Source organism: Hetaerina americana, unplaced genomic scaffold (assembly GCF_022747635.1).
Source record: "Hetaerina americana unplaced genomic scaffold, ioHetAmer1.1.p SCAF_193, whole genome shotgun sequence".
NCBI classification, from domain to species: domain Eukaryota; kingdom Metazoa; phylum Arthropoda; class Insecta; order Odonata; family Calopterygidae; genus Hetaerina; species Hetaerina americana.
In genome coordinates this window covers 562-144,740 of record NW_027286756.1, presented here as the reverse complement: position 1 = coordinate 144,740, position 144,179 = coordinate 562, and positions in this window count along the sequence as shown.

The window sequence follows — 144,179 nt, the reverse complement described above, 5'->3', positions numbered from 1 at the left end:
AACGAGCAAATGCAGACGGCCATCACAATAGTAAAAGCCGTGCTGGACAACAACCAGTGATTGGTTTTAATATTTCAGTGTCAATTTTATTATATTTCATTGAATGCGCTGATTTATATGTATTTAATAAAATTAACTGCAATTTTTAATAATAAGTTATATTTAATTCGACTCTATCCAAAGCCTTGTGGTAGAGGTCAACACATCCACAGTTACGAGGTCTCGTGAATGTTCGATTTGTAAAAATATATTAACTTTTTTGGATATACATCAACGTTCGTGGTGACTTTCAAGATCCACGTGTGATATTGACATTGGTCCCGATTTGGTTATACTACGTAATATGTGTATTGTTTTCCGTGGTTGTGAGAGTGTTCTTATTGGTTGAAGTACCACAGTTTCCAATCTTGTGTTGAAATAATTCTTATTATGTTGTTAGATTTGTATGAGCGTCCTCACGATTGAAAAGATTCGATGTTATTTCACAATGCAAGTATCGAAATCGTCCGGTCATTCTTCTTGTTACCTCCATGAGTGCATGTATTAAACACCTCCAAACACCGAGAATCATCGGGAAAAATCTATATATCTCATAAAAGAAAACTCCACGGCAACCTTGGAAAGAAGTTTAACCTTGTTTTGCTGTTTTCGGTAGCTGTACAAGGAAGTACGTATGTTTAAAACGAACGTCACTGGAGCTAAAATTACCTTCGTTTATGCATCGATATAGCTTGAACTTCTTTCGATCCATCGGTGTAAGAAATAAATTGGAATATTTTTAAATTTTTAAAAGTTTTGCATGTTCTCTTAGGGAGTGTGATATAACTCCCATACTAGTTTCTATTAACCCCTTCACGATTTTTCCGGCGGATGATTTTTCAACAATTTTTTCAAATCAAGCTGATCTTTTCTTAAAATAATCTTGCTTCTTGATTAGATTTTCCCCGATCGGTCCAAAATTCTGGTTGTCTATTCTAAGTGTGGTCAAATTAACGGAAATAATTCTTCGTTGCTTTTTCATTACATTTAAAAAGACGGGCTTAAGTAAGGGGCAAAAGGTCAGCACACCTAAATTTTTGCCCACAGGCACGGCGGATTTATACAATGCAAACGCCATCATCCCCTTACTACGTGCTAGGCTTCGTAAACCGTTACCTTATGTAATCGGAAATATCAACTTTCAAAGCATAAACTTTCCGGGACTTTGATCCTAGTATAACAGCGTTATCCAATGTCAGAAGCGAAGAGCCCCAGAAGCCATTGCGGTTTCCAGTAAATGCAACTGGCCAAATAATAACTTCATTGATCTCTCATGAATATGTAATTACTACGTTCATGTATTCGGTTGGTACAAAACATAGATGATTTGTCAGTTTTACCCAAAATAGGTCTAATGTGAGTGAATAAGTTGTGGTAAGAATATTTTTAATGCGTCAAACAAACCGACTCAGACTTCATTGCCGTGGAAACTGAGCATTATGATTCAAGTAGTATATTAATCACTCATTTCAGGTAAACAGCGGATTCGTGTAACATAATAACATGTAAGTATTACCACGGCGGCCTGCCGCGATATTACGAAGACTTGAATCTTGAAATTTTTTCCTCTTAACGCGGTCTGCCTCAGGAGGTCATAGTAAGTGAAGAAAAATCAGTCGCCATGTTAAATGAACAACGAAAAACCCGACTAGGTATCCCCAGGTCCTCTTCAGCGGAAACCTTAGACCAAATGGTCGAGAGAGAAATAGAGACAAGTTGTGGGGATGAGGGGGAGGGTTTAGTTGGAGATATTAGGTTTGGTCTTGGGGATAGGAGGGTGGGAAGGGATAGGAAATTAGCCGCACACGTCTCATTTAACTGCTCCCTCGCCTGCCATCTTATTGCCCTGCCATACCAATTCCTACCCATCCGTCTCTCTCCCCCTCTCCTCCTCCTCCCCCTCTTTCTCTCTCTCTCATATAGATAAATATATATAGTATCGTTCACCATACACTCCCCACTCTATCGAAGTCTCCCTCACGTCTTCCCTTTCCATCATCAACCCCAGCCTCCCCTACATCCCCCTTCTTCCTTCATCCACCCACCCTCCCCCATTCCCTTCGCAGGTCGGTTGTGATTGCGGTGCAATCAATCTCTGACATTGCCTCTTTGTCTCCACATCTTTGATGCTTGGCTTAATCCCTTTCCTCCCCTTCTTGGTCCTCTCCCCCTCACTCCTACTCGCTACTCGCACCCAGCCCACACACCCTCTCGCCCCCCCCCACCCACTCTTCCTCGTCATTCCTACCCTTTCCCCCTCTCCGCCCCACAACACTCCTGCAACCTCCCCGGCCTACTCTCTTCCCTCCCAGCCAGTTTCTTCTCCCTCCCATTCCCCTATTTCCTGTTCTACCAAGCCCGTTTAGCTGGAGGGATCATATATATTACTAAGCGCGTAGGTCAAACGAATTTCGTGGGGAGCAGGGCCATCTTGCAAAAGAGGTCAGGGGTTTGGGCGCCACTGTTGCATGAGGTGCCTCTCGGAACCCCGCCCCAAACACTCGCTTTCACTCGACCGTCGAACTCCCTCCCTCCCTCTCTCTCTCTCTCTCTTTGTCCAACTGCTCTTCCTTACACAACTCAACTCCAATAAATGTTTTCTGGGCGGGGGTATGTGCCGGTTTTATCCTCCGTAGCACGGTATTTTCTTCCCGAAAGAAGGGGATAAAATTCTGTGTTAACCATGGTGACTTCGTTTCGGGAGAAGTAATGATAGCAAACGGTCTCATTTGATGCCGGTGCAAATATGTACAACTATATTCCTATTTTATTGTTTACGGCATAAATTATGAATTAGTTGTTTGCTCTTAGGCGCCACCCCTGCAGATAAATTTCGGAGGGAAGAATTTTGTTGGTTATCCATGAAATAATTACCCAAAGGTTCCGGGAAAGTGATCATTAAGGAAATTGATTAAATTGTTCGTTCGCCGTAATGAATAAATATGAGCTTCTGATTATTTATTATGATTTACAAATTTGTATTCTAATATCACGAGGTCCTACCGACAAATAGTGATGGAACCACTGACGCCAAAAAATGCGATGAATTTATAAATGAAGGATTGCCTACTTTTAAAGTCTGCTCATGATGTTTTTGTGCGTAATCCCTCACTTAAAAATATTAATATCTCCATGCAGAAGGGTAACAATTTAAAAAATACTTTATCATGTGTACTATTAAAAATTCTTTCGAATATGTGGTCTTTCTATATAGTTTACTGCGAACACTGCTTTCCACATTCGATTTTCTTTTGGAAACTTACATTTCAATAGTTTATGGTAAGAATAACGTTATTTTCCTTTTTAAACGAAACTTCTTTAAAGAGGACAACGTATTCAAAGAAACCAGGGTGTTTGTTTCAACTTTCGTTCAATCAAATCCTCATCAACACATGCAATTTCCTATAATTTGAAAATAACTAAACGGCAACTTTGATTTGGCTCTATATCCCTATCTCATGATTATCATTCATGCGCTATGAATGTCCATGCATGACTTTAGCATATAAAGGGGTTTATCCTTTTACCACCTCAAAGCATAATCGCGACATGAACTTAAAAAAACACAAAAAATCTTTCTCTGTTCATTCAGCCTTACTGAATCTGAATTGGATTACGTGAACCCTTTTCCTATTGCGATGACTCAATGACCTAAGAAATGGCTACTAAAAATTCTCTCTGAGTTTATGCAATGAGGAACTATGGGGGGGGGGGGTTAAATCTTAATTTAATTTTAATTCATATTTTTGGAATGAGCGTGACGCTAAATAACTTGAGGGTTGGTTTATAATCCCGAATGATCGTACAAAATAATGGGTGCAGATATATGATGAATCCGGTGTGAATCATCCGCGTCCCGAGGGGATCTTCATCTCCCAAAGGGACGATTGCACTGCCTACAATAAACGCGTTTTTTGAAATGTTCACCCTCGGGCAGTCGAACTACGAGGGGAAGTTCAGCTTCACATCTCTGTTTACCCAAGGGGTCTACGCTATTCAGTAAATAATGTTTATTATGAGGATTGAACAATAAAAGTTCTCCCGGGTAGTGATTGACTACATACTGCTTATAAAAAATGTAGTATAACTCTATCTTCTTGCTTGTGTTCTCTGTATGTAGATCCGTTTTCCAGCGGCTAGGTCTCATTGGAAAAAATCTCCCACAGAACCACTAAAGAAAGTCTTAAATGACTTAATGGATAAAAAAACAAAGAAGAGTCGAATCTATTAAATAGTATAGATGATAAAAATATGTAAGTGAGAATATTGGAAAATATAAATTAAAAAGTGAATATTTTGACGCGTTTTAAAATTCGACCCGGGTAATCTGGCAAATAGACAGCTTATTTAGTTGAAAAAAATCTTGCATCTAACCTGCGCAGTCATGTCTCATGACGTGCGTAACGACATTATCTATTCCGAATATGTTTAAATTTACTATGAATTAGCCTGTGTAATAACTTTTGTTAAAGGAGTTATGCTTGTCAAAGGATCTATGCTAGGTTACTACTATTATTCTAAAGACTAAAAAGGAATTTAGGTAGTCCCAAATTCAACCATGAAGAACATATAGTGCTACCATTGGAATATTTACTAGAAGTACCCATGATGTAATTTAATGTTTTCCTCCACCCGAACCCGGAAAATGAGAGATGTTCACACAATTAATACATTTCACATTTCCTTGAATCGTCTCAATTCCGCAAGTTAAATGTACCGAAGAGCTTTCATTGAACTGATTAATTCGTGATCTCCCACTTGAGGACATCTGGCAAGAAAATTTCAACCAATGACATAGCTGAGACGAAACAAAATTTTATAATGACTATATTTTTTTTATATTTTATTAATTAAATACATAAAAGAGATAACTGTTGCTGATTGCCTGGTATTATAGTCGATTCAGGGTGGTCCAGAATGATCGCTAAAAAACTAAACATGGAACAAAATACGGAAATATTATGTCGAAATGGAAGAAGGCGACTAAAATCCATACTAATAATCTGATTGTGTTAAATTGTGAGATGCATATGAATATTAAAGTATATTCTGTTCCAAAATTAGCTGACACACAGGCTATTTGGAAAAATGGCTACGTATGAATCATGATCTTCGTCGGCACACTTCCCGTAATAGAGTTTATTTAGGAAAGCATCCCTATTAAATGCGAAGGCCTTCTTGTACTTTATTACCCAAAATCAGACCCGGCAGTCTTCAGTTTGCTATCGCTTGGATTTACCTGCCATTCAATAATCTATATCCGTAATTGTCTGGATCCTTTCCTACCATACAATATTCAGTGGCATACTACTTTAATAACACCGAAAAAACTCTTTTTATTGGCGAATACGATATGAATGAATATTATATCATTTCACTTCATAATATATGACAAGAAATGACAGATTAAGACGGCTGGCCGGATAGAATCGGGGTTATTCATAGCTGAGAAATATACTCAGGCCTCAATTGTATAACAATAAATATCAAAAGTGATGTGTTCTCCGGAGCGGTCAACTACTGCTGATACATGGTAATCACCATAAATTTTGGCAGTCTTGCTCCGCTTTCGATCAAGTTTCAATACGAACATACGAGTCTTTTGGAGCGTATTGAGAAGTTACAATCTACGATTAAGATACAGAATGGTGATTCATGATACATAATGACGCATCATGACGTCCATTTCGAACGCGAGGATCGAAACTTTCAAGGACTACGGGCGATTATTTCATTCGGATTTGCCTGCCTTTGGCGATGCAAAAGCCCTTCGATGGTTTAGCGAGTAATTCTTCGACTAAAATTGTGTTTGAGACATGTAAGGAACCAATATGGGTGATGCCGTGCTAGATACAAGATTTGGGGATATTTGTGCTCGAATGGCCTTCCCATTCAATGTACGAGTAAATGAGAAAGTTAAGCTAATCATGCGAAATGGTATGTGAAGCTTCATCGGCATACCTTATACCATACCACAAAATGCAAGAATGATAAAACCGCAAAATGTCGCTGATATCGAGCTGACAGCCTCTGTGCTCACACCAAATTTCTCTCGGCCTTTTTTACGCTATGCTCGTTTGAAATACAAACTTAAGAACGCTCAACCCAACAAAGAGTCACAAACCACCCTAAGGTCGGTGTTTCAAGCCCTGCCACCGCTACGGTGTTTTATCAACTATCGTGGTTCGGCCCCTAAGAGCAAACCAAACCAGGAGTCATTTATTTATTGGAATATCAAGAGGAGACGGATTATCAGAAATATTCTGAGATTAAAAATATTTTATTTTTGACCATTTTTATGATAGTTTTATACGATTGCTGTAATATTCCTTCGTGATAATGAAGACCGATAAGTGTAGCGATTTGGTAATTAAAAAATAAAATTATCATGAAAAATGAACTGATATCCCTGTTATAAAGAGAAAGAATTGCCAAGACTTTTAATGGGATATTCAGAATGTTGTCGCCTTACTAACAGTTGACAAGAGTTAGATATGCAAATATTAGGCTGCGTGACGCATACAATTTGCAGAATTCCCAATCATTTTACAAAATCAGAGGTTTCCGTAAAAAATATTTGTAATTTCTAAGTTCCGTTAAGGGGTATTCCCCTTTCGCCCATCCACCTGGTCACAGTCCGATGTACGATTAGGTACTTATTGCTATTAAATGCCAAAGTGTGATTGGTAAGGCAGTGGGAACTATTCTTCTTTACACTTGTTTCTCTCTTGGAACCCCAATCGACGATAAATATATCTATCTTCAGTTTGACTTTGAAAGGGGGGATGTCCACTGCGGTTTTAAGGGATGTTTCGAGAATCCTGTTGTAATTCACTTGCGATATGACTCGAGTGTGAGGCTTGAGATGACTTCCATCCTTATGCAGCCCCATCAGGCGGTGCGGAACGCTCCCCTTTCCGCCACATCTCTCCTACTCGTTTTGGGGGGAAACAGAGGCGCTCGCACAGTAATCGCATTCGCATGAATCGCACGTGTTCATTTGAATGTGGGAGGGGGAGGAAGGCGGGGTGAAGAAATCCACGGCCCCCGTGCTCCAGAATTCCGCCCGGCCGCAGCCGCCCTCCCTCCCGCCCGCGCGCACGTGGAATGAAGACATAAATCATGGCTTCACTTGCACTCGGTTCCCCCCGCCCCTTTGCCCTCGCGGTAATCGTCCCCTCGACCTTCTCCTCCCCCTGGGAGAGATCGCAGTCCCCTCACCCGCCGGGGAGAATCCACGAAAGGGTACGGATGCTAAGCCTGGGATGAGGATTAAACTGCAACAACGCCCCCGCGCGCCAAAAGGGAACGAACGCTTCGTTCGCACTCACAACGCGCGACCCCTTCCCCCCCCCCCCCCCCCCCCCGTCTACGGCCTCACCACATCCCTTCCCCACCTATTCTCTATTGCCAACCACCCACGGGACAATCTCCTCCTCCCCACCCCCTTCAAAGTCCCTCCCATCCCATTCCCCTCTCCCGATATCTACTACTCCTTATTTGGGGTTGCCCCCCTCCCACTGCAGCATCACCCTGGTCGACTCGGAGCAACAGAAACCCCCAGCGTTCCCCTCAGTTCCTTCCACTCATCGGTACCCCAGACGGAACGCCGCCCTACCCCCTCTTTCCGTCCCCGCATCCGCAAACGCTCCCTCCGCGCCCCCTTCCTCTCTTCCCCCGCATCTTTTGCCCTCTTGCTCCCCCTTGTCAACTCGCCATATAACCGAACCCCTTCCCGCTCCTTCCCCACTCCCTCCGAAGCACCCCTACGGTCCCCCACCCTCGCAGCCGTGCCCTCACCTACTTTCCCCTCCACCCCCCATCGTGCCTCCCCCAATTCCTCCGCCTCCTCCGAATGCCGCCCTTTGCCCCCTTCCATCTTTTTTTTCGGGGAGACTTTTATTCTTCTTACACGCATCCACTTGTTTCCTGATGAAAAAATCCGTTGCGCCCCCCCCTCCCTTGCCCCCGGAGTTTCGTTCATGTTCACCTCGCCCACCCTGTCGTCTTGTCGGGGACAGCTCCCGGCTTTGTTGAAATGTTGTGTCGTCATTAGGCTGACCAGGGATTTTCTTCGATCGTGATGTAGTATTTTCTTTAAAATAATCATGTCGCCATCATTAAGCATCATCTCTTTCTGGGACCTCTTGTCTAAAAATAACAATGGACAAGCTACGATCGCAATTTGACAAAGTCAACGACATGACAAAGATGTCATGTCGTTGACTTTTGCCAATCTGTTTTCCAACGCTTTGGAAGCTTTCGATCCCGCATCGATGAAAGCGAAATTATAGTCTCTCATCGAAGGTGGTTGGATGTCAATGCCGAACATTGTTTAATATGAATGGCCCAATTGTATGACCCAATCACAGAAAATAAATCACCATCGGGTCGATTTAATTTTGGGAACCTAAGAAAACATTCAACGGCTCAGGTAGAACCATATTTTATGGAAAACATGCTAAAAACGGCACCATTTATCTTAGGACGCCCTCCACTGTCAAATATTTGGATTTACTAAAACTCGCATCTTTTTCTGGAAGGAACAAGTTTAGCGATATTAAACTTAACTGTTTAAATAAAATCCCAGCAGCTCCTTTTAATTTATTCTTGCGGTTTTTGGTTAGTATGCTGGAATTAATAAGTAATTCATAGCCCTTCAACTATTGTACACAGAATGTAAACTCTATTGTCTCCCCATTATAGTATATCACTTTGGCCAGCCACCAATAAGGAAAATTTTGGCGGTAGACAGAGAAAGGGAACACAACGCATTGATTTTGTTGGTTCCAGCTCCAAGGACGCTATTGCAATTCACCCGGCAGAGTAAATTATTCCAATGGAGCGGTTGGAAACACTAATGGAATATTTGCCTTTGGCCACTACTATATTACCTTAGTTTATTTAGTTATTTATCCATAATTATCTCTTGGCAACAGCATATGACGGATTTTACGACGAGCGGCGAAATCATTAAAACGACGGAGACCACGCCCATGCCGTAAGCGGAAGTCGAACCCTCGACCAGGGCGAGAGGTATACTCACACACACATTCCGTCCAACAACGAAGACCTTTAAAACCGTCTGCCATTAGCAGTGGAGGGGCGGTCGTGGAAACAGTGGGAATAAATACGATAAATTATAGGTAATAAGCTCTTTGGGAGTGAGGAGAAGAGAGAGATTCAAACGTGAGCTCGGCGTCTCAATGAAATTCGCGCCCCAGGCTTCCTCCGCCGCTCCTTGTCCTTGCAGACGTGGGGTGGCCGCCTACTCCCTCCACTTCTCTCCTCCTCCTTCCAACACCCTAACCCTTTATTCGCCCTTCACGCCGCCTCCAACCTCATCTCATAACCAACCTCATCTCTCCATAAACTCAACGGCGTATTATATGTATTCATGTCTTCCCATCGCGAAGCGGCCTTGTCTCCGCTTCCCACGGCTCTCCACTTTTTCCTTCGGCTTTCCATCCTCACGTTCCCTCATCAGCATACGCGATGCCCTCGCAATCAGATCCCGATGTGTTTGAAAGAGGCGATGAAAATAACATGGGTGGAGAGGGATCTCGTGAAAGCTCCCGTGCTTTCGGCGAGATTGGATAAACAAAAGTGAATCACGAAAAGATGGAGCTTGTAATCCGAACCCACTTCTGATTGGCTTCAGCGGCGGCTGCAGCTTCCGGTTCGATGCTTTGAAGGATGCGAATGAATGGATTCGCGTGTGGTTGAAGACGCCACGCTCATACGTTATTTGATGTAGTAATGTGTCGTCAAAAAAATTGGCTTAGAATACATTGTTGGAACTAAAAAAGGGTTATACTTTAAATGCAGTTTCCCATTTAGGTTGCGATTGGTTGCACACGAGAATGGTTTAACACTGAAATTATTGCATTGTCAAAAGCGTTTGGGATATAAGTAGCAAGTTAATTTTAATTTATATACCATTCTCCTAACCAGCTGTTTAAATTATTCCAGCATTTATTTCTGCTCATTTGATGTATTGTTAAAATGTCAATGCCTTCTGCTGTGTTATACAATGTTAGCCCAAATTTTCAATGAAGTGGCCGGCTTCATAGAAATGACGAAGTAGTAGATCCATCCATCATATCTGTAATTCGTGTTATGAGCCGTCGGTTCATGCTCACATCCGTCTACAATCTGAAGGTTTCCCATGAGAAAATTTTCTCGGGATTCCCTTGAGAACATTTTCGAAATAATATAAATTCCCATTTAAGTGGGTTCCTCAAGAATTTAAGGAGAAAAAAACAGATTAAAAATTTTACAGAGATAGATGAGCCTTTCATTAACATCTGGAAGAGTGAGTGTATCAATGAGAAGTTCTGACGACGAAGTATTTAAGAAGGTCCGGCCGTTCGGATACGATAAAGAAACCATCCACTCAAGGTGATTGAGGTAAAATTCATGTCCATCTTTCCTTCATTCATCATGTTGTCGTAGATAAAACACGTCTTCTGAAGCAGTTACTATTTCGATAAGCTATTTATTTTATACCATATCAAAAATAATTAACGCTTGGTGTCCTGTTCCTCCAGATACAGATCCCTTACACATACAGTTTTCGTGGTAGCCGAAGGAGTTACTGCTGAGATGTTGGGACCACGTTCAAAGGTAATATTGTCGTTTTAACTTGGTCTTACACTCTATACGCGTATTTGACGTGTACTGCGTCATATTCACGCGATGTGACGTGATGCTGGAATGGAAAGAGTTGATTGTAGGGAAATTTCCTAAATAAAAACAGTCGACTCGAACCAAAAGAATCTTGCACACCCACTATTGACCGATTCTGAAAAATAAAATTGAACTCAAATACAATGAACAAATTTGAAAACTTGTATTCATTCCATCTAATAACTATAATAAGAATAACTTCTAATTTATCCAAATAATTCGATTTCCAAGTCAATTTTTGACCACTTAATGGTGTGAATGTGAACACGTATTAATAATGTCTCTTTTACTCAGCATTTCGGATGGAGCAATAGTTCCTTCTAAATATTTTTGAATCCGTAACTACAGAAACTGTAGAAGGGGAAGGAATTGTTTGTCTAATTTCTGTAACTGTTTTAAACAGTTAATATATCGGAGGAAATTTTAAGATACAGAGGTAGGCACAATCTCTTGTGCTCAATATAAGGTGCCAAGTTGCGAGGTTCATTTTGTGAACCCCGTTCGACTGAAGGTGTTACTTTGTATATACTTTTTAATATTCTCCCACCAGTGCCCGAACATGGATCGGAGCACGGGAAAACGCTACGTGAGATCTCTTCCACTATAATTGGGAAATATTAGATCAATCAACATTACAAGCAGGTAATTTCTGCTGGTTTCTATTTCATGATGTAGAAACTTAATGCCTTTTCCATGTAGCTTACGAAATGTCTTTTTTGGTATCAAACGAATTTTTTACATATTTGTACATATTTTACATATTCACATTTACAATATTTTGTTCATATTTTACAACTTTTGAAACTTATTCAAACCTCATCCCTAAGTAATTCAAAGCTTTAGTTAGTTAGTAATACGATGAAAATATTACATTTAGTTATTGAGACCTTGATATTTGACTTGATCTATATTTGAAATATTTTACAATTTAAACTGTGAATATGTTCAGTTTAAATTTCTATAGAAATGAAAAAAACATCATTATTAAATGTATCTTTGTTAAGTGTTATTTATCTAGTCAAAAATAATTGCTTTAGCAAATAAAACAGTTTCTGGCGTCACTTGGTGGAAATTCTTTATATTGAACTTAAAATTAAACCACTTGGCTTTTCCACATAAAAAACATTTATATACGACCTAGGTTTCGTTATGGTATAACATCATCAGGTCCCTGATGATGTTATACCATAACGAAACCTAGGTAGTAAATAAAAGTTGTTTATGCGGAAAGGCAAAGTGGTTTAATTTTAAGTTCAATCGCATTAGTGATCATGTGTATCAATATGGTTATCCCGCGTTTTAGGCCAGAAGGAAGGACTATTGAGTGGTGGTCCCGCGTTCAAGTGCGAATAGCGCCCCTGGATCCCCCCCTCCCCCAGTTACTTATGTGCCTGGGATATCGTGGGAGGGCATTGGGAAATTCAGCGAATTCTACCTAGCATTTGTGAATTTCACATTACCGCCGGGCCTATACCCTCACCTATCAAAGCAAACTTTCGATCTAATTCATCTAAATTGCTTCTAGGCAAAAGTGGGAAGAAACACAAGGCGAATTGCAGTCGTAATCGCAAAAAAAGTCTCTTCTTAAAATCAATAGCAGAAACATGCGTGAAATAGTTATATATATATATATATATATATATATATATATATATATATATATATATATATATATCACAGGAGGTAACGCCTTTTTAAATAGTGCATATCGTCATAAATGCTTGTTAATTGTTCGCCTCGTTTCAAGTCTCGCATTTCTATTCTTCTGGAAGCATCCTCATGTCAAAAGCCAAGAGGTTAAGGTGGTGGTATATCTGCCCAACTATATAGTCGGGGGTTCGTTATCCCAGTATGCACCATCCAACCGAACAACCCTGAGGAGTGAGGAAAGGTGACCCTGAGGAGTGAGGAAAGTCAATCCAACTCCTCTCCCATCCCTCCCTCCCCCGCACCTTCCCCCGCCTCCTACCCTTCGGCTCCTTTTGCTATCCACCCCTACCCGTCATTCCCCCTCCCCCGATTCCTTCTCCTCGCACTACCGCAAGTGCTTCTCCCACCCCACCTTCAACGCCACCCCCTTCCCTTAAAGTAACCTCCCCTCGGTCCAATCCGTTCCATCGCCAAAGGGAAGTTTTTCCCGGCCGAGGATGGTATGTGTGTATGCGCGCGTGTGTGTGTGTGCGTGTGTGTATGCGAGTGTGCGTGTGCCCTTGCGAGAGCAAACGGAGCGAATTTCGAGCCCGCCCACCACCGCCGACTCCCACTCCACCCTCTCTCGTCTCTTTTCTCTCCTCTCCCCTGCTCACTCTCCCACTTTCCTCCTCTCCCCCCTTCCCCCTGTTCCCCCTATACCCCTGAAACCCCGCCCACCCACCCGCCCTCCTCAGTCCACCCCCGGCCGGGACAAAACGCTGTGTGCGCCGAGCGAGAAACAATTGGGCGATCGTTCCTGCACGTCCCAAGCCTCCACGGTCGCTCACGCCGCGCGTGAAGCGTTTTCGGGACCGGTAGTTACGGATCTCGGCGGTCCTCCACGCCCCCCACCCCCATCCCCCACGCGCGGTGGCGTTCCTCAATTATTATTGTGTGCGTCGGCCTTTATTCCGGGGTGCGGGAGGGGGACGACTCCCCCGGGGGAGGAAGTGACACGGATGCTCCTGGAACATCCCACGCACGTTATGTTATTACGGCCGAGTTCGACAGACGTTGGAGTCCCTCCGCCGCCCTTAAGCACCTGCGTCATTCCATTCGTACTACCGGCTGGCGGTAGTACTCTGAAATGGGGATGCACCCTACTCCGTTTCCATTGTGTCCGTCTGTGAGGGGAACATCCTCCCAAGTAGAGTTAGATGGAACGGGAGTAATTCCGACTACTAACCAATAGTATCTAGCAGAATTGTTTATGATTCAATTGGCAGGATGAACGTTTAACTATTGCTATGGATCCTTCCATTGAATTTTATTTTAGTTCTTATATGCATAATTGAGGAAGTGGAAGGATCAATGGAGTTTCTTTCCTTTTAATAAACTAAGAATATTATTTGAAGCGCGGTATTCAAGTATCTGAGATTTGCGTATTTTGCCCTGGCCAACGTATTCATTGTCAAGTAAAGCGAATTTCTTGGATGCTACAGATGGGTATCCGTGAATAACTCAATTGTTCATGGCTCGTCAGTAATCTGTTAATCACTGCTTGTTTATTAGTGAAATAATGTAACAATTAATTTTATGGCCATTTTATTAAAATTATGAAAATTATTTTTACACTACGATAGGAGTTGATGTATTTGCGGGACCAAAGAATTATTTCATGAAGCCAACGGCTTTTTATCTGTCATTATTACATGGTTATTGCATTCCTTGTGTGCATAATATTAGGAATTCCATTGATAGTTGAATGTTCGCCAAACCACTTTTGACAAATTTTAGTCTATATTAAAAGAGCAAGTTACTTAATTCTTAAGGACGGTCAGAGCTGAAATAGATTCTGAAATATGAAAGATATAATCATAACGATCCCTATTCTTTCAAAGAATCTTTGTCTATTTCCCTAGTTCTTATGATTCAACTGCCATCTCTTTTATTGTGCCTTTTTTTCCTCCCTTCTAATACTTTACTGATAGGATACTGATACGGATAGGTTACTGATAGGATAATAGGTTACTGATGTCGAGGCTTCGAGCGCTCATTGATTGTGGCAATATCAAAAATTCAGATTCGATGGAAAAAGCCGGTTGAAGCTTTGTTTCACGTTTTTTGAAACTTCGCCACATTAAATCTCAGTTATATCTTCCTGACAAATGGTTATCATCGGGTCTGTTGTTCCGAATTCCAGTGGTCCGGAATCATTTGAGAACGGGTTTCCCGTGAAAGACACCGATCGCGACTCTTTTGAGGCCGCATTCGAGTTTTACTGTGGTCATTCGAATTAATTAAGGCACAGAGGGGTTTTTTTAAACTGCCATTCTCAAACATTTTCTCTTTTTCTTGACGCCACGGAGGTATTTAAGTGTGTCTGATCCTTTTCCGAATAAGAAACGATAAAAATGGTTAAAGCCTGCTCGGTCGGCCGACAGTAGGTGGGATTTCACCTTCGATGTTTCCCGAATGAAATATAAAAAAAGAAATACGCATAGCCATAAAACAGTCCAGACCTTAGTAATGTCGTCATTACTTTTCGAATCTGTCGGATAGGAACCCTCACCGTGTTAATGGGACACACTCCACCCTTTTCGAGAGATCTCCATTTATACGTAAACATAGATATATTTTTTTCCGAGGGCTGAAGCTCCTCCAAAGGTCCTTAGGTATGGCAGCGCATCCAAAAAGTAGTACAAAAAAGAACTCGGCGCCCCCTTCCTTTCTACCCAACCCTTCCTCAATCCTACCCGAGCCATCCCCTCAGGTTCACCCTTATTTTCTTTCTAACCCAGCCTCTTGTACCCATTCACTTCTTTGTATATATACTCCGGTCGCGTTATACACCCCATCCTCTTTTTCGACTCAAATAATTATTTTTTTCCCCGAAAAAATCATCCCTCGATACCCTCGTGCCCCTCCACACTCTGCCTTTCAGTCAGCCATCTTCTTCCCCTCCTCCCTTAACGGTCGGTCCCCCCTATCCCCTCCCCATCCGTGAAACCCTCCTCTTCCCTCCCCACTCCACCGTAGTCATCCCCACTCATCCTCTTCCCTCATCCCCTTTACTACCGCTTCCAAACCATCCCCCCACACCCCTCTCGAAAACCTCCTCCCCCCACCTCCGATATCCATTCCGAACCACTGCACCCACGAGGATATCGGGGGCGGGAAGGGAGGGTGAGGGATATGGAGAGAGAGAGAGAGTAGGAGTTGATGGGGCGAGTGAGAGGGCGAGACGTTTGGGACGGTGCTGGGGGGCCCCCGGGGGCAGTAAGCCAATCATCCACCCCCCCGTTCCCATCCTTCCACCTCCACCCCTCTTACGACGCCGCCGCCCCCATGGAGAGATAGAGAGAGAATCCCCGAAGCCTCGAAGCGGTGCGAAGTTTCCATGGCACGCCCCTGTCGCCCCCTTCCCTCCCCCCCGTTACTCAGTCCTTCCGCATCCCAAGCTCAACTTGGACTCTCTCGCTCTGGGAAAAAGTGATGCGGAGAACCGCTCCGAAAAATCGTAGGAAATGGTCTGTCGAGGGTGGAGGAGCATGGAGGAGGAGGATTGAGTCGAAGATTTATTGGGTGCATTTAGCAAGGTAGCACCATAATGTTCCGACTCTCTCAATCTCGCAAGTCGTAAAAAATTATTTATATATATACGTATACACGCACACACAAACACCCTGGCAGCTCCCTACATGTGAGTTTATACGTGGAACCATGTATCCTAAATAGTTTGAATTTTCAACGAGGTTTCGAAGGATGCCGTGTTAACTGGATGGAGGAGACCTTTTCTGAGTTAGCTGGTTGAAAAATTGTTGGGAAGAGTGTAAAGGATGCTGTTGACAGTGTAATTAGGGGAGGAAAAAAAAGAAGGGCGCTCGAGGACTGGATGTTAGGCTAGACGAGTGAGGGCACGTCTTAATGGAGGCGACGCTCGTTCTTACGTAACTTACGTTGGGGTCATTGCTTCGGGCATGGGCAAAGTAATGGTCACTCTTTTCGTTTTCCGAACTCAGCTTGAGGATCATATTACAAACACTGAAGACGTACGTCTAATGTATAAATTATCGAGGAGGTTCACGGTATTCGTTGATCAATATTGAGTTAAAATTTACATTATAAGCTCCGAATATTATGAACTGCGTTAATTTTTGGAAGCTGGTGAAGCATTAGTTTTAACGAGTGTAAAACCACAAAGAGGCTCGGTTATTTGAAGAGAGGAACAACCGTAGATTACGAAAACCATCTAATAGATGAAAAATAGACAACGAATATTCAAGGTCCAACTTATGAACTCGTGGCAGAATACAAGAAATGGATGCTTACCCAAGCTCTTTAATAACAGGAACCTTTCCAGTCTAGGTTAGGTCTAGTTAGGTCTAGTCTAGGTCTAGTTAGGTCTACATTCGTCAGCTTCTTCTTCGGTTAATTTGTTGATTCAAAAAAGTAGACTCAACATTATTTTTCTAGTAGGAAGAGTGAATACAAGAGACTAACTGAATAGTGTATTGGCATAAGTAGCATTTATCAAGAAACTTGTGAGATAGGCTAAATAACCGGTTAGTTTTTTCACCCATCAAAATTTGTTGAGAGGACAAGGAAATGCGTCAGTGAAGGTAAACTTTTATCGTGCGTATTTATTGTATCCCTCAGGTTTTAAACGAGCCCTGCGGGTCTATTACGCAACTTTTTACGACCAGAGTTACCGAGTTAATTGAAGTTAATTTTCACAAAATCTTATCCCCTTTTTATCAAGAGACTATATTGAGCGGAAGACGACTTCAGTGAAAGTTCTTTCACCGTAAATATATATATATATATATATATATATATATATATATATATACACACACACACACACACGATCTCGTATATATAATTAAAATAAATAATACCGGACCTTTCCTCCGATAACTATTCTTTCGGCATTTTTTCGATACAAATGTGTTTTTTTTAATTTAACGAATAAGCAAAAAAGCTACTTTTGATGATTTAATTTTGTGCCCATGATTTCGGCACATCAGACTCTTTTACGTGATGTAGAAATACTATGCCGTTACGCTAAATATAGTTAGGTCTTCAACGATACTTCTCATTTGTAATGGTTATGCCCTTTTAAATTATTTTCACCTCAGCTACGTTGCATATATTTTTTTTGCTGCTTTTCAATGTCGTATAATACCATATATAATAACAATCTCCGTGTTTTCTCCAATTGGAAAATTATATGTAAGTTTACGCTTGCTATAGGTCATTTACATAGACTCCTATTTCCAGTCGTTTGCTATAGGCTCACTAATGTGTTCTGTTAACAGGAATACCACTACCCAAATTATATATTTAACGCGAAAATATTGTCGTTTTACTAACATGAAAATGTAATTGCAAAAAAACGCAATTAACTCAACAAAGAAAGATTAATTTAAAAAGTCTACATAGAAATTTATGACTAAACTTTTTAAAACAAATCACCTCTGGCGATAATTAAATAAACTATGAACATATATGGATTCCACAAATGACATCCACTCAAATCACTGGAAGGGGATATGTAGGTGAATGTTAACATTCGACAGAAACTAATACGCATATTATGCTGGAAGCAATGATTCCCCTGTCCCCATAGTGAGCATGACAAATACCTCCCACCCTACTTTACTCCGATGGATTCCCTATCTTAACGCTCACTCCCCCTAGTGTAACCCCAGACTCCATCTTTCCCCTCTGCCTCCCACCCTCTGACCAAACTCGATCGCGAGAGCTCTCTAAGATTGGATATTGTCTTTTGGTTATTTCACTCCCATAATAGTTTTTTTGAGCGAGAGATATTATGAAATAAAGTGAGCATCTGTTTTGACGTCCTCCCGAAGCGGAAAGGGAAGAAGAGCCCCCTTTTAACTTAGCCAATCTTTACGCACACACGCATATTCACCCACCCCGATCTTCTCCTTCACCCCAATTCCCCGGAGTCATCCGCCTCTCCTCCAGTCGAAGGGTGAGCACAAACCGCTCTGAACGCGCGGAGATTTCTCTCGCACTCGCCCCCTTATTTTTCCATCAAAGCCTCCTAAGTCCCACGCCCCACCCCTCCCGCCACACTCCACCCGCCCCGCTTCCTGGATTCTTCTTGATTCTCTCCGGGATTTTGGTCTACTCACACCCACCCTGCTGTCTCATCCCCTCTCTCTGTCAAAGCTGTCCCTGTGTCCCGTATTCGATCTTCCCTTTCCCCACTCGCTCTCTTTTCTCTCACACATATATGTATATGAAAAGGGGAAGTTAGATAACTCTTCAGGAAAAAAATTTTGTTAATGTTTCAAAATCCAAACACGACGAGAATTTTAAATTGCCAAATAAGTGGACACCTGGCAAGTTGACATAAGTATGCGTCCATGAATACACACCAGAAGCCTACAGTTTTCATGTTTGGCATCGGTTTTTATTTCTTTTTATTTTTTAGTTAAAATTTCAGATTTCGCGAAAGTAAAAACAACTACTCTTTCAATACTCATATTAAGAAAAGTAAGTAATGTATACAACATAAAAACAAAATCATAAGTCTTCCTAACCTTCGAAACCTTTTTGCAGTGCGAATAATCCTATTCGATTGAGATCTTCAATATGCGGAATGAATTGTTTATTTCCCTCACGCTCTTCCCTCAAATTGGTACGCAATACCTCCCTCATACGCCCTGTCTCATTGATGGTCGCATGAATCCGCGAGATGGATTTTTTTTCGGCAGGGCAGGTTCCAGTTCAAACCTCGGCCGACAAGCTGTGGAGGAGTTTTTTTTTCAAACAGTCGGCTTCATCCTTGTGTAATACATTGGAAAGGAAACAAAGGAATTTGGGAATCTAATTGACTTACTAACGAACTTACCAAATGGGGCAATCTTCTAAATAAATATTGAGTTGTGCTTGAAAATCCTTCTCGGAAAATTTTTCAGAGAATATATTTTACCTATTGATTTCACCTTTTCGTAAACTTCCTTTTATTTTAAATTTTTGTTGAATACAACTTATTACAACATTTCATTCTGAGAAAGGAAGCTTTCGGCCAGGATTCTCTGGGGCTACGTACATTTGTTCATACTCTACGCAATTATTTGTAGTCATAAAATGTGAATTATTGTCGATATAAATCTAATTAGAATTCATAATATATATGACAAAGATTGCGTGGTGTATGGAGAGATTTTGACCACTGTGAATGCGATTATTTCTTCTACATACCAAAGAAGACGAAAATCTCAATTAAAACCAAAGTACTTTCAAATGAAGCTGCTTTGGTCAATTAAAACAACATTAGTAAAAATTCTGAAGAAAGAATGATATTTTCACTTAAATAGTCTCACATATATTCGTGAAAAAACAAAATTATTTATGATCTTGAAGGAAAATAATTGTCATTATTATTTTCGCTTTGTATTTGCGTTATTTTTCACAAATGTTACTTGCTAAAAACGTTTAGAAAATGCGTAGCCATTCTTCTCGGGGTAAAATTGACGCGTTACCATAGATGTACATCATAATCATAAATATTAATATAAAATTAATTAATATAATATTAATATAATATTAATATAATATCAATATCAGATTGAATGTATTAGCTCCATGGATGCTAAAAAAAGTAAGAGAGTAATTAGAATCACAGAACAAGAATGTATGGAGGGCCACTGCAACCCCATCTGACGACCATGCCTTTACCGATATCTCTAATTTAAAAACTCCTAAGGATCAGGTATCACTTATAGATAAACAGTAATATCTTCGAAGAGCCAAAACATTGGCTTGATTCGACTTACCGTGATCCGCAATCTGACGCGGTCTCCCACAGCAAGATATCGAACACTCTGAATTAAGGTCCACTTTCCAATTGATTGTCACTCGCATGCACGCCTATCACTCAGATTGAAATGGTATTTTGTCAATTAACAGTAAATTAAGCGTGCACCACTATACTAATATGCAGCTGATCAACACACTTATTTGGGTTCTTTTGAGGGTGAACACAATTCTTCAGAATAAGCCTACAGTTAGATCGCACCAGGGAAGGAACAAGAACGGTTGAAATGAGAATCAACACGGGGAAACGACCGAAACTACGATTGCTTCGTAAGGTTAGAGTTAACTGAATGAAGACCGACTGCTTTCGCCTTCGACGCAGCGCGAAGGGGGCTGGGGGGGGGGGGGGAGAGACAATATCTACGAGTAATGCTGTCCGATTGCTCCGCGAAAAGCTTACGAGCGAACTTGCGTTTTGAAGATAAATTAGTGGGCAGGGGAAGTAAACCAGTATTTATGGCAACCTTTTGATCTACATTCCCGCCATGAAGGTCATATCTTGATTATTAAAAAAGTGTTTGATGCTTTTGTAATATTCGTGCGTTGGATTAATTGTTCGACCGCTCTGGATAGAGGTGTTGCAAGTCAAAGTTCTTCATTACAATATAATGCTACAATTCATAACTTCAAAACTTCTTGGTGAGGCAAATCGATCAGACTTTTAAAAGTTGAGCCTGTTGATGAAGCGAATTAGATGTATTATAATGAGTTGTATAAATTACTTATAAATATCCATTTGAACAGTTTCTATTAAATTTAATTGGTGTAATCAGCATTTTTTATTTACTCTAGAAGAATTTCCCGTTAATTGATGGCTTGCGTGTGTGAGAACTCTATTTGAGTAATTACTCATTAAAATCTATGTCGTGAGATTATTTTCTGCACAAGAATAAAAAATCGGTAAAACCAAAGTTATGATAATTCATAGTGTAGGAAAGTCGGCTTGGCATTAGACATAAATAAACAAATATGTTTAAGTTTTATTTAAAAATTTGGTTTCTCTCTTTCACAAGGGTAGTTTCATATGGGTTTAACGTAGATTTATTTTATTGTCGTATATTTTTTACGATGTCAATGGAAATTTTTGATTCTTTTGTCTCATTTGTTCAACCGCCTATTTAAATTAATCCATCCAATAGAGCATCATGCATTAATACAGTAAACTTTGTCTATTTGCTGACGATAAAGTGATGTATAGGGAAATAAATACCAAGTCATGAAGATAGAATATCATTAGTTAACGACCTAAATGCAATCTAAAAGTGATGCGAGACCGTGGGAGCTAGAATTAAATTTGAATAAATATGTTTCGATTAATTTTTGGAGGAGTATTTCAACCGAAAACACACTATACAAGGATCCGACATAACACGCGTAGAACTGGTAAAATACTTGGATGTAAAAATAACTACAGGTGTGTCCTCAGGAAAACACATTTGTGAAATTTGTGAAATAGCAAATAAAAAGTTAGGATGGAAGCCACTGCTTGACCGTAGGCTTCAATTCAAGTTACTTTACTCAGTAAATTTGAGGCAGGCTACTTACCTGACGATATTAAAGACATTATTACAGACCCCGATATACTATGATAGATCAGATCACCAACTTAAAATCAGAAAAAAAGCTGAACCGATGGATTTAAAATGTTGTTTTTCCTCCTAACATTTGAGGTCAAAAGACATCACAGCAATCGCGTAGGAGATAATTATAATTGGTAGTGCATATATTTTTTCGATTCCCTACATGTTATTTTTTGTAGTTAATAGACCCATGTTATTAACAGTTCCATAGCACGATTTAAATATATATTTTTACGTATCCCGTTATTGAATATTGTTGCATGCGATTCTTTTCTTTCGTATGATTAACATTTTTCGAGTGGATGATCAAACTAATATTTGTGTGAAGGTAACATGATCGGGATTGTGCATGCATGGCTGCTGACCTAACACCCCCCGCCACACACCCTTGCGGGGTTTTGTGTAGATTTAAATGAAGGCCAAAAGGGTTTCGCGTGTGAAATGAAGCAATTCGATTCGAAGCAATTTCGTAAAAGGTGTGGCATATATGTCGTCGACCAGCCGTACGATTGATTTGTTGGGTCTCAAACCCGGCTACTTAAACACTTAACGCTGTTTTGCAGTGGAAAATTTCACTGAGTCGTATCGGAATCGTTTTTGACCGTTTCGATTGGTTGGTGTCGTCGATTTACTTTCGAGGCCCTTCGAGGTGAGCCGGGCGGTGAGCGAAGGCAGTTTTGACTACCAATATCTCCCTCAACTCCGAGCCCGCAGGGGTGAGTGGCCCGGTAAACTCAAGACGACGACGTGAAACACACTCACACACACACACTTCCCCCGCTGCTAGCCTCCACTGGTGGCAGGGGAGTGAGTGATAAGGCACAGGGCAGGTCGGTTATCTCTTGTCGTGCTACGTCGACACGACGGGGCGAGCGAAAAGGGCGTTCGATTTGAGTGCACGTGTAAACACAGAGAGAGAGAGAGAGCGACGACGACGACGCCACTCGAGGAGAGCTGACTGACACATTTGGGCCGTCATTTGTTAAACCCCCTCCAAGGTGATATAGGGTTCGATGCAGTCGTTGAACCCAGCCCCTTGGCGCCCGCAGGATGCAGCGAATCTCGGAATCTAAGGAGTATTGGGGGAGCGAGCGCCGGGTATTTGAGACACTTTCCTTAGGAGAAGGTGAGCACGTGCTTCTCAGAAGGAGGCTTCGGCATCTTCCACCAGTCTGAAAGATTATTCTGTTTATTTTTAATGATTCCAATGGGATTCTGGTAGCTTAGGGGGTAGAATTTCCAACTACTGACCGTAGTTTACTGGTTTTTTAAATCTGGCTGATGCCATTTGACGTTCCCAGGTCAACGCAGATTATTTTTTGGGCTCCATAACTCTCCGGGAAACTCACGTGTGGCTAGAGTGGAGAAAAATGCTCTTATTCTCCATAGAATTTTATTACATATTTCATGGTTTAATGGATTATGCCCTGACCTACCAAGTCAATATTTGGTTACATAATGTGGTGGTTGTGGTCTTCAAAGACGGCATTGTAATCATTCACGGAAAAAAGAGAAAACCCCCAGGTAGCTCGTAGAAAAGATGCCCGTAAACGGTGAATGCGTGAAATTTGTACCATGAATGAGCATGATGTTGAAACAATAGTTTCGAAGCCTAACTCAGTGAAAAGTCTCAGATTTTACAGGCATAGCAATAGACTTCCACTTTAAAATACTCTTAATCTCTTCTAGCTAGCCCTTTATAGAGAACTTTCTCGTACCTATTCTCAGATAAATCACCGAACTTTATCGTATAATTTTTATCAGCCACCGGTTGTGGTTTCAACGCTCATTCCTTATTGTCACGTCGTTGCGCGGTGCGATGGGGTCATTGCCATGAGAAAAGTAATTTTGCAGTTTTCTCTGCATTGAGGATAAAATTAGAAATTCATTATAGCCTTTATTTTTAAATCATGACTCATTGCCCCCTAATGCCTAGGCGCGAACATTTTATGATCTAAATCTTGAATATGAGGATTCGGGAATTGAAACGTTTAGTATAAATTGCAACTTTAACAATGGAATTCAATTTTCGGGAAAGTTAAGAAGTAAAAATTTTCTCAACCATGAAGTTTAAAGATAGATTCTAACTGCATTGGAAGTTTCTAAAATATTTAATTTATTTTATATGACTTAGAAGTTTAACAGTTTACATGCAATTTGATGCCCATTTAGGATGAGTAGACTTTTCTTGTATACTTGATAAAACGAACTGACTCACTTTAACCATTAATAATCCAAAAATGTATAAAAAAGACTTAAATAAGTGTACCCACCTTCGGTAAATGGATATTACCCTAATTTTTATTTTTGTAATACGTTATTTCTAAAATCCATGAGTAAAAGCTCTATTGAGCATCAATTTCTCGCCAACGATGGTGGTCTAAATCATTTTTGTTAAGATTTGTCCAAATTAGGCTTATAATTACAGATAAAACCGGAGAGAACTCGAATAATTTCTCTGTTTTTACTACTCGCGATTAACCACTAATAATTTTTCAGATGAACTAACTGTATTCTCTTCATGAATCCATAAGGAGGCGTGTTCTAGCAAATGCGATCCAAGCTAATCCCAAAAATGCTTTAGCAACTTTGTTGCAATTTAATCTGGGTATAATTTTAATACTATGTGACTAGACCAACTAGAAATCCAACCGATTACATTTAGATCAAATATATTTTGTGCGTGTGTCATATTATAATTTTACAATTCATAGCGCAAAGCACATTTGCCAAAATGAATGCTCCTCTGGAACATTGTGAAGCCTTTGCACCCTTCGTGCAAATGATATATGACCAGAACAACAGTCGACTGGTAAAGCAAGTAACAAAAATAACAATGAAAAATAATCTTGACTTCGCACTATTGTTACAAATAGTGATATATCGCGTCGCTGGCCTCACGAGTAGAGGTCCCCGACAAGGTCTAATATACGTTCGAAATATATATATGTATATCCAGTGGTTCGTCGCGGGAGAAAAGAATTATTTTTGCGACGTCAACTGCTTCAGTTTAGCCACCCATTATTGCACATGACATTAATACCCTTTTGCTTTTGTGACCCATAATATGACTATGTTCACCCAATTATTATCCGTAATCTGACCGTCCACCGCGGGCTCGAAATCTCCACACCAATCGCAACCTCATTACGTCGTGATGGACCGTGAAACCGTGGACAGGAGTGAAGGGGATGGGGTTTCGGAGTTAAAGCAGGGGAGAAATAGATAAACGGTCGTATAAAGTAAACGCTGTCATTTAGTTTATGAACCTCATTAACCGTGTCCTCGCCACTGGGGCAGTTTTACAACTCAATTTCACAAAAACACCGCCGGGACCACGTGGGTGGGGGGGGGGGGTTTCGGGAAACTCCGTGACGTGATGTTAATAGATGATGGTGTAAGTGGCACGGTTGCCCGCGACGTGGGGCTGCTGTTGTGGAGAGGGAGAAGAAGGAGGTGGAAAAATGAGGAGGGGGAGGGAAGGTGGTACGAGAGGGAGGTAGGAATGGGAAGAGGGAGGAGGAGGAAGTGAAGAGGTAAAGGAGATGGGGCGGGAGGAGGACGACAGGAAGTCAATATAACAACACACACACACACAAAACTCCCTCTTATTTAGTGCAAGAGGAGCATCGAAGCAAAATGGAAGAGTGGGGACGAGAGAGGTGGGGGGAGGGGAACGTGAAAGGGGTGCGGCTGAGGGATGGGAGAGGAGCGGAGGGCGCTGGCGGAGATTCGGGATGGGGGAGCGAACTAGTGGGAGAGAGAGGTAGGGCGGGAGGGGAAAGGGGGTGGGGAGAGGAGGAATAGCGTATCGTAGTTATTGGCTGCCCGTCATCGTTCCTAAATGTAATCAGGGGGCGATATTGGAGATCGTGTGGGGGAGGGGCGAGGTTGGGAAATGGGTGGGTGGGAGGAGTTGGCGGGGGACAGGGGACTGCGGGATGGATGCGGGGAGGGAGGAAAGGTAGAGAATCATGGGAAGTGGAAGGGGTGGAAGGGAGAGTGGGAGGAGGTGGGGAGGGGTGTTGGGATGGGTCTAGGGCTCGGGAGGAAGGAAGGAAGGGGAGGAGGCGGAGAAGTAAATGGGGAGACGGACCAAAAGGAGAATATATGAAGACAAAAGGATACGACGATCACGAGTAAGGTAGCGGGGAAAGAAATTCATATGCTTGAGATAAAACGAAAATCACAAATCTGGAGTGGCATTTTCCACAAATATTAAAAGAATTAAGTGGAAATCGGATAACTTCCGGTGACAGTATTGAAAGAATTAGATTATGGTAAAAATTAAGCCAGGAGCAGGTGATTTTGTGGAAAAATTGTTTTTTGGAGAAACCTCAGTTTTTCTCCTTCTTCTTCTTCTTATTTATTTAAATGGTTTATTGATCGATAATACTTTTAAATCACGAGCTGCATCTTTTTCAACCCCTGACCAAGTATCCCAGCCTGTCACTTTCAGAAAATTGTGAAGTAGATTTTGTAAGAGGCAGTGCAAAAAGTTACAAGAGTCGCATTTTTTTTATCTGGAACAGCTCCATTGTCATTTTACCTAAAGTTGTAGGAAACTCGCAGAAATGTGCCTAGTTCCTCGTAAAAGGCATCAGATTTTCACCCATTACTGTAATCAACAGTTTGTAATCTATCTTTTGATGGCATTATGGAGTGTTATTGTACGAGTCTTATTGCATGACCTGTAAAAATGGAATGTTAAAAGTTTTCCTTGACATGTTCAAGAGCACAGCGTTTAGGTAACTCAAAAATGATATTGTAAACTATATCGTTTTTGCATCAATACGTTCCTCAGTGTTGGTTCCGATGAACCAAACCTTTATTCTTATTATTAATTAATTATGAATTTATAAGTTCACTCCTGCACATTCGGCAAGTCTGAGTCACGAATTAGTGGGAAACTCTCAACTTGAAGAGTGATAACTACGCTCAAGTTCACAAAAATATGAATACGTGATCAGGGATAAACCAATATTCAAGTATTACTAATTTAATAATAAAAATATGTACGTGTATTCAATTAAGAAGGCGAATGTACAAATTCCTGTTTTCGTACAAACATATTGCTTCCCCTGTTCGTGGGGATTATAAATGTGTCAGTTTTTGGAACATGTGTGGGTTTCTCCACTGAAGTATGTGTGAAAATTAGTCATTCATGTAATATTGAGTAGGACTGAAATCTCCTGCATCATCGTTTGGTTTAGCCCTCGTGCTATGGCAGTGATGGAAAGAATAAAATATCCCGAAATAATATTACGTTATCAGTTTATCTCTCAAGATTAACAATTATGACTTTCAAATCATATTTGTAGCAAGAAATAACACAGAACCGATCTCCCTTACCCTCATACAAATCGTGTATTAATTGTTTATTTTAAATTGGAGTGCTTGAGAGTAAATATAATTATTCTTATGAATATTTACCAGATGATGTTTTCCAAAATATTTTACTTTCTCTCTCATTTTATTTTTTTTATTTCCAGGTAAGTGATGCTACTTCTCCAGAAAGAGTCTATTTGGACCTAAGTGGTGAGTTATCCTCTCACTCATTTTGAGTACATCCTGCCTATACCTGAAAATTGATGACCGATCGTAGAAGAAAAACAACCGAATTCGTGAGAATGGTTCACGTGCAAATCTTACATTTACTCGTAATATATCAAATCGGAATAAAACTTGGGAGGCCAACAACGTTAGTTTTCAAAGTTCTTGCATTCGATACAAAAGTCTCAATCAAGAATTTGTAGTTACACGTGAGGCGAGATCGTCTGTAATACTTCAGTATCATGGGATTGTGCTTTGAGTCAAATTAAAACTACTGCTGTAATTCAAAAATTCATTCATTACCGTCCTAGCAAGGAGAGAAAGACGACCGTTATTTCAATTTCAATATGTACTTATGTATGAAAAATTCTTCGATTTTGCCTAATGAAATTGAACTTACCCTCTCCAAAAATACTTAAATATTACAAATGTATTCTTTATTTATGATTATCGTACACAAAAATATCTGATATCTTAATATTTTATGATAGCAGCATAACTCCTGGAAAGAGAACAAAACAAGTGGATTCTGAGTGGATTTGGGCTCTGTAGACGAAATTTGACTCAGTACAAAAATAAATGCTTGTTCATCATACATGCTTCGCCATCATGGACCCAGCTTTCATTATTTGTAGTAGTTATTGATAAAATTTTAATTCTCTACTCTGCCAATATTTCGGGTAACACGATTTCGGAAACTGTATCTCAAATGCCTTCCCTTACTTATCCCGTGTAAACATATTTCCATTTAATACGCTGAACTATCGTTTTGCATATTTCATAAATTGACTCAACTGATCTGTCAAAGAATAACAATGTAAAACGAAGTTTCAATCTGCGCACGAGGTCGTTTAATGGACTCTGGATTCCTCACGGCTTGAATATTAATGAATTCGACGAGGAAAACTTGGCATTTAAAAATTTTAATCTATTTTTGGTAGAATGCAATAATTGACCTTTTCCCGGAAAATGTACCTATTCTTTCAAAATTATTTGAATAAAAATGAGTGATTTCCGCTCAGCAAATTTCATATTTTAAAACAAAAATAAATCAGGCAACTCATCGGTCATTGGTCAATAACAAAGGAAAATATTTAACTCTAGACCTATGTTAAAGTCCTCCCCTTGACTTTCTATTTGTGGTGTGACTGTGCACAAAATTTTCCGCGATATTTCTATTTCATTATTCATCATTGTGAATTGGTATTTTTAATTAATTTTGAAATACATCGGCAGTATTTTTTTTTATTATTTAGGCATTATAAATCGAGATTTATAATGAATACATCAATAGTAAGAGTAATAATGGAGTAATCATTGTGACAGAATTTTGGGACGAAAACACTAAAGAACTTCAAACCTGAAGTCATTGTCCCCTGCTAATGATGAAATATCTCTACACTGACTTGTGAAATTAATAGAAAAATACTCGGTCCATTCACAGACAGGGTTCTCAATATATTTTACGGAGTTAATCACAGTTGTGAGGGGATAAGGTATGACTTGTCTTTGGTCAAAACCTAGCAATCCAAATGCCAAGGGTGTGATTGCCCTTGATCACGCCGGTGGTCCTGCAAATCGTTTCGAATTACGATGTCAGTTTCAATCGAGGGAGGCGTCTATTGAATACGATGCAAAAATCGTATGGCAATGGACAAATTTCCAGAAAGCAATGGATCGTTTAGCCGGCGAGTCTCTTGCGATTGAAGAGCGTACAGCGGTAAAATGTTTTCGGCCGCGGGATCGTTCAACAAAGAGGCTCGGAAATATGGAGTGCACCTCGCATCTGGAGTGCGCCCCGAACAAAGATTGCGCTCCCATTCCTCCCCCGCTCATCCAACCCCCACTCCCTCCACACACACTCCCCTCCTCCGCAACGAGTGCTGTGAGCATCATCCCTCGGACCCACCCTCCCTTTCCCTCTGGCCCCTGTGGCGATATCGCTTCCGCCATCCACTCCTTGCTCAAGGGTTCTTCTCCTCTATAAGCTGCGCCAATATTGACTGCTGGCCATTCAATTCAACAGGGACGGTTGGGGACGGGTACAGGGGGTGGAAGGGGGGTGAGAGAGGGGAGAGGAGGGAGAATGGGGCGGTGGAAGAGGATCAAAGACGGGTAGAACATTGGGACGGGCCGCGATTTCAATCGTGACGGAAGTTTTCGTCTGTTGTCATCAAACGGACGGAGTCGAACGCATGTTCCCGCGGGGAAAGTGAACGCAAAAGAGAAGGAATGCCCTTTCCCATCTGATTCCGAAGTACCGCTGCAAGTCAATCAATGGACATAATCCGCACACGATAATATGTTTTTGAGATAAATACTCGTATGCTAAATCGATTTTGGTCATGAAACATGACGCTAGAGTGGTTAGATATTCTCTGATTAAGTGAAAGTCTATTTTTATTTCAATGAAAAAATTTCTGGAGTAATTCAAAACACAGGATCCTCTATCCTTGAAATTTAGAGCAGACACCTTTCGACAAGAGTCCTGTTTAAAACAACATGAACACCTTGGAAAGCTTCTCTTCATTGTTTTAATTTAATTAAGAGGAGTAAGTTTATACTAACAATCAACAATCATAACTGGGACAATATTATCTGCCCTTATTATTGTTTTTGGCGCATATAATGTTACGTTTAACTAGAAATGCTAGTGTTAAAAAATAGGAAAACCAAATTATAATCATTCGTATCAAAGCTACGCAGCACGAAATGAAGAAATATTACACATATATAATACAAGGTTCACAATAATAGTCGTGCATATTCTCTGAAAAAATAGATTTATTGATCGTACTTGTGCAAAATTCTTCAAAATACTCTCCCCCTGCATCAATATACTTTTGGAGACGTGTCTGCCACGCGCCTAAAAGGTGCCCTCAAACTCCTCGACGGGAATGTCTGTTTTCCACGGTCTCCCAATGCTTTTCTTTCAGCTCTCTTCAGTTGGGGAAACAAAAAAAGTCGCGCGGAAACAATTCGGGAATTAAAGGGGGCTGGGGGACCACCGGGGGCCTGGTGCTACAGGCCAGAAAGTTGGTAACGATGAAGGAAGTGTGGCTAGGGACACGTGGCATGTGGCAGGGTGCTCCATCGCGCCATGTTACAAATTCGAAAAACACATTTCTCGCGGAGGCACGTCTTTCCGCTCAGACTGCTCGGGGAAAATTGGCAACCAGCTGCTTTGGAGGGGCAGACCCCCCCATCACATTTCTCAACCGGCTTTACTGCGCTGCCACGGATAGTCGCATCACAATAAAATCATGCGTATTACTTTCATAATGAGACATGTATATGAGAGTGACACCCCGAAAAACGTTCAAGTGATTAAAGAAACAATAAAATTAACGAAGGAATCGCCGATTGATGATTTGACTTCAAAACAGCATTAATCGTTTCCCGAAACAGCATTTATTGTTTCCAGTTTTCGGTAGTGCACATAAATCTCAATTTAGGAAGTCTGAGAGTGATTTTAACCAATCATCATGATGACAAAATATTTTAAATTAATTCATGTGGAGAGTTTGGCAAACTAATTAATGTTGAAACGAAATATTTAGAAGGCATTGATGTGAGAATGTAATTACCATTGGAACAAAATTCAGACGGTGACGAAAAACAAGTGTAATAGCCTATGTTTTTCCAGTAAGCTGGAATAGAATAATATTTTTGACGAGGAAAATATTTTAAAAAGGTTTTTCAGAGGGGGCAGAATATCTAAGGTTTAAGGTGAAGCCGATGAACTGATTTCCTCTCAGGATCGATCTTAATAAAAGGCTAAATAACATCCACAATGCCTGTGAGAATTGTGCATTGTTTTAAATCACAAATTTGATCATGTGGCCTAAAGCAGAGCAGAGATTTTTTCGCTATTGCTCCAAAATTTGCAAAAGCTGTAGAACCGTGAATGAATTAAGCCCAGCAGAAGAGATTCACCTTATTCCTTCTTTCATCCCACCATTCGTTCACATTTTGAATATTATGTTAACTAATTACCATGAAACACTCACATTTTTTTGAAAACTCTTTCTAATTAGCTTAAGCCACTCAATTATTTAATTTTTCAGGCATTAGCGTCGTTACGTGTTCAATGGTTCCCTCTAAAGACCCATTATCCTCATATGAGTTAGTTAAGGGGCCAGCAATAAATGCAAATAAATTAATGGCAGATAAGCGCTACCTCGTCGCTTTGTGGAAGAGGCAAATCTGTCATTATTGCAATCTTTTATTGCTCTTTTCTTAACCTCGTATTCCATCTAGTACAAGTATCGACTATTTTTCCGATAATTGCTCAATGTGCTGTGTTCTCACAAAGTTTTGAAAATCCATTGCATGGTTGAAACTGATGTTAACAAACATATTAAAATACAGGGTCTGCACCTTGAGTTTATTATTATTTGTTTCCAACCTGTTGACCCTTAATGTTTCATCATCCTGTATGTAACGGCTGTAGTAAACGAATTGAATGTCTACGATGCATGTACTTCCTAAACTTTATATTTTATGAAGAGGTGTTCTTCGGGAAAATCATGATGCACTCGGTCCAAAATAATTCTTTTATTAACTTTTCAAATTATATTTGTAAATTGAACGAATTCCTGTTTCAAGGGAAAATAAAAATTTGGGGCATTTTCATAGTAATTGGTCTAAGGAGATGACTTGAAAAAATTAGACTAAATTACTATTATTTCTCTCGTTGTTATACATGCATTTATTTGCATTCTTCACTGGAATTCGCATGTTTATTTCCCACAACATATATGTAGACGTATTTAAATCATCGAGCTTCCCCACCCCCCTCCCCACTCTCCTGATACCCAATTTCAGCGATGTGATGACTATGAAATAGCATTTTTTTCTTGTATACACGTTGAAGCAGCACTAAGGGATGATTCTCAATCCGGTCTGAATTTGTTTGGCAACAGTTCCGAGGGAGCGCCAGACGAATGCAAGGGCAGAAGGCGCCGCCGTCAGAGCACAAGCAATGGGCAAGCCCCCCTGCATCGGGGTGCGATGGCAGGCCGTCGGAATGTGTTTGTTTTGGTGATGGGATCGGTAAGGAGGATCCTTAAAAGCTACACAGATGAAGCAATTTGAATATTAATTAATCGAAAGGAACAACTTAATCAGCGAAGACGCAAAACCGGTTCGAGAGTAAATTAATTTTACGGATTGCTGGATATGATGCCCCCAGCCTCTCTCTCTCTCACTCCCGGGCCGCCGTCGCCGCCGCGACCGTCGACTGTGCCCTCCCTATCCTCCCGGTGCCCCGCGTCACCCCGCCCCGCCGCACGCCCTCCCACACCTGACCCGCGCGCCCGTCTCACCCTCGCGCGCCCCATCCCGCTCGCCTATGCATATGCATTACGGAGGCCGTTATGCTGCGGAAAGGAAGATTTACCAACGGGCACGTTCATTAATTCAATTAAGCGCTTCAAACATCGACCATGAATAATTCATGGCTCGAAATGAAATGAGCCCCCAAGACTAATAAAATGCAAATGTTTTCCGGTAGTATCCTAGTGAACCAGATTTTCATTTTCACCCTTCATAATTTCCCCGCCGATGGCATGATTTTTTTCCCTCCAGCTCCTCTTTCTCTCTCTCCCTCTCTCCTGTACCCTCCATCTCTCTAACTACCCCCCCTCCACTCCCAATTCTCCTCTCACGTCGACCGAATCCGTCCCCAGGATCCAAAAGAATTCGGAGGGAGTGGTCCACGAATGCTTCGGAGGGTGTCCCACAGTCGGGAATGCCATTCGGTCCATTGGGCGAGCGCTCGGCTCATCAAACCGGGTGGACGAAAAAATCCTCGCGCCCCTCGATTTTTGGGGGTGAAGGGGGAGTTGGAATTATTCCGTCTTCGGGTTGCCTTTGTATTCGGGAATAGTCGTGCCCTCCAGCAGATCCTAACGTGATGCGTCGAAGGAATTTATAATTTTTTTCCCATCCGATGATGAAACGAGTAAATTGTCCTGATTGCTCCTTGCAATGAAAGGGATAACCCTCCACTTGCTTCGCTGAATTGTGTGAGAGAGAGAGGAGACGACACGACCCGCTTTTAAAGGTCAATATTCGGGCACCATTGCCGAGATATTTTTATGTCTGTCAGCATAAAAAAAATATCATATTTTGTACGTGAATAATGAATATATTTGTTTCTCATTTTCAAATGTATTATTTAAACATTTTGACATTTATGCAATGAATATATAATCAAAGTATTCAGTAGAAAGTCCTGCATACTCTTAGATTGAAATTTACAAATTTGTAATATTTTATTTCCTTGGGATTCTAATATCAGTTCATTAAGTAAATATTTCAGCGTATTATAAGGATCAAATATTAGCCTTCTCATAAATAAAATCTAAATATAAATATTAAGAAAACCTTATGAAGATAGGATAAAATACTATTGCTTCACGACTTTCCTGTAAATTTTGGGCCTACTCCTCTCTGCAATCTACGAGGGACAATAGTGCACTCAATGTACCTTGAACCTGTAGGGTCATCAAATAAAAATTTTGGCATGCATATTCTCTGAATTTGACGGTTGTAAATGCTGATGTGATATTGTATAAATAGTGTACGAAAACTTGACCAAAAATCATAGGCTTCTATTAGTATATGGACCACAACCCACACCATATATTGTAATATATGAGGTTATATATTAGTTGAAACATGTTGACTTGAGTTAGCATTGAAGCAAAAGAACAAATTAACAAGGCTGCATCAAAATATTCTTTACATTCAGCTACGTTTGTATTTTAAAGATTTCTATTTGTAATTCAAACATTTAAGAGATTTCATATTTCATAGATCTGAGAATTATAAGTTTTTTTATAGCTAAGCATATTCCTATCCATTTCCGTTATCTATCATGGTACACAAAACGATTGAATAAAACTATTAGTGGGATAATAATGAACTGAATTTTATGGAAAGCAAATGAAGCTTAAAAAAATTAGTATATCCGTTGCTCCCATTTTTATAAAAAATATAAAAAGCCCTCCTTAACATGAAAAATACTGTAAACATGCATTATATGCGGTGCATAAATATTGATATCATTAAAATTAATGTATGCTGCCGATCAAGCTTATAATAATCACCATTATTTTCAAGGTAACATAGATCTACATTGTTTACTTTTACAGTACAATTACATGGTAGAGGCAGAGAGGGGGATGACAGAGTGAGATTGAAGGAATAGAATTTGAAAGTTAGGAGGGGGGTTTCCTTTCTGCAGATTCGTGACTTAACTTTCGCTAATGGTAGAAGGAAAAATGGATAATAATAGAGAATTAAACGCAAGAATATGATCATTGAGCATTCTAATATTTTACCATTCAAAGTTCCCAAAATTTCAAAAATATCTAATATAGTGTGCGATTCAAGAAATTCTCTCGGGTTTCCCACCGGATCAGGTTGCAGTACAAAACTCCTGAACAATGTTTGTTAATTTTGAGAATAAGGAACGTTTCTGCAAAGATAATTGATTCGTTACATGCATTGAGTAGTTGAGCGTTTTCCGGAAAAAATTCCAAGTCTCTTATAGTTGTATTTTCTGTAAACTTTAAAATGAATTTTGATGGGCTTTTCAGTGTCTCAAATGTTTCTTTAATGACAATGAATAAACCACTACACTTAATCAAGGAAGAGCAATAACCAAGCAATTATTCTCTTTCTATGATCAGGAGACTTCTTATACCGGCAATTGCTCAATTCAGTCAGACGGTTGGTTGTGGTACTATGAGAGGTTTAACTTTAATTGAGAAAGAAGAGCGAGGAATGTATAAATAGGGATTATATTTAGATAATGACTAAACACGAAAATTTTCTTAGGCAAAAAATTTTATTATTGTGTTAGTTTCATATTACACATTGACGCCTATGGTTCTTCTGCAAATAAAATTGATAAATATCAATTACACGCGTATATATGTACACATACGTATATAGTACATATATACGTATGTGTGTATATATATATATATATATATATATATATATATATATATATATATATATATATATCTATACACACACACAAACAAACATAAATATACAGATTACAAAATTGACCATCATAGCTACGAAACGCTGTCTCGAAGACGATTCATTTTCACCCTTTGCTCAATCATCATTGAAAGTTAGAACCACCTTTCTCATACTCCTCTCTGTCTTCACAATTGCTTAATACGCAAATCCTAGGGTATTATGGTTACCAACGTACCTTAGGGGGAGGTCAGAGGGAAAATTACCATTGGTCCTTCCAATGAGATCACGTCAGAAAGGCAAATTTTTATTCCATTTAATTCCATTATGAGTCGGGGAGTTGAGATTTGTGTGACTGAAAATGTTGATTGAATGAATGCTCATTTTCCTCAAGCATTTGGCGTAGTCATTAACACTGAATTTTCTCTATTATTCTCGTAAAATGTAAGGGTTTTCTTAACGCCCTAAACCGCTCTATCTCTATTATTAGGTTCTGATTCTTCCTGGGTAATTAGGTATTCTTCCTTACATGTTTCCCTTTATAACTTAAAGCTAAGCTTATACAAACTTTTGTACTACGAGTAACTGAAAAACGGAGAATCAACTGGAAACGGTAACTTAATAGCGTCTTATACAACCATTACTTTTTTCTAATAAATATTCGTCCCCGCTTTTCGGTCTGCTTTCACTCGCCAAGGACGTCCTTCTAAAAATAATTCGGCGTAATCTGCATGTAAATAATAATTTGTGTCACGCCCCGAAAGTATTTCGGTGGAATTTCATATTACTTATTGTACAAAAAAGGCGAACCTTGCTCTCTGATGAAGATTCTACCCTGCATTCTTTCCTTCCTAGCCCCCGGTTCTCCCACCCTCCCCTCACTTCCCTCCTTCCCTCTGATCCCTTCCAAATAACGCCGCCCTCCCCCCACCCTCTCTTCCCCGTGGAAAATATTCACTCTCGTCGGCACCGTTTCCTGTGGGATAAATGTGGCGGGGGGTGGGATGGAGACGGGGCGACGGTTAAAAGGAACACGGGGAGGAGGGGGGGGGGAAATAAATAAATTCCCCGATCTCGGGTTCGAGGAGGGAAGCCGGTCAAGTCTTAATCAGAGTCCCCCGCCCCTACCTCCCCACCCCACTCCCACATCCCTCCCTCTCCCCGCCCCCTTCATTTACATGCGTTTACCTGTGCTCCGATGCACACACGTGTATGAGAGTTCCGTCCCCGCGGTGCGGATGTGTGTGTGCCCATGCGTGTGTGCGTGTGTGGGACCACGGGGCGCACCATAGCTCGCCCGGACGGCGCGGGACATGGTAGGGGGAGGGGTCGCCGCCGCGGGCGGGTTCTCTTGCGCCGGCGTTGCCGCCGCGGCCGTTCGCTTCATTAGTTCGGAACCGTCCCGGTGGGGATTCGAGCGGAGGATACGACGACATCTGGTGACAAATGAGATGAGTGATCATTTCCAATAGGTTACACCGTTTTGTATTCGGTAAATGTATTTTGAAATACTCCCCTGAATGGATAATTTTTACGGAGGAACTTCGGTTTTGTGTTTTCACACGCTGGCGACTACATGACTTGATAATTTTACCCGTTTGAATCGTAACATACGTAACGTAATACTTAAAAACTTTCTAATATCAATTACGGGTGTTTTAATTTACCTTCGATGGTAAGCCCACAGGCCACTAATAACTTCAACATTATTCCCCATTTGACCATAAAACTTATGTCCTATCAAGCCAACAGTTTCTCGAGACTTATTTTTCGCCAGCTATTAGAATAAATATGAGGACTTTGTAGGGACGTCACCAGTCCGACCAAAGACTGCGTCCTAGGTGCATTGCTTGCTCGAATTTCTAACATTCGGTTTTCAGTCGGGATTTAGTGTGATATTTATTTACAGTTGAAATGACTGGAACAGATATATTTTCAAACGGCACTTTTACTATGGAATGCCTCAAAACAGAGAGAATAGCTTTCTCACGTACCTATATCTTACACGGACTCTTATTATGCTTTTTGGATGTGACACATTTGATGGGTTGGAACATTGAATAGCAATTGAAAGCTCCGTGCATACAAGTGTGAATTTTGGTGCAATACCCAGAGGAGGTGACAGGCCCAATGCCACGGGAATCGGTGAGGATTAAAGAACGACAAAAAATCAAGATAACTTCAATGATTCGAACCATGAAACTTACTTTGATACGTCTCTCAGGAGACATTATGAGCATTGGAATGTGTGCAACTTACTTCTATAATTCTTCCTTATCCCAGCAGACTTAAAAGTCAAGAAAACCCTGTAATTTCTCGTTGCACTGGCTTTACAATAATATTTATTATAGCTAGGTACCATTGGATTTCCACTCAAATCTACATCTGCACTAGAACCGCAAGGAAGTTCCACATCTTACTGCTCTAATTCAATAATTTGTGGTTTAACTGGGCATAGTTAAGTTCAGGAACAAATAAATTATATTCAGGAATCATGCCCCACTCTTTTTAATAGCACTCGCATTTAATTAAATTTAGCAAGCAATCCTGTCTCGAACGATTTACACCCAAGAAATGGATTTCGTCCAAGCATCGTTGTGAAGCAATTAGTTTAGTAAAACAATTTTATTAAACTCGATTCAAATTAGAAGGCAAAATTAAATGGTCACAAAAAAGTTGTGATTTTTAATTTTGTAAACGACAGGAAATGAAATTTTATAGAAAGTAAATCAGTTCTATATTATTTTAATTAAGACTTACAGCTTCAATTATGGTACCTTTATGTCCGGAATACATTCCATCATTTTATTCGTGATTAAGCGCGAAGGGGTACGGAACGTCTTTCGCAGTCTCTACGTGCGACAGTTATACATACTCGTTGTTTTAAAGTTAAGTCCTAGATCAACCTTCTTAGATGAAGAGTTCTTCACTGCATGTTTTCCTAAAGTTATGAGAGTCATTACTTTGATTCACATCATATTTAACGAATCGGTGAATTTGGTTTAGCAACGCTATGAAATTGGCATGGATTTGCGAATAAATATCCCCATGATATTAAAAAAAGACGCCATGTATCCCCATTATCGTATTTTTGCAAGCGCTTTACACCACACATGATGTTTTTAACGATACTTGCAATGATTTTATCAACCTCGTGAATCACCGGAGGGCCAGTGATGGATAATTAAGCTAAGGCGTCCCCGGAAAGCCTTCCAGTGACTCCAAAACGCGTGCAAACTCCCCTCTTTGTTCTTTCGGAGAGCACTCGATGCTATCTAGAAACTGGGGAAAGGGAGAGAAGAGATGGAGTGAGAGGGTTGCAATCGCGATGGCGGCGTACGATTTACGCGTATCGCTGCGACTATAAAAATGCCACTGAATCAAGTGCTTTTAAAGTCTTAATTAATGCGCGTGGAGCAGGTGTAAAAACAATGGTCGGTCGGGAGGGCAAAAGGTTACGCGCGACAAGGTTCTAGGACCACCGAGAATGGCCTTCGCGGTCGCCGTGTGCTCCCTGCGCCTCGCCCCCACTCCTCTCCCCCATCCGCGTTGGGCGTGGGATCTCCGGCGAGCGCAGCACTGCCGTGTAGGGAATATGGAGAGGGCGGAGTCCAGAGGGTAGGAGGAGGGCGGTTTCCTCCTCTTGAATCATGTAAATGTTGCTCTCCCACCTACATGTCATACTTATCCATTCATAGCCCCATATAGGAATTTTTGTCATTCGCACATTATTCTCGCTACTCTCGGTCTGATGTCAGTCTTTCTGTACCCAAGCAACAAATACCCATGGACCAGAAGAGACGGGCAGACTGCAGAGTGGTGGTAATAGATCGGGAAAACTCGAAACAGGTGATAGTGAGTTACTCAAATTTCTCCAAAAGCACGGGGAAAACGATCTATGTTTTGGAAAAATTCGGGGAGTCGATATGAAATTGGGGAAGATATTTCCGGGAATCGAGCTATCTCGGTGATAACAACGTTCATCTTAGTGGTAAATTATTTTTCTTTGGCAATTACACGTGTAGGAACTTTCAAGACCGAAACTACACCTCGTCTGACTTCACGACGACAGTAGTTCGCGATGCGACGGGGGATGATGAAAAAAATACTCAATTGCATTCCAAATACTCTGGAAACAAACCGGGACGAAGTGAGCGACATGTCTGGAAAATCGAGGAAGAGTCGAGGAATGAGTAAGTAGAGTGGCTACTCAGACGAATGTGCGGGATGGACCAATTTTGTCGGGAAGTATGAAGTCTTTGTCCTACCATTAATTTATCCATCCGGAATTCTATTATTACTGTTTTACTTTAATCAGATTTTACTCTGTTGGCATCTGCATTTTGTGACATTATTTACGAGTAGAACAATATCATTGGTTATTCTAAATGAACGCCAAACATGAATTTTGAATTCTAATAGAGCGGCAGATGGACGTTAGAAATATTCTCGGTGAAACAGGTTTATTCCTGAAAATCTGCTGTTTTTCATTGAGCGGAAATATAGACATCGAAAACAAACCACTCATGGTGGGATGACTACAAGGCAGGTACGCCATCGGAGATACATCTCCAGCGTAGGAAAGCGAGGCGAGACGGTTCGTGTCTGGGCTCGGCGCGTTGACGCGGACGTTTCATCGTGGCGATACGATGAAATATACTCATGACGTAATAAACATCAGTCCTTCCCATTCAGTAAAAGAGTTAAGCACTTCAAAGTTTTCAGTAATGAACAGTATATCCCGGAACGAAACGACGGATTGAGTAACAGACATACATGGGGCCTCACGAAGGTACATATAGTCTTCCGACGCCTGTGGTCAAGGTTTATTCCTGGTCACGGTAGTATTGTCTAAAGAATTCCCATTTGAGCTCTCTCCTTCGAATGTTCCGAGTGAAGTAATATTTCATCGAGACTGTAGTTTTAAAGGGGGTGATTAAAAACCCATTTCATGTTTTCCTTAGAAGATACATATCTCAAAATCATTTGCTGTGCGAGATTCTATTGCCTCTTCTCCTCCTTTTTTGCAATAGGTTTCATTTCATCTGTCACTGTAAAAATTTTTTGTTCTTGAATTTCCCCAATCAACTACTAACATTGAGAGTGACGACGTAGTTGCAAAAATATTGAAGTTTGGTTCTAGGAATCAAAATATTAAATAAAATGGCAATTTAATATAAAATCACAAATTATTCCATCAGTATAACAGCTACCTTTATATGGTTTATCTATCCAAATATCTAGTATTATATAAATCCTTAATCGGAAACATTTCATATAATGTTCAACGTGTTGTTTTCAATGAAAATATGAATAAAAACGAAACATTCCGCCTATGCATGTTATGCGTGAATGTTTTTTGTACCTAATTCAATGAAATTCGGATTATCTTTTTTGTTTTTATCACACACGCGTCCACTTTAAATGCTCTGTGTGGGATTATTTCTCGTTCATTTAACAGCATCCAGCAAAATAATGAAGAGATAGGTTTTTCGCTACCGTTAATAAATCATTTTGATATGTTGGAAACATATTTTTTTCATGCGATGACTTCGCGAAAAAATTTCTCGCATTTCCATTCCTCACACTGGAGGAATATTCATTGGAAAGTGGAAAACTGACTAATCGTACCGCTCTCTCGTGTACGTAAAATAACCTCAACGTGGTGTTGGTATATTTGCAGTCTTTCCCAAAACCGTCTTCTAAAGTAAATTTTGGCTAGATATTCTAGCCCTTTAGAGTTCCTTAATTATTTTTTTAGAATGAAAGCAACATACTAATTTTCTCACCAAGTCACTCTCTCCATTTGGTTTCGAATATATTCTCGCTTAAAGGATGTTGAGAGATAGTGACAACGAGATAGTGATCAACCAATTCGTCAGTTGTCCAATCTTAATGATAAATATTTAAACTTGGATCCCATGCTCATCTCAAGCGAATAATGGACACATTGTCCCGAACAGAGTGTACTAAACATCAAATCTTTTTGATCCATCATTTCCCCAACGAGCAGCATACAGTTTCACAAGATCTTGCATGTCATCTTGATCTCCCCGAGGACCTCCCCGTCATCTGGGAAGCATCCACTTTGTCTCAAGTAAGACAAAGAAATATGACTGAATCGTCAACGATGCATATTCATGGACGTTTTGCAGATTAATTTCGACTCCGAGGTAAGTGCATCTGTGGCGTGCACTCTCATTGGGGACGGAACCGTCTTCTGACATTCGGGGGTCGCAATTTCATCGCCCGCCTTGGGTCTCCCACAGCGTCCAAAACCTACGACGGTGCGCCATATTGCGCGTCATTCGCGTAATTAGACGCTGGTGGGCAGTAGTAAGAAGAAGTCGGGGAGGGGAAAGAAATGAAACCCTCCGCCTACGAAAGGCGATCACAGCGTGTTCGCATATCCCCTCAAGTCGGAACGCATCTACTACGACGCTAGGAATTGTGGTAAACGTGGCGTGGTTTATGGTGAGGACACACTTCGGAGATTTTGTCCTTTCGATTAATGATATAGTGGCAGCGGAACATTGAACTTGGTTTAAGGATTCTATGTTAATCGAATGTTTAGTGCAAATCTCATCCCCGTTTTTGGTTGTTACATGAAAGACATGAAAAGTTAGACTCACTGTCCATTGGATGGGAGATGAAATTGTTGATCTCTCGATTTAACAGAATTCATGCTGGAATTCTTATTGACTACACTCGTACTCTCCAGTTCCAAAACTCCTCCTTATCCCTATTCCTATTGGCTTCGCCCTCAGTCAACTTACCTATGAAGCACTCTGTTTGGTTGTAGGATGACACTCCCACTAAGTCATGTTGTATAAATCAAATAGAAGACAATAAACGTATTTCGATTGTTCCCATTCCTCAGCTAAGTGAATAAACATTTATTCTATTGAATTCTTCATTTCTATTAGGACAGTATTAATTACATATAAAATGAGCAATTTATGTCTCAAAATATTTCTATATTAAAAGAAAACTTCATCGTGAAATGATGAGTTCATTCTAGTCGAAGAGATATTTCAGTTTTATTGCTCATGACCTTCGAAATTTAGCGAGAAACAGCTTGGTTTATAATGCTGAATGACAGGGTGTTCACGTAAAAATTCATATTCCATACCATTCGATCGTCTGTTTGTTTTTTCTCGCAAATAAAGGTAAAATTTAGTCTATTTGACCACAGTCAAATTTACAAACATTGCTGGAAACTACGTAGAAAAAGTTTTCCTATTACGACATATCATATCATTATTGGAGACAATATATCTGAGGAGAGATGAAGAATATAAAATTCAACGTTTTGCATATACTTGGCAGAACTCTTTGAAAAGTTAAGTAAATGATTATGGAATATTAATCTGTTTAGAAAATTGGTGAGGAAAATAATGCTCTCTTAATCTTAAAATCATCAAATTAGATAAGTTTATTTCAATGGATTGCCTAAAAATTTTTAATGGAGGAATATGCAATAAATAAACTACAACTATAGCAGATTAACAAAGACACCTTTATTTAATTATTTTTCATTTATTTTCACATACTTGATTAGCACTTCACAGGCATAACGTGAAAGGACTATTTACTTCGTAATTTTGTGTCGTGACGCCTCTGTTATAGGCGAGACTTCATATGACACGGTATGATAGATTTATATCCGTGGTGGCGAAATGGAAGAAATCGAATACGCAGTAAGCATCCGTTTGCTCCTTTCCTTAAAAGGGGTGAGCGTCTCAATGCCTGACTATAACTCGGAAATTAGTCCATGATTTGAAGAACAGAATAGTGTGGCATTATGTCTTTTTAAACTCCATTATGAATGGCAATAAAAATTAGTGAACCACTACATTCTGAAAGGAAATTAAATTTTTACTCTTAGGAGTACGTCTGTGACTATTTTGGAATAATTGTTCTCATTGGATTACTGGCAATGATTTATTAGCCTCAATGCAAACCTTAAAGAGTGCATTTACACGTCATCAAATTATTTTGTACTTGATAGACGGTTTCCATTCTGAAAAAAGCTTTTAATGTTCCCAATATATTTTCTGGATTCATTGTATGCTTCATAATTAGATTAGACCAATTTAAACCATTAATTGCCCAGCTATTTAATTGCACGAGAAGGACTTGGAGAGGCCAGCTCCGACTCCAAGGCTACTCGGGAGTTGTTTACTCTACTGAAGTTGTTTCTAAGGTGATGGGAATCAGGAACAGTTAATCAACGGAATTGATTATCCCAAAAGGAATTTGTCGGAGGGACATTTGATCCCTTGCATTATAATAAATGAGTCAAAGTTTATTCGTTATACATCATTTTCGAATAGGAACAATAGGCCTCCGACGTGGGAAAGAATCTGACGGGAATTAAAGGTCATTAGGAGAGGGAAGAAGCCAGGCAGACCGTGCCACTCTTATACTAAAACACTTAATTGAGGTGTTGAGAGAATTTTATTGATGCAATGTTTCCCCCTAGATTGTACGCTGAGAAATTCAAATTTGAAATTCAAACTTTGAAATGTGATCTCTTTAATAATCACTTTCCGAACGAGACGGGATTAATAATTTTTACACCCCACCGCACGCGGAAACTAAAATCTTCTCGCCTCCACCATTCACCTCTCGCCACGGAGAAGAGGGTCCCACCACCGGCGCTTCCCAGATTTTAATGAAAAATTTTCTTATCCCAAGACTCCTTCGGATCATCTCCTTCGTCCTCTTTGTCATACCCCGAAAACACACGCGCGCGCAAACAAACACCGGAGGAAATAAAGAAGACCTCTCTCTCTATCTCTCTCTGTCTCTCACTCCCAGCGTTGTCAACTGCAAGGGGAGGGAAGGCAAGGGTTCAGGGAAAGAGAAGGAAGACGACGGGGGAAGTGAGTGGTGGGTACGAGATTCGGAATGGGGTGAGGATCGCCCCTGGGTGGGGGCGTGCGGAAGGGAAGGCTGAGAGGCTCGCTGAGAGAGAGAGAGAAGGGGTGCTGGGAAAGAAGGAAAGCCCGGTAGAGGGGGACCTGAAGGAAGAGGAAACCAAAGCACAATTACTATTGGCCAAAGCTGTTCCACTCGGCACGGCACCGCAAACCTCCGGCCTCTCTCCGAACACGCTCGCATCCCCCGCCCCCTCACTCTCCCGAGGAAGAAGAGAACCCCTTCACAATCCCAGCAGCATTGCCACCCTAGCGGAAACGACGCGACGTAGGGTGAGGGTGAGGCGAAATAGGGTGGCGGGACGTAAGGGCGAGGGAGGACCATGGTATACGCACACACTTTTTTTCGGCGGGATCTGTTCCCGGGAGGGTGAGAGGGGCAGGAGGGGGAAGTGTGGGACGCGAAGGGGTGCGTCCTTAAGTTAAGAGAAGCGGCAAGGAAGTCAATTACGGGCGAACTTATTGGAAACTGCTCAAGGATAGGGTGGGAGGGACGCGGCGGAGGAGTAGTGATAGGAGGAGGCGGAATCATATGAAGAGGGAAGGATAGAGGAGGGTGGATGAGTGGGAAGAGCTCGTGGATTAAATGGATGAGGGTGATTGAAGGGATGAGTGTTTGAGGGCTAGACGGGTAAGAGAGACTGGCGTGGGCAGAGGAAGAGAAGGGCGGGGGGGGGGGGGGAGGAGAGAAAGAGAAAAAATGTGGAGGAGGCAGAAAATGGGAAGTGAGGTAGTGTGGGGGGGGGGGGCGGTGCAAAATGATGTTTAAAAAGGGAAATTAAAGCGTAAATAAGTCGGTTGGGGTGTGTGCTATAAAAGGTCGTCACTTCCTGCAATATACAAGCACATGCATGTGTTCGTTTTCACCTTCGGAGAGCATTTAAACGCACGTGGTCCCTTAATCTTGTTTTCACGGTAAAATATAATTACCTGCTTCAACTGGAAGTTACTAAGAAGGGCGTGGAGGGAATGCCACTTCCCGTCTGGAGGCTACCGGGTCTTCGGGTGATCCGAATGCGTTAGTCATCCTTGATCACGAGATCTGGACGCTTCAGCAAAGAAAAAAAACTAAAGTTCATCCTGAGGAGCAAGTCATCATAACATAAGCTGTTATCCGCAATGAGTGTTTATGCTTCGTAAGTACCTGAGAAATCAGCATTAATCGAAAGCATTGAATATTAATCCCGATGTATCCATAAGAAAACAGACCAGAGTCGTGAAAATTCTGTAATTATTTTTTGAAGCAGCATAATGATAAGCAATGTAATGCAGATTTGTTACCAGAAGATTATGTAAGAGTGGTACTACCGGGACTAGTAAGTATATTAATTTACAACTTACAGAAGCAAGCCTCTGCAAATGGAAATTTATTTAAATACTTTAAAATTCCGAGATTGGGACATCGTATCTATTAACGCATGAATATTTGGAAAATAAAACTTTGGCTAAGCGTTGCAAATTACATATATTCTATTCATTAAATAATAAATGTCTTCTTTGAAGTCAATACCTCTATGATAGTATATCGTATAAAATTACAATGTATGATACCTGCTCATAATAAAACCTAATGATTACGTTTTCCTTCAAAATCCGTGTCCTGGTTGAATATATTCTGTATGAAATAACCAATTATTTAGGTAGCATGTCTGTTTGTCAAACCATGTTGCCATTGAATAAATTATTAATTTAATTTATTAAATGAGAAATAAGTATAAGAAATGGAATATGGTATGGAATGGAGTATGGTTATCGATTACAAAATATCTGTTGGATTGAATGCGCAAAATATAAGGCATTCAATGAATATTTAAGAAATAATAGATCGACAAAAGAATGAGGAAAACATCTGAAATTTAACAACTACAACTGTAGACATAAAATGCAAATTCGAAATTTCGTTAAAAATTTAGCGTAAGAAAAACTGAGAGGAAGACAAATTTCTGTCTCCTGTTTATAAAGTTACAATATGGAAATTATGATGACAAAATAAAGAATTCGGGCTAAAAGAGTAGCAACTTCGTAAGTTCTCCGTAGATGAAAGTAACGTTGTAATTTGAAAAAAACAAAAATGCCTCTAAACGGTAGCTGATATACACGGCGCTCGTTAAGTATTCATCGCTCGTAAGTAGTTTTCCTCCTGGATAGTAATGGGATGTGCTCCTGCGCGAGTTCCCAGAAACAACTCAACCCCAAAATTTCCAACTATTTTTTTAAAAGGAGTGGAAATATGAAAATCATCCAGCTCCTCGACTTTCTCGGATCCCCTAAATAAACTTAGAATAACTTCACTCATTGTTGTCGCCTTTTCGGTTCGGTGCCGTAGATAAAAATCAAAACTCGAAAGAAATAAATGCACAAAACAACTGTCCAACGCTCTGGGTTCACAATGAAAGGCATTGATGAAAAATGACGATCTTTCCATCCGCTGAAATATGGTCTGTCACTTTCCTGTGGGTAATAAAATGAAACTTGTTCCTTTCGCCATTCTTCAGGGGAGACGGGAGATTTTTTGAAGTGTTGACGGATTGAAGGAGAATTTGTGTGAAAGGGGACGCGGTGCTGAGGAGAGGTGGGGGCGGGAAGGGTCCGAGTGGGCGAGAGGAGGGGGTAAGGGCGAGGGAAGAGCGAGGGGGGGTGTGGGAGAGGAAAGCAGCACGTATAAGAAAGCATTTTAATAAAATAAACTGATCGTCAGATGAAGAAATACGTATCTCTCTCCTCAGAACCCGGCTATGAACCCGTTATACCAATAGCGTGCAATACAGTATAAATACTTCCACGATCTGAGCATGTAAATTAATCATTGTATCGAAAAAGTATTAGATATCGCTACTAACAATTACTCGATGCACATGGGAGACTCTTAAACATTTATTCCCTTTTGAAATACCTATGTAAAGCATTTTTCGTCAAATTGGAAAAATGCTTATCTACCGTGTACCAGAATGGATTAAGTACGTGGCTCGAGAGAAAGCGTTTTCGAATGTAAACTGCTGCTGTTAAAATTCACTCTCTGGGTTATCATAGTATTTTAACGCGTTCCTAGTCTTCACGAAGGAGAGATAGATGCGAAGAGAGTCTGCTTGTAATGAAAGAGAACTAATTTAGTAAAATATCGCAATATTTTCATACACGCCAGCGTAGTCCATACAGTGCTGAGCAGAGTTATGAACATACAGATACAAAACCGAGTCAAACCTTATTTTAAAATAATAATTTTTGGCAGGTTAACTTCAGAGAGTTTGATTAAGAATCTGGAAATATCAAAAGATCCATACAAACTTGAGATGCTGTGATTGTTGTAAAAGACTAACAGATATCCCCTATTGTTGAATGATTTGAAAGAACAAGAGGCATGCCGATGTGTTGATGTGATTTCTCAATGGCACTTGCGTAGTATCGAAGTTCCATTGAGATCTGGATTTCGTGTATTTATCTCAAAAATACCTAGTTATACAGGTTTAGGGTAAAGAGCGATTTTTGCTCATGTCTTCCTGTAAAGAGTGATTTGTGTTCATGTTTTTTGCCAAGAGCAAACCAAGAAGACTACACACATACATGCATTAACACCGCAAGCATGCACTCACTCACGCAAGCATATAGAATTAACTGTAAATGCATTAAAAAAGAGTTCATTGATTTTTTTTAAACTATAACAATTTTCAAGGAAATTTTGAGGTACCGCTACCCTATCTTGCTCGAGGAAGATGGCGCTATGGTGGCAGGAGGGTCGCGGAGCGGAGAAGAAGGATCGTTTGCACTGTCTCTATGATACTGGCGCGCGCTACTCACCCCGTGGTCTCCCTCCCCCAGATCTCCACCGCTCACCGTGTCCATCTCCCCCCTGTTCACGCTACTCCCCCGACCGCCCTGTTCACCTCATCTTCCGTCTCTAGAATTTGTATGTTCACCCCTCTTGAATCAATCTGGAGGGAAAACTGGTTCCCAGAAAAGGCCCCTTAGGCAAGCGGGGCCGGGGAGAAGAGAGGGCACGGTTTGTAGGGGTTAAAGGAAGGCCACTGAGAACTTGTGGGGAGGGGGGAGGAAGAGAGGATGGGGCAGGGAAAGAGGAGGGGAAATAAGAGAGAATGAGATACTGGGAAAGGGAGGAAGGGAAAAGTGGATGGGAGGGGGATGGAAGAAAAACGATGGAGAGAGAGGGAGGGAGGTAGTGGAAGAAAAAGACCGGTGAAGGAGGAGGTGTGGGAAGGGAATGGAGGAAGGCAAAAAGTGAGGTAAGACCTACGGTGGGAGGCAGATCGAGGTTCGGGAGTATATTGTGGGCGAGGGAGAGAGAGGAGGTGGAGGATGGTGGGGAGGAAACGAGAGAAATGAAGAATGAGGCGAGAGGAGGAGTTTGGGGGAGGGGGGGCGAGAGGGGGAGGGAAACGGAGTTAGGAGGTGTCAGCGAGGCGGCGGAAGGGGGTTGTATATCGTCAATTTTTCAACACGGAAACTCAGTACAGTATGCGCCAGTGTTTCCGTGAGTGAAATGTAAAAATTGCGAACGCCCATGCACGCCTAAGATTTATAAATACCTTCGCGGTATATTTTTTACTCGATGACATCCCGGTAATTCTAGCCTCAAATCTTTCACATGTCCTTTCTGTCGCCAAGTGAAATATTTCGGACGCAGTGAGGGGAACTTACATTTATTCCACGTATTTTTGAGTTACGGTGAACAGTGTTTGTCGCCTTAATACTGAGCCCCATTCCTTTTGGGCAATTCTTAGGTAATAACGATTTCCTCTTTGTCATCGAGTTGATTTCAGAAGATCCTGCGGACCAATAAGCATTCATGTGAGCTCCTAGATGTGCCTACATGGGTCAAGGTGCTCATTTAATGTCCATCACTGAAGTAATCTTCATGAAATAACAAAAGTATGCGTTTTTTTTATCGTTGCAGTTGTCGGAATGAAGTAAATTTATACATTTGGAATTAATCGCATATTATTCTGTTAACTTTTGGATTAGAAGTATTGCTGACAGTAAATTCATCTCGAAGTTTAATATTCGGTTGTCTAAAACATAATAGTGTTTGCTGAATAATGTAATGACGAATACGAGGCATAATATTTCAGCTTTTTTAAATGAACATTTCCTTCATTGGGTTTTTGGAAAAATACATGTGTGACAAATAAATTGAAAAGTTGATTAGTAAAATGAGACATCATTTTGCCATTATTTTGGGAATCTACAATATGCAGGTCATTGCGTGTGCCGTAGAATGATATGTTGCCTAATACCCCAAGAAAGACTAAAAATCAGGACATAATATCGTAAATTATATGCAACACAAGGCGACAAAGAAGAGAGTGTGAATCAGATCGCTTGCATGTCTTCTAGGAGTAATATTTTACCCCCCATCATGGATTCCCGCACATATGCAGCGGCGTTCTTTATTAACCCACGACATCGAATGATAAGAGGAATAGGCGGAACCCTAAATTTATTCCACCATTCGGCAGGCCAACAATTCTGACAACTGTTTCCCCGCGTGCCCTGAGGTAGAGCTGTGGAGCGGGTTGCAATGTGGGTCATGTCGTCGCATATAACGGTCATATTTCACCACGGACTCCGTGCGCGGCGGGTGCGGATGCAAAAGACGGAGGGAGACAAGAGCTGGCTGGGGCGGTGGCTGGTGTGGGGGGGTCGTCGAAAGGGAAGGAAGGACGGAGTTCGGGGGGGGTGGGAATGGCGAAGGGGTGCCGCCGCGGGAGGGTGGGTGGCTCTGCCGGGGGAGGAGTACGTGGACGAGCGGGAGGGAGCGAAGGAAAATACGCAGACGGCAAAGCCCCGAAAACTCAAGACATAACTCCTCATTTGCGCTGCAGCGGAGTGGCGTGGGTTACGGCCGCAGTCGACCCCCCGCACCTCTCCCTCCTCCCACTCCTCCCACTTCCCCATCCCTTCCTGCACCCTTTAATAATGCCCGGATCTTTTACCGTCACCCTTTCCTGCGGCCCGCTTCATTCCACCTCTGTTATTTCTTCCACTCTTCTCTCCATCGCGTCCTCTTGCCTTTTTCAGCAATTCCCCCCTCCTCCCTCTGTCTTCCACCGTCCTCTTCTAACCACTCCCCTTCCCTCTCTCGGCAGAAATACTGCGCACTCTCCCTCCCCCTCACCCCTCGCCGCCCCATCGGCGAATCGTTTTTCTTTTTTATCCCTTCCTCTTCCACCATCCCCCTCTTTCATCCGCTTGCAATCCTATTTTTGTTCGCCTTCGATCTCTTCATTTTTAATCCTCCCAAAGGCTTGAAATGGTTACGAAGAGTTTTTCTTTCTTTATTTCTACTTGGGGGTGAGATGGCATGGCCCTGAGAGAGCGGAGGCGGAAGGAGAATAGGGGAGGGAGGGGGTTATTTTTTGGGGGATGAAAAGGGAGGATGGGTAGTGAGGCCGCAGTGGGGGGAGGAGGGGGTTGAGTGGAAGGGGAGGAGGTTTAGGAGGGAGTGTTTCAACGGGTGGCCGTGGGGGGTGGGCGGCGGTGCGGTCTTATCTGAAGGGAGTGACGAGGGAGGGATCTGGGCGGTTCTGGTCGTGGATCGGCGGGGTCGTTTTTGGGGGGAGGACGAGGGAATATCGGTGGGAGGCCACGCAGTCGGGGTTGGGAGGTTCCTTGAGAAAGGAATCATGGCGGGGTGTAAGTGGGTGGTTGAGTAGGGGGAGGGAGTGGGATTTTTGAAAGGAGCCGTCTGGGATCATGGCGACGTGGACCGGATCTTTTTCTCTTTCTCAGGGTGTGTTACCGCCACTCCTCCCCCTCATCCTCTTTCCTTAACCTCCCTCGACGCCTTTACCTCTCGCGTTCGCCCTTCCCACTCCCTTACCCGTCCTCCCCATTTCTCTTCTTCTTTCTCTCCGCCCCCAACCCCAGCTTCCCTTTAGAAACAGTGAGTGTTTATTGGTTAGAAATTGATAAAAATGTGGAAGGATAGGAAGCGCGTGTTAAATCCATCCTCATGAGTTACTGCCGATTCCCAGCAACTCCAATGTTCCCCATAACTAATTTCAATCCTTTTTTCTATCTCTGGGAAAATTAGTTCTCTTCGTTCCCTGGGTAACGAAAAATTGAGGAAGCTGATTGTAACTATTTATCTTGGTACTTTTACCTTATGGTAGATGTTTTATTTGCAGGGAAATTAAAAAACAGACATCTGCATGCTAAATTCCAAACAAACATTATGTATTATACGAGTATCGTATATCCCATCAATAATGCAAAATTTTGAAATTTTATCAATTTATAGCTAGATGCTGAACGGATTGTGAAATATAACGCTTTTTATCTCTTACAGTTCCCAAGCGGCCTACAAAAGGTCTCTTTTTACTCAATCCCAGCATATTATCTAGTGATCCTTTTTAACCTTACGTATGAGCCATTAAGTTAAACTTCCTTCCCTTGGTCACCTCTTCCGCATATAAGGAAATCCTGCTCTTATATAAGTTTATGTTGTTCTATTTTAAGGACATATTTTGAGCTTATTCTTAACTTGCGTGACTGGCTATTCCAAAGTAATTTCTTTTCCTTCGTTCAACAAAGTATCGAAAACCATCAATACTTCCACCCTCAATACATAAAGTGAAAAGACCAGAAAAGACCATGTCCGCATAAATTTTATGATGGAACGAAACTTTTTAACAAGCTTCCTTTGCATTATTTATGTTTTGATCTGACAAATGCTTGATGAATTTACAATCAATGCACTTGTAACTTGTTGTACAACTTAAGCTCGAAGTTCTGAACAATTTTAAATACCCAAAAGATGATGAATAACTACTAAGTTTCTACAAATTTAACAGCTCCATATCATGGAAATAAGCGAAAGGTGAGGAGGTTTCAAATTGAACGCAGGAATCACCACGATGACGTTAATCGATCGTGCAGAAAGATTTGAACGTAGTACAAGCAAAAAGAAGAAACATGGGTATTGGTTGTCGTTTATTCTCTACAAAGGTTGCTCAAAGAGAAACATTTTTACGACTTCTTCAAGCGGCCGATGTGCGGAATGCCGATTGAGGATTTCTTCAAAAGATACCGAAGGGAAGAGGCGAGATAACACAATAAAATCTTCAAGTACCTGGATCATTTGTATCGAGGGTCACTGAACATTACTGTCCTATTGGCCAAACTCTTATTCCGCATAGTTTCCGAGCGCAAGAAGGAGCGGCTCGAAAGATCGAAAACCACGGACTCCATCCTATCTCCCTCCCACTGCAAGTATCCGGAATGACGATTTATAAAGCTTCCTCGTTTCGAGTGATGTCAGCCACAAAAATTTTGCGTCTTTATGTGAACGCTCGTATATTTACTCAGCCGTAAAGTAATTCCGCCTTCCCGCGCAAACACAAAATTTGTCTTCGTTTTGTCCGTCAGCGCTCACATCGTCCCCGCCCTCTTCTCAAGACGGCACTCCCCCTTCAGACTCTCCATTGCAGTATCTATATTTGTGTTCATGTATTATTTTTTTTTACTTCTACCTTTCTCGTTACTTGCGTATGGCGACGGTAAGTTATGTTGAAAACCATTAACGCCTATTCGCACGTTGCTGATTATGCGTCCGCAACCCCATCTGGCAATACATCCATGTGCTAAACCCCGGTGTTACGTGAATATCAAGACCATGGTACACGCAATAGGAAATGCCATGTTTTTCACAAGACCACATTTAAATAGCACAGGTATAATAGGCTGTCCAGCAAAGATTTATTTATTTTTTATTCATTTAATTCGAGCTCCCTTATGATATTCATTTACTGCTCGTTTATCAAAGTCACAGGAGTTCACAGTCTCCCATAACTAAAGCTATATGCAGGTTATCGGTGTAACTTAAACATGGAGTGAATTTATACCGCGGGCAGAATTAACTGTGCGCAAGAGGAGCCACCCGACACTGCGGACACTACTATAGTTTGTGAGGTGTGTATCTTTTTCCTCTCCCTGTCCTTCAACCCTCCCCCACACGTACACTGGCCCAGGCCCTCCACTCCCCTTCTCATCCCCCGTCCTCTGTCTCTCCCGAGGGGTCCTCACGCCCTCACACTAGCGGCGGGGGCCAATTCACGCGCCCCCTCCCCCTTTCTGGGAAGAACACCCGAAGTGACGGCGTGGCGGCAGCGGTTTTGTATTCGCCGCCTAACGAGTCGGGGAGGCCGGGGAAGAGGGGGGGGGGGGTTTGAGGGACGGGGCTCGATGTGGCTTGGGGAAGGTGTGGAGGTTGGAAATCTGTGGGGGGGGGGGTGGTTTTAAGGATTATAAATGCTGCGAGTTCCGTGAATAAGTTTTGGACGTCCCTTGCGGGTATGAAAAGGGTCAGTGTGTTCAGAGTGCCGTCGTCCCGTAAAACTTTACACAAAACTTATAATTTAGGGGATAAATAGAATACTGTGTGGGGGAGTCGGATTTTGAAGGGAAGGATTGGGATAGGAGGAATCTCCACTTCGGGATGCGGAGGCGTCGCAGCGCAGTGGGGAATAGAAAGCGATAGATCAGCTGCTGTTGTTGGTGGGCGTTCCTCCTTGTCCTTCTATCGGTCATCGAAGTCCCCGGGCTAGTCTAGACAGTGTTTGCGATGTAGTTTTCTGGAAGGCTATGCTAGTTTTCTTTCAGGAAACCTACTTATTTGCGCCTTTCCAAGGCAATTTCTGGCATTTCACGCTCACGAATGGGGTTCAGACGAAAGCCTGCCCGCGGTGGGTTCCAGATGCTATGAACTAAGGCGTGACTCTGCACGAGGTGAAGAAGAATCGGCCGCTCGTGGCCCCGGCAGCGATTAGCGTAGGCCAGCGAAATGAGCGAATTATCCCCAGACATTCAAAGAACTACGCTAGCCCTGACTACCGAATAGAAGTAGGCAGAACGAGACTCGTTGGAAAATATTATCGAGACCCACCCGTCGTGTTTTTTAGAATTGTTTGTTTTTCTATCTCTTTATTTCGACGGTATATATGTGACAAGCGGAATTTCGATTCACAGATTAATGATGTAGGTTGGCAGGTATTCTCATTGTATGTACAGAAACTCGGCCCATACTTGCATGCAGTGAGATTGAATACCCTGGTGTCCCTAAGTTCAAATAAATTGGCAATTATTCACGAAAAGTAAAAACACGTGCGACCTGTTCAAAGATAACTTTGTAGAAGTAATATAAAATGAGGAGACGTGGGAGAAGTACTCCAATTTCGTATACTTCGCGACATTATACCTTTATAATTCAATGCCTTTTACGCCTTTTTACTGAACCAAAGTTCCCTGGCCTTCTTCATATGTTTTGTCTCAAGCAAATAATTATTATTATTATGTCGTAGAATCATAAGAAGAATCACAACACCCATCGTAGTGCTATAAAAACATTAAGATGATACGAAAAGTACCATTCATTCAGAGAAAATTAGAGAATTGGCAGTTGACACCATGACATCACTCTCTCGAAAGCCACACTTGTGGGCAGTTTTTCTCTGTCACCCAGCGACAGTTACCATTTGCATTGCTTAGTCATTCATGAACCGACTTAAATTTGGAGTCATTCAGTACGCTTAACATTACAAATTAGGAAGCCAATGAAATGTAGAAACTTAAAGTCAGTGATTTGAGAGATTTTTCAAAGGTCACTTTTTAGTCACGATATGGTTACATACGCCTTCATGGGGATATTTTTATTATTGTTTCTTAGTGTTCATATCACTTTCATACTCTCACATTCATGTATAAGAGTATAATTGTCACCTGTGTTCTTTAAATGTCACCCTTACGAATACTTTTGATCTTCATTTCTGCAATAACATTTGTTGGCCTTAGTCTTTAATGTGTGCACAGTTGTTCAAAAGGCAAGCCTTTTGTATCAATATACATTTGATACTTTTAGTAAAATACCATTGAAATATAATTTTTAACCGATTTAGTAATCAAGGCTCATTTTTTATTTCGTTTTCCTAGTGATCAGTTTGACTATAAACCCCAACCCCGATGGTTTTCAGTCAACCCCGCATAATGAGACCATGTTGTCAAGTGATGTCTTTTAAACGGATGGCTATGGTGCAACGGCCTGAAATAACGCAAAAATACATATGCGATAACATTTTTCTTAGGCATTGCCTTCCGCTTGGGTAATGATCTTGTACCTCTAACTCCATTTATAGCAGTGGTAATGGTCAAGCCATCTACATCAACAGCATCCGTGAAGGGAAAGTTCCGTGAATTGCGTGGAAGAATGTAGTTATTTTTTCATTGCAGCGCATTAACGAGTAAATCAAAATAAGTTTGTTTATGAATCGTTCCTCTTTCTGCTGTTGGTCAAGTTTAAAGCCGTCATAGTTCGGACGTGAGTCAGGGTCCAAATCCTAGAGACACTTTGGGCACCCCTAGTTTCACCCAAGCTGTGTGACTTTTGGAAAAAATATACGAAGTAGAAGGAGATGAAGTACCAACACCCCATACAATCCTAATTTGCGAATTTCACAAACCGTTGAGATTTTAGTGATGCAATCACTAATTTGGAGTATTATTTTATCCTGATTTTTTATTACACTAATTTTGGTTGTTACGTGACGTAGTATAAAATTCGAACAGCCTATTGGCATTCAAAAAAAAACCTTGCACATTAGCGTTACAAGGTTAAATAAATGAACTTCAAACGAAAAGTACTAAATGCGTGAAGTAAGATAAGAGTCCGAAAAAATTATTAAACCTCACTTTAGCGTCAGAGTAATCGTATGTTACCTAGGCTAGGAATATGTATTAGAAGTTGATCCAACTACATTAGAATCACCATTGTGAATGCATCGAGGAAACTTTTTACGTTAACGTGCACAAATAAGTGCTTTTGTCTTTGGCCTCATTTTGTGAACAAAAATATTAAAACAAATTCAATTCCACTTCAAGCCAATATGAACGCCCGATGTCACACAATCCATCTTTTACAACCTTCCATCACGTTGAAGCGGAACGTAGTGCGGGGATGAGATGTAAGTACAGATGAAAGAAAGGAAATGAGAGGCTTCGAGTAACATCAAGAGATCCCCAGGTTGGAACGGACAACCTCAATTCCCTCCATCGTCAGGTCACGCGGAAGATGCGAAGATTTTCATTTTCATCTTCGCGAGCGCGACGTGGGAGGCAACCGCGATTCCTGGGCATCAAGAGGTAGGGGATTGACCTGAAGGGAGAGAGAGGGGAGGGAAAGTACAGGACCTTCACGCGCCCCCTCGATAGCACCACTGTTCCGTAAGCCAACATTGACGCGGAGGAAACAAGGCGCGGTGGAGGGAACCAGCGAGCCTTGTTGCGAATGCCCACCACGGAAAGGGAGCGCGGCGCGGGAGATTTCAACGCGCGATGCGACCGACGAAGCACGGGATGGCGTCAAAAATGGCCTCGGCGTACATTCCCGCGCCGCTCTCCACGCCTCACCTCACAGGCGGCGTCGTTTGAAGGGACGGTGAGAAAAAGGGAGAGAAGGAAGTAGCGAAAGAAAGGGAAGAGGTCGCACCAAAGGCGTTGAGAGAGGTCCCGTGGGATGGGTATGAAGGTGAGAGGGTTTGGTCGCTTTGATGATGAGTAAGTATAAATCGCATGGGAAATATCCGCGTCGTGTTATTTTTCAGGTCATCTGCGGTACGGCGGCGGCGGAGCGCGGGTATTTTAGTCCGCGTGTGGTGGCGATGTTAAGAGGTGGCGAAGTGGAGAGAAGAAAGGGACGGGAAGATCCATTGTATGATGCTGCAAGACGAGGGACGAATTCATTGGTCGCGGTGGCGGGTGGAACTAAAGACAGCGCTCGGCTCGGCTTCGGCGCGGTCGAAGTGGGGAAAGCGCGGAATGAGGGAAGGTGTGGGTAAGGAGAAGGAGAGGGAAATGATCTGTAAATGGCGTGCGACGGGATAGAGGGAGAGATGGATGGATAGACTGGAAATGAAAGATGACAGTGAAGCGGATGAAGTAAAATATTCGCGAAGGAATGAAAAACATTGTCATGAAGAGAGAACCCAGAGATAACACCAGAGGAATTGTAATGATCTTGGAAGTGTTAGGAACTGCTTTCACTAGTACTAAGAGGGTGAAAAAAATATCGGCGTCGAAATAATTAGCAGATATATATTTTAGGAAGCATACTAAAACTTTTTCTACAAATCATTTCATGAGGCGAGAAAGTCTACTTTATCCAGTTTTATTGCAGACATCAATGACATTTTCGATGAGAACTAACATGAAATTAAAATAATTTTAATGTTTTTATAATTTTCAGAGGTCTTTTTCATGCAAAAATGTTACAAATGCCTATTATTATTTGCATATCAAAATTTTCCTGGAACTATTCAAAAGATAGAAGTGATTTCTTAACTCGTATCTAAATTAAATAAACAGTACAGTCCATTAAAATGTAATTATGAAGTACTTTATTACACTAGATTTTTTTTATTTATAACGTGATAAACTACAAAGTGACTCTTGAAAATATTAAAGGTATTAATTACGTTAATAACTTAATTATTAGGCACTTATATTCAATCTGTTCTTGCTACTGGTAGAGTTTTTTTAGCTTAATAAATTTTCATTAAATATATCAATCAAGACCAAAATTATTTTCAAAAAGTACTGCAGCCGTCAGCATTATGAGTTCGGGAATACTTTTAGTTAAATTTATTTATGGTATGTGTACTTATACAGTGAATTTTTTGCGTCTTTTTTTATTTAGTAGTAATTGTCCGGGTTAGTGTAGGTTTGTGATGGCCCTGGATCTGCACACTACTGTAGTCATAAGCTCTTACTTACATGGCACTAATTATCCTCAGTTCCCACCGTGAATATTTCAATAACTCATTCTTTAGCTCCTTATACATCCTACCTCCTTGAATTCCATCCAATATACATATTCTTTTCCTTCAATTACCTGACTTTCCGAGCATTATAACTTCTCTTATCGTCTTCAGCATCTCATTACCTCTCCGTATCTTCTGTATTCACTTGTCCTGCCTTCGAACAACTTTCTCTTTTCCCCTACCATGTCTAGAACTTTATCGATGATTTTCTTTTTCAATTTTATTTTTTCATTTTTATTCACGCCCGCATCTTAAAGATCTGCCATTATGCTTATCCTCTTGCCTCAACGTTCAAGTTTCCGAACCATATCAAACTACGCTCCACATTAAAGCATTTACAAGAATTCTCTTTGCATCTTTACTTTAGGTGCCTGATGTCAACTTCCTCCTCTTGCTTGAGAGGGCGCCTTTACCTAAGTCAGGTCAATAATTCAGATAAAATCGAGTAAACTTCCTTGCACGGAGTAATAATATTCATTGAGGGATATCATCAAAAAATAGTGTACCTACAATGGAGAGGATAGTGGAAACTTTTGATTTATAAGACATGAACCTCGTAGATGAAGGTATAAAATTAACAATAATGATATATAATTGACCTGGATGACCTCCATTGGAATTTTCAACGAGAATTTTTAACCGGAGGGTTGACCTTAGCCAATGACGAAACTGAATTCTCTTCCACACGACTGGCATTAAAAATACAACGGTTAATGATGCACGATGGCTGAAGCATAAGTCATTCACAGCAGCAGTGGATATATTTGGTGCATAGGAAGATGCGGTAGTTTATCGATTGGTGCACATTCAAAGAGCGTTGAATAGATTCTCCATCCCAACATGAATCGCGCGGGACCAGCTGGCACCAGATCGAGACGGAAATAAGAGAGATACGAATTTTGAGCGAGGCAGAAGTGAGCGAGGTTGGAGGCGCCTGGTATGAGACGAAGTGTCAAAGAGTGGCGCGGGGGCTGAGTCGGTTGGGAAGGAGGGGTTGCCGGGGAAAGAGACAACGGGAGAAGAGAGAGAGACGCGAGCTATCCCCTTGCGAGAAGAACAGAACGAGAGCGTGGAAGATGGAAGACTAGGAGGGTGCAAACGGGGGGAGTCAGGGGGAAGGTGAGGTGAAGTGAGTGGGTGAGAGGCGGGAAGGAAGGAGTCGACAACAAAAGGTGACTCGAAATGATCCATGAAATGGTGCGATGGGATGATGTGTGAAGGTATTACTCAAAAGGGACAGATGGGCGGGAGGCCGGAGGAGACGGAAGAGAAGGAGGCCGGACGTGTAGAGAGCTCTCAAAGGATGGTTTTGATGCCTTTCGACTGCCCCGAGACGGACAGGGGGTGGAGGAGGTGGGTCGAGATCGTAAAGGTGAAGCAAGATATGAGGCTGGGGTGCGGAAAATCCCTTCGGCTTTGCAATCTCCGAGAGCTGTGCGCCACCGTCCTCCCTCTCCGGTGAACATTTTTCTCGTGGCTGCAAAACTATTTCAAATGAACTGCTCGCGGCGGTCTCTACGCTGCAGTCAAAGCGATTTCAAGTCGACCAGAAAGTGTGCGCATTCATCATTGCGATACGAGTATCCCACGAACGTATTTTTGCTCTTAACAAATTTCTCTAAACTTGATTACAAAGAAAACCTAATGAGATATCCACGCTTTAAAAAGAGGTGACATTTTCTCTTAAAAATACATCAAGGTGCCCATATTTCAAGAGCGATTTAATATTCCCACCGTAGAATGTTAAATCTCTTGTTCCTGATTTATCTTCGGGATGGTGAGCTCTCCGGCTAACCCGAAGGCCTTGGAATGCATTCATCTCCATCATAGTAGTGTTCTGTCGCTGAATAAAAATTTTCATGATTTAGCAGAGTGATATAATCCCTATAGTTGGAACCTGTAAAGCTATTTTCCTTCTCCAATCACGAAATAATTTATGGTGAATTATTTCAAAAAAACAGATGCAAGAGTGAAATATAGTTTTCGAATTAAATAGACTAAACTTTCAGCTGAATGAGTGCGGTAACTTCATCCGCACTACCGTTTAGTACTAATCTAACGATGACGCAGAAAACAAACTAGCCAATATGCCATAACAAAAGAGTAGGTAAACTTAGTAGTTGATATCTTATTGTTGAGTAAGTGTTCTAGTTCGTTAGACGAAAACACAAAGCCGCATGTCCTAATTAATTTCATATTATGCCACAAAAAATATAATTTGAATTATTTGTTTATATGCTGACAAAATACACTGATTCAATTATGATTTCTTGGTCTCTTTCCGTATCAGAGAAATGTTTTACGACGGAAACAGTATACAGAGCACTGTTATCTAAAATACCTAATATGATCTCATTCTTGGCCAATTCAATTATTTCACAAAAGCTATTTTAAAGAAAATTGGCTCTCCAAGAATCAGCACAGTTGATTTTTAAGAGCATGGGAAATATTTAACCGTCATCAGTCATTCCGCGAATGTCTCAAGAGAAAAAAAATACAAATACTGAAACCCGTATATGCCAACATAATAAGAAAAAGTTCACGAGATGCCCCAAGCTACGAAATTTATACTTACTCTTTGTGAGACTCGATTTCAGCCGAAAAAAATCGAAAATTTAAAATAGGCAGCAAGTGAAAGCATCTCATATATCAAAAAGTACGTACATAATTAATTTTGAGCAATAAATCAGTTCTGCTCACTGGTTTTTCAAATCGAACCAACATATTTAACGTGTAAAATTACGGCAACAGTTGCCTCCCCGTGAAACGGAGATGTGTAAAACAGCTTCTAAAATGCCAGAGAACGTATGGGAAATATGATTATATTACGATGATGAATTATCTCAAAAGTTATTTTGATGGTTATGACGCAGGTAAAACAAAAATGATTCGGAAAGTTCGTTACCACGCCTGGACGTTACCGCATCTCGTGGTACCTTTCCCCTTCCCCCGTTTGTTTATTTCCCATCATCGTAATCTTAGAAGGCTGTCCGATCGAAGTAAATATAACATTTGTTCAAGAACTAATTAGTAATCAAGGTGACGAGGCGACCTCTCTCAGGCTTTCTGGCGCTGCATGGGGTCAGAGAAAGAAGCTTTACATGACTGACTCTCTCTCCTTAATGTCAAATTTTAATTCAGTTTCGCCTAGATGTGTAATTCATTTGCGTGAATTATTAGTACAAACTTATTCACTTTGATTAATATTGCAACTGAACCGTAAATTTAAATACAATCAACTGTGAATTGGCGCTACGCCTCGAGGATCAATATGCCTGTCCTTCGAAGTGTCAAACTAAACGGATATTTTTACATAAAGATTTTTCAGATGAAGTGAATTTTAATATCATTACTTAGTTTTTAACAAATAATGTCATTGAGATTGGATTTGTCACAAATGCGAAATAAATCTTGAAACCACATATGCAAGACGAAAAACCTAGGCGAAATAAATGGGTGCCATTATAAATCACAATTTAGGTGGATTCCAATAAAAAAATATTTGTTGTAAATTGGAGTAATCGTTTGAAAATAAAGGAATTTTTGTGCTCAGTACTTCTTTAAGTGATGCGGATAAATTGAAAGTAACCCTACAAATATCAAATTCCATATAAATTCCGAAAAGAAGACTTTCGTTGGTAGAGACTGATATGATGCATGGTGTTACAATATTAGAGTAAGGTGTTAAAGGAGTTAAAATTTGATCCCGAGTAGTTTAATCAACTGGGAATACAGGAAACCTCTCTGATTTTATTTAAAATGGAATCAATCTTTTATTCTTGAAAATTGAATAAAAACCATACCTTCCCGGTATCAAAATTGCACAGTTAATGTGTATGAAAAGCTAAGGGTTCCGAGGTGCCACGTCATCTTCAGGTTTACAAAACAAAAATGAATAAAAAACAAAGAAAGAAGAAAATACACCCGAGGACGAGGCTGAAAAAATTGTGTGATATAGTAAATATAGTCGTGCGGAATTCAATGCGAGCCGCCTTATTTCATTTTTTACGTTCAGTACGTCGAAAATTTCTTTTTTTTTAAGTTCCGCCACTTAGATTGATCCCGAGGGCGACGTCCTATGACAGATGCTCGGATCGTTGAGTTTGCCCCCGATGAGTTCTGTTTTAAGAGACCCTGGAGGAGATTTGAACGCGTTCTTTCCTTGTGAATACGCCCACAAAACAAAATATTCACCCCTTAAGGAAGCGCCGTCATCCCAGGAACTCGTAGCTTAAGGCCCCACTTCCATTCGTGGGTTGCGGATCGACGAGAAATCAGCACGGGAGATTGATTATGTACCTACCTATTGGTTAAAAAAAAAATTCGGACTAGTTCTGCCCGTGGCGAGCGCAAAACAAAGGGAAAATTTCAAATTTTTGCCACATTTCTCGGCTTGGTACGATTTTCCGAGAAGTAATCGTTGATGTAGCCCAAGAATCGCCTTAGTCTCCGGTCGGCCCTTCCCGCCTTCTAGCCCCCCCCCAGGGGTGACCGTCTCCTCCCACCCCCAATTCCCTTGTATCCAGCCTCCCGTGTTCAGAATCCGCTCAAAATCTCACACCTCTTCGACCGCAAATCATCAAAAGCATTTAACGCGCGTGCACACACACACAACCTTCGGACCCCATCACCCAACTCCCGGGCGTCCACTCCCCTCAACAACCACCTCCCTCCCCGCCCTCCCGCCAACTCATATTTTATTTACAACACCCCTGCAGCGCAACATTCTTGCCTAGTGTCTTGCCTCGACCCTCACCCATCCCACCTCCTTCCACCCCAACTACGCACACCCCCTCCCAAACTCCGGCCGCATCCACCACCCATCCACTTGTCTCTCCACCATCCCACCCTACCGAACCCTTTCAACCCCGTCGTTTCCTCCCGAGGGCGTGGGGCGTCCCACCGTACGCCCTCCTCCTCCGTCCCTGCCCCCCCACCCCATTGCTCAGTCTCGCCACACCCCTCTCCTCGTTTCCGTTCCCACCCCGCTCAGTTCCCTTTACCCCCCTTTCACCCCCTCCCTCCCCCTACAGCCTCCTCAAGTGTGTGATCTCACGAAGCCGGCCGCCGGGTAGCGAAGCAACATATCGCGTCTAAATAAATCATTTGAGAGGCTGTAAAATCCCTTTGTGCACCCCATTTTGCCGAATGACCGCCGTTAAGTCCTTCGTCATAAAAGCTTGTGTACATCTGTTAACATCTACTCGGTATAATTTTTAAACCGGGTCGCGTCATAGACGCTCTTGTCGCAGCGGTCTATGTATGGGATTAACACCCACACGATTATGAGACTAAACGCCCTATGCCTATAAATTATGGAGAGGAATTTCATCACCTGATCTTTTGAACAAGTTCCTTGCTGTCTGGTAGGCAACGCGACGTCATGACAACTGAGTTATTATGTTGCATAATCAATGGATATTTCTCGCTTAATTGAAGAACAAGTGTACCATACGCAACAGGTTTACTATCCTGCGACCTTTGTCATTTAAATGCTTGTACTTTTCGGTGCACCGTAATTAAATTATGGTATTTTTTCATGGTGGCACTCCTCGCTACATTTTATCCTGAAAACTTGGCACATCAATGGGATTTGTTGGACATGAATTTCAATGGAGCCCATATTATGTTCCATTAAGCATTTAAATTGAAAATTTGCCTAACTTTGAGCCATATCGTGACATACTAAAAATTTATGATTACTTTTCTATAAATTGAGTGCTTTCACCTCAAATATTATCGTTCACCAAATCCGTATAGTACTTCTTGTTATTTTTCTGTAACAATTGCTTTCAGTTCCTTTATTATTGGATTACACATGCATAAAACTATATCGATTAGCACAGTAAAAATTCTAGGTAAAATTTAATAATCACCGAATTTTAAAAAAATATTGAAAGCCTGAAATTTTGCATAATATAAGGTAGAATTAGGTGTCCTAAGTTATGCAGATAATGTAGTGGCAGAGAATGAGTATGTCTAAGATTTATGGATGCATAAAAAATTTCAGAATGATATTACGATCGAAAATGTGATACTCGTAAATTTCGTGTAATTAGGAAAACACATATTATATCAGCTCTTAAATAGAAAATCCCTTGTGAAACGGGTGGATGCAGATTGTGCGGTAGCTATCATATTGGGTTCCCCCTCAGAGAGTCAGGGTTCGAATTCTGCTGATCTCTTTCAGCGATATCCCGATTCCTATTTGAGGTACTTTGTGGAGAGCACTTTGAAGGAGTACGCCGTCCGTCGGATGGGGCGTAAAACGGCAGACCCCTTGGTGCTTTTTGATATCAGTAGACTAATGAGGGGCTTCTCTCCACCTTTCCTCCCTTCCCATTCATCCCTGATTGGCACAATTAGCTGTCGGTCGCCTCCCCTTATTCTACTATCACTACCTTGTTCATCGCTGCTACAAAACTAGAGTAAATAATAAAATATTAAAATTTAGGTTAAAACTAATAACTAGCAACGCAACGGACCCTTAAATGATGAAATAAATGAGCCAGTAATGAAAATAAAATTGAAAAGGATTGGGGGTTTATGTATGAGTTACTAGAGGAAAACACATACCCATGAACTGATCCAGGAATAAGAATTTACAAAGCAGCCTTTGGACCCATCGTGTCGTTCACCATGAAAACAAAAGCAACGACAAGCAAATTTAAAGAAAGAATGAAAACTGGAAAAATGATAATATAAAGAAAAATAGGAGATACGAGACGAGAAAAGATTGAAAAAAGAAATAGATTAATGCAAAATACAGCCCAGAACTACATGGTCGAGGAGAGGGAAATATGAGTGGAATGAAAAATTAGCAATAATGGAAGTGACACGAGGAGTATAGACAGTAAGTTATGAAAAACCTAGAGTGACGAAAAATATAACTCGACCGTGTTACATATGGTCAGATGATTTTATCGAATAAAGGGTAGCATCGAGAAGAAGAGACATAACTGCTTTTGAAATTTCACCCATGCAAAAGTTGCTAAATTTAAAAAATTTAGTTTACTTTCCGTTTGGAAAGCCGTTTTCGTGAGAACCCAATCACCCGGTAGCCAGCCAACCATGCCCTTGAACCTACATAATCGTCTCCCTCTCGCCATCTCACCCAACCGGCCCACGTTAGAAAGGACTGGATAGTTAACTTCCCACCCGACTAGCCTAGTAGGCTTGGAATTTTCCCTAAATAATCAGGTGCTTACTTATATAAATAACCTGAAAGTTTCTCAGGAATCAGGGAATCATCACGCAAAAGATATATAATGTTGTTAACGCTTGGGATTTGCTATGCTGTAGATCAATCCTCGCAGACATCTTAATATTATTCAACTTTGTCTCGGTCATAAAGGCTCTTTAACGTTTGTGATACCTAAGTCTACCCCTACCATAAGATACGACCTAAAGAAGAATGGCAGCACAATTGCTACTTTTTTATTCTATTAGGGCTAATACCTTTACGAGTTTTCACCATTAAGTGTCATTGCTACCAACTCTTTCATCCTGTGACGAAACATTTTTCCCACCTAAAGGTCACAAGGGTGACCACCCCAGAGAGCTAGCTGGAGGCCGCATCCATGGGAATTATATTGTCCACGTCGAGGATGAAGGCTGACCTGAGCTGCGGGCGTAGGCGGAGAGGTGAAGCGGGCCGCCGGGGAAGGAGGGGGATGGACGGATGGGTGGAGGAGAGGAGAGGAATGAGGAGAAGGACCCGGGATGGAGAATGGGAGAGGGGAGACTAGTCAGAGGGATAGAGGATGAGGTGGACATGAGGAAAGTTTTCATTCGCCAAAATGTCCTCCCGACAGCCATTATGCATCGCCCACACAAAAACGTTCGCGCGGATATCATTCTTCCTCTCTCATCCGTGTCCGAACGCATAATATATTTTTTTTCATCTCCCGAGGATGATGTTCCGGTGTAGTGCGTGGGGCCACCGTATAACTTTCTTCCCCGACGGCGGCTGCCATTGTGCCACTCAAAGCCCCCAAAACACTCTCTCGCGTTTTATTATTTTGGCCCATGTGCACGCTCCCCACCTTTTTGTGAGCAAAGGTGAGCGCGAAGGAAAAACGCTTCCCGTCTCATGCACTCCCTCCCCGAAGAGCACAAATGCTCGCCGAAAGTAACTGACCCCACGGAGTGAAATATTGTGTCCGCGCATGCGTGGATGCATTCATGTGTGTGAGTCTGTGTGAGCGTTGGAGGGTTGACGCAGTTGATGGGACCACAGGGGGTGAAATAGGGGGTGGGAAACGGGGTGGGAAACGGGGGGTGGGAAACAGGGGGTAGGAGAGAAGGGAGGGAGGAAGACAAATGAATAGGAGTTTAGGAATGCGGACAGGTGAACAAAGAGGTATAAATGTGAAACTAAAAGTGACAAATAAATTACTGAACTACGTATTTGGTTGGTGCGAAGGACGGCGTTTTTTTTATTTATGTTCCAAAACAACACCCAGTGAAAACCAATCACTTTCAACAAAAATGCTGCACTCACTCACCTGTCTCTTCCAGACTTATTTTAAGCAGTGAAGGAGTCACCAGCAATCTTGATGATGATGTAAGCATTGAAGTCTTTGTAGGTGTGCGACCGAATGCCTAAAACATTGCGCAATTATGTTTCACTTGAAACCTGTGACGACTTCAAAACATTTTAAGTAATCCATTGAAGAAAGAGCAAAGTTATAATAATAGAACTTAGTATTTTATCGCACTCATCTCACTCTTCAATGAAGGCCTCTACGTACAGAAAACGACGTACTTACATGTTTGTCTGGGGTTTCGGACCTTTGAACTCACACATGACTTACTCTCTTCTCACTGGTTGTCTCATTGTGTTGGGAGTAACGGGTAAAACCTACTCCCATGAAATAATTAGTAGTGAAATTATAATAATACATATTTTTATTGCAATTCTACTGGCTATGACTGACTCAGATGGTTCATCGGAATTTAACAAATTAAATTTCCCAGAGGTGTTCCACAAACTCACGCATAACGATCACAGAAACGTCAATCCATCAAAGTAAAGTGTTGCTTTCCCTTGCACTTCAGCGAATATGGAAATACTATTAATTCTTATTCTGACTCTCAATTGGTTAAGGTTAACATGCAACATTCATATGGTAGCTGTCCAGCAGTGGACCTTAGCTCTTACCATTGCAGGAGATTGAGCTATTAAAGAAGGGAAGCAAATGAATAATTGTTTGCCTTCAAATAGCATATTAGTTTAACAAGAGACCAAATGTGAAGTAGCTTACCTGGTAGAAGCAGAGACATTAAAAACGTGCAAGAATCATCTGTCTTAAATTACCCTAAAAGAACAGAGAATATTTTTTTTTCGTTAGTATACGAGATATGTGGCCTCCCAGCGAGTAGAACATATGGCCCATGACCGGAAAGTCTTGGATTCATACGCAGAGTAATTCCTATGAGCAACAACACTAAAAACCTAAGTGGTTCGAATTTATAAATGTACAAATAGTAAACGTTACAGTGATAGAGGGAAAAATTCTAGTCTCTCTGCCCTAAATATGTTTGATTCCTACACTGTAATGACGATAACTTACCTTACTAATCGAAACACACCTTTACGGTGATAACAATGGTTTTGGTGGTCGTACGTAGTGGATACATGGTCAGTTAAATCTATTCCCAGTATGATGGCCTGATATAAGGTTTAAAAACAAAATAAAGTACATAAAATATGATAAAATGAGGGCTTGGTTGAAAGAATCAGATTGTACCAATAAAAAATCATGACATCAAAAATTTAAAAAATGTCTTATTATTTCTGATAACATTCGATTTCCCGCGATAAATCTTTTCGAAAAGTTTGTCACATGGCACGTCGAATTGACGATGCAAGTGTTGAAGCGTAATTGAGAAGAAATAGGCAGAGAGCAAACAGTTGGAGAGTAAGTAACATTAGAGTGAAGCAAAAAGAAAGGCGCAGGTTGATAGTACGAAAACGTTTTCCTTTCAGAGAGGAGCATTCTAACCGAAATCATCAGGCATAGAAATGGCTATTAAACCGGTATAATGAGCAACTAAAAGGCAACGAAAGCATTATGAACTCAAATGAAGAGTTAGCCACCTGAAGTAACAAGAAGAGGATAAATTAGGGTAGAGCAGGGGTATAATTTAAGTTTCTATGGCTTGATGATAATTAATTGTGGCAGGGTTCAGGGGTAAATAATTGGGTTCGTGAGAAAGGTGCCGAGGGTTCATGCCATTTTACGTCCATTACGACACACTTTGTGTACCGTAGAACACATGAAGAATTACCCTCGCAACAATCGAGTGGGAAACAGGACACCCTTGTGAATTACTCTCGAAATGAAGTCAAACTCAGGCCTTGAGCGCGAGGAGCCCGCACCCGACTCCGCAGCGGTCCAATCAAACCCAGAGTAGAGAAAAAAAAGGGTCGGAGAGGTGGGTGGTGAGGGGGGAGTAAGGATAAATTGGAAAGGGAATCGGGGGCTCGCGGGAGAGGGAGAATGGGGGGTCGGACAGGCAAACGACTTTATCGTGCATAAAAAGCGAGAAGGGTTGAGTGGAGGGGGTAGGTGATTTCCATAGTTAAGGAGGGTTGGTTGGTAGGGATGGGGAGGGTGGGGTGGGTTTTAGGGCGATCCTTTGGGAGGGGGTGCGTGGGGGGATGTTGTGAGGGGAGAAAGATTGTGATAGGAGGGAGGGAGGGAGGGAGGAGGAGGTTTGGCGGGAGACCATTTCGAGTGACAAGTATCCTCTGGCGCGGTGTGGGCCATTGCGATGAGGCAGCTGGGCACCTACGCCACGCCGAGGTGTGACGAATGCATTGTGGGTGGTCCGTGGTGAGAGGTAGAGAGAGAGAGTGCGGTGGGAAGGGAGGCTGGGAGTTAGTGTGGAGGAGGGAGAGGAAAAAGAGGGAGAGAGAATAGAGCTGCCGTGGAGGTGGTCGGGAGGGAGGCCGGGGGGGGGGGAGTGGGAGATGCGGGAGGGACCGAGTCGGATGGGAGGGTGGGGCGCCGGGGATTGTGTCAAGGAGGAGAGGGAGTGGAGCGAGGGTGGAGAAATACATCTTGCAGGGGTTCTCTCGGCAACGGGAACCCACGGGACGAGGAGAGAATGAGACGCAGAGGATTGTGGGTAGGGGAATTGCGGATGGGATCGGCCGGGTGGGAGCGGGGCGACTGGTTGTAGTAATGAATTACATGATTTACGGCGTCCCCATTGAGATAGGTCAGTTCATAAAGAAGAATCCATCCTCTCTGCTTCCCCACCTCACAGATGGCGGTTAATTTCTTTCATTTTCTTATCCTTTCCTCTCTCTCTCTTTCTCTCTCCGTATTTCCTTCTCCCTCATCCCTTCCACTCTTTTGAACTCCGGAGGCGGTAAGAGCGGCCGGCATTTCGCAAGTATACTCACCAACCGTTTCCAGCACGCCTCCCGAACTATTCCCCCCGCCCCTCTCGGATTTGGTTAGTTTTTATCTCATAAAGATCACTTAGTCTGGCTTGAAGCGGGCGTGTTTCCAACGCTTCGCTCGTTTCTCAGATGTGGGAAAGTGAGTGGCTGTTTTCCTTGCCGACAAATGATTGAGTGTGAATGATGCCGCTGTTTCGCAATCTTGGAATGTCATCTGTTCCATTGTTGCTTATCTTTGAAAAAAATACGCCGTGGCGCGGAAGAAATGGGCGAATGTGGACGAATGTGGACGAATGTGGACGAACCCGCACGCATGGATATTACTATATTAGGCTCGTGGTTCTACTGCAATGACGCACATTCGTTTACGGGAGGAGACTTGCTGGAACTCGGGAGGTCCATTCCCCTAGTCGCAACCATCATGAAGGTAATGTGAGTTTTCTTGCGAGAGTACCTTCACCGACTTCCATTACGGAATACTACAAGTCATAAAATTTCTTCCTTGTGATATTCTTTTCTTGTGAGAATAAAATGAACAAATCAAAAGCATGAACTAAAATCGCATGCATGTACGATGATGAATGCTATGCTTACGTATAGCTAGCTCAAATGCGAAATACTATCCAATTAAATCGCAGTAATCAATATAAACTTTGGTTTTATAGATGAGGGTACAGATCGCCTGATTCTTCTTAACAAACGCCCTTATTTTAAGCATTCTCGATTACTTACCATTTAATTAGCGTACGATTTTGATTATGTTTTCAGCTATCGAATGCTATAAAAATATTGTTAAATCCCCGACTTCTTAATGAAGATTTAAAGTTTGAAAAAGTCCGAATTTCACTGCGGCTTGCATTATCGTAATCTGATAACGATTGCCTCACCTCGAGGATACCGTCCCGGAAAGGCCCATATCTTGGGTGAAACTAATAAGTTTTTGGGATCAGGTTGATACGACGGCTAAACCAGCTTCTCATTCACTGGGAACTCGGTTCGAATCAAGAAAGAATTTTTCAGAAGTATCCCCATCCAAAATGTCACACAGAGATAAATCAATGGGAGTAAGCCTACCGTCGGGTACGAAGATAACTTGTTTACCCCATGGCGTTTTTGTTAAGAGTTAGCAAATGCCTACGCCGGGTTTCTTCTCTCTACCATCGAACATTCCCTTCCTACCTCTGGGTGTCCCGAGGGGCACCTGGAATCGAACTCGGACTCTCTGGATATTTTTGCAGCACTCCACCCTCTGGACTACCACACCTATGAAATTATGTTCGAAGGAAAAGGAAAAGCTATATATTTACAAAAAAATAGAAATTGTTACAGACTACTTCTGGTTGCAATATTCTCTCTTCAGGCATACAACTTCGTAATTTTATACCTGATCCTCTAACTTCGCGTTAGAGAATTGTGAAATACCTTGAGCAAGGATCTCGATGAATGTTTCTCGACTGGGGAATACTTTCATCTGCCCAGATGGATGGTCTTCTTATTATTCCTGACGTTTATACTCTTTAAAGTCTGGCGCCTTCTGTTCTGCAATTCAGGTCAGGCGCCGACGAAGGCGGCAAGTGGAGAAACGTACCGGAGAATACGAATGATTGAGTGACTAAAGCATTCGGCCGTAATTTTCGGTAGTGCCCGTTGCTCCAACGGAACAGCCATCCGGGCTTCAATTTGCGGGAAGGAGTGGCAAATCAGAGTAAAGACAGACTAACCTCAATCCAAGGGTGTCGCCCTCTTTACAGATGGAAGACAGATAATAGGGACAACTGGTCGCAAGGTTGGGCGGATGGAAGAATAGAAAGATGGATCAACTCCACACGCACCACCTACGGGCGAAATTAATACGAAAGCCACGCGAAATGATATGAGATGAGTGAGAGAGAGCGGATAACGAATGAGTGGGGGAGAGGGATGGAAGGCCACGAAATGGGAAGGTGTGTACGTGGGTCTAAATATACATATATATATATATATATATATATATATATATATATATATATATATATATATATATGTATTTAGTTATATACTTACGTAGATTTACACAAATTGGGTTTAGGGTAAAGGAAAGACAGACAAGGAAACACATATGGGACAACACAGTAGCCAGTAAAATAATTAGGAAAAAGAATGACATTCAGGATCTAAACCCAGGCGTCTCATTTTTTGGGCAAGTGTTGTATTAACTTTACTAATGTGCCAAGTGTAAATTTTCATTACAATATATAGACTATATGCGTATTTACATATAGTAAGTGCATACTGATAATTAGAGAAAAAATCAAAGAAACGAAGTTGAAATATATCCAGTGAACATTCTTTTTCCCGCCAACTTCTGTTCAAACAAATTATTTCGGTACTAAAGTATGAGTAGAAAAACTCTGCAGCCATGGTTAGTTACCCCTAAAAAGCCAAATATACATGAACAGATGGCATATGAATAGGATCAATTCAATTTTTGAGCTAGATGAACAAAAGCATGAAATTGATAAGGGTGTTTAATGCTTAAAACCGTCTTTAATTCAAGTCCCAAGATATTTGGTCAACGGTATTGAAATAAAAATGCGGAAAAGGGAAACTCTGATATGCATTCTTTTCCGATGGTGCTAAAATTTAACTAATCGGGATTCAAAACACTTAAAATACTTAAATAAATGTTAATTTTGCTATTGCTCCAATCCATTTTGACAAAATATTTACGTACGTGCCAAATTTCAATTTTCTTGCTCGATGCAAACTTCGACGACTGGGTGTACAAATGTCACGGAGAACTTCGCTTGAGAAGGCCACGTTGTTGCCAAAGGGATCGAGCAATGTAGCCTTTTCAATACTCATGTAAAATATTTATGGAGAGCGAGAGAGTGAAACAGAGAGAGATAGCGATGGGGAGGAAAGGCGAAAGTCCTTGTGGAATGGATAGGGTGAAAATGGGAAAGACAATAATTTTTTTAGGGGAAGTTCTAAGGATAGGCTAATTGTGAACCTGCGGGAGGCCGAGGCAAGGAAAGGGTCCTTTGAGGGACGGAGGATGCCTGTGGCGGGCAGGTTGAGTGGGGAGGAAGAGGGAAAAGGCGTCAATGGGGGTGGGGTGCGAGGATTAGAGTGATGCTGACTTCCATGGAACAAAAATGTTCGGATCGTGTCAGTCGGTGAGGAATAATTCAGGACATTACGCTGAGTGATGTATTCCCTGTAGGTGGTGACTGGCGTGTAGAGGCTCATCATTCAATTTTTGTCATTGTGGTGTTTTCCTAATGAAGCTACTCATCTTTTTAGAGTTCATTATTTAAACCCCGTTCCTGGAAAAGAGTAAAAAACAAGGTAGAATGAATAATTTGTGGATAGGCAAAGGTTGATACGGACGCATAGGATCCAGTCCCATCGCAATTTTTTACAACATTCTCCTGGCATGCTAAAATTACCGATCACTGTTGATTACGCGTAAATCAGTCTTGATCAAATTTTTCACCACTATGGTTCGAGCGGATAAATTATCCCTTAGATTATTTTAAAGCCAAAGCAATTGCGCAGATTAGTCTGACTTCTTCTGCTATCATTCGCATATCACAAAAATTGCAAAAGAAACTGCCCTGTATTAAACAGTTGCATTAAATATTTTACACAATCTGTATACTGCTTTCTGTTGTTTGAAAAACTAAACTAAAAACTTTAAAATCAGTTGACGTCACCGTTTATTTTATTGAATAAATACAAGTGTTATTCAGATAGACATGAAAAAATATCATGTTTGTCTCTTCTTTGAATTGCGTAAACAATACAGTATAATTACTATTTGGTAGTCGACCGATTAAGGTTGTTTTCGGATAAACACAAGCTTAACTCCCTTACGTTTCTTATGTTCACCTAAAAAGACACAACGTGACTCCCCACATTACATTAAACTGCTCTTCAATTCTGCACACTACCTTCCTCCCTTCAAACCACCCAACATCATGCGTATCCTATTGCTTCCCCTTCCTCGTTTACCCAAGGTTCTCCTATTCGTCTCAGTCTTCGGCATTCCATCGTCAATGAAAATCCTTTGATTTCACCTTTCCTGTCTCCGGATTTCTTCCAACAGCCCCCTCTCGTCCCTCACCAAGCCTAGTACTTCTTCTTCTGTGTTCCTTTCCGCCTAATGCACCTTTTCCATCCTTTTTTACTCAAATCACTCTTAAAATGTCTCCAATGTACGCCTATAATCTCACTTGAATATTTAAGTTACAATATTATATATGGTAACTATATTTTGTTTATTATTTTCTTTAGATAGAAGTCTATAAGAAACTCACAAGTGGGGAAAGACTAAATGATTTCATTTATATTATGATTCCTGTTATTTGCTATTAATAATACTGCTTTAAACTGAAATAGTCGATTACCAGTAACGACACATTAAGACAATTATTTATAAGACATATAATTATTATTAAGACCAGAGTAATTGCACAATGAATTTTATCATAAACTGTCTATGGAAGATTACTAAACATTTAAATATCTCTTTTCCCCAGCATGCAATTGTCAGCTATAGGCCTATAACTATCTATTCATTATGTTCTATTAAGGACCTACCTTAAATTAATCGTTTGAGAATTTCTGGAGAATAAGAGGGATATAGCATGACATCTTTACAAACTTTTGGCATATAGCTTTTATATTCGCCGGCTAAAATTCTAAACAGTTAAATTTTCCACAAATCTGCATCTCACGCAAATAATCAAGTCGGAAATCCGCTATCGGGGAGTCATTTCATCAATTTAAATAGATTTATCTGCTAGTAAAATGGGTTTCTTAGAATGGACATAGGGGGATCGAAATGAAGAATTGGCCGCAGTGGAGTTCAAAATAATCTTGACGTTGTGATTAAAATGGATCGTGAAAGAAACGAACGCATTCAAATTAAAATATACAAGGAACCTTGAAAAAATACGAATCAAAGAGTAAATATCAGAGTACTATAAAAGCACGATTTCCATTCCGTTTGCGGCGATTATGCTTAAAATAAGAAAACTGTAATCCATACAGCTTTTCTGTGTATCCTCAATAGTTTGCGTGGGAAGAGAAAATGCATATACTCATGGATGAGAACTTCTACTCCATTCTAATGTTTACGCCCTTTGGCATCCATAATATTCCAATAACTCCCGAAGCATATAAAGACGAGATTTATTTGTGGGCATCGGGATACATTCCTTGCCATAATTGAATAGCTCGCGCAGATTACGACTTCGTGGGACCTCGGCGGCATGGGGAAGGGGGTAAGAGCTCGCGGATGAACGGCAAGTGGACGCGCGTACCGATGGATGCAAATCGCCACGCCGGGGAGTAAATAACCCATCAAATTAAGAGCATTTCTAATTTACCCCGGGGATCCTAAACGCACGAGTGCCCTCCGATCGCCGTCCATCCCACCGCCCTCCCCCCCTCCGCCATTACACCCTGGGGGTCCTCTCTCCCCCGTTCGTGATCTCGCGCCGTCTTTCACTCCCGGGGGGGGGGTTGGGGGTGAAAAAAAAGGAATGGGAGGAGGTTTTCGTTTCGCAGTCTCGCGCGGCTGACTTGAGGGAGTGAGAGAGAGAGAAAGAGAAAGAGGGAGAGACCTGGGCGCGTCCTCGGCAGCGCCAACGAAGGTCACGTGCCGGCGGCCGGTCTCGGAATTAGACATTCCTCCGCCCTGGTGCATCGAGAGATGTCGGCCGCAGATTGCGCGCGAGCGACCGGGGCGGAGGGATGGTTGGGGAGGAGAGGGTGGTGGGGGGGTCGCGAAGTATGGAGGGCGTAGGGGGAGGAAGGTGTGGGTCGGGGAGCACCACATGAGCAGTTACTCAAGCCGTCTCGCGGGGGTAGCAATTACACCGGATAAGAGTCGGACGGTAGTAGTGAGGGAGAGAAGAGAAAGATAGAGAGAGAGAGACCACGAACGAGGAAGATGGACGATATTGAGGTGGAAGGCGTGGTGTGGAATAAGGGAAAGGGTCGAGGCGGTGCGGGGTAATGGGGTGGACTTGATGGAGAGAGGAAGTCCGCTTAAAAGTATCGATCTTCATTTTGAAATGGAAACGGAAATAATTAGAGGTTTTATCCACATAATGAATGAGTACGGTCTACGATGAAGAACCGCCTCAAAAAAAAATTCACCAGTTAAACATGGGGCAATGTCAACTCGAGAAATTATTAAGTGCTGCGCCAATCGCGCGGTGTGTTTTCTGAATCTCCATGTCAAGCTTCACTCCCTGGGAACGATTCATAACGATGGGGAAATCACTCGTCGATTTCCATTATTAGTGTTATTGATGACCAAGGCGTCTCAGGATAAAAAAAAATCACCCTGCCCATAGTTTCCTTTTGGATTCTGGGCTAAGCGAATATTTTTCTTTCCGCAAAAATTGACTTTTTCTTATAAGTGCGCAAATTCACATTTACAGCGGTATGTCCTTCTCTGTTCTACAGTGGTGAGGAAATATACCTTGCGTTACCCAGCCACCTTAAAACAAAATCTTTGAAACGGTAGGTGATAGACAACAATAGATCACTCTTAGAGTTTCTGGCATTAGGTATACTTGAGAAAGAAATCGGCTTTTATTAGCTTAACACTTCCTTCTGAAATATACTCAGAAGTTAATGGATATAAACCACAGGTAAAATTTTTTTCGAGGAAGTCCCACGGTAATTTATCTTCATTTATGATAGATAGAGATTTTAATTAAAAATGAAGAGATAAAATTCCACGTAATTGAATTCCAAACTAATTAACCCCTTGGATGTTAGGATCGTCCAAGTGGTTAACTCTATTAATCAACCGCACGGTGATTATTTTTTTCCGTCGAGCTCCCGTTTCCTATTAGCCTTGGCAAAGCTGTGCTAATTTGTTTCCCATTCCAATCCTAATATAAGTGCTCGATAGAGCAAACCATCTGGCGTAAATCACTCGTACACTCCTTATCCCCTTTCATTACCGAGCATATTTTAAATTTCCGATGCGGAGACTTTCCACGGAATAGATTCGTGAAAGCAGGACAAACGATTCCATTTTTTTTTACTTTAAGCGAATTAACAATAAATTAACTTCGAACTATTTCCCTTTTAGCAGTAGGAGTTCATCTTATATTAACACTGACATCAGATATTACAGCTTTATTCTTATATCGCGTTACGAAAACGTATTTTCTCAGAAAACATTGTCCTGATGTTGCTTTAAGATATAAAGAGTACCTTCAATACCTTACACTTGAAGCCGTAGAACTGACCCTCGTGATATCTACCTCTTCGATTCCCTCACATTAAAACGTTCGTTAATTTGTTAGTTTTTGAACGAAGAATGAGAATTTTAATTGGCGGTTCACACTTGTTATTCAGTCTCGTTTTGCTCATTAACATTTTTCTAGTCAAAGAACTCACGATTAAGAACGGAGGATGGACATGAGAATATGTCAGACTCAAGGATGAACCTTCGGTGTTTAGATAGCATCTCAACTAGAGAGGGTCTACCGCGGCCAACCCGCAACTAAACAAGGCACAATGGGACGGAAACGCCATTGGAATAATCAATGACCAAACGTCCTTTTGAGTGTGCCCCGAAGTTAAGAGCTCGTCCGTTAATCTGAAAATGCTTTCAGGATAATTAACCCTTCATGATAATTCCTTCAAGGTCGTCATTATTGATGTTTTCGAGTAATTTAACTTGGTTTTTAATTAATACATGCATAAATGTTAAGGAGTCATTTCTCAAGTGATATCTAGTTAAGACACCTAGATTATGTACACTATACCTACTAGAGTGATTTTTAGTGATCATTATTTGACTCTTCTGTTGCAATCGCATGTCCACAGGAACGTTTTTTCAACCGTATAGTGTTCCTATCCCTTTTCCTTATATCTATTCCTATGTGAATGAGTGTATACATATACTATATATATATATATATATATATATATATATACATACATATACATACATATATACACATGCATATATATATACATACACATATATATTATATATACATATATATATATTTATATATATGTATACATATTTTTATTTATTTATTTATTTAGCGGATAGGGATATAATCTATATCATGTGAATGAATATACCAGTATATATATTTAAGGATTTTCACCGCTCGATCCACTTCTCCTTGCCCACCCTACCTTGAAAACATGTTGCGAGAGGAAGTGAAAATGTGTGCCATGAACCTACTGTGAGGGAGACAAAAACACGAGGGCCAATGTTGCCGGGGAGTATCTGGACCGTGCGACCGTAAAATCTGATTTCAGGAGCACGAAGTTCGCAAGTTCGCACTTCACCCTCGACCGTGGAAATCCATCCCGTCCGCCCCATTGGAGTGAAATCATTCGCGCGCGGCAGACTGGCGGGCTCCCCAACCAGTCGCGTCTGTCCCAAAAAGTGAATGGCGTTTGAGGGACGGCGAGGAGGCGGGGAGGAGGGAGACAGAGGAAAAGGGTCCCATCTCATGGGAGGGGGGCGAGTTGGCTGCCGCTAGGAGAGAGAGGGAAAGGTAGAGGTAGTTTCCCCTCCGGTAAGACGGAGGAATTTCAGCCCTATGCCAAAAAGGAACGCCTTTCCGCTGCTCTTTTGTTCCGCTATCGTTCCCTCCCCACCCACATCACGTCGATTTTTTTTGTGGACCACACCACTCCTCCCACACACACCCTCCCCCTTCCTGACGGCCTGTACCCGAAAACCACGTGCTGGTTCCCTGAGGAATGTTAAACGGCCCACTGGCTGTTGGTATCCCGGAGAATAAGGGGGAAGAATGGTTATGTGGCGAGGAAGGGTGAGGGAGAAGCTCTAGAAGGGAGGCTAGAGAGATGGTAGCGACGTCTGATCCACCCACACATGGCCCAGTCCGGGGGCCCCCCTGGGATGGAGGAATCCTAAGATTGCCCGCCAAATCAAGTTGAAGAGCGGAATGTGGGGAGTGGAGCGACATGGTGGTCATCAGTTGGAATGCGAGGAGGAATGGTCTTAATTAGAGAATTAAAAAACGACTAAGTCTGTTACCCGCTTAATTATACGGACGAATTACTAGAAATCCCTGTTTGTTTCATAGGAATATGGTAAAATATTAGTTTTTTCATCCATGAGGTACCAAGGAAGACTTAATTTTTTTTTTATTCTGAAGGCTTGTCCGTAATCTTGTTGAAGGATTCACCCTGTTCTGGGGGGACTTCTATCTATAGTACAGAGCAAGGAGTAGAATGTAGCACTGCATTTCCAAACTAATGGGCCGAGATCTCGGAATATGAGTGAATTCATTTAGTAGATAATTTTAGGTAACGGTTACTTAAGCTTCGGTTTTATATGATACTTCATCATAAAGTGCTGAACTCGGTGGCGACGGTGTAGGTGACGTATCCGCCTTCGCGGTTTCGATAATCGCCTTGTTGGATTTTTCTCCACGTGGAACTTCGTGATTGCTCTTGCTGTAATTGTAATGTTCATAATCCAGGGTAAAAGACCAAAACCTGATTTTTTTATTTATGATAAAATAAAAAACGCTTAATACCTTTTGAAATAAATACTAATCAATAGCTTGACTTAAATTATCATAGTTTGAAAAAAATTTTCCTTGAAGGTTCTTGTTACCTTCAATCAAATATTTTTTTCATTTCTGATGATGTTTTCTAGTTCCTTTCGGAATGATTACTGCATGGCCCTTCCGAAAGATTTTACTGCATTTTATCATTCAAATATAAGTTTTCCTATCTCTTAGTAATTTTTTAAAACAAATTCAATGTTTCAGTATAATCTCAAATATAAATAATTCTTTGGAGCCAGTTAGATGGCTTTTAGTGTTCGTGATTTTCTCGTTCAAATTGCCGGTGGATAATTCTTAGGAATCGCGGAAGCGTTCTGGTAATTTTTAACTTTTGCTCGTTAAAATATCGGAAAAGTGGAAATTATCATTAAAAATATTAAAATTATTGCTGGTGCTATTCAATCCTCCTCGTAGTAGAATGCCTAAAAAAACTACTCTATGGTGGTGGCTTCGTTCTCGACCACAAATTGCACTCGTCTGGTGAGCATAGTATTCCTCTCAGTAATATAACATATTGAACTAAGATGAGCGAGATAAATAATCAAATGGGAAATCTATAGTTTTAAAATTAGTGCTGATGGAGTTCCTGCATGAGTTGCATTGCAATGCCGAAGCAAGTAATGCCAAGTCTTCCAAAAAACATTCATTTAAATGCCGCCCTCAACTAGATATAATCAGAAACATCATTTCCTACTTCGTACTTGTTCTCATTTTTTTGCGAACATATAGATTCAATATTTCCAATATATTTTATAATGACCATCAGAGCAATGGCATTAATAAAATTTTGTCTTAAGTTGATTTGGAACCTTAAATGTGTCAGAAATTTGGTAGTTTTAAAGTGAGAGAGTCCACTGAATGGTCTTCCTGCGATTCCTCAAGTTGATATTAATCATAAACATATATTGATTTATCATCTGGAACATGCATGAACACTTGTTATAATTTGGAAAAATACATGAATCAGTTAGTTATATGCAAAATATAGTAAGCACCTTCAGAAAAAGTTGTATCCAACCTTTCGTGTAATTTTTAACGGTAAGTTAATACTTCACATAAGGAACACTGTAAGTATATCTAGTGAATGTTATGTTGTCATCAGTCCTGAATTACACACAATTTTTTATTTCACTTAAATAATTGTGAACGTATTGATTCCCCTAATGGAAAAATTCCGCTTTATTTCTCCGGTTATCTCTTGGAATTACAATACAAGAGCTTTACGTAAAATAGAAGTATCAGTTTGAATTAGGATACTCTAGCAGCATATTTACTTTCATCCTGACTCTCGTGCAACTTGAAATATTGATATGATGATTGTTAGTTAAAAACGTTAGGTTCTCGAATGAGAATTCGTTGGGATTTTGAAATTAACTTTAAACTAATCAAGTTACGTTTTCTCGTTAGTGAATAATCGCCGCGGGTGGATGCAATTAAATCATATCTTGAGGCTCATTCCAAATTTGGTAGCCTTAGATTCATAGGGTATTTATTTCCATTTCTCTTTCACCACAGGAAAGTGTTAAGCAGTTGTAATGGCTCGTCTCGTTCACTCTCTCTCCATGGCCTAACCCTTTCAAGCCCCCCGACATGAATCAGAGATTTCATTTCAGAGAGGAAGTAAATGATCCGAACATCGCGGTTTGATGGTGGTGATGGATTATAAAGTTTCCGTGGGTTGGTGTTAACCTTTCTCCGGGGTCTATTAAATAGACCCGTTTTATCTTTCATCGGTGGAAATGCTCACTCCGAGGAGATCGTAGAAGATTATGTCGATTAATTCAAATCAGTGGAATCATGCAAATATACAGACTGTATAGGGCGTGGATGCAATAAAAAAAACATGCATCGCCGGACCACCGCCACTCTCATGCGGCGGGACTAAGATGCGCGCACGGCCCGGACGCATATGGCGGAGGATATTTGATGAGTGAATTCGTTCGGAAGCTGTCCGTATAATTTTCCGTGCCCGAAGAAGGGGCGAAGGATCCGGCAGGGCGGATAAATGTCACGTTTTTCAGAGTATTAAGCGTGACGTTACGGGAAAATTTGTCCTCTTGCGTGTGACCATTATATGTCTTACTACATGGATTTGTTTGTGACGCCACCATAGGTAAGAGCATAATAAAACCGTAAACTCGGATTTACCGTTTTAAACCTTACCCGGTATTTGTACATGAATTAAAAAAAGTTTCCAGCAAACTTGTAGCTGAAAAATGATATATACCTGTTTTGCGTATTAAAACAGTTGTTGGGATTCACTATCTTTACATCATACTCAAGCTACCTATCCTATAAAACGATAGGACGTCCGTAGCTTCGAAGTCTTGTACGACAAATAAGTTCATGTTCAAAAGTCTGTGCGAAAAATATACAGTGAACACCTGGCGCATGTGCCGACAATCGTTGATGAAATATAAATAACGAGCACCGGAAAATAGTTAAGCTTTGATGTCTTGCGGGAGAAAGGCCGATGGAAAGTTGTCCACTGTACAGCGTTGAATCAAATTTAAAACAACGCAGCATGAGTAAAAGTCCAAGTGCGATGCATTTTCACTGTGGTTTTGAGCATTCATGACAAAATGGGGCAATGAGCGGAAAAGGTTGAAAGAAATCGTGGTGTCATATTTGGACGAGTATAGTATCAAACAGGGCCCCAGCACCTACGAAGAATGTAGGACAATCGAATAAAGACGCTGAAGTGCCACCTGGGATACCTAGCAAGAGCTTAGATACTAGCGGTGTTCGCGGGGCACCCTTGCGGACCTAGGGCGTACTCTGCGCATAAATTTTCCTTTGTACTCAGTCCAAGAATGTCTATTTCTCCCGCATCCGTCCGTAAAATTATCTCATCCATTTCCATCTCGATATTATTACGAGCGCACTGTGCATTCGCCCTTAACTCCCGGTCGACATCGGAAAATTTAAAAGAAGTAATCTGTTTAAATGGAACGGGTATTGAGCTAAGCGTCTCCACACTGGTGTGTTTGTGTATTAGGGATAGAGCGTGTATGTGTGTTGTCGCATGTTCGCCTGTCGTTAATATCACGGGCTCAATCGGAATTGCTGTTGGAGTGTTTGTTTGTAGATAGGATCTGCGCACCAGGGCTACGTAACCGGTGGTGGAAACTCTTAATTCGGAGGGAGTTGAGAGGGAGGAGGGTGAGTGGTTACATTTGCCAGTAGGTACTCCACTGTGCACACTAGCGCTCGCCTTTCGACAAGTACTCCTGACCGCTCTTCCCGATTCTCCCTCCAACCCGTCCGTTCGTCCGCATACTCCTCTATGCTTCTCCCTTTTGCCCTCCGTTCCCCGTGGGACGAGTCGGAATTCCTATTTCCCAACTCCTCCATATTTGCTCTTTCACTTTTCCTCACATCTAGGAGGTGGGTTTGAGCCTTCTAAGGGTGCAACTGGTGTTGCGACTTTGTCGTTTCGGTTGATGAGATTATTTCCCTTGCCACCACGTTTACTCGTAAATTTTAATTGCTACAATTACTGGAGGTCGTCCATAGAGTAGTGCCGGAGTGATAGTATAGTAATTAGTATTGGTTAATAGGGAATGCGACCGACAGCTGATGTTATTTGTTATATTACAGGTAGTGCTAGGGTTTTCGAGGAATTGAGCGAGGGTGAACAGAGATCCTACCATTAACGAAAGACGCCAATGGGTCCACTATTCAACGCCGAATTCGGTGAACAGTGTATTCCACATGAAGTTCTCTCAAAATGAAATATCTCGGGATGCCTCCGAAAAATTCTCCCACCGCCGGGATACGAACTCAGGGCCTCGAGTCGTGAGGATAGTACGCTAGCCACCGCACCAATACAATATCCTGTACCTAGTGCGTTTAGCGTTTAGTTTTAAGGCTGAGGGATTTAGGATCATATCCCGAGATTTGTTCTTAGACAGCGCCATCTGTAAATCTGAATGAAGCAAATTTTCTGGTTTTTTGGAATTCGTGAGAAAAAAAATATAGGTGTAGGGAAACAAACTGACTTCTCCACCGCAAATGTGAGGATTTCGCACACCTGAAGACGTAGACCGGAGTGGGGTTCATCATCCAGTACTATCAAAATCAATCTTCCAGTTGATCACAGTTATGGTGTTGGTGTTCCAAATCGTATGCATCGCCATAATATGGCTTAAGGCTCCAAAGGGACTTGTTTTCGAACTTAAAAAGGTTTTATATCCCTACACGGGGAAGATTCAATCAAAGATGTGGCATTTGAAATATCCAACCCTATTGAAGAAGAAACGAATTCCCCGTACTTATCGTATTCATTTTAGTAATCCTGCAATTTGAACAAAATCCAGGATCCTTTGATTGATCAAATGCTCCGTGGTAATTTAGTGGAATTGTCATTTTGAAAGATAGTTTTTTAACTGGAAATTTATAATATTCTGTTCAATTCAAGGGACCTGAATTCTCTGACGCGGAAAAGTAAATTAAATCTCAGGGTTGAAGGACAAGCGCGCTCGTCTTCCGAGGCTGCGACTGACGACGAAGCTTTCAGAACCAATTGTGCCACACGTGCGAGGATTTCACGAAGTCATGTGTCATCCATACTGACGTTGAAGTAACATTTGGTAGGGAAATTGATTTCTGCATCTTAGCCGTATTTCTTTCGTACTTCCCTCCTGTCCATCTCGCAGTCTCCCGTCCAGGGTTTCATTGTTTTCCTTGCCCCTTACTCTTTTCCCCCTGTGGACCGTATGTCTCCACTCCCGGCGTCCGAAACCCCTTCTGTTCCCCCCTCCCACCACGGGTAGGGTGTTCGCTCGTCGCCGCGTGTCCAATTAGCGCGCCCCTGTGACGCAACCTGCGACCTCCACCGTCCACCTCCTCCTCCATCACCTCCTCCTCCACCGCCTCCCCCACAACTCTCCTCCTCACCTCGCATCTCTCTCCTCCTCCGGCCGAGCGCCTCCTCCTCACCCTCCACCCGCTCCGGCCCTCCTCGCGTAACCCGATAGCGTGTAAAGTGCGCGTCGGGGGCGAGAGTCGTATCCACGGGATATCAAAAGCTTATATCGCCCGTCCCTCGCTCAGCCCGTGCTTATTTTTTCTACGCCGAAAGACGTGAGAGGGTGGGTGAGAGAGTCGAGTCACCCCCCCCCCCTCATTTCTTTCTCGCACGCACCACATACGTTACACAAAACTTCTCGCACTCCTGCCTCTTCTTCTCCTCAACCTCGGCCCCCCCCCCACCTCTCTCTCTCTCCTCTCTCATCTCTTGTCGGCGTCTCGAGACCCCCTCACACTCCCTGGACTCCTCAACCCTCATCCCTCGTCAACCCCTTACCCCCCTTTCCCTCCTTGCGACCCGCTGTGAAGAAACACCGGTCGACCTGTTACACGCTGCTCATCTCTCTCCTACCACCCCACTCAACTCATCCCCGCCCGCCTTCCGAGGCCGCCGCCGCCCCCTCTCTCACGCCCCCACACTCCCCCCTTCCCCGAAACAATCCATTTCCCTCTTCCAGCCAGCATCCATCCCTGCTTCACCTTTTTAAACGGAAGACACTCGCACGCACACTGACGCAATCACAAGGGCCGAGTCGGTCTCCACAAGTCCCCGTCTCGCTGCAGCGTCGGCGGAGGCAAAAAGAGGCAGCCAGCCTCCTCTCCACCGTTCCCTCAGGGTAGGAGTGAAAGCGTGACTCGAGGGGGGTAAGGATGGAGGGGGGCTATATTGCGCCCAACGCAGTATTTACGCTTCCTCCACCTCCCACTCATCTTCACGGCGCCCGTCGTCGTTTGTCTGTTTTGTCGAATCGCTTCACTATTTGTTACCGGAGGCTCGCCTAGTCCGTTGCGGGCTCCCTCTTCCGGCTTCCCCATGGACCGCGCTTTGACTCTTTATGGATTTAACAATTTTTTTAAAAGTAGGTAAACGCAGAGGACGGTATGAATACGATAGAATAGTTAAAGGGGTTATTCATTAATGTGGATTAATTACTCTATCCGATTTTTTGAGGAAAATGGTATGTTTTAATCCATTTAAGCTGATATAATGTCATCATAAATTTACAGCATACTCCTTCCTATATTGGGGTGATCAATTTTTCGCATGCCACTTCAGTAAATGTAAACGGTCGTCAAATCACCTAAAACTATAATTGGAGATAATTCTTACAGTGATTCGTATTCATGGATATCTTTCATTAATCAATAGTTTCCTTTTCCTTAACAGACTTTCCACGTTCTTTGGTTGCAGTTGGAAGCACTTTTTATGGTATCATAATTATTTTACATTCATTTATTTCATTAACTTAACCGTGCCTTTTATAAGTCCATAACTTCGCCAACCAACTTTCAGTATGCCTAAAGCCAATTTTGAAATTTCTCCTTACTTAAAACACATCAACTACTCTTTAGGATTTTATTTATATTCATGCTCTCCTCTAAAGCGTGTAAAATTAGGCTAACCAAGTAAGTGTACTGATACCTTTTCAATGACCCATCATATAGACCATGGTTTTTAGTCATCCGTGGATCCCTTGTATTCCTCTCTGGTGGCTAATGATGTCCTCCCACGCAAAGAGTAGTTGCAACTATTAATTCTAGTTAGTATAAAATAAATGCAATGGAAAATTCATTTAACATATAAAGTCTCGCGTACTTATTAATAACCACCCGCAAAATAGAAAGATATGCAGCCATTATCATACAGCTTCGCTGTCAAATCAAAAACCGGATCTTTAAAAAATTAAAAAAAAAATGACTGTAAAAGCAGCACAAACGGAGGTGAAATAGTGCTATGCAAAAGACGCGGTCGAAATTTAAACCGTGTTCCGACGACTATTCTTTTCGAGTTCGGTATTTCGTTTACACATACCTGCGCCCATTTCCTTCACTTTTTGCCCCTATCCTCTTCCTCCCCTTCCCTCCGCCCCCTGCCTCCGTCCAACAGTGGTCCCGTCCGTATCCCGCCCCTTATCCTTAATCTTCCGTCTCTGCCATTCCTCCTCTATCCCCCCCTCCCCATACCTCTCCCACAAGGCCCGTTCTCCTTCCCCCTTCTCCGACGCTCCTCGACTTCCCCCGGCCGCCACCGTCCACCTCGCTTCCTTCGGTCCACGAGACGTCCACCACTTTCTATATATCTCATCTGGTGGCTTTCTCCATCTCTAAATCCTTGCATCGATATATCAATCTCCCTCCCGGCCACGTCCGCTGCGGCCTTATCTATCTCCTCTCCCATTTCACATTTCTCCTTTTATCTTTCGTGCGCTTGTTCCTTTCCCCCATGCCACTTCCTCCTCCCCTCCTTCCATTCCATTTCCCCGCTTTCCGCGGCTCTCGGGCATGCCTTTTTTTCCCCCCGTTTCCCACCCGGTACTTGTTCTCCACTCTTTCTCATTCCTTTCCGCATTTTTCTGGCTATCTGAGTTCCGCTGGCCTCTTACTATAACGCTTAAATCCGCAGAACCCCTGTTCCCTTCAATTGTTTTCCCCGTTCTCCCTACAGAGTCCGCCTGAGTTTTCGTGGCCTTTGATTTATCTCCTACCTCTCGCCCACTTCCTCCCATGCCTTTTCCCCGGATCTTCTTTGAGAATCTCTCTTTCGCCCTCCTTTGGCTCTTCTCGTTCCTTTCATCTCTCAGGCTTATCACAAAGCCGCAATCTGTCCGGTTTAAAATGAGAATCCTCCCAGCGGGACTTCTTCATCGTTTACTTTGTTTGAGTGTGGTAAACGGTCCCCCACGCCATGCTCTCTCCGAATTATCCAGCTTTTAATCGATTGAAAGCGTTCCGAGGTTTTCCTAGATTTTCCAACGAGCATTAGCGTTCTATCACACCCCCCTGTTAACCAGTCCGTTATCGCGATCACGCTGCATTTCGCAGAGTATTTGCCAAATGGGGCCGCTTTTGCTCGATGATTCCAGGTATGTGTGGTACTCAGGATATGTCTGCCGTTTCATTGCATTGATGCTCTTAATTTTCCTCTTTGTTTTGCAAAAGCGTATTCTAACAAACGAGATACATTTGAAAACGTAATATTAGTTGACTTTCAGGAATCTATTTATAACAATTTAGTTGCGTCTTGAAATGCGTATCTGAATGTTAGTAGTCAGCAGTACCAGATGGTGAAGGGGGCAGACGTGAAAGCACATCGATTCAGTCAGTTACTTAAACATCTCCATGCTTGTACCTCAGGTTAAATTACCCACTCTTCCAATATTACACAGCGGCGTTTACTTCACTTCTTCCCTTACACAGCGGCGTTTACAATATAGATTAAACTTGTTAAAAACATTTAAAGATGGGTCCTTTTCCGATGACATCAAGAACATAATACAAACCCCAACGTATTACGGGCGGAGGGATCACGAATGTAAGATTAAAGAGATTGACTGCAAGACAGACAGATTTAAATGGTCATTTTTTCCAAGAACAATAAGAGACCAGAATTCTTGTAATCTAAATCCCCCAGGAGCAGGCTCGACATAATAAGTATTAGCCTACAGGGTAGCGACTGCGCATGGTTATACGATTATATTTATATATTTTTTTTGCAGGTTCCCCTTATCTTTCCCCATCCATTTGAAAAACCCTAACCCCCTCATCCCTTACCCTTTCCTCCTGGTGCTGCACCCCCTGCCACACACCTTTTTGGTGGCTTGCAGGGTATTGATGTAGATGTAGATGAATATTGTTGTAGTAAGCAGAATTACCTATCGCTACCTTCTATGACTGCTAAAAGCGCCTATTTCCAGACCACGATTCGGTTTTATATGATGTACTGTACATAATGTGAAAAAAACATTGAAATTTGAAATGCTTGCTTTGAATTAAACGTGTGGTTGACATTATTTATAACTTTCGCCGTCCATTATTACATACTTAATTTTTTGAGAGTCACCTGCGTATCTTGATAAAACACTGCTTCTTTAACCTCTGTCGGACACTTCATCAAGGTCGTTGAAAAACGGGTTCCTTCTTTAAATCCGAGAAGGGTTGAAGGTGAATGCGAAAAGAAACGTTGGCTTTCTTTTACCAAGATGGCGCGGGCCACTTCCAAAAATCTGACCCCTATATTGCCGAATGTTTCATGCTCAATTCAGGGATGAGTTGGGTTGTCAACCAGGACTCAAGGGTAATACGATAGGTCCGATGCAAATAAAGGTAGTTACTACCCTAGGTTTCGCACGAAGAGCAAAAAATAGCCCATTTCAGTCGGATATTATAAACATTTAGACCGAAATAATAAAGTTAGAAACATAATAGAAGGAAATATTGAAGGAAAGACCCCGCGAGGAAGGCCAAGGGACAAGTACATAGGGGGTATTAAGGAGAACGTAAAACAGGGAACCTATCAGAGGGTGAGGGAATTAACACTAAATTGAGAAGAATGGAGGGCTGCAGTAAACCAATCGTAGGATTGAAATACTGATGACAAACATAGCTATCCCATTGCAAATACCAAGTATGAATATGTATTATTGAGATACCTTTCCTCCTTCCACACTTCCGAACCTTTTCTACTAGCTCTATACTGTCATGGCTATTTCAAGTATGCAAAACCTATGTCAATCATGTGGGAAACTATCTATCTGTAGAAACCATCTGCCGGAATCTTGCGTAGAACGCGAGAGATTATAAAATGAGGAAAATTAAATCAAAATTAGGTATGTTTAATCTAGAAAATAGTCTTTATTCTGTGTGAACTTAAAATTTTACAGTGAATAAATATACTTACAGGATTTTTTAGTCATTCAATCCTAATATTGTTGAGGTTAACTCACACTCTATAGGTCAGCCATATGGATCCTTAATCTGCGATATACACGTAGGGGAACTTATTGGTTCAAAAGTTTCCTAAATTCTTGTACCAGGGCTGCAACCGAAGAGTTTTCAGTGGAAATTCTATTTTTTTATGTGAAATTTGAGACAGAGCGTACAAATGTTCCTCCACACTTGGAATAATAAACTAGAATAGTTTTAAATTCATTTATTTACCTTTAATCTAGAAAATAGCCATTTTTTGAACTTCACGTAGGATTTTTAAACTTGAAAATAAGATCAAGGACAATCACAAATACCATAGCCTTTGAAGAAAAAACCCACCAATCGAACCCACGACCTCTGGCTGAGCAGGCGAAGACCCCACCACCACCAGGGTCGGTCATCGTCCAATTATTTGACGATAAGTCTCTCTCTCCTTCCACCATTTAGGAGTTTTCTAATTTTTGGCATCTAATGCGTAAATTAAAGAATTTGAGCATCTGATGAAGAAGGATGGAAAATGTGAGTCTATCGAAGTGTAAAATAAACGGTGTTAGAACTTTAGGGTTACAGTGGGAAATAAGGGGTACAAAAATACATATGTCGCAAAATAATGGTGTGCAGAAATAATAGGCCTGATATTTTTGTTAAATTAAGGGAATGAAGCGGGGGCTATAAGTAATTCACTTACTAAGATTAGCGATAGAATGGGCAACACTGTTTCCATACATCAAATATAATAAACGACAATGGCTTCGTTCCAGGGTACATTAACTTTTCCGATGGCAATTTACATCATCAATGACGATTCACCTTTGTAAATCATTATAGGTCCAACCCTTTTTCCCCCAGTCCTACCCCCCCGACAATTTTCAAAACTTCTCCATGGATTTATATTTAAAAGTTGAACTTACACGTGTTCACTAGATGCCGGTGCTCTGAAATGAAGTCATAGTCGTGTTGCAAGTTTTCCATTTCATTATTGGAAACGTAATTCTGTTCATCACAGTTATCAAGAAATTCTGCAATTTTTCCCGAAAAGAAACATATATATTCCTAGATTTAGGGGAAAGAAATAAGTAAAATACAAGATTTAAAGGCACTGATGGTAGTAATAGAAATTCGTCAGTATATTGATGATTTTTTTGCAAAATATTTTCATTCAAGGTTTTCCAATAACCCAACACCTCCATTGTCTTAACGCAAAACCGAATAATAAAACCTTGAATTGATTTTCCATCCACTCCTATGATGAACAAGTGACCGATGAAAAGGTTCTCAATCCGCGAAATATCAATGTCGAGAAAAACGGTGTTCCCAGGGTCAGTGGCGGAAAGGAGAGCGGGGTCTTCACCTCCAAACCCTCCCTCACGTCTGGCACTCCCCGTCCGCCGAGGACGGGGCCGGCTAACCCCGCGTCGTCTTCATCTCTCGCCACCCTCGCCCCCGCCCTCGAAATTTTCAATTCCTCACACCTTCATGGCGCTCCCTCAACCCGTTTATGCTCCCGCCCCTACCCGCTCCCTCCGCCACACCCTCATCTCGTCCCCCTCCCCTTCCAGAAGGCGCCTCAACCCTACCGCCCCCCCTCCAACCACACAACCTCCCCAATCGCCTCTCTCTTATCCCTCCGCCTCACCCAACAAACGGGGGATGACCTCTCCCTATCTCTTCCCCCTTCCCTCGTCCGCATCCTTTCCCTTCCTCACCCCGGCACTCCGCCGCGGCTGCCTTCACTTCTCCCTTCCCTCTCCCACCTCCACCCCCTCCCCCCATCCCCAGCCGCCCCGTGGCCTGCGCCCTTGTGCGTGAGTATGTGTGTATGTGAGATGCCGCTGTTGTCAAGCCCGCCAGGAGAGAAAGATGGAGAGAGCATTCGGGGGAGGGAGAAAGCAGAGGCAGAATGGGTGGACGGTCCCTCCTCTTCTTACCCTCCTCACCCCTCATGCTTCTCCCCCCCTCCTCAACCTCCGTCCTCTCCCGTCTCCTACATCCCCTCACTCCCTCTTCCCGCTCCATCTCTCTCACTCCACCTCATCCCGCCTCTTCCTCGAGTTCTCAACATCGCCGCATTGCCTAGTGAGGCGCCACGCGGGCATGTTGTAATGTGGTTTGCGTCACACTCCTCAAAGGTACAAGGCTAATTATGCGATATGTTTAAGTTTTTGGAAAAAGAGAAGGAAAGAGGGATGGAGGTTATATTCCGATATACATGGGGAATAATGAGAATTCAAAACATCAATTAACTGTATTTTAATAGCAGTGGACCATGCGTGTATGTGTTCAACATACTATAATTTATATTGTCTTAATGTTCAGGTTCATTTATGATAGACAGTATTTGTTATCCTACTCTATGAGTTGCAACAACTGCATAAAAATCGTCGCTGTTTGACTAAACATTTTTGTTGGGATATTAATTGGTAGCCGATTAATTCCAAATTTCATTTAAATATCATCTGATGATTATGCCGTTTGAGATTTCTCGCGTCAATTTTTCAAGTTCTAAACTCTCCTTCTTCCTTGCTTTCCTTCTAACTTTAATCAGTTTGTTATTTACTTCAAGTTATAATCAGTTAATATATACTTTTTAAATAGAGAGTATTTATCGTGGTACGTTAAAAAAAGGCCAATGCCGCATAATGCATTCCTCGAAAATTCGTACAAATGTTTAGTGAAGTAAGGAAAACTATTTTCTAATGAAAGCGTAGCAAAATATGTCATTAACGAGGCCAAATATTTATATCTTGGAGACTATGATCTCTAATTTAAAGTAATATATTATGGTAATGATTACAATGAATGGATCAAACGAATTTGTCTCTTAACGTGCAAGTACTTTCAAAATGATATAACATATTGTTTTAAAAACTTAGCATATTTCAACCTTTCATGTAATTTTGATGCTAACTTATTTACACTGTTGCAACCTGAGCTCTAAATTTTACAGTTCCATTGTCCAGTATTTCAAATTTAGTATTTTAATTGGTGCAAAATTATCCAGAACCGGAGCTTAAAACGCCATTGGGTGATTATTCGCCTCTTATCAGTTATCCAGTTCCTCCATTGTTTCGTTATTCATACTTGTTTTCCTGCACTGCCACAAAGTTTTCTACGAAGGAATGAATAACCCGATGGTTTCGGAGGAGATTGACTCGCGTTCGTTTTTACTTATATTTACGCAGGCCATGCTTACCGCACGTTTCCAGCCCAGCATATCTCGTGCATTCAACGACATGACATTCCACTGCGTACCAAGGTGTTAAGGATTGAGTGCTGCGCTGCCTTTGCTTCTTGCCAGCCACTCTTCCCGTGTACCAACTTCTTCTCGATTCTCCCAACCCTTACCCTCCTCTTCACACCGACTCCTCCTCTGCCTCCTCCCTCTTACACCCTGAATTCCCGTCACGTTCATATTTTCTCTCCGCCGTGAGTTCAAAGCAAAAAGCGACGACCCTGATGGTCTCGATATTACCCGAATGATGTTGTCGTCCCGTCCTCCCTCGTACCTCACCCCATTCCCTTTATCCTTCTGTCGCCTCTCTCCATATTTTATTTCCTTTTTAGTTTACTACTCTGCCTTCCCCTATATTTCTTGTACATGAATTGGCTCAAGATAACAGATTCAAGTATCTAACCATTGTCCTGAATATAGTCAATGCCTGCAAAATCCTTCCTGACGAACCTAGAAAATTATTACCCTATTCCGAAATATTTTATTCATAATTTTTTACGCTTCGAAAAAGGAACAGATTTTTTATTCATGAGACTTATGGATTCAAGGCTCTTGTTTCACACTCTGTACGAAGAATTAATGAATTAAATTCTCAGGAAGGGGTGAAAAGAGTGTTTGTGACTCATAAACAAGCCAAAAACTCGTCGATCTCTTGTGATATGTAAATGTTTAGCAAATTATACAAAGTTTAAGAAGTTTTCCGTTCTCATGTTTTTCTCGTCCACTAGAGGTGGTACAGACAGAAAATATTACAAGAATCCAGCTTTTAGTGCCTTTCCCATGGCATTTGCGTTTTTTATGGTCGAAGTTGGATATGACGCAAGTTTTTGCAGGAATTTACTTTCACTCAGCCTTGTAGGGCATTGGAAAATTATTTACGACACGTTCAGAATGTACATTTATATTTTTAAACATTAAAGATTCTCGGTGATCGCTTTGCGAATATTCTGTAGGTCAGATGGGATACACTAGATGTAGATGGAAAATTTTTTTTTCCGAGAATGGGTTACAATATGTTCATTATTCACTTCTCCTTTCCCGGCTCTCTCATGGTTATTTTTCCGCGCTCTCATTCCTCCTTTTGACCCATTAAAATAAGGTATTGGAGGATTCGTCTTGATCAACTTGGTAAGGAAAGATTTTGCTGATTGACCACGCATGTGCGGGCTTCAGGAGGAAGCTAACGCCGGAAAAAATCTCGGCTGCTGCCATCGGAGACGAGTGATCAGTATGATTCGTCACTCTCAGTAGGTACTTAATTGGAGGAGTAACTGGAAATTTTATCTGCGGGGATGAAGTGCCCTTCTCCCTATTTTCATGTGCACAAGTCGTGTGAGCTTCGGTACTCGAAATTAATCTTACGAGAATCATATCTGCCCACCCAATCTGGTGAGAATAAATCAAGGTTACATCGCCTCCCATGACTTCTTTTCCAAACTTCCCCGCCGCAATCCAGAAACGGACTTCTGAAAGCCGTCATGTCATGGGATGTGTTGTCAGCTCTGAGATACGAGCGCCTAGCTAATGCGATTAATTCGATAATATAATTAACGCGCCGATGAGGACTCCAGGCTTCCTTCTTCCATTCACCACCCGCCCTACCCTCTCCCGCCCTCTGTCGATCCCCTTCGCTTTCCCGCCTCATGCCGCAACCATTCCCACGTGCCATCTTTTATATGGTTCCTCCTCGCTGACCCCCCTCCCCCCGTTCCACCCTCCCACCGGTCGGCCGCTATTTTCCAACCCCTCATCAGTTCCTCCATCCCTTTTTCGAACCTCTTCCCCCGCCCTCACGGCCGCCACCCCCCTCGCAGCCGATGGGAGGACGGCCTCTCAGCCCCTCCCGCCTCCACACGATGAATGCAAACGGCACGAACTCCACGCTCGACTTGAAACGCTATGATGCTGACGCCTCCTCCACACCCTCCCCCACCCAGAGGAGTGGAAGGCGGGAGGCGGGGGAGGAGGTAAGGGGATCTGGGCGCGGAGATTGGAGAAGGGCGAGGGCTCTCAGGAGGATGGGAGGAATGTGTGTGCGTATATATATATATATATATATATATATATATATCATGCCTGTCTTCAATTCCTACCTTCAACCGTTTATATATATATATATATATATATATATATATATATATATATATATATATATATATATATATATATATATATATATATAAACAGTTGAAGGTAGGAATTGAAGACAGGCATGATACACAGAGGGGGAAGAAATAATATTAAGATCGCTGAATGGACCGAAGCGAAGCTGTGGTAGGAGTGGAGAGACCCGAGGGGGAAAAAACGTTAGAAGCTGGAAAAAAGGCTGTGTTTGGTGGCGGTAGGCAGGGGGGTTGAGAGAAGGCATCTGGAAAGATAGAGAGGGGGAGAGAGAAGAGGGAGTCGAGTAGGAGATGCAGATAGGAGAAGAGGTGTTCCCAAGGGAACAGCGTTTGCGGACGACCGGGATTAGCGTTGCCGGAATTTTTGGCCTCACTTTTACTCATTCTGCCCTAACGTAAACACCGCATTCTATGAATTCAGTTCCTTGGTCTCCTTCTCACCCCCCTCTCTCACTCTCTCCACGATAGTTAAGACTGCGTGCACCAGAACGCAAACGTGAATATGATGCTATTGAAAAAAGAAAGACCAATTTTCCACTTCAATTTACCAATCTGTTCGAGAGTGTCGAAGAGCTAATAACTCTTAAAAAAATTCATGTCGAGGTAATGCAAGTTGAGCTAATTTGGTGACCAAGTGGTTAGGGAGTTCGGTTACTGGCTGGCGGGTCCAGGTTCGATTCTCGTTGGACTTACTCTCTCACCTTTACCCTTAGGTGTCCGATTCGTCATGTACCAGATCTTTCTGGGAAAGCCAATTTCCCGCCATCCACTCAAATTTAAATTTTACATGCAGTACGTATATAGATAATTGAGCCGTGAGCTCTATCCTCACCGATCAAATCAACCTTCCGGATCATTACTGTGTTATTTGCATTCTTTTGGGATGTGACATGTATTGTACCTCATGTCTTTTTTCTCCCTAGACCACTTTCACCGTCATTTTCTTTCTTTCTTTCTTTAAAATTGTAAGGAAAGTATGTCGTCTATTATAAATATAAAGGAGTTATATAATGTAAGGCCAGGAGTACATACTTATGTATTTCGTGGAAAACGATAGGAGGGCTGTGTGTTAAAAATACCATCCCTCTTGATTCATTTCTGCAGAAGTCGGAATAATTTAGTTTCGGGTGTTGAAGTACAAGAATCCAAGCACGCATGGTGGCTAAATAAAAGCACCACTCACGTCCTGATTCGTTCGTCTCTACCCTCCCCGTTGTCTCGAAATGAGGTGATTGTGGTGTGGAGTGGTGCTCGAAAAAGGGAGATTGGGTGGCAATGGTGGGACGTGAAAATGGCGCACTCCTCCAAGCGAAGGAATTGGATTGAACGGGGAATTTAAATGGCAGTGGGGTGAGACCACGTTCGTGAGGTCGTGAATTCGATTCCCCCCTTCTGCGTGCGGATATTTCGGCCGACCTTGAGTCGCCCGCCTCTCTCACGATACTGAGGATGCCTCAGGGTAGGCTGCGGCGCGTGAAAATCAGCCGCCGAAGAGATGATGGCCCCGTGACCCCAAGGAGCTTAAAAAGAGCCTCCCTCTCCTTGGATATCGTCGCTTATCGTGTGTGTGTGTGTGTGTGTAGAACACTCCCGAACATTTCGGTCGGAAGCACTTTGCGGAGTGTTATGGGAAAGAGAGAATGTGGAGGAGAGAAAGGAGATAAAGTCCTCCCGAAGGCCAAGTCCCTTTGCTAAAGGTATAAGTCAAATTGAACCTTGCGATATTTATAAATATGGATAGAAATAATTTGAAAAAAAATTATCTAGTCGTAAAATCAACGGCACCTTTCGCTTATGGGACGTCAGTAGCGTGAACAGTATCTCTCGGGCTCGGAACCACTGGAAGAGCGAAGATGATATCGTGTGCGCGACTTAAACAATGCATCTAATAGAGAAACAAGTGCTAAGAGTTTTTACGCATAGAGGAAATTACTTCAGCCTCTTATGGAATTGATGGGCGAGACCACGAGAGGTAAAGGGTATTAATTTCGAACACCAATATAAGGAATACTTTTCTCCCACTTACACAATTTTTTTTTCAAAAGTAAAAAACATCATGCAGGCACGAGAATCATATCTTCCTATATGATAGGTAATTAGAAATTGATCTGAGATAAAACAGTGCCAAACGCTATTGATCCACAATTTTTTTTAACGGCTTGACCTAATAACCCCTGGCATACTTTCTTGTGGCTGCTTGCAGCGTACGATGTAGCCGGATTTCTTTATGGCAATTGTTTTGTCATTTGGAAGCTAATTATGTTCTACTCTTCAGCAAAAAACCCAGGAGTTCGCCGAACCTAGGTTATATTTGTCTAAGATTCTCGTACTAACAGATGAACTGCATTTTTCGCTTTTGACATAACACATAACAACGAATGCTCCTGCTACGTGATAAACGGGTCATTTTATAGGTGCATCTAACTGGTTTACAGTACAAGAGTAGGCCCCTGAGATATGTGCAATTGGCCGAGGGGCGCTTTAATGAGAAGCTTAGCTTCTGGTACTTTCATATAAAAAAATTATCACACGGGATTAAACAAAATATATTTAAAAAGCTTCCCACTAAGCATTTCAAATCCCTGAATCGAGTTGCATCAAATAAAAAACTTTGCGGAGTTTCTACATTAGTCCCACAGTTAAACGACTATCATGATTTTGACAACAAAATCTGATCTTGATCGATTTGTTTACCAAACACAAAACTTTTAATGTGGCATATACTAATATCTTCACGCAGGACAACTTTCACAGTCATTCCAAGAAACTGCGAGAGATGCCGCGACAGTAACTTTTTAACGGAGTCATTAGGTAATTTTGCATTACCATGCAACAATTTCAGAGTGAAATGTCATGTAATACCATGCCACAGGCATTCGTAGTCCTGCGCGATGCGTTGCAGTGCACTAAGTTAAAGCCAACTTTAAACACTAGGGGTGTTTCCCTAGATATGCAAATGCCTGTGACATTACATGTATGGCATTTCGTCCCAACATATTGTTCCTTTAAAGTACCCAAAATCTCGGAGTGTTAGAGGACGCCTCGGTAGCTTAACTGACTAAAACATTTCTAGGGTCTAAAGCACTTGCAACTAGGGTTCCAGGTTCGAATCCCGATCAAGGCGAATTATTTTAACATTCTGAAATTTTTGTATTCTAATGCAACAACCATGATTACCAACTTCTGTGTAGGTACCTTAGTAAAAGTATTGTTTTCCTTATTTCGAAGGTTTGAGGTCTAGAGAGGGTGGAAAGCGTGCGTGATTGAAGCTGTTGCGTGCTGGGGAAGAGGTACCGTGGAGAGGGGAGGGCGTGCATTCGCTCCGTCGGAGGGATGTACGGGGGTGGAGTGCTGGGAGTCGGCGGCGAGGGAGGTCGAAGAAGAAGGGATAATGAGAGGGGGGAGGGCAATTGGTGGATGGGGGAGCGTGCGGATGTGGCGAGAAGAATCGAGGGGAAAGATCGAGGAAGGCTAATAAAGATTAAAAGAGTGGGCAGAGGTGTTAATTGGCAGCGGTGAGGAGTCGATTGCGGCGGTCGGGAATGGCGCAAGTGTTCACTCCGATGCCGACGGGGGTCGTAGAGGGAGGATAAAAGGAGGGGAGTAGTTGCAGGAGATATGGGGAGGGAGTATGGGTAACGAAAGGGGTGGCAGAGAAAGATGAGGAAAACGAAAGAGAAGAGTGCAAGGGAAAACGAAAACGACAAGTTGCCAGTTGGTACGTACGTGGAATCTGGGATTCTGTATTTATTGTTCCCCTCGGAAACCATACTCAGGCGTCGTTTATTCCTCGCAAAACGGTCATGTAATCGTATTGCAAGAGGGATTATATGTTTCTGTGAAGTTTCATCCCGTTATTTTTAGCAGTAAAAGGATCTTTTCTCAAATTTAAATGAATTGTGCAGTCAAAATGAAAGCGCTTTAAGTTAAAACCATGAAAGGTGCAGTTAGAAAGCATCTTCTATAAGATTCATTGATTTATCGATGGTTTGCAAGAGTAGTTTTTAATTCTGGAGATATTTGCCATTGGAACCTTATCTCTAAGAGAGAGATCCCGAAAAACCGGAGTTTTGAGTCAATGAGAGAATGAGCTATGAGAAAATACTTGAGCTATTGATTTGGGAGAGAAACTACATGAGGACAATCGAGCCCAATACACCATTGAAACTAGGTTTGACGTAGCATCTCGTAGTATGGTGAAGAGAGAGAGAGAAGTGAATAATACTATAAATAATAATGTGAGAGGGGAAAAAACGAAGACAAAATGAGGATCGTGATAAGTTCGAGAAAAGTGAAAAAAGTTCGTTCATTTTTTATTTATAATGAGAGCGTCCCAGCTGCATTTCAGCATCAATCCCTTCCGTGTACCTATTTAATTTTGTGATGGGGCGAGGAAATGGCTACTAAAAGGCAAAACGCGATGAAAGAAGAACCGATAAAGAGAAAAGGAAAGTATTATCCACTTGAGAGACCAGCGTGACTGTCCTCTTAGCCGAAGTAAAAAGTCTGAGCACCACCTGCCATCCCCTTAACCAACTTCACCTCTTTGGAGAGACCTCATGGGTGGGAGTTAATTTTATCCGTTCGTTTAACCATCGACTTCGATTCTCGGGGAGATTGAGCCCATTAAGTCACCTCGAACGTAATCTATTCCCCATCACCATTCACCGAACGGAGAACAGAGAGCACGTACGGGGCCGATGCGGTTTTCAAATCCGCGACCTTTCGTGTCCGAAAAGCAATCCCTGCCAGGCAATCTCTCCACGGCGAGAGGAACGGCGAGGAGATGGCAGGACAAGATAATGAGCGACAGCCGAGAGAAACGAGAATAAATAGGAGGAACGGTGGAATAGGTGGGGGCCGTCCGAATTGGTAAGGGAAACACACCAAAGGATTAAAAGGGAAAGAACACGTGCGAAAACATGGTCGAGGAAGAAGTTATTAACAATCATTTTTATTAGGTGTTTGCTATTGGTCGTTCAAAGTCTATGGGGAAAAGGATGTCTCGCAATCAGGAAGTTAAAAAAAAATAATCGAAGAAGTGTCGTAAAACCAAAATCGAAATGAAAGACTGAGGAAGGGTAGACCGTTTTGTGAGTGATTTGGTGGGGGAGAGAGCGCGGGGTGGTGATGGGCGCTCGGAAGTGTCTGAGTCGACGTGTTTCGGGGTAGGGGAAGGCGACGGAGGGGGCGGACGGGCGGAGCCCTCCCTCCGCGGCGTTTTAATTTAATTGAGAACAACATGTGCCCTATCATGCTGAACGCCTCACGCGGAGACGAAGAGGGAGAGGTGAGCGAACGCAGGGAGGCCCAAGAGTGGGGGAGGGGAAGTACTCTGGGATGGGAGAGCGTGAGAGAGAAGGAGAGATACTGCCTTAGGGAAAGGAGGAAAGGTGGGAGATGAAAATTTTGATTCCATTTACCCAACGGAATAATGCCCAAGACGTAAGCAGCAACAATAAAATATGTCGCACACACATTCATCGATGGCCCCGGGTAAGAATGTTTCCTTTCTTCGAAAATATGACGAATGATATCAGTTCACTGATGGAAGAGCTATAAGAATGTCGGCAGCGTGAAATAAATTGCCAGTAATATACTTTGAGAATTGCGAATGGTTCTACGACGCGAAAAAGATGAAGAGTGAAATTGGTGCAACACAAGCGAAACTTCAGGAAACGTTTCTTGGAAATGGATCAGTGAGTTTCACGGTGATATCAAAAGGGTCTTGCGTTAAAAAAAACCAGAAAGTCTGAGCATAAGGAAAGTATTATTTCAAATTCGGCAATATTTAGACTTTAATAAAATGACATAAGACTCAAAACATGGATCTATACGACAATAAATATAAAGGAATGCAGGCAATTAAAAATTAAAATTTGAGTGATTTGCTGAAAGAAATAAAAAACGCATTTGTAAAGTTTAACTAAACTTCCAACTGCAGTTAAATTCTATTCTAGCTAGTAGTAAATGTTGCCAAAGAATCGTGAGTAACGTATTTCATGGAAAACTTGAGCAAGTAAATAGCTCATGTTACTTATATAATTAGGGACTGTTAAGAGCTACCAATCCTGATCATGAAGTTTACATTATTTTGAAGTTATCGAATAATACAATCAAACATATTTTTAATCCCTCCACTTCATCATAAAAGAGAATTAAAAAAACTGTTTCAAGGGTAAGTATCGGACGAGAACTATCCAAACGTTTAATTTTTATGTCGAAGTTTTGCGGGATCGAATGGGAATCGATCTTTCTCATTTCAGTTTCTATGGATCGGTATATGAGCACACTCTTCTGAGTATCTTTCAAACCCATGTGCACCCTCATACAATAAAATCGATTCCCAAAGTTTGACGGCTCAATCTTTATTTTGTAATAAAATCAATGGAATTTTTTCCCTCCAGAAAGAAGAGTGCACGAGTATTCACTGTTAAATCGCCCAAAGAGTAATAGAAGGCCGAGAAAATGCATAAGGACTATTTCTTTTGTGAGCTTTTCGATCGAAAGAGGAAAGCTTTCTTGACTCTCGAAATCATTGTTGGTTCTAATCTCTAAAGCCAGCAGTGACCTCGAGGTTAGCATTGGGTACTCGCGCTTTCAAACTCTTTTACGGCGAAAATGACTTAGCACGCACACACAAACACACACCACGCCAAGCTTGTGCACATGAGACGGGGAAGACGGAGTGGGACGGAGGACGGAAGAATGTGGCACACGGAATGGTAGACGGGTAGGGAGAGAGATATAGATAAAAAAGGGGATTGTGGCGGGAGTAAGTGGGGGGAGGGAGGTTTAAGGGTGCTCTGGCGGAGAGGGCGAGCCTTGCGGGCGAGGTAGGAGAAGAGAGAGAGAGAGATGAAATGATAGGAAGATGTTGGGCGAGATCTTGAAGGCTACAGGGGCTCAGAGGGGAGGGACGGGTGCCCAATGGGAAGGGTGAAATGGGACGAGAGGGAAACTAGAGGGAGGGGAAGTAGAGGAAGGCTCATTGAAGGGTGGAGGGAGGGGCTTGGGAAGGAGAGCGTGAGAAGAGCGATGGGTGATTCTGAAAAGCGGAGGATAGTGCTTTAGGGAGGGCGGAGAGAGTGAATGGAATGGAGAGGGGGTTGAACATATTCCGCCTGGCGAAACTGGGAACTCTCAGTAGGGATGTATTTTTTTTAACATGGAGATTCATACTCGTGTGCAAGTGTATCTGCTTTAACGAAGTTGAGGACATGATAGTCATGGATGAATATGTTTTTTTACACTGAGTCAACATTAAGTGATTAACGCCGAACTTGAGATTCAGAATCGGGACAACATTCACAATAGCTGTATTAAAACAATCTGTTTCAGACTCTGTTGTTATACTGCATATTCATAAATGGATTAGCTCTAATTTGTACGTACATCACGTGAAATGTCCCATACTCGGGGAATAGGGATGGCGCGGTGATTAGTGTGCTGGCCTCACACCCCAAGGTCCTGGATTTGAATCTCAGAGATGGAATATTTTTCCGGTAGTTTCCTGATCCCTACTTCGGGTGCTACGTGGAGAGCACTTCAAAGTGGAGTAAGCCGTCCGTAGGGTGGGACGTTTGAACACCTCTACTGAATTACCCACCTATATCCTTAATGGTCTCGGCTGTTGGTTGCCTCCCCAAACCTATACCAGTAATATGTCATATTATCAGGTTTTTTGAGCTCAAAGATTTTAAATTAGTTAATACCGACTGCTTAACTCAACCCTAAACTTGCAATGAGTAGAGCCTCAACTCTATGGTTTGACTTATTGTTGGTATGACTTTAGTTTAGACGTAGTGACAAAGAAAAATTAAACCAAAAATTGCTCAAGGGTATATAATTGGAAGAAAAAGCACGAAATGCGTGATAAATGAGACAAAAACGGGCTTTTCAACTCACGCGCTCCCAGGGCTGAGCTCAGCTAACAGTCTCGTAAGTCGTGCTCTCACTCAGCGCTGGAGGAACTGGATGGACAAGAGTGAGACGTAGTAGAGGTTCCCAATTCATAGCTGGTCCGATATTTAGGCCCGCATGTGTAGAGTCATATTCTACCTCTGGGATACTCTGAAGGGTATCATGAGTCGCCAAGGAAACTTTTGACGCAGGAGACCCCCTTGGTTTCCGCCAGAGTAAGAGGAATGTACGAATAAAAGGGCCTTGAAATCCTTGTAGCTTAGTTCAGAAATGAATAACTGATCGAAGCACTTTTCCCCTTGATAAAAATCACGCCTAAAGCTACTCAATTTGTTAGTTTAGAAACTTTAAATGCCAGTTCTCGATGCCTCGAATTCCAGGAGAAAAATTAAAACAATGTATGAAAAGCGGCATATTACCATACATGATTGTACGGGAGATACGCCATATAGTGTGGAAGTCCAAAGATCTGGCCGCACTTCCAACTTCCACAATCGCCTTACTTTGCTCAATATTTCCGCCCCTATACACGAGGCTTCTTGTGTATTGTTGGGACAATTATGAGAATAAATGATGCCTTGGTGTTTGATAGTGAGCCAGTTTTTTGTTCTATGGCCACGTAGATTAGAGTATGCGCGTTCGATAGTCTATAGCATAATCAGTTATTATATGTATGCACACTATTGCTCATAACTGATGCCCTGTTTTTGTGAATAAGTTTTCACAGGTACCTTAACAACAATAACTCTCCATATCGTTCAAAATTTTTCTATTATTAACATTGCTTTAGGTCAAACAGCTGCACAATAGAGCCACCGAATTTGATTGAGCAGTGCATTTTAGATGTCTTAGCTAATTCTCCGTACTATCATGTTTTCTGGCAGCTATTTTTACTCTTATTTAATTGATTACGGACATCGTAGTATTTGCAAAAATGATTTAGGGCCAATTTTTGCACAGCCCAGTAGAAGAACAAGTAAATAACCTTGCGCGGTGAAAATCCACATGAAAACACAGTGGTCGTGATGATGAAAAATAATCCCGCGAAGTATCTACTGTGCAAAAAGGACAAGCAGTAATACTACCTTGATCAAAAAGTTCCCGGAATAACCACCGTGTGCCGCTCCCATCGTTCCGATTTGAGTTCTGTTTTTTTTGTTAAATTGGTACATCTGTTGTTGATATTCCCTTTAAATCTTAGTGTCATAACTTGACATTTGCAAAAGTTACGTAGCCAAGAGTACATCTATCTCTGTGTGTGTTGGCGATTTTTTACAATTGCAGAAATGGATTTAAATTTGCAACAACGAACTTGAATTAAATTTTGCGTAAAAAACGGATTTAGTGGCGCACGGACGTTGGAAATGTTGGATAAGTGTTTCGGCAACGATTCTCTAAAAAAACGGTCGTTTACCAGGGGCACGAGCGGTTCAGAAGTGGTCGTGAGTCAATCGAAGATGATGAACGCAGTGGCAGACCATCGACATCGAAAGTCGGTGAAAAAATTGATAAAGTAAAAGAAATGTTGGTCAATAACCGCAAATTAACCATCAGAGAAATAGCGGAGGACTTGAACATTGCCTATGGATCCGCCCAAGACATTGTGGTTAATGATTTGGGTTTCCGTCGTGTAGCAGCAAAGTTGGTGCCAAAAGACCTCAATTTCATGCAAAAAAGAGACCGTGTTGACGTCGCAAAAGACATGATTTGCGAGGCTGAATCCGATCCCACATTCATCAAAAGGATCATTACTGGAGACGAGACGTGGGTTTATGAGTACGACACGCAATCCAGACATCAGGCAAGTGAATGGCGTTCACCAAATGAGCCGAGACCAAAAAAACCACGTCGTTTTCAGTCAAAAAAGAAGGCAATGCTGACGGTTTTCATGGATTACAACGGTGTAGTGCATCATGAATTTTTGCCAGAAGGCCAGACAGTAAACAAAGAGTATTATTTGGGCGTTATGAGACGTTTGCGTGAAGCAATTCGCCGAAAGAGACCAGAAATGTGGGCAGAAAACTCGTGGATTTTGCACCATGATAACGCACCGTCGCACAGTGCTATTCATTATTCGTAATTTTTTGACGAAAAATGCAACAAATACCATCCAACAGCCACCGAATTCACCTGATTTGGCTCCCTGTGACTTCTTTCTGTTCAATCGAGTTAAAAAACCATTACGGGGAACGCGTTTTAGCAGCCGAGAGGAAGTAATGGAAAAATCGCAGGAAGCACTGATCGACATACCGAAAACCGACCGTAACTTTTGCAAATGTCAAGTTATGACACTAAGATTTAAAGGGAATATCAACAACAGATGTACCAATTTAACAAAAAAAACAGAACTCAAATCGGAACGATGGGAGCGCCACACGGTGGTTATTCCGGGAACTTTTTGATCAAGGTAGTAGATAGGGAGAAAAAAAGTTGGATATGAGTATGAGAGATGAACTTTTGAGAAAAAAACCCATACGAATTCAAATGGTTCCTCGGACGGAACATGGGACAAAAATAAAGCTTAAGCAATGGAAGTGATTAGATGATAAAGTTTCTCCTGTGAGGTTCTGACGATGTGAAGGTTATGATGAGGATTAAAACAGGGAAATTTACTTAGAAATTTGAAACAAATGCTTAAATGAGGAAATTTTGAGACTACTGCTTCAAGCCGTGCGCTTGCCGCAGAGAGCCAATCCCCGTTCCCTATCCCCGGAAGAAATTAGAAGCTTAACATAAGGTGAACGGTGCCAAGAAACAAGTACATCATTTACAGAATAACAAAAAATAAACATTGCATGTTAACATTTGAATTAGCGAAAAGATAAATGAGCGAGTTAATTTTTGGCAAAAGTGAAAGAAAGAAATGATCTTTAAAAATGCATGACCTTAGCCAAATTCTTCTAACAAATGTGTCAATTTTCATTTTCTTCTTCCAAGCCATTTATGTATTTCTTGTAAAATAATCATCCTATCGGCTAAGTTAAACAAATCGCTTGTTGATGACTGATGGTTGTATAAAGATTTAATGCTTTCATCCAAGGGGCCTATCTTTTGATAACTGCCGGCCTCGGTGGCAGCGGGGTAACGTCCTCATCTGAAAACCCAAGGATCGGGGGTTCGATTACCGCCTGGATGGGCTTTTCCTCCATCTAGGGTTCGGGTGTTTGTTATGGTGCCCATTGGCTGACGTAAAGGTCAAAAATTACTGTTTTCTGACTAATGCTAAATAAATAAATAATAATCTGCCCACTCTGGTTAACGTGTACAGAATCGAGATCCTGGCTATTGGTTGTACTTATAGAAAAAAGAGAGGTAAATGAATAAATACGCATTAAACATACACGGGAAAATGGTTGAAAATGAGTCAGATAATCTCATTGTGAAATCAAAACATTATTCTTCTATTAGTGTCAAGAGAATCGAAAGTCTGAGGGATGACTTAATGCATTGAAAATGAATAATGGAAACTGCCCTCATTTCTTAAGTTTATGCTCATAGTAGTCAATTTTAAATATTTTTAAAATTGCCCATTTGATAATTGGTTATTATTCTAGTTTCCTCGATCTTTCTAGCCACATCCATTCGGGCATCAAATTAAGAATCAGTCGGAAGCCATCGAACACGTAATTGTGCCCAGGATTCCATTCTTTAGCCTGTCTCCCCATTATCTAGACCAGTTTGATATACATTGGGATTAGAACCGAAGTCTTCTCGAAAGAAACGAAATAAAAATTTGACATGAGTTCTCTTATTTTCAGGGACGATTCTAAACCCATCTGACCGCTCGCTGCCACACGCACGGTGTGGATAGGGAGTCGGAGGTCGCTAAAAGGAAGCACGAGAGAGGAGAGGATGTCGAGGGGTGTCGAAGGCTTTAGCGGCATGCGAGAACAAAGCGAGTTCGATGTGGTTGGGGGTACGGGGAGATTGGCCGGGTACAGGAGAAGGGGGATTGGTCAGGGGCAAGGACTCGGTGAGGAGCAACACCCAAAGGAGGGAAGTGTGGTCGGAGAGGGAAGATGAGGAGGACTGGAAGAGGAAGAGGTCGGCGGGTCGTAGAGGCGAGTGAAGGAGCAAGTGGCATTCGGAGCTGGGACGAGGAGGGGACTAGAGCCGGTAAAGGTTTGGGATGCGCAAGGGGCCTTGGGAGATGGCAACGGGTGGCTGTCGTTCGTATGGGTCTGTGTGTGTAGGGTCCCGAGGGTAGGCGTGGCGGTGGCGTTGTAGGAACGACTGAATTCCAGCGTGGAAGAAGAAGCGGAAGAGGGACGAGAGAAGGCAGGAGGAGGAGTTGGTGGAGGAGAGACCGACGGACCGGGGGATGAGGTGGCTGGTCGGGTGGGCAGAGATATATTGGTGCGGGGGGATGGGTAGGAGTAGTGGGGAGGAGGGAATAAGACGGGAGAGGTGCGTGTGGCGAGGGTTGAGGGTTGTGTGTGGGGATGGGGCAGTCAGGAGGGTGGGTGGGGGGGTGAGATCCTGTAGCCGCCCAGGGCGGGATGTGGAAGGAAAGCTGCAAGGTCAGGCGGGGGTGGGTGGGGAGGAGACCGGTAGCAGAGGGGAGGGGTAGAGGGGGAAGAACCGAAGAAGGGAGAGGTAGAGGGTGGGAAGAATGAGGGAGGGTGGTCGCCGGTGGGGTAATAGGACTTGTATTTTTTTCCATCCGGGGAATAAGTGCGATGGTGGTGTTGGGATTTAAGGGACGAGGGTGAGGAATGATGGGAGAAGAAAGACGGAGATAATCGAATTTATTTGAGCCAAAGGTATTTTTCCTAGGGAAGAATCTTCTCTTCCTCCTCCCCCCTCTGCCCCTCCTGTATCCCCTCCTATCTTTCTCTCTCTCTCTCTCTCTTCTGCCGCCTTGTTGAAACTCGCAGGTAGAGCGGGGAAGGGGAACAGGTATTTTTACACGCTGTCGCAAGTCCCTCGTTCCTTCGGGAAGCATGGGACCCTGTTCTTTCGTGTGCGTTCGTTTGATTTTTCTCTCTCTTTCTCTCTCTCTCTCTCTGTCCTACCTTCGCGTACTTTTTATTTTGTTGATCTTTATTTCCAAGGCGGGGGGCCTGGATGCACAAATTCCTCTCATCGCCAGTCGCGTCGAATCGGGAGGTATTTGATGAAGAAGCGGGGAGGCGTCGGGGAGGATGCGTGATGGGAGTTGAGAAATTAGCGATAAGGGTCCCGTTGTGGTGAGTTACTCCGCTGAGAGTGCGGTGGAATGACGGTCCAAAGCCGCTCCGCGGCCGGGCCGTGAGAGTCAAGTAAACGTATTTATGAGTTTCCGAGCGGCTGGCCTCGTCGGGATCCCCCGAATCAAAACAACGAAGAAGCACAGTCGTTTCGACACGTGACTGTACTCGACCCCGGAGTTTCCGATGTGTTTTGGTTCCTGAGACGGTGTATGCGTCAACTGGCGGAGGTGGGGAAGCCATGGCGCTGATTTAAAAGCCAAGAGATAACGCCAAAGGAAAGAGATTACGAAGGAGGTAAATTTTAATGAGAAGATGTGTGTGTTACCACATTACACGTTAGTTAAGCCATGAGTTTTAAAATTTTTTTTCTCAAAGAAATTCTCCTGGCACGGCACACACTATAGATGAACTCGCTCACAACTGTGTAACATAGGGAGAGAACGGCTGAAGAGCGTTTCCTTGCCGATACATGGGTGGAAAAATAGAAGTTTCCTCGGGCGTTTGAATGGGAGTCTTGGCGCCTCGTTGGCCGATCACGCCGTGACGCCAAACGGCCTTGAGTGAAGGTTGAGCGACCGACCGCTTTCTGTTGGGAATAATCCTAAAATACTTTGACAGACGTCTAGCCATTTTGTTTTGCATTTCACTTGTACTCATCGCCAGATTAACGCCGCCGTGATTAACATCCCTGGATAATTTCATACTCCTTTATCACACGCAGGGAAAACATTTCGATTTCCGATTTATCATTCACGTAATGGTTTCGTTTTCCTCTCACTTCTCTTTTCCCGTCCTCGTCCGATGTAGCGTGATTTTAACTGCTTGTCGATCAATCATTTTAATCGATCAGACATTTAGTATTTGCGCATTTGCAGGTGCCATTCCGCAGCTGCATATTTATGAGGAATTGAACGTAAATGGTGCGTTTGAGTTGGAGTGAATAAGTCAGTGGTGCAAGATAAATTATTTTAAGCTTTTAATCTATGGAAGAATTAATTGCCAGAGGGTGAGAAAAATAGAGACGGAGAAGGACTGCTAGCCTGCTTTATTTCGAAATTACGTGGTTCATTTTTTTGGGACTGTTTTGTAATGATCGCCTGCAACATTAGTTTCGCAGGATTTTCATATAATTTTCTCTCATGGGAAGTAAATTGAGGAATAAATGCGTTATTTATTATTATATTTTTTTCAACTTTTCCTTTTTTGTAGAGTAATATCATCGTAACAAAACTGGATTCCGGTAAGGAAAACCATCACTTTGTCATTATACCTTGTTATTGTGACATGCCAATGGTTTGTTAACCAGAACAGGCACTTTTTCTCTCGTTTTGTAATTTGAGAATTTCTTATTACGAAATTCGGCCGACGAACGGCATCCTCGGAGCAAGTCCATTTTTTCTCTCCAATCTTCTGAAGGCTGATGATGAAACCCCGAGAAGGTCATAAGAAGCAAAGATCTGTTGAATGAAATAAGCGCATCGAAAGCGACTCCTCTCTACTGTTTCTCGTCGCTTCATTTTGTTGAAAGATTTTACTTAATAATACCTGTCCATCGTCATTCTCGTTACACTGAAAACTCTTAATAACAGTTTTGTGAAAGACGTTGATCGGTGGAATTGACCCATCATCAGAGGCACCAAGTGTATTTTTAGTCGATTACAGGCTAAATCTTGAATAAAATTTAACATATGGTTTCGCCCGCTAAGGAGTCATTATGTGCTTAAATTAAATAATTTATTCAAAACATGCTTGCCATGCACCTTGTCACCATATGAAAACGGGAGTGTGTATGGTCGAAATGGGGCTAATTCGCAGAACGTTAGTGCCCTCTGAAGTCTGCAAATTTTTCTTCCACGTGACTCTTTGTCTATTTCCAATGTTCCAACTAAGTCGTCGGCTAGAGGGGGGGGGGTTCGGTTGTGGGCAGTCTGAGTCATGAAAGGCTGGCAGAAGCGGCAGGAAAACAGACGAGCGACGAATTATATGAGACGCGTAGGCGGAGATAGGACGGAGGAATTTATGCGAGTGGGGGGCTGAGGTTGAGGTATTTGAGGAAGCAGTAAGGGAAGGAAATCGTCGCCGCCCCTATATTTTCTTGGAAGATGGCGGTTTCGCTTGTCTCTGCCAATGTGGTTAAAATTAGGAGAAGCACAATTTGCCTCTCATTTGTCCAAACTGTTTACTACCGCATGTCCAGGAGAAATGTCGAACCTGGTAACGGACGCGATGTTTTCACTTGGCTGCGTGTAAGCTGGATTTCTTGCCCCAGGGGTTTCTGACAGAACTTGGGAAGAAATCAAAAGTATGTTTATGACCTCGCGGATAGACATGGCAAATATTTGAAAGGCTTTTCCAAATTACCAGGCACATAAGCATATATTGAGATCGTTTACTGAAGGTATTTGATTCAGAATTAAACTTTGCAAGCGTTAGCCTACTTTCGCTTGTAGTGGCATTTTAAAAATCTTTAGACAACAATCTGTTGATTAGTCAATCAAACTATTATTAAGTTTAATGTACTCATTGTAAGTACTCAATGAATACGAACATGGTAGTCATAAATAATCTGTACCCATATAATTTCTTTCATCCTAAAAGGAAAACTTACTTTCACACACACACACATTGATATATTCTGTATATACACACACACACATCACACACACACATACATATATATATATATATATATATATATATATATATATATATATATATATATATATATATATATATATATATATATATATATATATATATGAGTTAATTCATTAAAAACCTCAAATCCTTAGATTTATTCACATATTTATATTTAATAATAGCTAAGATTATTGGTTGTAAATGTATTTAAGTGCTAAGACAACATTAATTAAGGAAATGTAAAACAATTGTTTTATATTGGAGTTCACATTTAGAAGTTTAATGTGAGGCACTTGTGAATGCGTAATAATCAAACGTTTCCCATTAAATAGGAGCGTATTTTTATTTACTTTTCTTTACCATTACCTACGGAAATCATACTTCCATCAAATCGTATACCCACTTCGATTTTCTGCTTTCCTAAATGAATCCCATTCGTATGGGCTGAAAAGCACGTGAGTGCGAATGCTTGAGACATTGAATGTACGGTATTTCGACACAAATTCTTGTTCCTTTAAAACCACCAGAATTTCGGATTGTAATCGGACCCCTCGCTAGCTTAACTGACTAAAGCACTCGGCCGGACATCGGGGGATCCGGGTTCAAATCCCGATCAAGGTGAATGATTTGTACACTGAAATTGTTGAAAATTTCATCTTTTTACGTCAAGAAGGCTTCTTCCCTTGGACATATTCCCTTTTAAACTTAATTGCGCAATAGGTGTCAGGAGGTAGCCCATTCAAAATTATCACTATGACGAATTCCGCACGTAGTAAGTGTTCGTTTGCAGAATAAAACGTCCTTTATCCATTTCAAGGCAGCTGCATTTTCCGTCTTTCTAGTGAAATGTGTGCATATTCATACCCTAATGCAAACTGAAGTAAAGAAAGGCCCTAGTACACTTCGAGTGTATGATGCAAAAACTTTTATATTATTTTTTGACATACCCTATTTCGCAACAGTTTACATGAAAGTGTGAAAAAAATAACGTTTTTAAGCTTTTTTAAGTCATTAAAAACCAATTGCTAACGTTCCACAGACTACACTAACAAAAATACAAGTCAAAAACAAATAAATTCATGACAGTGCAGTCGATAATAGCGTTTTGAAGTATGAATCTAGAGTCATCAATAATTCCTACCGAGCAATTCAAACGTCGCAGCTTCTTTAAAATTTAAAAAGGGTATATGAAGAAATTGAAAACCCTCCCATAGACCACTACCAGAGCTTCGATTTCCGCATGAAAACGCTCACGACGGACTGGGAAAAAAATTGCAAATCAACCGCCTCCGAGCTCGACGATCCATGATCGCGATGCATGAAGAGATATCAGTGGGCAAGCGGAAAAATCATTGAGGAAAGGGCTGGGGGAGGTTGGTTTCGAATGAGACATCGAGTATCAAGCCGTCATCCATCCCGTCCGGGCCAATCTGAGCGATCAAACGGCAGGAATTGCCGCAGTGACACGAGGGGCGAGCGATCCTTCCATACTCCCGCCTGCCTCCTCCCCCGCGCGAATGTGCACAATATCTCCGTCCCCACTACGAGGCGTCCGTCCTTCCCTCCGTCCTGGACACACCGGACCCTGGCGGGCGGGTCACTTCCCATGATCGGCATAAACTCTCTACCCCTTCCCTCACCAGAAATGTGACGGACAGGCTGCAAGTGGAGCCGCGCCACCTCCCCTAACCCCGCCCCCTCCCCACACCCACTTCGGGGCTTATCCCCCATGAGCCACCCTCCACCGCAGAGGGGGGAGGGTGGAGGAAAGGGCGGGGGAGGGAGATAGGAGGAAGCCAGGGACGGGGGTGGTGGGTTCAAGGGGGTCGGCGCTGTACTCCTCCGCCTCTTACATCTCTATACAACCAGTTTCGCTGGTTTTTTGCTCTCTCGGGTCCCTCGCCTCCACCCCCCGTACTCACCCCCAGACCCTCCCCTCGCCGCGATCTCCTCGTACGCGAACCTCTTCCCTCCGTCCTCCTCTTTACCTCCCTCACCCCCGATGAGCATTACCATTGTCTTCTGGCGCGTTGCCATTCGTCATATTCTCGGATGTCACGGATGCTCCTCGCGCTCGCTCGCAGTGCATTAATCACCGTAATTGATCCACTTGCTCTTCTTTCCTTCCGTCCTTCTCCAGTTCCCCTCCCCCCCCCCTCTTCCCTACCGCACCAACCAACTATCCCCCCTCCTCCTCATCCATTCTTGTTTTTTACTCGAGAGAGCGCGTCACTTTATTCCGTACACTTGATCTCTCCTTACCACCATTTGCCCCCGCCGTCTGGCAAGGCGTTTCAATTCCTCTTACCTCGCGGCAGGGCTTCCTTTAAGAAAAAGGTTGGCTTAATGAGTTGCTTCTATTACCACTCGATCATGATCGAGTGGCGATTTTATTTTTCAATCTCTTTTTTCTAAATTCAGCATCCTCGCCTGCGCCGATGGATGATGGCGCTGGGGTTTTTGATTAGCATTATTCATTTTTTTATTTATTTTTTTAGTTTCAATTTCCTTCCCATTATGATTTCTCCCACATGCAAGTTAATTAACCAAGTTAAATTAAAGGGGATTCGCCATAAAAACATGTAGAACATTCATAGGGCGTTCATCTATTGCCTATTATTTTGGAATGTTACTTCCGTAATGAATCTCATTTGCATTCTCAATAGCACTGATGTCCATTATACCCCAGTAAGTAATGGTGACTTAAAAATTGAGGATACAATTAAGTTTAAAGAAAACTCGGGATGTAAATCGTGGACATTTTCCATTTATATTAATTTTGGTTTTGCTTTTTTCTACCTTTAAATTACATGAATAGCATAAATTCTGACAATAATCATTATTTGCAAAACTTTCAATATCTGGGTTTTATACTAAATTTTCCGAATAATTGTTAGAGTATAATTTAAAAAATCATTAAATAAGTATTACTCAATACGAGTTTGAAAAGAGTAGGTACCACTATACACTTTATAAATGCCTGGCGCTCAGGTGAATGAAGTATCTGAATTGCCATAAAGAATTAAGATCTGAAAGTATTGTTGAAAGTCCTAAAGTGATATACAAGGGTTAATTCCCAGCGTTTCTAATATTCCTGCTTTACAAGAAAAAGTACTTTGCCGCCGGAACTTACTTCAAGTTGAAGTAATACGTAAATTGAATATGTTGCCAATTATTTTACCACCTCCTCTAAACACACGATAGCATCACCAGCGCATCAATTTGTCACTCTATGAGTCGCTGGCGCTAAATAGAAGCGCATCGATTGCATATAATTTTGATTAGTATTTATGTAAACGTTTCCATTAAATTTCACACACGAAGATATTTTTAAATGCTATTTCAATTCGCCAAACTTGTGAAACATTAGCGAAATTATAATGGCAATCACTAGAGCTCAGACTTATCCAGCAAATGCAGTCTATTTAGAACTTTGAGTAGTTTTCCTGCTCCGAAAACCTTCTGCTCTTCTACCAAATTATGCAATACGAAATCGCTTATTTCGGCAATTTCGTTATCGAAAAATTCGTAGTCGAGCTAGTTCGAAGTATGTAAATGATAGCAGCATTTTCCCCCAGTTATTCCCTTCGAAAAATCTTCGAAAAGAAGGAGATTTCTGGGGGAGATGGTGAGTGGAAAAGAGGTTACGAGCGAGATCGAACCAGGGACAAGTCGACTCGGGAGTGATTCCGAGGAGGGAGTAAGCTGACTGCAATACCCTAATGGGGGATCTGGCCAGGCACTTATAAGTACTCCATTACAAGTTCATCGTGCCCCGTGAATCACTCCATTTCAGTCGTTCTCACTGTCGCTTCACCTCACTCCACCTCCTCCTCAGCTGGATGCGCTTTCTTCGGGCACCATTCGAGTTTTTTGCAGCCCCCTTTTGTACTTACTCCGCGTCGATCCCACCATACCCCCCCCCCCCCTCGCGCCCCCCTCTCGCCCCGTTTGACGTGCTCACCTCGCTCCGGCCGTCCACCTGTGGAAAGTCCACCTGCGACGCTGGCTGGCTAAGCAGACCCCCGAGACATCATCCCCAATCCCATCCCGTCCCTTTCCATCATCCCCTTTCGCCTCCTTCCACCCCTCCATCCACTCGCACCACTCTCTTCTCTCCTCTCTCCGAACAAAGCTCAGTTCGCGAGGCCATATCTCTTGTCAACAAAAGATCCTAGTGGCAATTGGCTTCCCAAGCGTAATGGCCAACTGCTAATGCAGCCATGTTATTACCTGGCCGTTAAGTAGATTTTACACGGTTTCCATCCCGAGAAATGGAACTTTTATTGATAATAATTAGCGTCAACGCGTGAAAACGGGCAAACGTCGTTTTCAGTATTAAGAAATAAATTGCAAGGCATAAAATAATCATAGGCTTAAAAGATATTCGATAGAAAATTCCAATTGTATTAACTATTCCTATGTAAATTTCAAATATGAAGTCAAACCGTTAAAATTAAGAAGGACATAATTATAATTAAAAATTATCAATATTAACCTCCTACTATGATGCTAAAGGAAGGCAAATAAAATGCTTATATAGCAATTCACGTGCCTGTAATTATTCAACAGATTACTCAAATAATTCGAGGTTTTTTGACTCCAATACGATATTAAATATACCAGCATGCTAGTCCAGAAATTGCGGATATGCTCTCTTGTAATAGCTGGAAAACAAGGCAGGTAATGCAAAAATACCTTGCATTTGTACAAGTCGGTTGTCACCTTGACGTTTGCGACATTTGGAGCTATAATTCGTTCACTCGAAACATGACCGCGTGAACTCGGCTGAATATTGTCCTGTCTGATGCCTTCCACGCCTTCCATGTGGGGAAACTTCACTCTCTACAGCTCGCCACTTAAAATTAGATTAGCGGGCGACCGAATTCTCTGGAAACGGTAACTGAAACTTTTTCTCAATACGCGCGCTACCTCTTCAAAAATTCGTTTTTGTAAATGGGACGGACATTTACGCCATTTCTTTGAGCACCATTTCTTGCCTTTATGGCGACATTTTTGTTAAATAAAAGTGTTGCCTGCACAATATTCATCAATGAAAAAATTTGATTTTAAATTTCTTCAAATGAAATGTTTATGGAAAGGAAATTTTTTCAAGATTTTCGTACTATTAAAATGTCCATATTCTACATTTATAACTGTAGGATTTGCAATCAAGCCAAGTTTATCAGTATTTTTCCGTCTAATTTTGAGTTACTCATTTAGCAAAAAGTCAAAAAGGCTAATCCCTCAGCTACGGTACGTCCACGAAGCTTAGCCACCAGTAAGTAGCATACCTCCATACCTGGTCCAATTAAATTATATATATGTTATTCAAGTAGCAAGGGACTTGTTAAGACCCTTGTTTAGAGTATTTTCCCTGTGTACTTAAGTTTCCCTGTGTAATCCATAGCCCTCAAAATTCCCAACTTGGAGCCAAAAATCAAACTAATGGTTCCTGCTTTAATATGCGGGTGGTATATCCCAGGTAAATCATCGTGACGAAACATCGATATTAATCATACACTACATGTGCAATGTATGAAAAAATCAGAAGTTTCCACAATCGCGGTCAAAACTTGATTGGGTAAGTGAAGCCCTGTCTTTGTTCTGGTTTCCTTGAAAAGAATCTTATAGATGTGATGCAAAATCACTACAGCCAACGGTGAATTTGTAAATACATTGTGGAACTAATGCAATTAGTAATTACTTTGGTAGAACTGAATTAATTTTATTATTTATTAATCATACACACGGTTGTAATTAATATTACATTGAATAAGATTCATTCTTTTATTTGAACGAGTCTCAAATAACGAATTTGTATATTTATATTCAATTCATTTGTATAATATATGTGTGGTAAGATAGAGTAAGGTAGGCAAGTAGATTTGTATCTTAGAGGAGGATTTAGTGTCGAAGCGATATTTTTAAGCTGCATTACATTTTATCCCGGTTTATTATTGGCATTGGTAAAATCCCAACGATTCCTGAAAAGTGTCAAATGCTTTATTCAAAGCATAATGAATTTCATTATTTATATAATCTCAAAACGTTCATTTTTCTCAATTTTCGAAATCTGATTGCGTCATAGGGATAGGATACATTTTTTAAAGTTATGAAGAACAGCATAATGATATCCCAAAAAAAACCATACCAATGCCGTGTGTACTAACCAGTTTAAAAAAATGTAACTACCCACGATGTTTGAACGATGAAACGTAATTATTAAATCTTGTTGGTGGGGCAAGGGTGCGCCTTTTCAGTATTCTAAATAAGCACATTTTTCAACATGCATTGGTTTCGTCTGTTCGTGCCCGTGCCGAAAAATCCCTCCTTCGTCTTTGAACATTCCCTTTGATGTTTACCTACAGGTCAAAGAAACATACCGCGGCATAAACCGATCCGCAGTTCCCCTTACAATAACTGGGGACCCATAAAGGACGGAGGGAGAGAGAGAGGGAAAAAATATACCTTGAATCTTCGGTCAGTTCAAAAGGCGTTTCATTTTATAGAGCGTCGGGATTTATAGGGTGGCGCGTGAAGCGATGAAATGTGCGAGGGCGTCTGCAGAAGTTCCGTAGTTCCCGCGAAATTTGTGTGGAACGCCTTCCCGGAAACCTAAACTGGAGGCTTCTTGGAAGAAAAATTACCAGAGTACTCATATATCCCCGTCAGGCACTTCGAGCAGAGAAAGTTCTTCAACAATTGAGCAATAGAAAACGTATATCAAAATTGAATCATATATCCTTGAAAATGGCACGTGAGGAGAAAAAGCAAAGAGCCCACAGATAGTTTGGTCAATTTTTACGAGCATCTGAGTAATGAATAAGTCAGTGTAATGTGATTCTAACGCCTTATTCTCTTGAATACTTGGCATCTCCGAGCAGCTTGGAAAAATCACACTAACATTCAGTGACCCGTTTTTAAAGTTGCAACCTCGTTTGAAGTACTCTTTATACAGAGGTTAAAGCGCATAAATATTATTGGCTACAATCCGAGACATTAAAACTAATGATTATCGGACGCTGTTCAATGAATTAATGATGAATACCTGTTTATACGTAGACTTAATAGAATTTTGATTATATTATTTTATCAAATCATTTCTAAATTGCATCCCTTTTGGACACATTGAATTTTATTTAGTTTCGTTTTTGATAGAGAATTGTTTAGAAAAGACTTAGTTATGTAATTTCAAATAATAAAAATATGCAACGGCACCAACCGCCTGGCCCTCCTACTCCCAATATTTTGAATGCTTTAATGCCGGGATTTGCGTTTACTTATTATGAAATAAAATTATATAAGATATGATTAATATTATTCTTACAGCTGTAACATCTACCATCTCTCGAATGCCGCGTAATTGAAGCTGTGTATTTATAAATGCAAATGAGGCTTAGAGAAAAGGATCATGGGTACTATTATTATAAGAGATACAGTAAAAAATGACATATTTAATAATACTTACAAGAATTTTGCGACTTTAAATACATGACAATTCTTTGAATTTCCCCCACATTTTCAAGCCGTGATTAAATATACTTTTTTGGTATCCCTGGTATAGTTGAAGAGAGAGTTCATTACAGGAGATTCTCTGGTGGGTTAAATTGGGCATTATACAGGTGCGAAAGCTCGAACCAATAGAATTTGGCAAAAAACTCACTTTAGCAATAGCGATACCCTCACGTGATCCGGGTACCTTTTCAGCCCGGTGGAGATTTCGCAGCTCAGCCGTGGATTTGAGATTTCAGCGACGAGCGAAAATTAATCCGAAAAGTAAGTAACTGTAGTGGGCGAGTGAGTGGGAAAAACCGCAGGATAACTTCTCTTGGTATGGGGAAGTACAAGAGGAGTTGATGGGAAAAAAATTAATTCGTAAATCGTAGCTTTGGCCAGCAGTTAAAGTTTTCACTTAGCGCCCGAGAGAGCGTGAGAGTTCGAGCCGAGGTAATTTGGGGTTCCGCATCGACGTAGCAATCCACCTGGAGAATCAAATGAAATGAAAGCGATGTGAGCCCCTTAATAAACAAGACACCTCAATAATGATAATAGACTCGCGTGCTGTTGCGAAAAAACGGCCCGACTCCCGCGCACCAATTTGCCGCCAACTTCTTTTTATTGAGCTCTCCAATCGCGTGGGCATAATAACAGGGTCCATGGGGCGGGCCCGCTCCCACGAGAGGCGATGCAAACAATAGCCGATGAACAGTGTCGCGAATTAAGGCGCGAGCAGGCTCTTTAATCAGGGAGGGAATAGCCCTCCAACCCGCCTGTTTCGGCTTTATAAATATTCAGTATTTTTGTTTCGACCTCTCGGACCGTAGTACCACTGGCCCCATCCCCCGTGAACGATGTTCAACCCGGTCCTGGACACCTAAAGTGTCCGCAGCCCATATGGAAGGCTGGCCCCGAGCGGTTAGACGTCGGGGTTCTCGTTTCCATAATCGCGAACGACAGATTGTGTATAGGACTGTCGGCGACAAATGTATGACGACCACTTCATATATAGATTGACATTGCGCATACGTAATTCAAGGACAAAAGTCTCTAAATTCACAATTTATAGGAATATCAAATCACATGTGTATAATAAAATAATAAATCTACTTACTCTTTCACTTTAGACGGGCTATAGTCAAAGTTATCGCGGCATAATTATCTCGGAATTATTCTGCATTAATGTGCTTTATTGTCTTGGATGAACAAGAGGTCTTTACTTCTGTATTTGATCGATCATCTTGCGAGTTTACATGGAGAAAGTCAACACGAGGTAAGACGCGGATGGCTATTATGTGATATATGGCTCAGTTCATCAAGAGTAGTATTAATGTTTCAGAATCATGATGGATCGCTAATTCATTATAAATTCAAAGTATTTAGTAGTATTAAATTCTATATCATTGTTTTGAAAAATTCTGAAAGCCGTAGAAACTCAAGGCTACTCAAATCAAAACGAACGAACGAGCAACATTTATTCAAATGGAATCTTTAAAAAAATAATAATTATTAACTATGAAGGAGTGACGAGTTCTCGGAGAAATCTGCATTATTCCACGTTCTAATGTCCAATCGTTCAATTGAATTCCAAATAAAAGGTAAAAATAAGATCTCCACTTCTGTGAGGGGATAACTTCCCATCTTATCCGTCATTCCAAGAGATAACTTTCCAAGACAATTGCTTCTTCTTTCATTCCTCCCACACCCACTTGACTTCCCCCATTCACGCACGCAGCGTGAATAAAAGACAATCAGTCAGTGGCTGACATTTATTGTCTTCATAAGAGTCGTGGGCCGTTAGCATTGGAGTGAAAATCGCCCTCGGACATCAATCACTAGTCAAGGAGTGGATTCGAAGCCTATACATATAAGTGACTGAATCGCGATCTGACATTAATGGTTGGCCAAGAACAAAATCAAGTATCGCGCGTGGAATACATTTACTCTCGATAAAAAAAGGAAAAAAAGAGGCACGATGAATAATAAATTATGAGTTCGTATGCTCCTCGGCAGTTTCGAGAGTTTGTCCGACACACTTGAATGACACTTGCGTCCCATCGAGTGGGGATTTTTTTTGGTGAAACCATTTCCGAAGATAATGTATTTTTTCTTTGAGAAGATGAATTATCTTAAGGAATAAATAAAGAGCCTTGATAATAACAATTTTAAGTTTTCTCCTTTTTGAGTTAGATGGCTTCGAAAAAGAATGCCACCCTGATAAGTGCTTGCGAAGGTTTGCTCTTCTTACTAAAAACGTCATAAGTGTTTGATTCCAATAAAACATTTCTGTATCAAAGCTCGAGGGGTTTGATTAAACAAAACTATTGAAAAATCCTATTGTAACCTATTCATATATTTATGCATGATTACTTACTTATTATGATAGCAATATCACAACACGTTTCATGGGGTGAGATTGTTTTAATAAAACACTCAGGTATTTGTAGAGATTATTGAGCTCATCTTGTACTAGACCCTGTGGCGTGTGAAAATCAGATAAGGGGTTGAGAGACAATGGCATGCTGAAAGCTGTGATAAAGAGGAGAACGTTGCCTGAAGTCGGTAGATGGGGGAAAGGATTAGGCATTTTGGACGGCATGAAGGAAGATAGTAAACTTGTGGGGATGAAACATGGTTTATTATAAGTAGTGCCATAAGTTGTTTAACGTCATATCAGGATGGGCTTAGAAGTATGGCATTGCTTAGCCTTGTGTCCGGCATAAACGTACCTTGAGCTTAAAATACTGCCAATAAAGCAAAAAAAAAGAATATTAATCATATATAGCATTGGACGGCATGGGCACCATCGTTGCCTGCTGTTTTGGAGATGGTTGTGGCAACTATGAAATCAATCGCTCAGCGAATTAATACGGATCGAAGTATTCTAGTGCTCGGAAACTTTTGTCATTGAGACCAGATGATAATTGCAGATAGGATGCTTTTTAGATGTTTGTGCAGAGGACGATGGAGAAAGTGAAATAGACGGAAGGGAAAATAAAAGAAGACATTTTAGGCAATTTAAGGGAGGAGTGATACAGAAGGCAGAAGTTGGAAGAAATAAAAATAGGGCAGAGGAATGGATGCAGGGAATATTTAGTATCAATCGAATGTTGAAGAGCGTGAGAAGGTGGAGAAGTTTGAGTAAGCAAGAAAGAGGAAGGAAGTGAATCGGAATGTTGGATGGAATGAAAGTAGGAAGGAATAGTGTGGTTTAGAATGGCTCATTTTAATTCATGGTATTAGAATATTCATTTTAATCTCGTGTTAGTTAATATAAATCTTCCAAGATGCAAATTGAGAAAAGATTCATTTTATTTATTTCAGCTGAGAATTGTAAATTTTCACCCGGGTGAAAAATGTTCTTTCGCGTAGGGTCGTAAGCCTTCGCGTAGCTCCGCCATAAATGGACTCAGACGAAATACGCGTCGAAAGGAAATCGCGCGACGCGTTTCGTTTCCGTTACATATCTCCCAACCCCCTTCCGCGGAGAGCCTTCCTCCCGCGGGAGTGGGATTCCGTGGACAGACCCGGGAGTGAGGACTTCTGAGAAGGCCGCTCGGCGCGCGCCCTCTCGCCGAAAGATAACACGTGAGGCGGAACATTCATCACTCGACACTTTCGGCGGGAGCAAGGCGTTGGAGCGGCGAGAGGGGGTGGGGGGAGGAGAGGGCAGGGATGAGAGAGCAGGGAGTTGGGGTGGAGGGAAAGAGACGACGACGGGAAAAGAGGAGGTTTTCGGCATCAGTAGAAAAAAAAAGAAAAAGCGGGACGGAAAGACAGAAGAGCGATGGAGAGCGTGGTCTTTAACTCGTCAATCAGCAGTCGCGTATTTATCCGCGCATGCGTGAGGAGTCGATCGGAGAAGAAATCTTGAGGTTCGAGGGCGCGTGTATTTTTCCTTTCCTTCTTCCCTCGCTGGGCGTCTGGAAGGATACGGGACAGGGGTTTCCCGAGGCGCGGGGTGGAGGAGATTGCTGGAAAAGGAGCCGGGCGGGTGGTGACGTCATTGGGTCGGAAAGTGCGTCGAGAAAATTGATTAGGTATGTGTGCAAAGCGGAGGATTTATTTAGAGCATAGGTGAGAGATGAAAGATAGCGGAGGGGGTGGTACGACGGAGGGGGATGGAGGTGACGATTTTAGGAGCGATAGCAAATATTTCGAGGCAGGGAATTGAACGACGCACTGGTGGGGATACAAATCTCGCCGGCTTTTATGCCATACGTTTACGCACGCGGCGTCCCTTGAGAGTGATCTTTCGTCGAGTGAACTCGAGAGTGGCTCTCAATCCATGCTGGCACTTTAAAAAAATGATTTTATTGCTGGATGCCATTCGGTGATATGTGTCCTCAATCCGGGTTTTTACGTTATCTCCGTCTATATGCTCTAAATATTTCGTATTAATTGCCTTTACTTCTTTCATCACTACCCCTTTGATTACGTTGGAAATATATGCTAGGCGCAGAGCAATAAAATGTACAGTCGTCAGGTTGTATTACGTATTACACATGTGGCCTCCATTTCGATCTTCAAGGTAACGCCAATAATTATGATTGTCATAATATTACAAATACCTTAAGAAGTAGGCCATTTCACAGTTTTTATTCGGGATTTCAGTGTAATATAGCCGGTGATAGGCTTCCAAGAAATGTTGACTTTAAATTTAACAAGTTTTAGTGGCCATTATATTTTTTTAAATACGACTCCCACGGCTGTCATCGCATCCTAAATTGGTTTACCTGGTCAAATCTTATTTAATCGGCATTTGCAGCTCTTGGCTAACCGAGGAAGGATTTAATCATTTTTCCCATGAGTTTGATTTTAACACAACGTTCTAAAATCACTCACACTACAGTTAAAATAAGAGAAGATAAAATTCCTAAATAAAATTGCATGCATATTAGATGTGTTGGTTGTACGTTAAAGTAAGATTGCGCATATTAATATTAGTTTAGAGATTAAAATATTCTCTAATAGCAAACTCATGATAAGTGGTACAAGAAAATCAGTGGCAGAAAGGTCTCGATCTTTCTTCTAGTCCATCGCACACTCTGCTTTTACCGAAGTTAGCAAAAAGTGATTGGGGTGTAAGTAAGCATATAGGATTATTTGCGAATACTATGATGCTATTTTTTCCAATAGTGAAATTAACATGTTTACTAGGGATTTATGAATGAGATTTTTTATTAACGATACCATCTAGTCCCTAAACAAAAGAACAGATTTCAGGAAGGCGTTTATTGGAGAAATACTCGAGTATTTTAACTCAATCGTCTTTCGTGGTGTCTAACCTTTTATGAGAGATTTTATGGAGTACAGCAGTTCTAGAATGGAGATAGTGATCTCGTTGTTCTACGAAATAACCACCACGTGGTGGATTGCTTTGCTTACTAATCTTGTCCTTAGTCTTCTTACGCACAATTCTGTGTTTTGAATGAGGCTGTATACCATATACTCCGAAAGGTTAAGAAATGAGTTTTAAAGTCTTTTTATGGTTCATACTTCGCCCCCTTACTATTTTTTTACGAGGATATTTCGACTAGTATTTTATACTATCGTCTTTTTGATTGCGCCACATAGCGCTTCCTCGTGCATATATGCCTTCCCAGAATGCGCCTTTCACGCTGAATTTTACGAGTTTCCATGAACAGCATGAAAGTATCTTATCGCTTGCCATTTTGTGCCATGTGAGAATGAAATTTCATCGCTGTACCACGAAAAGAACAGGGAGTAGGGGAGCAATATTTTCGACTGAAACCTTCATGGCAATACCAAAATCCATTCCGGCGAGTGTACACTGGCCTTGGTCCAACAGTAAAACATTTCAAATTTACAGCATTCAATTAAGGCGAAAATATTTTTAATCCGGGCACACTTGCAAAATGGCAACTCCATCCATTATGGTCAACCTTATTCCAAATGGAAAGTATATATATATATATATATATATATATATATATATATATATATATATATACACATATATATATATATATATATATATATATATATACACATATATATATATATATATATATATATATATATATATATATATATATATAAGTGCGAAACGCAGTATATAATATGCAAAGTTACCGTGAAATGTATAAGTGCGTCGTGCTACCACATCGTAACAGAGGTAAACGATTTTATATATGTTGAGTACGGCGATGAAATGAACGAAAAATGTAATTTTTTTCAGAATCAAATTTTAAGTAGGTACGTTCTTCTTGAGTTCATAATGATTTTTCGTCTTCTTTCGATATTAATTTCAATGCAATATCACTATCTTTTAGACATCTATCTCATGGGCATCCTCTTATTCATTTTTATGGTTGATTATAATCGATCTATTGTCACTTTATCATAATTTATTCCCATTTTTTTAGCACCGTGGAATAGCAAATAATATACATATATTCTCAATTAATTCACATAAATAAACCAGGTTAATGCTACGCAGCTCTATAGATTTAATATAGTATAGATTTAATGGATTCATTTTAATATATATTTTTTCAATTACAAATGGCCCCTTGCTTCAAATATTGCTTCTTTCTTCGAGGAAACAACATTAAAAGAAAATGCCGAGGATGATTCCATCTTCTATTGGGGACCCGACGCTGAAGAAAACCGTCATCAGTACATCACTCGCACATTATTCTGGGTAGAAAATTGAGGTATATCATTCCGAGTGATGAAACGGCATTAGACCATACTGCGTATGAAAAATAACATGAATTGCGACACCCATAAATATTACTCTTACAGTCTCGTGTGATGAAGGGTAATAGAAAATTTATAAGAAAACTTTAGCCCGTCCCTCTCCAATAACAAAAGAAAAGGGGAAAAGGAAAGTCACAAAGCACTGAAAAGTTTTGCCGAGGAAAATCCCTCCATTGGTTCGGTGGAACCTCGGGAAATCCAGAAGGGAGAGTTGAGGAGGGAGGGAGGAGGAGGTATAGGATGGGTTGGAGTTCGGGAGAGGGAAGAGCGAGGGAAGTGAAATGGAGTAAGGCGCCCGAAAAACACATGGCGCGAACGTAAGAGGAGAAGTGATGCGGACGAGTGAAGGGGAATAATAGAATCGCGGAGGGAGGGAAGGGAGAGTGGGCACGGAAAGGATCCGCCGGGGTCGGGGAGTCGGGAACGCCACGACGCACGGGACGGACGGGCATTAGAGCAGAGAAGACTGCGACGCCGCGGCGGAAAAACGAACCAGAACGGAGGGAAAGAAGAAGAGAAAAAACGAGCGGGTACGTGCGTGATGGATTTATATGCGTGCGGGTGAGGGGGGTGGGACGAAGAGGACGGGAATGGAGAGGTGGTTAGATTTGAAGAATAAGGGGGGGTTCTCGACTGGAGAAGGGGGAGGAGGCGTATTGGGGGTGGAAGGGAAAGCCATGGATATGTGGAAGAGGACTTTGGGAAATGAGGAGGGAAGGGGATCGGGGGGGGGGGTTGTGGCTCTGAGGAGGTTCCGGAGAGAGAGAGGGGAGGATAAAAAGAGTATCCCCGATTGATTTATTAAGTTACTCCGGGTTATGACTGCAAAGTCGTCGCAAGCTTTTTTTCCCCCTTTCCTTCCCCCCACCACCATCACCACTGCCACCTCCTCTCTCCCACCCCCCAGAGCCTCTTATTTTTACTCTTTTTACCCCTAGTTGACGTGTGAGGGAGGGGGATTGAACGGGAAGGTGGAGAAGGGCGCACGGGAACAGTCTCACTGGGGGCGGCTGAGGCAAATGGGGGTTGAACGGAATGAGGGGGTGGGAAGGGGCGAGGGAGTGAGCGAGGAGGATAAGGCATTGGGGGGGGACTATAGGGGGCGAGGAGGCTTCGGAGAGGGAGGCTCGAGGCGCAGATGGATTGAGTTCCACATTGGACTGGTCATGTCCTTAAGATTCCACGCTGGGAGGAGAAACGACAAAGGAGGATTGAATTGGAAGTTGCGGGAATGGGGATAACGAGAAAGCTTGTTTATGTAAGGGCATCGGCAGGGGATTGTGGGGCTTGGAGCGCGGGGAAGGGAGGGGGTAGGCGAGGGAAATAATGCGAGAGGAGAGTGGACGAGTGAAAGAAATATTGGCGGGCGCTGTAAAAATAAACATTCGACAGACGTTACCTCGACATTTTCCCTCCTGGTGCTGAAGTGTAATGCAAAATAGAAATGGAGGGGATACCGCGGCTTCGTCATTAGTTATCTTGCATGTATAGGAATCCGTCTGTGAAGGAGTGCGTCTACGTTTGTCGCGGAAATCTCACCATTCCGCGACCAACAGCCCTTGGTTCACATAAATAAGTACATCGCATGTCTAGAGACGAGCATCTCTATGCGCTCACTTAAAGTTGGACAATATAAGCCATTTTTTTCAATCACATGTACTTGCTAAAAATATACTCCGTAAATTCTAGGCATGTCAACCTCAGTATGAAGTGCATGATGAAAATAACACTACAAGGGATATGTGAAATATGCAGCTATGTTAGAGTCAGATCAAAACGGTACGAATCTCTATAATTGGTAGATGAGATACTATCTTTCTTCCAACGTTGTTAACGTATCTATTACACCTATGTGACGATCGGTAAAATTTAGTTAGGTAGAGCTTCCTTTTATTGAAAAAGTGAAGACACTTTCTTTTCAATGCATTAAGACTTTAATTGTTCTGAGTTTTGAATGAGTTTGAATTCCTTATATTTTCTCCTGCATGAGAGAAATATAAGGAGGCGTAATAGCTAGATGGGAGTCAAAGGATTCTACAGATGAAATGAAAGTACTACTTAATATATGAGGACAATTGGATTGGGGATCAATTTTGTTTGTGGAAATAGACAGTTGTGAGTGGTGGCTGAAGACCTTATGAATGTTCAAGCATTTTCTTAAAGAGAAAGACTGGTTTTTAAAATAAACTGTAGATTAGCTCTTGCCAACCAAAATATCCTGAGTATTCCACAATGCAAAAGTTCAGAATAAGATCCGTTCATCCTTAGTCTTATTTAATTTAAGGTATCTTTAAACGTTTAGAATTGGAAAATATATTTTCATTAATCAAGCGTCACTTACCTGCTCTCTCTATTCATACTCGTAATACTGTTCAACACAAGTATGCAACTTGTAACAAATGCAGTGTAATGTAAGTAGGGTACACGCAATTACCTTTGGAGCGCTAATGTTATCATAATGCAGATAGCCCCACGCTTTTTGCATCAGAGAAACATAAAAGTCCCAATGCCTTATCTACTTCCTCTCATATCTATATACTGTATTCAGATTAAAGATACAATTACGTGCTCGTTTGCGCTCATTCGAAAAATATGTCTGTCCTTTTTTGAAAACGAAATCCTTTTTATAAAAACGAATGATTTTTAAGGTATATTAGACAATAAGGAAATTGATTTAATATCGACGAAAGTTAAATGATACTGGTACCACTTAGGTGCTTCGTGGAGGTAAATGTCACCCTGTAACCCAGAATTATCATTCGGCACCTCTTTCTCGGAGCCACGCCTAGTTTCCGTAATTACCCCCGGCGGAGGGCGATTACGGAGCAAATCCAGCCGAACTGCTGCTGTGGGAGCACAAAAATTCCTTCTCCCAAGCACACACATGCCAAGGCACGCCGACCCCTTCCGCAATTGTTCCCCACACCCACGTGGCCTCTTGGGGTTGTAAAACTCATTCGGGAAAGGTTCTCCTTCCCCACTACTAGTTTGTTAGAGAGGGGAAACGGGGAAAAAAGGAAAGCGGAGAGAGGATGGAGGACGATGGAGGACGGGAAGTAAGGAGGGGGAGAGAGACACGGGGCGGGTGTAGTGAATGAGGGAGGAAGAAAAAGATAGTTTCCGAAGGGGGGGAAGATGATAGGAGGAGGAGGAATGAGAGTAACAACAGGTTGGAGAGGAGGCGGAAGCGAGGGGAGAGGGAGGGAATTGGCGGCTGGGGTGGGGCAGTCTGAGGGTGTGAAAAGGGTGGAGATCCTCCCTCCCTCTCCTTCCCGGAGATTTGAGAAGAGGAGCGGAGGGAGGGAGGGGTTGAATGGAATGAGGGCCCCGTGGAGGGAAGGGAGAATCGGTTCGTTTAGGGAGGGAGGCGGCGCTTCGGGACGGGTTAGAGGGGGTGGGAGGTGCGAGGGGGCGATTGTGTGCGTGAGCGTGTTTTCTCAGGCTCGGGGCGGAGACGTGGGAGAAGGAGGTGGAGTGGGGGGGGAAAGGATACCAACTGAACAAATAAAGGCCCACCACCCTCCCTCCCATCCCCTTGACCACCCACTGCATTCTGCCGCCCCGGCCGTGAGGGAGAGTGATACGAGTGAAAGGGAGGAGGAGGAGAGGGTGGCTGGGGGTGGTGTGAGTGTGGACAGGTGAAGTGGAGGTGGGAGGAGGGTGGAGAGAGTTAGCGTGTCGGACAGGGGAGGAGAGGGTGTCTCCGACGTGGGAAGGCCTTCCTCACTCGTGTGTGTGTGTATATGTGGCAGATGCTGGCGGGGTTCACTAGGTATGTGTTTTTTTCGGTCGAAGACGTCGCATGCCATCCATTTTGAAGGAAGAAGGGGGAAGACGCATTTGAACAATTGAACTCATTAGCGCCCGCGGTCCTTGCGTTGGGCCAGAGCTCCCCATGAACCTGTATTTTCTCCAAGGTTTTCCGAACGGAGAGAAGCATTTGTTTTTTCATCTGAAGATGATCTGTTAGTGAAATTTTTCTGGTTATGAGGGGAGATTTTTTATTATTTCACTGTTTTTCTTCGGTTCACAGATGTTTTGAGTTTGTTATCCTGGAGAGGACGCTTTTGTATGACAATGGAAATGTGAGAGTACAGATGGGCCGCTTTGTAATATTGCAAGCCAAAATCGTACACGTGCCGTGGGAAGTGAAGCCTCTAGAGGGGCTGCATGTATTTCATGAGCTGTGTAAATATTCAAATTGAAATGGAAGAGGAATAAATAATAATGGTGTGTCTGGTATTTTAATAGCGCTTAAAAATCAATTCCGCAAAATAGAGCGGTGGAGTTTGTTCGTTAGAGATAGAATTTATATGTCCACTGACGAAAGTCATTTCCTGTAAGCCAGCAAACTTCTCTATGATGAAAGGCAGCAAACTCCTCTAATTTCAATGTAGCTCAAGTAATATTAAATTATGTTTTAACTTTTAAGCAGGATAAATTATACGTCTAATAAATCCTAGTGTTACGTGAAGTCTGTTAATTCAAATTTACCCGCGTAACTATAAACTTGCAAAATTACTGATTTGATTAGTATATTATTGTGCTTCCAAAAAATGACGATTAATGCAGAGATAATATTTCATCTAATGGCCAAATAAAACATGTCGTTTTTACAATTTGCAAAGCTATCGTGATATGCAATAGGATACAGCTTATTTTACCGTTGGATGATCCTTAATTATTTATCTACCCTAAAGGAAATGCTTTTAGGTTTGTGCCAGTGTAATGGTATATTTGTCAGAACTAAAGATAATAAAATCCATAACAATAATAAAATGCTGCTGCATTGTTTTTGGTAATACTATATCATTAGATTATGTTATATACACTCGTTAGAAAGCAATAGTGTTACGGAAACATCAGAAATATTTCATCTCAGGTTATGTAATTATAAGAGTCCGCAAAAAACTTGAATTAGAATTTTAATTGCAACTTAAAGGCCGTAATAAATATTTTGATTTCTTTTCAAAGGATCTTTAAAACTCATTACTCAAGAGGAACATCAAGGTATCGAAGGTCGTAAAACACCCAGAGTTTTTGTTCATTTGAATCGTGACATGATGCATTAATTGCAACCGAGGATTATGAGCTACCGGGTAAGGTTTGCCTCGAAGACACTTATCTTCGATCTTCATTTGCTCAGCCAGTCATTTATGCTCATGAGGAAGAAGACATAATAATACGTTCGCCGGAGGTGATGCCATCAGCGGAAACCATATCGATCTAATCGAAACTCGCGTCGTACAGTCGGCAGGGTAGGCGGTTTAATACCCCGTGTCTTCCCTCCAATAAATATCCGCCCCAATCGCTCAATCTAGTCTCCTCCCATCATCTGCCACATGCACTGCCACTTACCTCAACTAAAACGGAGACGCGCCCTTCTCCAGCAGACTCATCTCAATTCAATACCTCCCACGTGACTTCAGTTGGATGCTGTTTAGATTTTCCTTTAACCTCAACTTTTGCGCTCGACTTTTGCTACCGTTTACACTGCTGGGTGGCGAAAACAATATTGGAAACTTAACTGATCGGCAGGACCCTTTGAAACCTTTTCAGGAGGGCAGGGATGGGGGAGGAGTAGGGTGCTGTAGAGTTTGGGTGGAAAGGGTCCTTTTTTTGTGGCGAGGTGTCGAGTGTTGCGAGTTCTTCCCGCCCGTTGTGTGCACAGGGGGTGTAATAGGCGTGGGGCAGGGTGTCAAAGGAATGCGACGAAGGCTTTTTAGGAACCCTTGATACGTGGGGTGCGGCCCTTTCTGTCGGTGGGCAGGAACGGGAGGGGTCAGTCAATTGGGAAACTCCTCCCTTCTCTCCGGTTGCCCTCTCTCGCCATGCCCACCTCTCGAAACACTTTTGTGATTATGCATTCCGCAAAGGTGATATTCAGGGCCCCGGCAGTCTCATGATTCTATAATGTTTTTGTTATAAACATAATGCATGAGTTTTGCAAAGGAAAAGAGTTTAAAATTATTTATAATTCATCGCGCATGAACGTTTTCTCGTTTTGAGACGTCCAATGGTACTATCGACGAAAATTAGGTAAATAAAACACACATGGTATTTCTTGAAAGTTTAATGTACCGATCAGTTTATATATTTGTTTGTTTTAAGTTAGAAGTTTCAGGCAAGAAAATGCATGCATGAAGCAATATGTGAATATTACAGGAGTGAAATAAATATGCAAAAGTAGGGTAGCGCGGAAGAAATTAGTGAAGGAGAGAGTTAGTAGTTTTTATTGGAACCTAAAACTAGGCTTTTCTTGACAGTGTTCGTTCACGTCACCAGGAACGGAGTGAACTGCATAAGTAAGTTGAGAAGTAATAATAATTTCTCATGCAGTTGGAAAAAATGTCTTTTAAAGTTGATTTCTTTAACAATACAACATTATCAAACGGGATTGTTTGCAAAAGTTTGAAATTAATTCATTATCAACTAGAATAATTATGAGTCAAAATTTTAAATTAATCGGATAATTTTCCTATCTCAATGTGGGGTTTAAAAATCCATTCAAGTGAGGCAACTTATGATCATTGTTAATTAAAAACGTGCCTCTATCAAAATAGGGCCTTTTTTTAAGGAAGTGGTTACTCAAAGTACCAATGAGCAGTTCATTTTTTGCTAAACTCCACATTAATGTAAATATAAAATTAATACACCTACGGTCGTGAAGCAATGAAAACTAGATAGACGGGACCGTAAACTTGATTGACACTAGGTTTGTAACGAGAGAGGAGAGGTAAAACAAAGTGACAAGTAAGGGGAAAGATAAAGGACACACACTAGGTCACTTGGGTGTGTTTAAGAAACAGTAACCCACGTATTCCTCAATCACACACAAAAATCCAAAATTAATAATAAAACTAGAACCTAACTTACAACCACTCGATCGCTACAGGTATGGTGTGTTAAGGAATAACAGTCACTCTCGTGAAACGCATTCACACACACACACTCAGGGTTAACAAGGATATCTCCTCTACCAGGGACCAGTTGCACTCACACTGGAATTAAAACAATAAAAATTAAAAAGAAAAGGCCCAAATTTCCGTTCGCAATCACTCGGGTGTGTTAGACCTTTGTGAATCGCACTCACTCACTCGTAACTTTGTTTTACCTTTCCCCCTTCTTTACAAACCTAGTACCAATCAAGTTTACGGTCTCGGCTATCTAGTTTTCTCCACATTAATACCCAATTTTTCTCCAGTAGAACACAACTTCTACAAAGTATTTTTCGTCTCGCGTCTCTTAATGAAGCTCTGATTATCGGTTAGTGTGATGGAACCCCGTGGTATATTTAAATAATTGGTATTGACGCGAACATGACTCGACTTTGGAGGGCAATGCATTTTGTGAGACCTGGAATGATTCTTTGCGGTTTGTAGCATACGCTACCGTTCGCGAGACACTAAGCCACCAAAAACTTGATCACTAATTGGGAACGTTTCTCGAGCGAACATGTCCTGTCACAGAAATTGTTTACCTAATCACTTCTTCTGCAGCTTTCTCAAATACACAGAGCATTCTTTATTACATGGTCCCTTCTCACTTTATAGTCAGCCCATGTGCGGAAGTCCATGAACACATTTCAATCTGTCACGAAACGATTTAAAGGTAAACTTGTACCTGGCGGTTGTGCGTGGACTCTCGTGCTTGACCGTGATGAGAAGTGTACATCATGTCAACAAAAATATTTTATTAACCATTAATGTTGATATTCCTTGACACTTAATGGAAAGAATGTTACAAGCCTTCGTGTAGTGAATTATATATTTCTAAGAACGTAATAAATGCCAATGCTTTATTACTCCCATTCAGGTGTCTCCACGCAGTAAAGGGAATTTTAGAATCGGTAGTAATACGTATGATACGGAACGTGATCGATTGTCGGTCTCCGGTGGGGAAGTAGTTCTCCTCTCCCCCTCTCCCGTTCACTCGTAACTCGTGGCCGACGCAGCGGGTTCCCATGTCGTCGTCCAACTCCCTTTCCCATCCTCACTCGACTATAATGTAACTCGTAAGATATGGCTGTTAGATTTTCCTTCTGGGTGCAACTTGGGAAAGTTCTCGAGTTTTCATACGCAATAAAAGTAATGATGACACTAGTGAGCTTTCAATTTTAAATGGATGTCAGCATACTTTGTATCACACCAACAGTGAGATTGAAAGACGTTCCCATAAAATATTAGTCCAAATGGTAGTTCCGCAGTCAAAATTACTTATCAAAACCTACTAAGGTCAAATTAAAATTAAAAACACGAATACGCATCAGCAATTCTAAGGATTAATTGCAAATCTTAATTTTTCTCGCGTTTTTGAATCTTTGCAAAATGCGTATTTATGCACGTCCAGACACGTGAAATTGACATAATTTCTGAGACAACTATGCTCAGGAAATTTATTTTGTATTTACGGAAGATGAGAATTAATATCAATAAGAACGATTTTCCACATATTATATTACATTATTGCATCGACTTTTTCAACACCTAACCGACACATCTGTATCCTTCAAATGCGATTTCACGCATTGCATCCCTTATCTTCGTGCACCGCTGGAAACAAGTGTAGTTTGCCAAGATAAATAATTGACTGATACGTCAAACTGTCAACCGTATCACATTTTATAGCTAGGAGGAAGAAAAAGATACAAATTGAAATTAAATATTTAGAAAATGTTACTGTTAAACTTTTACTTTCATTAAAACTTTGAAACATGTCGCTCCTTCGTACACTCCTGAAACATTGGTTTTTGCAGTTAGTGAGCTAGACCACGAAAAATCTCCCCCATTATTATCTAATCATCCAAGGGAGAGTTCGTCGAGCTCTTTCGGCTCCGAACATCCATCCATCAATCAAACAGGCCACGACCAGAGCGGACATCCTAATTTCAGTTCCACGCTCGTGAGGATGACAAATCACAAGTTTCAAGATTCATCAGACTTGACCTCCTCGAAGTGTTATTTAATTCATCTCGTCTCGTGGCGAGAGCGGGAAGGCGGACGTGGACCGCCGTCGTGGGACGGACCACGGGGAACAAAAAGCTGACATCCCAACCGGGAAAGAGCCAGGGCTCGCTCAAAGGAAAAAGGGCGTAGCGCTGTGTAAACAATGCTCGAACGTAACGTTTCGGAATTTGTGTGAGCGTCAAGAGGTGGCGTGGTCCGAAACAGAGGAAGGGATGGAGTGTGGGAGTTAGGCGGGGGAGGGGAGTGAAGAGAAAGGGAAGAAGAGGTCACGCGGGGGAGAAGGGAGGAGGGGGGAATGGGTGAGGAAGAAAGAAAGAGGAAGTGGGGTGGAGGGGTGGACTGGCACGGGTGGGAAGACCGTTGAGGCGGACGCATTACGTGTACACACAAATAGGATGGTACCTATTTATCTATCCTCAGCCGGTGCAAGGTGTTGTCGTCGATTGGCGGCCGAGGGCAACAGAGGGGATGTGGAGGGATGTACGGGCGAGACCGTCTGCCGCGGACGGATGGAGTGGAAGGAGGGTGGACCAGAAGTGAAGGGCTCGCGGGAGGACGGGTTGAATTCGAACGATGGGATGGTTTTCGAAAATCATCATTCAATGCTCTCCTGTCATATTCTCTTTGAATAAAATAAACCAGATTTCTGAACGGCAAAATTACGCTGATTCCGTCACTTGAATAGGGATAAACCGTATTCGGACACGCTTCAATTAACAGAATTGTGTAAGGTTTGATTACAATAATGTTAAGAGAATATCTTTAGTTCCGCCAAGGTAATAAGTCGACCGCGTGAGATCTTTTATGATAACATTCCATTTTGAGATGTAACTACGTAATACTTGCTGTTCAATCAATTTAAAGCTTATTTCGGTAACGATATCTAAATATCCATAAGAACTTCATTTTTAATGAGCCGGAAATGCTAGTACAACACAAAATATAGTAAATTAAAAAATTAAAACCTTTACTGCTGTAGGCTGAATGAATATTCATCCCAGCATAACGCAAAGTATAAGTCACTTCAGGTGTTCCCCAGGGAGTTGTTATCGGACCCCTTTTACTCCTTCATTGCATTACCGACATTTACTCCGTAGTAACTAGTAAAATGCGTTTAATAGGCCAACGATACAGTGGTTTACAGAGAAAACCGTAATCCTGAGAATACAGCAGCTTTATCGGATGACCTAAATGATGTAGGGGTACAACGCCGGTGCAGCATATGGCAATTATAATTACACTCAAAAAACGTGCGTAGTGATGAATTTGTGGAAAAAGATCAATTCCCTCCCGAGCGCCTACTTCATCAGGAATGCCAAAATGGAATAGACTCGTTTAAATATTTAGTCGTTATCCTTACTCACCACCCCTCTTCTGGGTGAAACATATACAGGGAATATGTGGGCAAGCTAACAAAAAATCAGGATTTATTAAAAGATTACTTGGAAAATTTGATGAAAAGATCAAAGAGAAATATCATCTTCGCCCTTTGGGCCTCAGTTAGAATATGCTACTAGTATATGAGATCCTCATGAACTTGGATTGAATACCAAATTGAATCACGTGCAGCGTAGACGAGCTAGATTTGTAAAACGTTGCCATGATAAACTTAGTAGCGTATTCGAAATATTAGAAAAACTAGGCTGGAAATCACTAGCGAAGGTGATATTGCAGTTAAATCTCTTGCATAAATTGAAAGGTCTCTTTAGCAGTGATGTTGAAAAAGTATTATTACCCCCATCGTACTACGGTAGGCGACATCAGGTCACTAAAATTAGAGATATTAAGTGTAGAACAGATAAGATAAGATTTAATTTTTTCCACGAACGATAAGGGATCGAAATAACATTGTCCGGATGTGGTGGGGGAAATATATTCTGCTTAAAATTAGCCTGATATGCATTCACCCCCTGCCACACATTCTGGCGGTGGCTTGCAGGGTACTAAAAAATAAATTAATTAATTGACCATGAAAAATGTTCACAAAAATCATATAAGGATGACATACAAAAATTAGAAACACAAAATGAAGAAACAATCACACTAAAAACCGATACTGCGGGTGTTTCTTTATGTTATATGAAAAATCAATAGTTTTAGTCTGTGAAAGTCCCACAAAACGTATTTGTGGTGAGAGAACGACAGAGATAATTAAAAGTAGAAATGCACTGCATTGACTTTATTTCATCATGAAACAGTTGCTAAATTTGACCCAAAATACGTTAACACACTTCTTTTCCATGGAAAGTGTTTCCTTCACCTGGCAGGTAAATTAAAATAATTACTCCTGCTCGCGTTTGCAGCGGTGATTATTATACGAAAGTAGGTGATTCGGAAATGTTGAAATTTAATTTTTGCAAATAACCAGGCCTTGTTATTTACACGACGGTTCCAAATTTTAAGATATATCTTTGGCCGCACAATGTTCGTGCTCCCATTTTAATTTCAGTTTCCACGTTTATAAATCTCCTATTTTCAAATGACCTACATGACTATTACGTAGTGCATTCTTATCATGTAAATTTGATATTTTATTCTCAGAACGTTTCTCACAACAGAATATTTTCGCAAATGTTTTTCCTTCAATGAAAGCAGCACTACTATTATTTCCCGATTTTCCCATCTGGTATTTCCAGAGCGCGTGTTTCGCTTGAGTTGGTTTAAATTATGCAGGAAAAACGTCAACTTTATTTATTACCATTTTTCAAACGGAGCGAGTAAGAAAAAGCAAGATCACATTCTCTTCGCTTCAAAAAATCTTTGAGTTGAAGGAGGGTTTTTGTTGGAGCGAATCGTCTTTATGGCATTCGATGATTCACGTTGAATTCTTAACTACCACTTTTGAGAATTGATGAGAGCGTTGAAAGAAGAGCTCCCTTCAGGTGACGAGAGCTCTTCTTTCATTGTATTGAAAAAGTCGGTGTTCTCAGTTAAACCAGTCTGCCCTCCGGGCTATTAAAAATCACGGTCCGAACTAGTAATAGCAAAGTAATTGCTCGCAATACCCTGGGCACTCAGCATATCTTCTCTCCTTTACTTTTAATAACTTTGGGGAAAAAACATTTCTGAGTTAAAGTAAAATATTAGACCACTAATCTCCCTTACGAAAAAAGCAGGAGATTGTATTTAAACGAATTCTTATAGACTGCATTCTTCCTGATTCAATATTGATAACTAACTAAACTATAATACCTTGACCTACATTAATAGCTTGTGATTAGATTAATCCGGGTCAACATCATTCTAATAGCTATATTCCTTAGCAAAGAAGACATGGTGGCTATGATGAAAACGTGGAATACCTGATTATTATTCCATTTCCTTCAATGCAAAACATTTCCGACCCAAAGCTTCTGAATTCTTCGAGAAGTTTCGTTTCTGTAACTCTACATCTCCAAGATCCGACGTTAAATCAATGGGTGATTAAATTTACAGGTATGTCATTTATCCGTAGCCAAACTTAATTGAATAAAAATAAAGTATTATTATTGAGATAGGTATTGAAAGATAACCGTTAGCATCTTCTTTACTTTGTTTGCTCTGTTTGCATTGTGCTGTATCTTCATTTTCCTTTCTTCGACCGATAGGTGATGGCAGAGTTTTGCTAAGATAGAAAAAATATAGTTTTTCTACGAAATAAATGAATTGAGTTCAACGCTGTATCCTGCAATATACTTTCCAATTATATTTTCCACGCGTGCGGAATGGATGCAAGCCGGAATCAAACAACTCCAAAGAAACAGTGGCAGTAATGCTGAAAGATAAATGATATTTCGTATTCATTTTATTTTGAAACAACTCATGTATCAGATAATGGGTTGGTTGGTCTCCTTGCTTCCGCGTTCCAGCTATGCGCAGAACATGGGCGACGTGATATAATGAATGACGAATAACTTTGAACACTATTGTGTAGCATGTTATGAATGAATATATCACAGTCGTGGACGAGCAATAAATATCTGTTAATAACGTGTGTGACAATGGTCGACAGAATTTGCGAGAGGGACTCATCATTTTTTTATTTCACTTTTGGACGATCTTTCAATAATTCGTGATTACATTGAAGTTGAATTTGTTAATGCAAACACCGCGAGGAAATGAAATATGTGCAAATATTTTTCCACTAAAAATATTACCACTGTCTAGGTGGAATCTGTCCGGTTCTTCAAAACAAACTCATCATGATGAGACATGCAATTATTTGAAAGTCTCTTGAACCGTCAAGGGGAAGTGTGAATGTAATTTAGGCTCGAAATTATAGCTTTCCACCCACATAATATCTACTCTCATTACTGTGGGGGTCAAGGTTAAGTGATGAAATGATATTTCATCATTTCCGTACGAGTTTTCGTCCACGGAATCACTTTCCTCATATATTCGCGGCCAGGACGCAAAGAGAACAAACATCTTTTTCATCTAGACTCGTGCACTTGGGATCGTGTGTTCCCACAATCCTTCCCCAGTTTTAACTACCCCCATCTCCTCCTACTGCCCCAGACGAGCGAGTATCGGAGCGCGACGCGGAGTGGATTTACCGGGAAAAGATGGTGTGCCTTCATGCCATCAGTAACCGCGTCCTCTCCCCACCCCGTAGTATTTCCCCGAAAGGGCGAAACGGGCGACAGTCCCTCCGAGCACCGGAAAGAGTTAACCCCACTCCGGGAGATCACCAAGTCGGCGTCTCGCGTGAGAGCCGCCAAATCGGGAGAGAGTCATGAGCGATCGGGAGTACCCCCGCCGCACCCAGGGCGTCACGGACGCCGCAATATTTCACGCGGTATCTGCGCCCGGGACGGGGAGGGGGCTTCTCTCCCCACTCCTCTCTGCGGATTCGGGCGAAGAGCGGGCATTCGGTCATTGAAAATCACTCGTCGCCGTGGTTACTCACAAACGTCACCATCACTCACAGTCGGATTTACTTCCCCCCTCACCCCTTCCCAAAGCCACTCCCGATGGCGGGAGCTTTGATTGATGCTTCCTCCCTTTCTCTTTTTCTCTCTCCCTCTCTCTCTCTCCTCTCCTTCATTCCTCCCTTCCCACCCCACCTTCCTCCACCGCTACCCTGGGACCCTTTATCTCCCTCCCGACCTGAATGCCTAAATCCCGCGTCGCCTTCCCTCCCTTTTTCACTCCCCGTCATCCGTCTTCTTTTACTCATGCGAGCCTCACACTCCTATCGCCCTTTCTCTGCGTAATCTCTCTTCTCCTCTGCTTTCTTCCCATGAAGACCCCTCTCCCTTCCGTTTCCCTTTTTTAATATTGCCATTTGTAATGCATGAAGATGTTGCAAATGTGCCGCTTTCAGATTATTTTTGACGTATGCGACGGTTATGCACCAATTAACGTCAGCATTCATCCGGTGAGTTTTCTCTGGTGTTAGTGCACTCACCTGCTCGACCGAGATGCCTTTGCTTCATATCCGACCTTGGAGAATGAGAATTGTGGTGAATGATGGTGTGAGATGGCGATTGAGTGAAAATGGTGGTGTTTATTCTCATGAAACGTCAGACTCAGGAAACGTTTTTCACCTAACTTCTGATTTATATATACTTGTGTAATCACAGCCGTACTTCTGGCATATTTTAATACACCAATTCATTTTTCACTTTCTTTTTTTCGACTCACTCCGAAGCGAGCATTACTAATGCGGTGGTTTGTAACACTATTGCGCAGCTCATTTTTTTCAGCAAAAGCGGAGCGTTTTTTATTTTGTGATTTATATTTTGTACAAACATGCTCTTTGATTGTGACACAAGTGGATTGGAACTTAGGGTGAAACAACTTTAGGTTGGCTAGGACAAAATATGTTAATTTAAACCCGGTAAGAATTCCATATAGGTCTATTTAAAGTCATATAATTCCTTTTCCTATGTCCTCAAGCATTTTTCTAATATCCTTTTTTAATCCATTTTTCTATTCCAGCCTTATCTTTCAGTGCCTATTTGGTGATTTTGTTTAGGGAAAGATTTTATTGGCCCACCTTTGACATGGTACCAGCTGATAGAGTTAATTTTAATATTTTTCTTGTATTTCCTCTCATATACCTGGACGTAACCATCCAACCCACATAGGCGTAGTTTCTATGAATGATCTGCAATAATTATATCATACGGGGCTTATGAAATTTTAGGTACTCAGTTTCATAATGAGTTTCCGAAATGAATACAAGGGTTGAGAGAAAGAGAGCCTATACGTCGAAATCAGCCGAGTCCCCACGTCCACAAATTTCACGAGGCCCAACGTGATCGGGGCATTCACCCCTGATATGCTCTTATCTTTTGAATTCAGAATCCCCTATCGGGCTAATGGGCAGCACAAATAATGTCATTGAGGAACCGAAAAAAAGACATTTATTTTATTTTTAGTTGCTTTAATCGGTATTAGATGTCTTAAATTAAATAAATGAGTAAACCTGAAACATAAACTTAAATCAATATTATATTTAGAATACCCGCATGTCCTACAAGTTCAAAAACTTTAAACTCCGCAAATAAACGAGCCCTTGGCAAACACTGAATAAGCTCACAATCCTAATGAGAGCTGGGATGACATTGAAATATGCCACCATTCCATGGACTGGAATCCTGCGGTTATCGCAACACATATTTATTTCGGTTTGGACTTTACCTCTTTAACGTAATCAGTCTCATTTTTAGCAAACAGATAAACTGTACTGACGTGTGTTTCGTTTTAACAGAATATGATTGCTTCCAATTGTGTTATCATTTTTATTCATATTTTTGTTCCTGCGTAGTGCTTATGTTATTTATCTTAACTTGTTTCTCCTTTCATGCTCTACTCGCATTTACGTCAGGAAAACTTGTATAAATCTATGGACGTATGCTCTCCATTTGTATACATGTGTATGTTGATGAGCCTGAATTTCTGATTCTAAGTAAGGTTGGCAAAAATGCATTTTATGCATAAGTGCAATGCATGCTCCAAGGGGCCGCCCTCCAGCAATAAATTCATCTTCTTCTTCTCATTCGACGTGCCTCTTTTTTCCCCATTTGCACATTTTAAATATCTTTCCTTTAAGTCCTCTCACATTAAAGATCATGTTTTATTCAATGCTACCACCATTCCATTACGCGATATCTCTTAAGAACCATATTACCCTTTTCCGGAGTTGCAATGTTAAAATCTTATTTTGTGCAAAATCTCACTTAGAGAAGTTCTTTTGGCGCTCTTTTGTCTCGCGTAAGTGTAATTATTTACGAAAAAAATGGTCAAACTTGTCGTTTGAATATCTATCGATAAGCTGAAATATTGAGGCTAAGTTTTCTGTCTACTTTGTCGGGAAAATGGCGAATTTCTAAATTCACTCGCTTGGTAGGCTTGTTGGTAGATTAATTCTCCTACTAGTCGAAGTGGTCGCGTTCAATTTCCGGTGACTTTGAAAACCATTAGATTGACCCATCATCTTTAGAGAACGAGATCTTTCTTAGGGATCAGATGTAGCACATGGTATTTTTTGGCCCTGTCCACCATAATGAACAAATTACATGAGCCAAGGGACTTCTAATTAGGAGAACTTTAATCTCGCCTCTCGTTCTTGCGGCTGCTAGTGTTATCGATTGCCTCCGCGAGGGCCCGAGTACGAATCTCAGCGATTTTTTATCGACGTTATCCCGGTCCCTTATTGGGTGCCTTACGGAGGAAGCTTCAAGTGGAGTATGCCGTCCGTCCGACGGGATGTTAAATTGTGGGCCCCCAGTTATGATTAGGTTAATATTAACGCCGGGTTTCTCTCTACCCTTCCTCCCCATACCCTGAATTTCTTTCCTCTACCAAATCAACAGCCTACCATTAATGGCGCGAATAACCTTAGCTGTCGGTTGCCTACTCTAACAACTACTACTACTGCTGATAAAGATAATCCTTCAGGTTGATTCCTTTGACTTATTTATTTCTCTGGGAAAAAATACTCAATAAAATATTCAATTAAAAAATTGAATTTCGGAGTTAATCGGTTCATGTTCCTTCATTACCTATTTTTCCGGTACCTTTCAAATGTTTCCAATTCCAACTCGCATTTTCCAACTTTTTGCGAGATTGTATCCTTACCGCCCTCCGAAAATTCCATTTTCCATGCAATTTCTCCGTCACACGATGGCCCGTTGCATAACGCACCCGTCCCCCTTTCCGGCGCCCCCTCATTTCCCCGCATGCACTCTGAATGGTGATGGAGGAGCAGAATCTGTGGCCGAGTACGCTTAACTTGCAGCGCACGGGGCGGCCACAAGTTTGATTTCCGGAGGTGGCGCTCCCTCGACGAGTTCATCCACAAAATCCCTCACAATGCCCTTGTGTACGAGATACCGATTTCTCGTTTAAATTAATAAATAATATGGCTAGAGTTTGCTTTAATATTGAAATGTCATGATTTAATCAGAGAAAAAGTCACTTCCTCCATGTCGACTTAATTTTTATTTACAAACAGTAAACACTTACTTTGCTTGTAGGTTGCAACATTCTTTGGCAGTATATTGCTTCTCCATCCCCTCCAGTTTCCAAACTATTATATTTGGGTTATCGTTTGCTGTGACAACAGTCCATTATGAATTCTACAATACAAATAAAGCCAACGAATTAATATTTGTTTATTAGACACAAAAATATCTCTCGCAACAATCGTCGACTTTTTGTTGTTCTTGGGGGAATTTTTTCCGATCCCCATCCGGAGCGTTGTGTGCACAGCAACGAGGGGCGTGTTCCAGTGGATTTGAACGTCGACTTAACGCGGGTAAATAAATGTAGGTATATGAGTTTGGTAAGGGAAGTGTGGGTGGCCATGCATATCCTCTAAATAAAGTCGTTTGTCAGTTCGATACTCCCCCTTCGCCCCTCACTTCCTTCCTCTTCCCAGGTTCCCTTCGCCCGTACGCGGCTTATAACCCTTCGCCGCCACCTCTCCTCTCTTCAACTTTCCCCGGAATCTTTCACTTCCTCCCACCTCTTCCCCCTAAAGACGTTGTTATTCTCTCCTCCTCCTCGCAAGCGTTCTTCAAATGGACTCGCTCAGCCAGAGCCACTCCTTGATACGTACCTCGATTTTCAGCTTCCTAACTTCTGAGGAAGAAGCTTTTTTTCTTCCAAGGATATCCGTCAAACCACTTTACCGCATGGGGGCGGTCGACTAATGCGGGAAGTTAAATGCTTTCAAAGAGATTAGTTGCTTCGCTTTTCGATTTTTCTCCCCCCCCCCCCAGAGATTAATGCCCTCAATGAATCGCAAAAGAAATCTTAAGATTTAATGGAATTCACAATGGGTAGAGGGTATCTCTCGTTGGGAGATTTGCAGATCCATAGCTTCGATAAGTTTTTCCATTGATGGCACCATGGTACGAAATAGGTTTACATCCTTGGTCATTCGGGTGCTACAGAAATATAAAGGCGTTGTATTCATTTAATTCTTGTAATGATACAAGGAAAGGGGTTTGTTTCTATCAATGCATCACTTTTCATTTCATGCCTTAAATTTAAATCATTGACGAAGGAATTTGAAGTTTTTCTCATGAAATTAGTTACGGCAAAATGTACATTTCATTTTTTTATATATCCCTGCGATATATCTTCTATCTAATGCTTTTTTATTTTACACTTACGATAAGTGAGCGCCTATTGAGAGCATCTGAACTGTTTAGGAGAGACGGCAAACTGCAGAAGGCAGGATTTATGAAAACAAATACGAATGGGAAAAGATCGGCGTCTGATCTGGCACTCTCAACGAAATGCTCGCAAGAGATCAACCTTAAGCTATCCCACGAAGATCAAGGAACGCCTGAGCATCTTCCCACAGGACATTTAAGTCGAAAATTGAATTTCAAAAAAAGCTCCTCGACTTCTGCGGCGTTGAAACGAGGTGCTAGGCATAAAATGCCTAATTACATTCCCTGAGCCGTTTCTTTAAAATTTTAAACCAGCCATAAAGCTAAGTTAAAATTACCTTCGCATTTGACGGGTGAAACAAATTTGCCATTACCTAAACCTTTTTACGGGATTTGGTTATACCATATGAGTCTTGCAGTTGTAAAACAGGTTAATTGCCAGAACATATTTAGTGTAAGTTGTTTTCAGGAGACAAGAAAAGTCCATTTCTCCAGAAATTATGAGTATACGATACGAGTAGGTACTTATATTTTGACCCTTATTACCACGTCTTGCACAACCGTTAAAAGCTAGAACACATCATCCGTACCCTTAAATTATACTAATTCAAATTCACATATAGAACCACAAGTGGAAAAAATAAAATAAAAAGATGCGATAATAGCGCTCACTTAACATCACATAGGAGCACCCTCTTAAGACTTTTATATTTCGGTGTTCCTGGTCTCCGCCTTCATCAGAGTGCGAGGAGTAACTTAAGAAGTGTGTGTAAATATGTGTGCGTGTATATATATATATATATATATATATATATATATATATATATATATATATATATATATATATATATATATATATATATGTGACGGTATAAAACACTTAGAAATAAAGTTTTGATAGTTGAATATTGCGATGACGCAACCACCTTTCTCAACGAGAGGAAGAAAAATTTTTGCTTCCGAGTGAATATTTATATATCTGAGCAATATTTTTAATAATTAAATTAATATGATAAAAAAATTACAATTTACATTAATATACGGATGGTATGATGTCATTAATTATCATGAAATTAATCTTGAATCCCATATATTTATTTTTTCTTTCTTTTATTTCAGGTAAGTTTTGAACGAACCGCGGGCATTTTTGTCTCCTGCTCTCCTGGCAGCTATATGTGTGAGTAATACAGTAGTAGTATTTTTAATGTCTTTCAAAATTATCTAATTGTTACAATGTAATTTTGAATAGTTATTATTTATTGTTCTTTTAGGAAAGGTAGTGTCGGCATCAAGAGTCTATGGATTCATGCGTTGGAAAATGCACATAGCATATTATATATAATTCACCTTAATAAAATGGTTTTAACCTTTCATTTCCCTTTGTGAGAAAGTCTGTTCACAGATTGCCAAAACAGTTACCG